Source organism: Aotus nancymaae, unplaced genomic scaffold (assembly GCF_030222135.1).
Source record: "Aotus nancymaae isolate 86718 unplaced genomic scaffold, 86718_ANA_hifiasm-v0.15.2.pri h1tg000040l, whole genome shotgun sequence".
NCBI lineage: Eukaryota > Metazoa > Chordata > Mammalia > Primates > Aotidae > Aotus > Aotus nancymaae.
The window spans coordinates 82559530-82663945 of NW_026988454.1; the positions used below are offsets into that span (position 1 = coordinate 82559530).

At 41.0% G+C, this 104416-nt stretch overlaps 2 protein-coding genes across 5 annotated transcripts; one reads left to right on the forward strand and one right to left on the reverse strand.

The window, feature by feature from the left end:
* Positions 1 to 7814: 7814 nt before the first annotated feature.
* Positions 7815 to 86808, reverse strand: MRAP2 (melanocortin 2 receptor accessory protein 2). Of its 4 annotated transcripts, none has more exons than XM_012468818.3 (7): positions 85899 to 86808; positions 85139 to 85210; positions 64379 to 64580; positions 52454 to 52646; positions 41583 to 41716; positions 33888 to 33987; positions 7815 to 9599 (listed from the first exon to the last, which is right to left on the reverse strand). In XM_012468818.3, the coding sequence occupies exons 4-7, from the start codon at positions 52471 to 52473 to the stop codon at positions 9209 to 9211; spliced, it is 645 nt and encodes a 214-aa protein (XP_012324241.1). In that variant the 5' UTR covers positions 52474 to 52646; positions 64379 to 64580; positions 85139 to 85210; positions 85899 to 86808; the 3' UTR covers positions 7815 to 9208. The 4 variants fall into 4 exon arrangements, with proteins under 4 accessions (XP_012324241.1, XP_012324242.1, XP_012324243.1 ...); XM_012468819.3 differs by having other exon boundaries at positions 52443 to 52646; positions 85899 to 86807; XM_012468820.3 differs by lacking the exons at positions 52454 to 52646; positions 64379 to 64580; positions 85139 to 85210; positions 85899 to 86808 and adding an exon at positions 63866 to 63999.
* Positions 39902 to 40395, forward strand: LOC105728444 (large ribosomal subunit protein uL24-like). Its single transcript, XM_012468823.3, has one exon. The coding sequence runs from the start codon at positions 39924 to 39926 to the stop codon at positions 40356 to 40358; it is 435 nt and encodes a 144-aa protein (XP_012324246.1). The 5' UTR covers positions 39902 to 39923; the 3' UTR covers positions 40359 to 40395.
* Positions 86809 to 104416: the final 17608 nt, after the last annotated feature.

The following is a 104416-nucleotide window of genomic DNA, read 5'->3' on the forward strand; positions in this document are numbered from 1 at the left end:
TTCAGTCCTGACCCACTTCAATGCCTGATTGGAGTGAGATAATCAGCCTCTTACACTATCTGCCTAATGGAGGAAAGAGGAAAACATCTCTCATGGAAGATAACTTCCCATGTTTTATCAATGGATTTTTCATATACAATGTCTGCCAAATAATAAAAAATGTCTAGACATGCAAAATGTCAAGACCATATGATTAATAATATGTGAATAAGAAACATTAAACAATAGATGCTAACCCACAGATTATTTAAGCATTAGAGTTAGTAGAGTCTTTTTTATAAAAACCATAAATGAATCAATTGTAATATTTTACATAGAGGAAATGATGGACAAAATAGATGAAAGGATAAAGATTTTCACTAGAGAAATATACTAAATATATTTTTAAGAAGAATCAAACAGGTATTCTAGAACTGAATAAATAACGTTTCCAATTCTAAAAACACAGTGAACTGAGCTAATTTGAACCCCTCTTAAATAAAACTTTAAGTAACGCTGGATAAAATACAACAAAAGTAATATAGAGCTAAGCATGAAGGAAAGTGAAGTTCCCAGGTGACAAAAATAAAGAGGAAATTTGAAGCCACACTATAAGCTTGTGAGCCGACAACACAGTGCCCTGAAGGGAGTGGGCTCATATCTGTTCAGGAAAAGGGCTCATCCCACATGTGATGACTCTTGGCTTACTAAGACCACCCTGCCCTACGCACCCCGCCCCACATCACATCTGCATAAAAGTTATCGGAAGGGCTGCTTCTGTGACAGGCAGGGGAGGAGGACACAGATCACATAGAGCTTTCAGGTCATCATAAGGACTGTGGCTTCTTCATTGCATGAAATAGGAAGCCATTAAAGGATTTTGAACAGAGAAGTAACCTGACTTAACATACTTAAAGGATCACTTAGACCTCTATGTTGAGAGTTCTCATAGTAGGCTTACAAAAATTAACTAGCGCTGGGGCAGCTTAGTGCCTAATAAATATCACCTGTTATTGTTTGTAATGCATGCTGCTAGTGCCCACACAGGGTCCTTTACTAGCCCATGCCTGTTCCCAGCTGCTAGGGATGTTAACCAGCACCCTCTTCTCTCAAGAATTGCCCTTGATCAAAGCATAAGCCATCTTTCCCTGACTGGCTTGGGGCAGCAAAAGGTCATGCCCCTGCCTCAACATGGGACTGATTCTGTAGTGCAATTTGTGCCCCAGAACTTCCAGTGAGATCAGAATGTGGCTGTTCTGCAACTGAGATGACATTCTTGCTGGCTTTTCCCCTGTTCTAAGTGCTTCCATCATTTCCCTTCTTATAGCTCACCAATAATAAATCACTTCGGGCTCTGCTTCTATGGAACACAACCTATGACACTGTTATCATAATTATTTCTGAATTATTTCTTTAATGCAAGTCATTTGCATACATTTCACTTGAAGCCAAAGGCTGGTGCTTTCAAACTCACACTGGTAGCTCACAGGGTCGATGGGGACTGTACGGGCAGACTCGTGTATGTGTACAAACTCTCCTACATGTACACTTGACACTCTCCACTATTTAATGAGGATTTTTTGGAATGAAGTCTAACACCATGTTGTGTTTAATTGTTAACATTTGTCTTTATTAATTTTATCATAAATGTATATCCAAAGTTATCTGGGTCGATTCAGATTCTCATTCATTTTAAAAGTCATCCATAACCACATGGTCCCTCAAACCCCAATTCTACCCCTGAAGGAACACTGCAAACTAGGTAAAAATCTCCTATACATGCAACATCTGTATTCTATATGAGGGATGGAGAAAAATAGAGTTTCTATGTTTATATACAGGAGAAAGAGGCAAAACATGAGGATGAAAAAACTTTGCTACATAGAAAACAGACGGAAAGGATCCTAGAAATGTAAATACATCTCTCTCCAATATCTCTGGATTTTATGAACTAGAGAGGTCTCCAAGATCTTGGAACTTATTTTTCCTTAAAATGTACATATACTTCTCCCAAGGCAGGCATATTTCTCTGGAGTCCTCTCACTAGCTATACAGTTGTAGATTAATTTCCAAGGATTGTTCTTAGCTGAGGATCCCAAGTTTTCTGCAAAGTTTATTCAAAAGCCCCAACTCCATAGAAAAACAAGAATATTTTCTCTGTGCCACACACACACATCTGCCTCAAGAATCAGCACAAGCTGCCAGCTCGCCACCTCTGATCCCAGGCTGCCTGAAGTCGCCTCTCTCAATATGTCTAAAATCCCGGCCTAGACATGAAGACTTTCTGTTTCTACTATACATCATTTCTGGGTGACAGGATGGATTATTGTTCTACCAACAATAGACGATTTCTCAGTAGGTAATAAAATAGCTCACATACACAACATATATGTTGGCAAAGTCTTGGCAGCTTTCAGAAGGGGAAAAAAACTATTGAATCTAACCTGAAGTGGTTGTACATCTCTAAAACAGAAATTCAGGCATTTAAAAAATCACCTTCATTCTTTTTGCAATTTCTTCAAAGTTGTCTCTTTTTCAAAAATCCCTAGTAATTTATACAATATACTCTTTGATCATTTTAGGTTTGGGAGGCAGTTTCCAAAGGCCTCTCAGGTTTCTGCAAGTATAGTGAGCAGAAGCACCGACAGCCTTTTTCTCAGCTGTCTATTCAACTATGTTTGCAGTCAACAGCCTTGGAAAATGGAGATAGTGACTCCCTCTGGAGCAAAGAGCAGGTTTGTTTAACAAAGATTATATCTCCTTCTGAGGCAAAGGCCAGGCGGGTTTGTTTGCAACCCATTGTCAAAACATGGGGTTCCTCAGTCATGATGCCAACCCACAGTGTGCACAGCATCTCCCTGAGCCCGGGCATCTCCCCACTGTGAGACCTGGAGGCAAGGGAAACTATATTAATTTCTATTGCTGCTGTAGAAAAAAACCACACAACTAAAAATGTGGAATTGGCAATGGGCAGTGACTGGTAGAATATTGAAGAACATAATATAATCTGATTAGATTGCCTTGAGTAGACTGTTAGTAGAAATATGGATGTGAACAACTGTGAGGACACAGAGGGAAGTGCTGAGCATGATAGAAAAATAAATTGTCTTATGAGATACCTAAATCATCATGAACAGACTATTGGTAGAAATATGGACATTAAAGGTACTGCAGGCGTAAGTTAAAATGGAAATGAGAAACATGTTATTGGAAACTGGAGAAAAGGAGATCCTTGTTACACAGCAGAAAGCTTAGGTGAATTGTGCCCTGCAATTATGTAGAAAGCAAAATCCGTAAATAATAAAGTGAATACTTAGCTGAGAGGATTTCCAAACAAAATGTTAAAGATGAGGCCTGGTTTCCTCTTGCTGCTGATAATAAATTGCAAGAGGAAAGATAAATTTAGGGAAGAACTTTAAGTGAAGAGGAATCAGGACTGATGCTTTGGGAAATTCATGGCCTATTTAGATTGCAAAAACACTAAAATTAGGAGATTCACCATCGGGAAAGCATGCTCTGGAGAGAAAGCCAAGGACATCACTAGACAACCTTTGCTATCGTCTCAAAAGAAACAAAAAGATATTCAATCACACAGGGGGCTCTTTGAAGAAACTTGGAGTGCGACTCATGGATCCTTTTATCCATTTAAGTACAAGCTAGGAATAGAGATAGGGTGATTCAGGAAGAATCCACAGAAGAGCCTCTTGCCTACTGTAGTAAGTTTCTGTGATATATCCAGGAGACACCCTCGTTCTTGAAAATGTTACACCAGCAGAAACACTGTCAACTTTGAGACAGGCAGGCTGGTTGGTCTCCTGTTTTGAAGTGGTTTAGATAAAAAGAACAAAAGCTCCTTACACAAGTTGCAGCTTACCTACTTCCAGCCAATCAGCAACAAAAGACCCAAGAAGCTATTAACCACAAGTTCCTGCTTTAAGGGATTAGGGACTTCCCTGGGGCCCCATATGCATACTAACACTTAAACTTCAACTCATAGCTACCCTTTTCTCATTTTAAAGCTAAAAGTCACTACCAGGGGTGGAGATTTAAACTGCTAATGTCACATGTGATGTATGAAGAAGCATGTAAAGCCACTGCACACTTGCTAGAGAAACTCCTCCTATACATGCCCCGATAAAACACTTACCTATGGAAAGGCCCTGTAAAACTAACTCACATACTACCCTCAGGGAGCAGCCCGCCCTTTTCCTTGTGCAGGGCTGACTTCTTGTGCACAAGGTAAAATAAAGCTTTCTCTTTCTCTTTGCTGCTGTGTCTGGTGATCTGTATTTCCATCCTGGAAGACTACAAGAACCTAGGGTGCTGATTATAACTTGTGGCACTTTAGATGGGACTCTCATTTTAGGGTCCCGTGGGAGCAAGTGACACAGCCTGGAGGACAGATATGGATGACCAGGCACAAACAAAGGGAGCTGCACCATTGTTCAAACCTGCACCATTGTTTCAGCCCTGGTGCCTTGGTGAGTTAGGTTCCTACATTGGATAAGTCCCCATTCCCTTTTTCTTTCTCTCTCTCTTTCTTCCCCTCTTCTCTTTCTCTTTGCTCCTATGTTTGATGATCCATTTTGATTTCTGTACTGGAAGATTACAAGAACCCAGAACACTGATAACAACTTGAACTGAAATGGACAGAGTGAGGGCAAAATAAATGAAGACTGTCAGACTCCCAAAATTCTACATGCAGAAAAAAAGGCTGATAAAACTACTCAGCAACAAACACATTTTACGTTTCAAGAAGAAGAAAAGATGATTCCAAGGTGGAACTTCAGGCCAGGAGGATGTAGCCAGAAGTCACAAAAGACTATTTCCAGGCCTTGCAATTTAACAGTTTTCCCAGTTTGAAGGATTTGAAATTTTGTGGGACTGATGACTCATTTTTTCCATTCATTTTCTCCTTTTTGGAATGGGAATACAGTTGATCCTTGAACAACATAGGGTTGAACTGCATGTGTCCACTTATATGCAGATGTTTTTCAACCAAATGAGGATTGAAAATACCGTATTCTTGGGATGAGAAACCCACATATATGGAGGGCCAACTTTTCATATATACAGGTTCTACAGGACCTACTGTGGGATTTAAGTATGCTAGGATTTTGGTGTACGCAGGGGGTCTGGAACCAACCTCCTTCATATACTGAAGGACAATGATATTTATAACTAGTATCTTATGCTGGTCATACCATTGTATTTTGGGATAAAATAACTTATTTTCTAGTTTTACAGGTCCACAGATGGGGAGTTTTTCCTCAGGATGAATTATACCCAAGATCTCACTAATACTGAACCTGATGGTTAAGATAATATGATTTGGGACTTTTAAGCTGTTAAGATTTAAGTAATATATTTGACTTTGAATTGATTCTATAGTGAATTGAGACTGTGGAGTATATTGGGATGGGATGTATGCATTTTGCATATAGAATGGACATAAACCTTTAGGGCCAAAGGGAAGACTAGCAGGCTAATGGCTCCCCAAACATGTCCGCATCCTAATCCCTGAAACCTGTCAATATGTTGCCGTATGTGGCAAAAAGGACCTTACGGATGTGATTAAGTGAAGGATCTCAAGATGGGGAGACCATCTTAGGTAACCCAATGTATTCACGAACGTCCTTATAAGAGAGAAGCAGGATGGTTAAACACAGAGATGTAAAGTGGAAGAAGAGGAGCCAAAGAGCAGGAGCGACCTCTGGAAGATAGAAAAGGCAAGAAAACTGATTGTTCCTGAGAGCCTCCAGATGAAATGCAGCTGTGCTAACACCTTGATTTTAGCCCACTGAAACTGATTTTAGACTTCTGTACTCTAGAACTGTTGCCGGGTTTGGGGGTGCAGGGGAGCGCTTAGCTCTCCTGAGAGGACATTTTTCTAGGCTTTTGGTTTTTTACTTACCCAAGAAAGGGAGAGGGGACCATGCTGGGTGCGGTACGCTTGTAAATACCAGACCCCAAAAAGTTTTTGCAGAGATTTATTTAGGCAGAGAAAGAGAAAAACGAGAGAAAAAGGCTTCCACGAAGTGTGTGGAAGGGGACCCAAATATGGAATCCAAAGGGGTGTAGAAGAAGGGGACTTTTAACCTGGGACGAATTCCCTCCCTCTCCAAGTTCCCTGGCAAATGACACAAATTCCTTTAAACTTTCGCTGGAGGGACTGACTTTTGATTCTTTCCCACACCCACAAAAATTAAAACAGAAACTGTTATGGAGACTAATGGGAGTGGGGCATGGTGCTGGGAAGTTCTTGCCCTTAAAACTACGCCCCCTTGTGGACCCGGAAAGAGAACACATTCCCTCAGAACTGTAAGAGAATAAATTTGTGTTGCTGTTTAAGTCACTAAATTTGTGGTAATTTGTTACAACAGCAGCAGGAAACAAACTCAGGAACCAACATGAACATGAAGCATATGTGGACTGCTGTGCTGTAATAAAGTTTTTGTCTTTGACCCAAGAGCCTTGTGTCTTCTGGCAGTACCCATGAGACTATGGCAAGCTGACTTGCAGGAGGGGCAAAACCTTGGACCATTCACAGTTCTTAACATTTAGTTGATAAAAATGATGATACATAGGCTGGGTGCAGTGGCTCATGCCTGTAATCCCAGCACTTGGGAGGCCAAGGTGGGCAGATCATGAGGTCAGGAGTTCGAGACCAGCCTGGCCAACATGGTGAAACCCTGTCTCTAATAATAATAATAAAAAAGATGATACAGTCATGGGTATTTTTCCCAACTTTTAATATCTTCCAATTTTCTGATCAATAAATCTACTTCTAAGTAAGATACCACTTAAGTAGCTATGAATTTTAATAATAGCCCATGATTTACATTTCAGTACATAAATTATGAATAATCATACTCATATTAGAAGTTAACAAACTGGGTGGGCGCAGTGGCTCATGACTCTAATCCCAGCACTTTGGGAGGACAAGGCAGGTGGACCACTTGTCAGGAGTTCGAGACCAGCCTGGCCAACATATAGTGAAACCCCGTCTCTATTAAAAAATACAAAAATTTGCTGGGTGCGTTGGTGCGTGCCTGTAGTCCCAGCTACTTGGGAAGCTGAAACAGGAGAATTGCTTGAACCCCAGAGGTGGAGATTGCAGTGAGCCATCCAGCTTGGGCGATAGAGCAAGACTCCATTTCTCAAAAAAAAAAAATTAACAAACTCAGCTTCTTTACTACTCTTGCTCTCTTGCATAAAAAAAATCATGAAAATAGCATCTATTTGTAAAAATATGTTAAGATAGCTTTAATTTCAAAGAACACATGCTTTGTTTTACCGTTTTTGTGTTAGATCCTTACAGAATGACATTATCTTTAAACGACATCATAGAGAAGGGATTTCTTTTTTTTTTTTGAGATGGGGTCTTGCTGTCACCAGGCTGGAGTGCAGTGGAATGATCTTGGCTTACTGCTACCTCTGACTCCCTGGTTCAAGCTATTCTCCTGCCTCAGCCTCCCACGTAGCTGAGATGACAGGAATGCACCACCATGCCCAGCTAATTTTTGTATTTTTAGTAAAGACGGGGTTTTGCCATGTTGGCCAGGATGGTCTTGATCTCCTGACCTTGTGATCCACCTGCCTCAACCTCCCAAAGTTTACAGGTGTGAGCCACCACGCCCAGCTGAAAAAGGATTTCTTTTAGTGGAATAATCCCTAAATTAAGTCTCATGCATGACTCAGATCACTAGAACCCCAGAGATGGTAGAGTCAGCACTGCCTACTCCAAAACGTTAGGAGACATTATAAACATCGTACAACTTTTTGGGAAATAAAAAATTGGATGTGTGAAAATAAAGAACCAGAGAAAATTCCTGTGCAGTCAAATGCATTTATTTTGTAGCTTAAGCAAGACAGGTAGTATACAAATTCATAATGAAAATGCCACCCAGAGATTAACAGCTTGCCATGCATGCAACTGTGTGCATAAAACCAAGTTGTTTTAATACCAGTGTTCAGCTTTGATTCCTCCATGAAATTAACTCTGTGTTGCTCACATGTTTACATAATTCAGGGCACCCTGAATATCTGTTAGTGGGGAATTTACAACCCACTGACCATCTCAGCTCAAAGCCAGACGACTATCACCTATACATCTGCCAAGGTAATAGCATGGCAAATAGTATTTTTTCTTGTTCTGTAACCAGTGGCATGGATACACCAACACAGAGATACCCAGAAGGCACCTCTGCTCACTCAGCTGACAACCTTCCTAACATTTCTTGGAAACAAGAGTACCATGCATGTACTATGAATTGGTACTCATTCTGAGGCAGGGGAGGGCTGTCCCCAGGTTATAGCATGGGTGGTTGGATGTTTTCAGAATAGCTGTTTCAGCACAACCCACCAGAAACATTGGCCACAGTGAGAGTTTAAGATGAGCCTCCTGACATCCTCATAGACACTCAGACCCCCTGACTAAAGCTTGGCTCAATTAAGGGGTGGGTGAAAGGTATGGAGATTTGGGAGAGCCTACAAGAGGTAGGAGGCAGTACCCTAGTTTATACTGTTTTATGTATAGCTCAGCCTCATCTGAAGGTAAAGTCATAAATTCACAACATACTAGAGGTGGGATGGATCACTCCAGACATTCAACCTACAATTAAAAATGTGGCAGCCCAGAAAGGTAAAGCAAATTGCTAAAGGTAGAGCATGGTAGTGGCAGGGCCAGATTAGAACTCAATAGGCTAATCCTCACCCAAGAATGCTGACAGTAAGTATTTGGCCAAATTTTTCAGCAAGGAAGATGAGCTAGTATAAATCAGAGGTGTCCAATCTTTTGGCTTCCCTGGGCCACATTGGAAGAATTGTCTTGGGCCACACATAAAGTACACTAACAATAGCTGGTGAGCTTCAAAAAAATAGCAAAAAAAAAATCTTGTTTTCAGAAAATTTACAAATTTGTGTTGGGCTGCATTCAAGGCCATCCTGGGCCACATGCTGTGGGTTGAACAAGCTTGGGGTAAATACTTTAATACCCACCAAAGCTCCAAATGTATTAAAAAGCAAAAACAAAGCAAAACAAACAAACAAACAAAAAAACACTCAGCCTAATCAGCTCAGCTCTCTTCTAAAGGGGTCTGTTCCCTGTCTTTCTGTAGCTATCTCTGTGTCACTCTCTCCCCCAAATACAATTTTGGTGGATGTAGATTTCCTGCTATACAAAGACAGAATCCACATCTCCAGGAAGACCCTTTACAGAGCATGTTTCTCAATTCAGGTCTTTGTGTGAGGTCTGGGAAAGTGGCTTAGTTTCCAGAACAATAGGTGGTTCAGAAATCAGAAGATCATCCTCCCCAAAGGAGTTCTGGTCTGTGTTCACGAAGTTGGGGATGTCAAACTTCATGAGCCTGTTCAGCTCCTCCTCTGGCTGCCCAGTGCTTCTGATGGCTTCCTGGAGTTGGACATCACTGTCAAGGGCTGTGGTCTGGTGACAAGCTTTCACCTTGTCCAAGCGTTCCACCTCATTGATGTAGCAGTGAAAGAGAGACCTGGACTCCTCATTGCCTTGGCGAGAAAATACCTTATCCGTCTCCAGAGGTCTTCCAAAGTCTGACACAAAGCTGTTCATTCTGAATCTCTTCTCTGAGGATTCTGCATTACTATTTAAAAAAAAAAAAGAAGGAAAAGACTGCTTACACTCCAGCCCATTCACCTGCAGAATCATGGTTTTCTGCATAGGGCTGGCCAGCACATTTCCACTAAGCACCTACTGAGTGTAAGCCCCTTGCATTGCATACAGACAAACATGAAAAATAAGAGACATCCCTTCTGAATATGTACAAATAAACCCAAGGCAAAAGCCTCAAGACGAGGGTCCCCAGATCATCCTGAAAACAGATAATTTGCTGAGGAATTCCCCAATGTTCTGCAGACACAATAGCATTTTTCAGTGGGATTCGTGGATCATTTTACGTTGTAATTACTTGAAATGACTCTTAAAATGTAGATTCCTGGGTTACAGATCCTCAGAATCTGTGAATGTAGGCTCAGTCATATATGCATTTTCATATATTCTCTAAGGATCATTACTCATACTCACTAGCCTGAAAATAATACTTCTCACAGAGGCATATTAAATATTTGTCAAAACTCTGTAATATTAATTTCTCTCACTTGATTCTCAAAAGTAACCACTACAGTCACTTAGGGAAAGAATTATGATGTGGATTTTATAAACATATGAACTATGGTAAGGACCAAATTGCCCACTTAGTCACACAATCAGTTTGTGACATGAGTGGGAATAAAACCCAAATTCCTGGCCAGGCACAGTGGCTCACGCCAGTAATTCCAGCACTTTGGGAGGCCAAGGCAGATGAATCACCTGAGGTTGGGAGTTCAAGACCAGCTGGATGAACATGAAGAAAGCCCATCTCCACTAAAAATACAAAAATTAGCCGGGCGTGGTGGCGCATGCCTATAATCCCAGCTACTTGGGAGGCTGAGGCAGGAGAATCGCTTAAACCTGGGAGGAAGAGGTTGCAGTGAGCCATGATCATGCCATTGCACTCTAGCCTGGGCAACAAGAGTGAAACTCCATCTCAAAAAAAAAAAAAAAAAAAAAAAAAAAAAACACCCAGATTCCTAATTCCTTGTTTCCTTTAGTGTAGAAAAAATCAGCAGTTCAAGGGTAATACATGAGTCAGTGAATTAATAAAATAACTCTCTATTAGTCTCACAAGTGCATGAAAGAAAGAGTCCAAGTAAGCTGATAAATCTGATACTCCATCTACTTTCATCACCATCTTCCAGACTTATATAAGAATTGCCCATGCACAGGTAGTGACTCCGTAAGTGCAAGAATCATAAGTGAATGCATTTTCAAGTCCAGAACAGAACCCGACAAAAATCAAGCTCTGGAGTCTGTGCTCAACAGATGTGTAATACTCTCAGTGTTTCCGGTTCTTAAATCTCTTCCTCAGGATAAAGCACTTACAACCAAATTCTATACGAATTTGGGCAGAGGAGCACGAATTCTATTTACAGGTGGGGAAAACCTGATTATATGTCACTCAACTCCAAATCATCAAAATCACCTGGCTTTCAAGGTCAGCAACCTTCTAGCTAGCTGAAGGACTTTCAATATCAGATCTATCTCCTAGCATGGTTACCTGGGTGACATGGGGCAAGGAATCCTCATAAACCTGCATTTTTCCTTTTTAATAATAAGCCTGGGTAACAATTTTCATTGCCCACTAAACAAACATGTTGTGAAGGTCAAGGGTTTATGCCAAGAGTCCAATATTCTACTATGTCAGGTATTCAGAATTCAGAGAAAATCATTTTAGAGAGACTCTGAAGATTTATGCTTTAGTGCAAATTTACATAGTCTTTGTCTTTCTGTAAATGACTTTTCCCTCAATTGTCATTTCATTCAAGTTTAAAAGATATTTGATAACAGAGATAAATATACCAACAACCTGTGACCTAATAAACTAAAATGTCACCTAAGAAAAAGAGTAGCTTTTAAAGCTGTGAGATGAAAATATCTTGAACCCCCAAAATCACTAAGCTAAAGGGAAAAGTCAAGCTGGGAATGGCTTAGGGTAAGCATGCCTCCTATTTTATTCAATGTCATCCCTCTGCTCACTGAGATAAATGCATATCTGATTGCCTTCTTTGGAAAGGCCAATCAGAAACTCAAAAGAATGCAACCATTTGTCTCTTATCTACTTATGACCTGGAAGCCCCTTCCCTGCTTCAAGTAGTCCTGCTTTTCCAGACTGAACAAATGTTCATCTTACATATGCTGAGTGATGTCTCATGTCTCCCTAAAATGTGTAAAACCAAACTGTGCTCTGACCACCTTGGGCACATGTTGTCAAGACCTCCTGAGGCTGTGTGATGGGCGTGCATCCTCAACCTTGGCAAACTTTCTAAATTAACTGAGACCTATCTCAGATTTGGGGGGGTTCACAAAGCATTCAGAGAAAGCACAATTAAGATTGCTGGGGCCCACACCATTCCTCAATTCCAAGGCTAAGAAGCTCTGAGAAATAGCTTTTCTGCCTACCTATGGCACCAGCTGAGTGTGACCGCAGACCCAGAAGCCCAACTGTGTGTAGCCGCTCTTCCATAACACAGCTATGTTTCCTGGAATTAAAGTTCATTAACTACCCTTGCTGGAGAACTAAGGCACAAGACAGTCAGAGATTTTTGGCCCTCCCCAGGCCAGAGCCAAGGTAACAGACATTTAAAGCTCTTCTGAGGTACCTTTCCTGCCCCCTGAGGCTACCCTGTGGTCCCACAGCCACCCCCTTCCCTCTAGCTTCCTTCCAATGATCCCTTGGTGTGGCAACAGTACAATGTGACTGATTCTCCCTTCTTGAGAAGAGTAAAAAGTTAATCTTTGTACTCTGAGAGTCCAGTAAATATTAAATACTCAATACACTGGACTTTTGTCTCTTCAAAAGGACCTGTATATTGTGAAAGTTGTCAGAAAAAACATGGAGTCGCTTAATGTTAAAAAAACAAATCCTGATGAATAGAGCTGGGGAAGGCCATGAAGTGGGAATTCTCATACACAAATGTCTGATAACAAGAAACATCATGAAAGATTGCAAAAACCATAACCTTGTACAAAAAAAATACTTCTGTAAGGAATCTGCCCAGCAACTGCCTGTACAACCTGGAACTGGCACCACCTGTATTGTTCCTTGTAGCTAAGGATAACTCTCTCTGAACAACTATGTAATCCTCCTCACTTTTCCTTTAAAAACCTTTGTCTTCTTTTACTTCCCAGAATATGCACATAGGTTATATGGTATGAGTATTCTCATTGCAATGACCTATTACCATGTAAACATCATTTTCTTTTAGAGAATCTGTGGGGTTAACTCAGGATGGTGGGAAAGATTGTAAAATTATAGAATATAGTCACAAACCTTCTTGGAAGGCCAAGAAGTTTGCATAGTTTCAGTACAAGTTTTGGCTGAAGGCAGCCTTATCCCATTGACCTTTAGTTGATAAGAAAAGCAAATAGCTAGGGAATGTGGGGGAGTTTATCTGAATAACTTGTTTACTCACATGGGCCTAAAACTAACCTTTGATCTTTCTTGATGGCTGTCTTGGGGAGAGGTCGACCAGGGATATTACCCATCAGTGGTGTTTTCTTTAGGCCTTGGAATCTGGCCTTTAATCATTATCCATAAGTGTGTTGACTCAGAACCTCTGTTATTAAATCTATACTGAATAAATGCCGTGAGTGCCAGCTTGTTGGGGTCCTGGCTGTGATCTCCCTCAAGAGTGTCTGTGAGTAGCCATGGACACCCCAGCCCACTCTTCCCCTCTATGTTGTGTTTCAGCGAATTTATTCATCCATTGTGCAGCTGGGGTCTGCGGGGCAGATCCGGGCAAGAACCTCTCAGTGTTTGTTATTTAGATTGAGACAAATGGTCTCCAGAGGTGGAAACTGAAGCAAGATCACTTTTGGAAGGAATCAGTGATTCTTGGATCCTGTGGGCTGTGGTCACACTGAGCCCTTTGAGCTCTCAGTTTCCATGGCTCACCTGTTCTGCCTTGGTGAGACTTCACTCAGGCTAAGCCTCTTCTTCTTGATAGAGGCTTTTTTACTTTATCTGAGATTTGGTTTGGTTATAAGCTTACCTAAAATGAAGAATGCTGCATCTCTGCTGGAACTATAAAAGTCTTTTTGTTGGCAACCATTCCTGAGAAGTGTCCTTGTGGGGAGTACTCCAGTTTCTACAGGATGTACAATCTGTCTTTGAGGCATGGCTTTTCTGGTGAGTTCACTTTTGGTTCTTTCTGCATGCCTAGTTTAATATTTTGTTTAATCTTCATGCCTGGGTTAAAATTTCTGTGAACACTCCAATCTGGATTTGCATGTGTGTAAATGATTTGGCTCTTCCTCCTTGTTTCTGAAAATCTTTAAGAGCAAAAATAAACATCCTAAATAGTGGATGAATGATGGCTAATTAAAAGCCACTATGTCAGCTCCCACTGTATAAGACACTAATCTACACTCCTGACATTTTACTGACAAGATTTAAAGGATTTTCTTTGCACACTAGTACAAACTTCTGACATTCTCCTGACATGTTTATGGGATTTTCTTTGCTCTTAAGAAATTAATAAGAAATTAAATGAGATTCTCAAACATCACAGCATGCCAGGTCTTCTGGGACTCCAGCTGGCTATATGGCTTTTCCTGGTGCACACAAACTCAATGGGCATCATGGAGATCATTCAAACTCCCCACCCTGTTTTTCTTAGAGCTGAAATAGAAACTGCAAGTACAGAGTTGATACGTAGAGCCTTCTAGGCTCTCTCTCTCTCTCTCTTTTTTCTGCCTATGTTGAATCTTCTGACTTTTCTGCTGGTGTTAAGACAAATTCACTGCTTATGGCATTCCAGTCAAAATGAAAAAAACTTAATAGCTTTACAGATTACAACAGGTTCCTGGAAACCAACAATTTAGATACCTTTGGAAATGTAAATCTAGGTTTGTTGACTAAAAAGTGCTTTGGGTAATGGAACACTTAATTAAAGCATTGGTATTCTAAAAGCAAATAACCACATAAATGTTTATAAAACAGCCTCTCAGATCAAACAAGTCAAAATCTTGCACTCAGAGAAATATTATATCTTTGTCTGGCATAAACATTGCTTTATCTACCATGGAAGGATTAGAAAAAACTGGAGAAAAACCGTGCTAAACTGCTTCCTCATCCACATTGACTAGTCAAGCAAACCAGACCAGCAAACAAAAGATAGGTTTGTTACTAAAAATCCAAGGCCACTTGAAGATTTTGTTTCTTATACAATGTAGCCTGTCCTGGTTAAAATACAAATATTAAAAATATACCCTAAACTCACATGAAACTGAAATAAAGGATAAGAGAGGTTTATTATTTTTATTTTTATCAAACTGCTATGAAAATTTTCTTATACAAAATTTTAGTTCACAGCCTTAATAAGATTATTTGCTGAGCTAAACAAAGATTAGCCAAGTGAACAAGTCCCATTTTGTCAGAAATATAATTTGAGTCCAACTGTCCTTTTATAAACTGAGTTTGTATTACTATGTTATACTGTCTCATGACTAAATATCCAAATGAAAGCTAGAGAACCTGCTTCTATGTATTTGTGTTGTCTGTATGTTTTAATGTTGTGTATATGTTTTTCTACCAAAATATATTAAAGAGACCTGATTAATAAATTTAAAAGGGAAAAAAAGCACTTAAATTGAGTACTTTAACAAAAATATGGTAACTAACTCAAGTGTTTTTAGTTCACGTTACTTAAGTAAATCTTTGATAAATAAGCTGGTTTTAAGTTTGTTGATAAAATTAAAATAGAGAGGTCTTCAAACCTGTCAGCATACAATTTTGCCCGGGTTTTCGTTCAGACAAGGTTGTACTAGATGTTTTAAGGTGATAAAATTATAAATTCAGCCTAAAACAGAATAAATTTGTTTCTGTAATTCTTTCATATGTAAGACTAATTTCATATTATTGGTCTAATAAAAGCAGCTGCATCTTCTGAGTTATTGGCAAAATATTCATATATTTAACTTTAAGGTTCTTACTTAGGTGAACAACTGATATTCACAAGCTATAAAAATGATTAAGAGGGAAATAACTTAATGACTAGCTTTGTCGAATATCTCAGTTTCTGTGAGTAATCCAAGTATAACTGTTAAAAGTAAACAGGCCAGGCATGGTGGCTCACGTCTGTGATCTCAGCATTTTGGAAGGCAAAGTCAGGAGAACTGTTTGAGCCCAGAAGTTTGAGATCAGCCTGGGCAACATGGCAAACCCCATCTCTACTGGTAAGCAGGAGAGAGACATGAAGAAAGTTGTAAGTATGAACATACATTTTTGGTAAGGAAGGTCAAAAAGGAAAGGGAATAATTTTGTATAAGAAAGGATCTGTGTAGTAAACTTTTGTTCTAACATAAAATGGTTATTTAAGAAAGAGGAAGAATGGGACAAAACTAAAGGCTTAAGCATGTTATTGAAAATTTGAGCAGGTCATGAAAGGTTCATGAAGGCTATAATTAGAAGGGAATTATCTATAAGGCTTACTAAAAACTGAGCTTTGATATTAAAAATACAATGATATGAGAGAGAAAAAGTTATGTTTCTAGAGAAAAACCACAACACTCTTGTTCTTAGGTTTTTAGCCCCCCTGTGCCTTATTTTCAAGTTCTTGTTATCTTCCTTAGGATAGACCACATCATGAATTATTCTAGATTCTTTCAATCCAACTTTCTACCATGAAATTACTAAAAATGCAAACTGTTCTGTTTCTGAAGCCCTATAACCTTAAACTTGGTGAATTTTAAAGGACAAGTCTAAAGTGTAATGTATGGGTCACACAGAGAGTTCACCAAAGCACCTGTATTAATCTGTTTTCACACTGCTATGAAGAACTATTTGAGTCTAGGTAATTTATAAAGAAAGGTTTAATTCACAAAGTTCTGCATGGCTAGGGATGTCTCAGGAAACTTAAAATCATGGTGGAAGGCAGAGAGAAATGCAAACTGCAAACAAGGATGAGAAGTTGACAGCTTCACACAGTAGACAGCTTTTCCCAAGACATCAGAGAAAGACTCCATATCACAAGAGACTTTTACCACTCTTAATGCCTACCTTTTTCACTTGACAGGATAATGGTGCAGTTGAAATTTCACAATCAATACATTTTGCTGATAATCTGACAAAACCTGACCTAAGAGATACATCCTGTAGTGCACCTAATGGGAGACTTTGGCAACCTCCCTAATACGACTGTTGTTCTCTGTCTAGCCATGGGATACCAGATAATAAAATTGATTTATATTATCTATTATTTAAATAAATAAATATCTGTGCTATTGCTAATACTACATACTGTACCTAGATATATTTCTCTGGGAAAATGGAGACCCATACATACAAAATAAGAAAACAGGTCACATAGTTAAAACACATCTCACCTAATTCCCTGTGGCCATTTGATTTATTCAACTGATTGCCTTTAAGCCCAGGTTCATGCTTCAAAACTATCAGGCAAACTGAGATTATCATATTACTATTAATTTTACTGTCTACTTTTCTTTGTAGACTTTGTACCTGTTACTTGTTAAACTTCTGCAGAAGTACAACTCCCAAGAGAATAATGCTGGACCAGCAGTTTGAGGTGATAGCAAACACTTATAAAACAGACAAAATTATAAACTTAAATATGGGCTTCGGGTAGACTTAGCCTTAGAGTCATTCCCTCCAAACCTCCTTTGTTGCTCAAATGTGGCTAAAAGGCTTTTGACACTGATTCCTAGTCACCAATCTAGCACAGGACTAGATTAGACCAAACCAGGACAGGTAAATCCCAGCACAAAGGGACAATCAAAATCTAACTATGGGATGATTCATCAGTGATGCCTTTAGAGAAAGATACTCATCAAAAGAGAGAATGTGAAAGTTGTAAGAATCAAAATGAAGTCACTTATGTTAAAAACCCTGGCAATAGAGCTGGGGAAGGTCATGAAAGGAGGGTTCTCAAGCATGAATGCCTGTTAATAAGAATCATCACAAAAGACTGAAAAAACCATAACCTTGCACAAAGGCCATCTCAGTCTTACAACCAAAAAATACTTCTGCAAGGACATCTGCCCAGCAACTATCCGTCCAACCTTGAACTGACGACACCTTTGTTATTAATCCTTGTAGCCAAGGATCGTTATCTTGAAATAATTGTGTAATACTCCTCACTTTTCCTTTAAATATCTTCATCTTTTTTTTTTGAGACGGAGTTTCGCTCGTTACCCAGGCTGGAGTGCAATGGCGCGATCTCGGCTCACCGCAACCTCCGCCTCCTGGGTTCAGGCAATTCTCCTGCCTCAGCCTCCTGAGTAGCTGGGATTACAGGCACGCGCCACCATGCCCAGCTAATTTTTTGTATTTTTAGTAGAGACGGGGTTTCACCATGTTGACCAGGATGGTCTCGATCTCTTGACCTCGTGATCCACCCGCCTCGGCCTCCCAAAGTGCTGGGATTACAGGCGTGAGCCACCGTGCCCGGCCCTAATATCTTTATCTTTATCTTTATCTAGAATACACACATAGTTTACCTTGATCTGAGTATTCCCATTGCAGTGCCCTATTACCAAAAAAATATCATTTTCTTTTAGAGAGCCTCTGTTATTTTGGTTGATAATGTGAAAAACTGTCATCATGGACAGCACTTACTTCAATTCAGTTACTATTCTTATCATCACTGGGTAAAGTTTACATACCATATATGTAAATGTGAAATGCATAGACCTTAAGTATAAAATATGATGCATTTTTATTAATTAACACACTCATGTAACTACCACCCAATTGACATAAAGGACATTTATTTCCTTCATTCCAGAAAGTTTTCTTTCATTCAATTTCTACTCCCTTTAGACAACACTGCTCGGATTCTATTTCCACAGACTAGGTTAGACTGTTCTTGAAATTCATGTAAATAGAATCATACAATATGTCGCCTTTTGTACCTGGGTTCTTTTGCTCAGTGCTTTTGAGATTTATCTATATTGTTGCATATGACAATAGTTTGTCCTTTTTCTCACCAATGTTCGTTGTATGAATATACTACAATCTGTTTATTCATTCTCCTGCTGAAAGACGTTTGGGTTGTTTCCAGCTTGGGACTATGTGAGTAAAGCTACTTTGAACATTGTTGAAAAGTCTCTTTGTGCATATGTTTTTACTTCTCTTGAATAAATACGTAAGAATAATTCTATTCTTACGTATTTATTCAAGAGAAGTAAATGTATGCTTAACTTTGTGAGAAACTGCGAAGAGTTTTCCAAAGTAGTTTTACCATTTTACATTCCACCACAATGTATGAGAATTAGTTTTTCCACCTCTGTTGTAGTCCATTTCATGTTGCTATAAAAGCATACCTGAGACTGAGTAATTTACAAAGAAAAGAAGTTTATTTAGCTCATGGTTCTTCAGGCTGAGAAGTTCAAGGGTATGGCCCTGGCTTCTGGTGAGGGCTTTCATGCTGCATCACAACACTGCAAAGAAGGTCAAAGGAGAAGCAGACCCACAAAAAGGAAGGAAAATCTGAGGAGTGTCCTGGCATTATAGCAACCTACTCTTGAGGGAACTAATCCATTCCCAAGAGAACTAATCCAATCTTGAGAAAGCAAGAACTCACTACTGTGAGAATAGCACCAAGCCATTCACAAGAGATCCGTCCCTATAACCCAAACACCTCCCATTAGGCCCACCTTTCAAAACTGCCACGTTGGGGACCCAATTTCAACATGAGCTTTGGTGAGGACAAACAAACTATAACCAAGCCAAAGCAACCTGCTTCCCAACATCTGGTGTTGTCAATCATATTAATGTTAGACATTCCAATGGGAGTAAAATGACATTTCACTGTGACTTTAATGGCATTTCTCTGATGTGTAATAACATTTGAGCATCTCTTACTGTGCTTATTGGCTATCAGTGTATCTTCTTTTGTGAAGCATCTGTAGGAGTCTATTTAAAAACTGAGTTGTTCGGGTTTTGTTACTGACTTGTGGAAGTTTTGTAATATATTCTGAATACGAGTCCTTTGTCAGTTATGTGTATTGCATACATTTTCTCTTGATCTGTAACTTGGCATTTTCATTTTCTCAAAGATGTCTTTTGATGAGCATAAGTTTTAATCAGTTAAGTTTATCAATTTTTTTTCCTTTGTTTTAGTGCTTTTTACATCTTCTCTAAGACACAATTGCCTATCCTAACATCATGAAGATATTTTCCTGTGCTTTCTTCTAGAACCATGTTGGCCAATATGATGCATTACCAATATGTGGCTATTTACATTTCAATCAAGCGAAATTCACAATTTGATTTCTCAGTCATATTACCCATATTGCAAATGCTCAGTAACCACATGTGGACAGTGGCTACCTATCTGGACAGCACAGACACGTTTCCATCATCACAGAAAGTTCTATTTGTCAGTGCAGTTCCAGGAGCTTTTACTTTGAAGACACGTTCCATGTTGAGATAAAGTAATCTTTCATTTCTTCTGTATATCCAGTTAGACTAGCACTGTCATGTAAAAAGATTTTTCTTTCAATTGACCTTATTCAAAAATCATGGTATTAACTACATACTAGTAATGAAAAGGTAACTCCATTCACAATAACACACACACACAAAATAGAATAGTTAACAATAAATTTAACTAAGGATGTTCAAGACCTGTACTCTGAAATTTTCAAAACATTAAAGGGAAATTGAAGAACACCTAAGCATACGGAAAGATAGATTATGTTTGTGAATTGGAAGACTTCAGGTAGAAAATTATATAACCATAGACATAAGCTAGGCAGTTTCCTTCTTTCAAGAGCCAAAAGCCCTTCAGTTTGTATCTGCTTATGTTCATTCTCTAATCCTTTCCAATAGTTTTTCGTGTTTTGCCAAGATTTTAACATTGTTATCATTGTTCGAAGCTTTCCTCTGTCATCCTAACGTTTAAAAACTACAACTTTATTTTGATAGAATCCTGAAACCATTTTTTTACTTACTTGTTTTGAGAATTTGTAGTCATAGTTTTCTGCCTATTATAAGAAAAGCTATTGGACTTAACCTACTGACGGCAACATCACATAACTCTACCAGCCAAAATAAAGACCGTTCAGACTGTTCCAATCCTTAGCCTTTTCTTCTTCTCACCCAGGTTAAGTCATGTATTCTGCATATCTGTAAAATTCTTTGTACCTGCACAGAGTGCACCTAACACAAGGACCCACCCAGTCCTTTGATACCCAAACAGTAAATGTCATTTACTCCCCATGACACCCACATGCTCACAATCTTTCCTCAACTCCCCAACTCCTCTGTCTGATATTCCAGACCCCTGCTCTCACATCAGCTGGCCTTTCCAATGTCCTCTCCCATCAGTCACCTTGCTAATCCCTAATCCTATAGTCTAGCAACAAAGGACATGACAGGCCCCCAGTGTACTCAGGACTGCCACTCTCTGTGCCTTCGTTTGTGCTGTTCTTTCTACCTGATAGGCCCTTCCACCAGTCTTTCTGTCAAAATCAAATACCTTCTTCACTGTCAATGCCAATGTCACTGACTTCATGGAGACACTCTAATCTCCCAATGGGAAGAAATCTGTCCCTCCTCTGTGCTCTTGCCATATTTTACTAACCTGCTCTTTCAGGATGCATCCTTTTCTGCCTTGTGTCAGGGCTATTTTGTGTGTGGTCTTTCTCTTCTATATACTGATATGCTGTATTTGGTTCATGTTTGCATCCCTCAAAGGGCCTTGCACTAACTAGACTTCAGTGAGCTCTTTATGTACTGAACAGCTGTATCTGTGGGCTTGTCTAAAGCCCTGATTCCTATGAGAGGCACAGCCCCTCTAGTGTTAATGAAGTGCTCCTTCCTCTGTGACCCTGAAGACAAATCAAGACAGAAGAATAGACTCTTCCCACCTCCATTTGCAGAGGAACAACACAAGTAATGCGCTGGATTATTCCACTAGCAATTTTCCAGATTTTTGATGAGTTTTTACAAATGAAATGACTGCTGCTGTGCTAATGGTCTTAGCATGCTGACAACTGTCTTCAGTTTGCCCCGCTCATAAAAATTGGTGGGCAGACCAGCCTGTGGGCACCTGGTAGTTCCAGCAGTCACTTCCAGTGGGATTTTAATGTATATGTCTGGCCAGGCACAGTGGCTCACACTTGTAATCCCAGCACTTTGGGAGGCCAATGCAAGCAGATCACTTGAGGCCAGGAGTTTGAGACCAGCCTGGGCAACATGGTGAAGTTCTGTCTCTGCTAAAAATACAAAAATTAGGCTAGGCACTGTGGCTCATGCCTGTAATTCTAGAACTTTGGGAGGCAGGGGCAGGGGGATTACCTGAGGTTAGGAGTTCGAGACCAGTCTGACCTACATTGAGAAACCCTTTCTTTACTAAAAATGCAAAAATTAGCAAGGCGTGGTTGCAGGTGCCTGTAATCCTAGCTACTCAGGAAGCTGAGGCAGGAGAATTCCTTGAACCCAGGTGGCAGAGGTTGCAGTGAGCTGAAATCGTGCCACTGTACTCCAGCCTGGGCGACAGAGCAAGACTCTGTCTCAAAAGAAAAAAAAGATACAAAAATTAGCTGAGTGTCTTGGCACATACCTGTAGTCCCAGTTACTCGGGAGGCTGAAGTGGGAGGATTACTTGAGCCTGGGCAGTAGAGGGTTGCAGTGAGCTGAGATTGTGCCACTGCACTCCCACCTGAGTGACAGAGTGAGACCCTATCTCAAAAGAAAAAATAATAAAAACCTGTACAAAAGTTGTAGACTGAACCAGACACATAAAAGAGATTTTCTACCTGCTCATAGTGGTAGATCCATCAGAATGACAGGGCTTCCTCAGGAATCACTCACTACATCTGCACTTTGCCATCTAGTTCCTGTGGCCATGGTCAATATAAAAAATTTTGAACACTGACTTTTCCCTGCTGTTAGTTTTTAGCTCCATGTACCCATTCTTTAATGAGTGCCATATTGGGGTAAACTGCTATTCAAGGTATAATATAACTCCCATTTTTACAAGGTCCTGAGCAATCCTGCACTGGCCCCCTAGTGAAGAACATTCCCACCTGGAGGAGGTGTACTTAACAAAGGCTACAAAAGAAGAGTATGTGAGGCACAGAATGCCTGGGCTTTGATAATTTTTCAAAAGGTCCAAAGTATTCAACATTAAAAATGTGACCCATGCCTTTCCCATTACTCTCTATCTGGCAGATTTATGATAATGGAGCCATAATGCTTTAACAAGGCAGCATGCAGAGTAAATGGCTCCTTAGCTCAGAAAGCAGGAGGAAATGCCTCTTTTATCTTCACTGTCCTTAAAAAAAATACAGATAAGAGATCCCCTTCCTACCCCACCCCCTCTGCCGCCCATACAAAAGCAAATATTCCATCCATGGAAAAAATAATCCCCATCAAAGCTGCTTCTTAGGCCTAAAAGCTTTTAAGAAGGGTGATGTCAGCTTTATAGCGGTCTTTCTTCCTCTGCAGCCTACCTTCTCAGTGCTCACCAATACCTGCCTCTTTCCTTCTGAGTACAAAGAAGACTATCCTTTCCAGCCTGGGGCAGTCAGGTGGGCGTGGCTAGTTCTAGCTAATGAGCTGTAGGAGGAAGGGATGTGTGCTGCACCCAGGTGAAGAATGGAGGGGCAGCCTTGAGATCTCCAAGTGTTTTCTTACCCTGTCGCAGGAACCTAGGAGGCTGCGTGGTGGGGAAAGGGCAGCTGCAAGGGAAGATGTTTCTGTCTGCCTCTTGCCACCTTAGCAGGCATGGAGTTTGAGCAAGAAATAAACCTCTGTTGTGTTATACCAAGATTTGAGGATTAACATCTTGCTGTCTGACAGCCTAGCCTAGCACATATTCCCCTACTTAACAGAAGTCATTAGTTAGTGATTCCAGAAGTTCTCTTTCTAGCATGATCCCAGGTCAAAAAATTCAGGGAAAAAATACTCATTTTATTGCAGTGTTATTGGCTCTGTGCAGTTAAGTGGATCTCAACTCTTGCCATCCAGTACGTTAAAGGAAAGGCCAGCCAGAGATGGCAGATAAACATTCTCTCCCAGGTAAACTGTGACTGATTCCTGGTGGCTGCCTGGAGATCTGTTTTGAAAATGATTCTCAGGCAAAAGTCTTGGCTATGCAGGGAAGATGATGTAGTCCATTACTGATGTCTGCTGTGGGCATGGGCACAGGGGGTCAGGGCACAGGTGGAGTTATCTGCTACCCTGTGTCTTCTACTATCAACAGGAAGCTCACACACTTCTATGTGTCAGCAATGATAAGATCCTGGGGAGCCATTTGGCCCTGGCCTCAGTTGCCTCCAGGGAGAAAAATATTAAATTCAGTAGTAGATTCAGCATTAGCCCATTCTGAACTTCCAGACTTAATTGGGTATCTTAACCATGCTGTTGGAATCATGTTCCAAAAGGATGCTGCTTGATGTCCTACTTTAGGAAGTAACTATCTTAGTGACAAACCACCCAGAAAGCCTGATATGTAAAGCAATCAAAATTCAAAGGTGTTGGTGCTTCTGATCTAACACCAGGATTCTCTACTTAGCTGCCTTTCTAGATTCATCTTGCTTTTTCACTTTGGGACACAGCCAAGCTGAAGCTGGGAAAGAATAAGACAACATTTTGACCAGTGTAGATATAATGCTTAGGACCTGGCTATCCCATGGGAGAATGGGTTCCTTTTTCTTCTCCCTCCTACTCTTTACCTGGACCTTTCAGCTCACACAGTGACTCATCTTTACTGAGGGATGCTCTGGGCCCAGCTTTTGCAAGCAGCTCCACAGTCTGCTCACTTCTGTGTTTACAACAGGGATGTCCAATTCTTTGGCTTCTCTGGATCACACTGGAAGAAGAGTAATTGTCTTGGCCCACACATAAAATAAACTAAAATAATGACAGGTGATGAGCTAAAAAACAAAAATCTCATACGTTTTTAAGTAAATTTACGAATTTTGTTGGGCTGCATTTAAAGCTATCCTGTGCCACATGTTGGACAAGATTGGTTTACAATAATGCTAGGGGGCAGATACTTCCTTACTTACATATAAGGAGTCTCAAGCACAGAGAGGTTAATAATCCAGTCCAAAGTCTCAATAAGTAAACCTGGAAATGTTTGAATCCAGAGCCCCATGCTTGGTGCATTATGTGACAAAAACAAACAAACAGAAGTAATCATGGCAGATGGGAGGCAGAACTAGATTGCAGCCCCAACTCAGATGGACAGAGCAGCATGCAGAGGCTCACACTGTGAATTTTAGCTCCATATCAATGGCAAGAAAAAAACCAGAAATCCCAAAGGGATCCACAGACCCTCTGAAGGAAGTGGATTGCTTCTACAGGACCCAGGAAACACCCCAAATATTGTGAGTGCCCCAAGTGCAGAAGTGGGAAAGGGAGAGCCTCCTCTCCTGAACACATACCCCCACTGGAGAAATGGAAGGTCTGTTTGTGGGAGAAGTTTCCGACCATACCTGGAGCTGAGTCAATTTAGAGAGCCGAGTGAAATACTAGAGGAAGCAGCAGAAAGGCCCTGGGAGCTCACTGGGCCAGCAAGCAGGCCATTCCTGCCTGGTACCACAGGAATCTATAGGGAGGGCAGCCAGATGAGATGGGAGGGGCGGGGATGTTTGAGGGGGAGAAACACCACAGGGAGAAGGAAATCTTCAGCTGAACTTTATAACAATTTGAATGGGGCAAGAAACCTCCTGGCCAGAACTTGAGGAAGGGCACAAATCCGGTGTGCAGACTCCACAGGTAGGGGAGGAACCAAGCCCTTTTCTTTCACAGCTGGGAGGTGGGTAGCCTGGGGCAAGTTCTCAAGCCCAGCGCACCCACCACCTGGAAATAGACTAGGGGCTGTCAGGGGGAAAGGTGGGAGTGAGACCAGCCCTTTGATTTGCGTGGGAACTGGGTGAGGCCTGTGACTGCTGGCTTTTCCCCACTTCCCTGACAACCTGCATGACTCAGCAGAGGCAGCCATAATCCTCCTAAGTACACAACTCCATTGACTGGGGAGCCTCACCCCCATCTCCCACAGCAGCCAGAGCAAGACCCACCCAAGGAGAGTCTGAGCTCAGACATGTCTAGCCCTGCCCCAACCAGATGGTCCTTCCCTATTCACCCTGGTAGCTAAAGACAAAGGACATATACTCCTGGGAGTTCTAGGGCTCTGCCCACTGCCTGTTCCTCCCCAAACTACCATAGCTGATGCTCTCTGGAAAGCACCACATCCTGGCACAGGCCAACCAGCACAAAATAGAGTATTAACCCACCAAAGCTAAAAACCGTCATGGAGTCTATTGCACCCCCTGCCACCACCACTAGAACAGGCACTGGTATCCACGGCTGAGAGACCCATACACATTTCACATCACAGGACTTTGTGCAGACAACTCCCAGTATCAGCGTGGAGCCAGTAGGTCTTGCTGGGTGGCTAGACCCAGAAGAGAGACAACAATCACTGCAGTTTAGCTCACAGGAAGCCACATCCACAGGAAAAGGGGAGAGTACTACATCAAGGGAACACCCCATGGGACAAAAGTATCTGAACAACAGCCTTCAGCCCTAGACCTTCCCTCTGACAGAGGCTGCCCAAATGAGAAGGAACCAAAAAACTAACTCTGGTAATATGACAAAACAATGCTCTTTAACACCCCCAAAAAATCATTCTAGCTCACCAGCAATGGACCCAAACCAAGAAGAAATCTCTGATTTACCTGAAAAATAATTCAGGAGGTTAGTTATTAAGCTAATCAGGGAGGCATCAAAGAAAGGCCCAAAGAGAGTATGATGAATGCAATGGTACCTTGCACCTCATATTAACAATAAATGTAAATGGCCTAAATGCTTTACTTAAAAGACACAGAACCACATAATGGATAAGAACCCACCAACCAACTACCTGCGGCTTTCAGGAGACTCATCTAACACTTAAGGACTCACATAAACCTAAAGTAAAGAGGTGGAAAAAGGCATTTCATGCAGACGGATGCCAAAAGCAAGCAGGGATAGCCATTCTTAGATAAAACAAACTTTAAAGCAATGTCAGTTAAAAGAGACAAAGAGGGACATTAAATAACAGTAAAGGCCTTGTCCAACAGGAATATATCACAATCCTAAACATATATGCACCTAACAATGGAGCTCTCAAATTTATAGAACAATTACTTGTAGACCTAAGAAATGAGATAGACAGCAACACAAAAATAGTAGGGAACTTTAATACTCCACTGACAGCACTAGACAGGTGATCAGACAGAAAGACATCAAAGAAACAATGGATTAAAAAAAAAGAAATAATGTATTTAAACAAATGAACTTTACAGATATATACAGAACATTTCATCCAACAAACACAGAATACACATTCTATTCAACAGTACATGAAACTTTCTCTAAGATTGACCATGTGATAGGCCATAAAATGGGCCTCAATAAATTTAAGAAAATTGAAATTATATTAAGCACTCTCTCAGATCACAGTGGAATAAAACTGGAAATCAACTCCAAAAGGAACCTTCAAAACTATGCAAATACATGGAAATTAAATAACCTGCTTTTGAATGAGCATTGGGTCAAAAACAAAATCAAGACGGAAATTTTAAAATTCTTTGAACTGAACCACAATAGTGATACAACCTATCAAAACTTCTGGGATACAGCAAAGGCAGTGCTAAGAGGAAAGTTCATAACCCTAAATGTCTACATCAAAAAGACTGAAAGAGCACAAACTGACATTCTAAGGTCACATCTCAAGGAACTAGAGAAAAAGAACAAACCAAACCCACACCAAGCAGAAGAAAGGAAAAAACCAAGATCAACAGAGCAGAACTAAATGAAATTGAAACAAACAAACAAAAAATACAAAAGATAAATGAAACATAAAGCTGGCTCTTTGAAAAGATAAATAAAATGCATAAACCATTAGCAAGATTAACCAAGAAAAAAAGAGAAAAACCAAATAACCTCATTAAAAAATGAAACAAGATATTACAACTGACACCACTGAAATACAAAAGATCATTCAAGGCTACTGAGAAAGACATTTTTACCCACGTAAACTAGAAAACCTAGAAGAGATGGATAAATTCCTGAAGAAATACAACCATCCTAGCTTAAATCAGGAATAATTAGATATTCTGAACAGACCAATAACAAGCAGAGAGATTAAAATGGTAACTTAAAAATTACCAACAACAAAAAGGACCAGACAGATTCACAGCAGAATTCTAACAGACATTTAAAGAATTGGTACCAATCCTTTTGACACCATTCCTCAAGAGAGAGAAAGAAGGAACCCTCCTTAATTTATTCTATGAAGCCAGCAGCACCCTAATACTAAAACCAGGAAAAGACATAACCAGAAAAGAAAATTACAGATCTATATCCTTGATGAACATAGATGCTAAAATCCTTAACAAAATACAAGCTGAGTCCAACAACATATCAAAAAGATAATCTACCATGATGAAGTAAGTTTCATGCCAGGGATGCAGGGATGGTTTCACATATGCAAGTCAACAAATGTGATACTCCACATTAACAGAATAAAAGCAAAAATCTTATGATCATCTCAATAGATGCAGAAAATCATTTGACAAAATCCAGCATCTCTTTATGATTAAAACTTGGCAAAAATCAGCATACAAGGGACATACCTCAATGTAACAAAAGCTATCTATGACAAACCCACAGACAACATAATACTGAATGGGGAAAATTTGAAAGCATTCCCTCAGAGAACTGCAACAAGACAAGGATGCCCATTCTCACCACTCCTTTTCAACATAGTACTGGAAGTCCTAGCCAGAGCCATCAGACAAGAGAAGGAAATAAAGGGCATCCAAATCGATAAAGAGGAAGTCACACTGTCACTGTTTGCTGACAATATGATCATTTACCTCGAAAACCCTAAAGACTCCTCCAGAAAGCTCCCAGAACTGATAAAAGAATTCAGCAAAGTTTCCAGATACAAGATTGATGTACACAAATCTGCAGCTCTTCTATAAACCAACAGTGACCAAGGGGAGAATCAAATCAAGAACTCAACCCCTTTTACAATAGCTGCAAACAAACAAACAAACAAAAAAACTTAGGAATAACCTAAAAGAGGGGTTGAAAGACCTCTGCAAGGAAAACTACAAAACACTGCTGAAAGAAATCATAGATGACACAAACAAATGAAACCACATGTAATGCTCATGGATGGGTAGAATCAATATTGTGAAAACGACTATACTGCCAAATGCAATCTACAAATTCAGTGCAATCTCCATCAAAATACTACCATCATTGTTCACAGAATTAGCAAAAACAATTCTAAAATTCACACAGAACCAAAAGAGCCCACATAGCCAAAGCAAGACTAAGCAAAAAGAACAAATCTGGAGGCATCACACAACCTGATTTCAAACTATGCTATAAAGCCATAGTCACCAAAACAGTGTGGTACTGGTATATATATAGGCACATAGACCAATGGAACAGAACAAAGAACCCAGAAATAAACCCACTTACAGCCAACTAATCTTCAAAAAAGCAAACAAAAACATAAAGTGGGGAAAGGACACCCTTTTCAACAAATGGTGGTAAAATAATTGGCTAGCCACATGTAGAAGAATAAAACTGGATCCTCATCTCTCACCTTATACAAAAATCAACTCAAGATGGATTAAGGACTTAAATCTAAGACCTGAAACTACAAAATTTCTAGAACATAACACTGGAAAACACTTCTAAACATTGGTTTAGGCAAGTTTTTCATGACGAAGAACCCAAAAGCAAATGCAATAAAAACAAAGATAAATAGTTGGAACTTAATTAAGCTAAAAAGCTTTTGCATGGCAAAATAAACAGTAGAGTAAACAGACAACCCATAAACTGGGAGGAAATCTTCACAATCCATACATCCAACAAAGGATTAATATCCAGAACCTACAACAAACTCAAACAAATCAGTAAGAGAAAAACAAACAATTCCATCCAAAAGTAGGCTAAGAACATGAATAGACAATTCTAAAAAGAAGATCTACAAATGGCCAACAGACATATGAAAAAAATGCTCAACATCACTAATGATCAGGGAAATGCAAATCAAAGCCACATTGCGACATCATCTTACTCCTTCAAGAATGGCCATAATCAAAAAACCTTTAGTAGATGTTGGTGTGGATGCAGTGATCAGGGAACACTTCCACACTGCTGGTGGGAATATAAACTAGCACAGCCACTATGGAAAACTGTGGAAATTCCTTAAAGAACTAGAAGCTGAACTACCTTTTGATCCGTCAATCCCACTACTGGGTATCTACCCAGAGGAAAAGAAGTTATTATATGAAAAAGATACTTGCAGACAGACACATGTTTATAGCAGCACAATTCACAACTGCAAAATCGTGGAACCAACCCAAATGCCCATCAGTCAACAAGTGGATAAAGAACCTGTGGTATACATGTATATGATGAAATACTACTCCGCCATAAAAATGAATAATTAACAGCATTTGCAGCCACCTGGGTGAGATTGGAGACTATTATTCTAAGTGAAGTAACTTAGAAATGGAAAACCAACACTGTATGTTCTCACTGATATGTGGGAGCTAAGCTATGAGGATGCAAAGGCATAAGAATGGTACAATAGACTGTGGGGACTTCAGGGTAACAGTGTGAGGGGGTGAGGGATAAAAGACTACAAATACGGTGCAGTGTATACTGCTCAGGTGATGGGTGCACCAGTATCTCGCAAATCACCACTAAGGAAGTTACTTATGTAACCAAATAGCACCTGTACCTTAATAACTTATGGAAAAAAATAACAAATCCGGTTGCTTGCTAACATCTTTGGTTCAATAGAAGGAAGAGATTAAAAATTGCCAATCTGAGATAGTTGAGTGTAGTGATTAATGACAGGAATTTCAGTACTGAAGAGACTTTAGTTTGAGGCGTGGCTCTACATTTTTTCCTTAACCTGTGAAGCCTTAGACAAGTGACTCAGCCTCGTGTTTCTGATTTATAATGTGGGAACACATGGAATTTACTTCATCTTCCTGTGGGAACTTGGTGAGATGTAAAGTAATTAGTTGACCTTGGCATCAGAACAATGGCTCTTACTATTTTCGATGTTGTATCGTCCTTCCCCCCTTCCTAATTATCATAGGCAAACTTAAAACTGGTTGTTTTCTGTTAACGTTGACTATATGGAAAAAAAACAATGTCTACTTAAGAAGAAAATCCCCACCAAACAAATATCAAATTTGTTAAGACCTAAAAGCCTTTATAATAGATTTATTTCAATGTTTTTCCACATTTCTGATCCTTTCGGTTTTCTATTATTATATACCGCAACCAAACGCCGTATCTTACACTGTGTCAGACTGTGTACAAAAGCATTTAAAATGTGGCCCTTTAACATAAGATCCATTATTTTTTTTAATAAAAAAGTGATCTTTCCTTAACCTTGTTAGAAGCATGCGGGTTACAATGACCGCAGTTCTGTGATTGAGCATTGTTCAGAACAGCATCAAAGAGACCATCTAGTGGCAAAAGTGAACTGTCAACTGGAAGGCTAAAAGGCAAGTCTCAACTACCCGGGGTTGCCATGACACCACAGGGAAGTGATGATTAGTCAGGGATCGCCAGAGAAAACAGAACTAACACAGTGTGTGCGTGTGTGTGTGTGTGTGTGTGTGTGTGTGTGTGTGTGTGTGTGTGAAGAAAGAGTTTTATTTTAAGGAACTGCCTCATGCAACGCTGGGGGCCAGCAAGTCCAAAATCTGTAGAGTAGGCTGGCAGGGTGGAGACCAAAGGCAGTGTCCTGGCAGAATCCCCTTTTTGCTTGAGGAGGTCAGTCTTTGTCCTCTGAAGGCATTCAACTGACTGGATGAGGCCCACTCACGGCATGGAGGGTAATCTGCTTAACCCAAAGTATACTAATAAATGATACTCTCAACTAAGAAACACCTTCACAGAAACATCTAGAATTGTTAACACATAAAATTAACCATCACAGGAAGTCACATTCTATTTTGTGCTAGTGTTCCCATTCCTAAAATCTCCTGTCTCCTACATCACACACATCTATCTCAATAATCTACAAAAATCCATTGGTTCCCTGAGGAAAAGGAAGATAACGGGGTATTATTATTCCCTGGCCACTCTTATGAGATGTGCCTTAATGTGAATTTATTCTCGGCTTTTCTTATGCCTCTAGTAATCCATATTGCATTTTCAAATTCCCTGGGCCAATACAATAAAAGCGAAGCATGTACGAATATTTTTGAAGACATGAAGAAAGAAAGGAAAGCTCATGTCTTTTTAGTACCTGTTAAATAGATTCTCAGCTATATGTCTCCAAATGCTTCAATAAAAATGATACTTTCCTTTCATTAAAATGTTTGTGTTTAAATTTTTTTTTTTTTGAGACAGGTCTTACTCTGCCACCCAGGCTGAAGTGCAGCAGCACAATCCCAGCTCACTGCAGCCTCGACTTCCCGGGTTCAAGTGATCCTCCCACCCTAGCCTCCTGAGTAGCTGGGACTAGAGGTGTGCGCCACCATGCCTGCCTGGTTTTTGTATTTTTTTTAGAGATGGGGTTTTGCCATGTTGCCCAAGTTGGTCTCAAACTCCTGAGCTCAAGCAATCCTCTCACTTCGACCTCCCAAAGTGTTGGGATTACAGGCATGAGCCCCCACGCCTGGCTGTATTACAAAGTTTTTGTTTCCAGCTCCTGATATCTAAAATAGCTGAGTGATGGGTAGGACTGTTCCCTTTGCCCAGGCATTTGTTACTGTTCATGTGCAGGCCGAAGACTGAACAAAAGACATGGGAGGCTGTGATGAGACGTAACCATGAAGGAGAACTGCTGCCAGGCAGTGAGGCACAAATGACATACCGAATGTAAAAACGCCAGGATTCCTGTGAACCTTTTTCCATTCACTCTCCCAGGTCTCTCCCGCCCTCCCCTGCCCTGCGCTGTGCTCGGGAAACTGGCCTTCCATGCGGTCTCTGGCTGTGTTCAGCCCGTCGGGGAGCAATGGTGAGAAATGGGAAGGAGGGAGAAGACTGAAGTCTTGCTCTTCACTTTGAGGCCTCTTCCCTGAGAGGTTATACTGGAGTAGCTGTGTTCCTCAGCCCAAAGTCACAGCTCCTCTGGGGGAACTCCCAGGTTCCAGTTGTGGCCCTTGTTTCCTGACATCTAGGATGGCTGCTCAGTGTTGCCAGCCCTGCTGTCCTGTGAGCCCGTGTAGTTGCCCCCTTCCCTGTCCATAACTTCTGAACAGTCCCTTTATCAAAAACTCTTTTTTTTTTTTTTTTACACAGGGTCTGGTTCTGTTGCTTAGGCTAGATGCAGTGGCGCAATCTTGGCTCACTGCAACCTCCGCCTCCCAGGTTCAAGTGATTCTTGTGCCTCAGCCTCCCTGGTAGCCAGGATTATAGGCGCCCTCCACCACACCTAAGTTTTTGTATTCTTAATAGAGCCAGGGTTTTGCCATGTTAGCTAGGCTGATCTGAAACTCCTGGCCTCAGGTGATCTGCCCGCCTCGGCCTCCCAAAGTGCTGGGATTATAGGTGTGAGCCACCACTCCAGCCAAAAACTCTTGTAAATACTGTTGCCTGCTGGTACCAACTAATAAGGTATTCACTATTCTCTATTTTCCTTTTTATGAAAAATTTGGTATAAAATATAAATCCTTTAAGATATCTCTGAAATCTGAACAAATACTTTCTGATGTTTCTCAGTGTTCTTTAAGCACACATATAATACTTTCCTCCATAAACCAAAGTCCAGCATCATCACAAGTCCTCCCGTGTTATGAGAATTATGTAAATCACAGTGTTTGCCTTTGTATCCTAGTTTCAAGAAGACTGTCAAATTTAGTAATCATTGTCATAGTTAATTTAGTTGAGTATCCAGGAACAAGTATTACTCTGCTTCTTGAAATAATTTTTAAAACTGATTTTCATCCTATTTTGCCATTGATTGTCTTTTTCACTGTTTTTAATACAGCAAATCATCTAAATCCCTTTGGGAATATGGATAAAATACATCGTCATTAATAACATCTCAATATAAAAATCAGGCTCACATCATCATTAAGACTGTAGGAAAGGACCAAGAAACCCAATTTCATAAAAGTCCACTTGAAAATAAGCGCAAGAAACAAAAAGCCAGGAGAGGAGTCGGATCCCACCCACAGGCATCTGGGTCCAGGCAGCAAATTCATAACCAGCCCCTTCTCTTCATTCACTGGAAGCAACTCCAGCCCTGGGTAGTAGTTTCTGTTTCCTCAGTCCCCTGTGAGGCTTAAGAGACATTTAGGAACAGCCCAAACTTACTCTTGGTGTGGGGCTCCTGTCTTGGTCAGCAAGGTCAGCACAAAAAACATGAAAATCACGAAGACTGCAAGACCAACCCAAAATCCAATCACAATGGAATCTGCAAGACAGTTAATACGGACATTAGTATTTCACAGTAGTTTAAAACTTGAACATTCAAGGAATCAGAACTTCTTGGAGAGGCTTTGGCACAAGAAACATGAAAGGAAATCAACAGTCTGATCCGCAGTTGGCTGGAGATTGATAAGAAGTAAAGAATGAGGGAGAGGGAAGAATCTGCTCCGCCTCCAGGTTACTGTCTCAGGTAGCATGAAGGGATTTAGGCCTCACTGACTCATGGTTTCTGTATCTCAAGGAAGGAACCTAGGCCAGAGTATAAATCATCTAGGGCCTCAAGATTCCACTAATGTGTTTTGAATTAGAAAATAAAATTTTTAGCAGACTACCAACTCAAGTTTTAAGTGAATTTGGATTCACTTTAAAAGAAAAACTTTAGACAAATTAAATTTAACAGATATTAATTGTGCAAGGAAAACAAAATTATTGAACCAGGAAGCTCCCAGAATCAGAACAGATTCAGAGAGACTTCGGGTTGCCTCAAGGTTGGTTAAGATTTAGGGACAGAAAAAGGGAAATGATGTGCAGAAAAAAGAAGCAAGGTATGGAAACAGCTGGATTTGAACACCATTTGAACATCTGGCTGCCTGTGAGTGCCTGATGTGTAGCTGCTGTGATGAGCTGAGACTCAGCTACTGTTACAGAAGCATTCGCTAGGTTTTCAGTTTGCTTACCTACTAAGCTAGGTCACAGCTCACACCTAAGAATATAAGTATGCAAATATGGAGGCCTTTGTAGGCCAAATTTTAGTTTAGCAACTCAATTGGTTAGCAACTCAATTAGGTAGCAACTTTGCATTCTCACTTATGTTCACCATGGAATAATTCAGGCTCTCATTACTTGTTGCAGAGAACATACAGATGGCCTCTTGAGTGCTCTCTCTGCCTTCTGCCTTTCCTTGTGCTTTATTTCTATACAAAACTGCTTTATCACAGCCCTGATGATACTGCTCTTTCATGAAAAGCTCTTCAACAAAAATAGAACAGACCCACTCTTCCAGATTAAAAGAGATTCCACATGTAAAGCACTTTATACAATGTCAGACATCTGAGAAAATAGTACCCCACAGTTGCTGGCTACTGCCATTAGAATTGTCATTTTCTCCCAATTTACCTCACTTTAAAAGCCATCTGTTTCCAATTAAACTAGGGGACACTGTGTCCCTGTATGTACCTTAACCTTAGCCACAGCTTCCTCGCAGCCACATTTTACCAGGGCTATTGCCACTACCTGGCTGGAACGACTTTTCCCAATGTGGAGTTAATGAAAGTGTTCCCATGCTTCCAAGCCCATCCACTAGAGTATCTTCTTTACGAAGCCTCAACTAATTTCCATAATTGATGTGTTCTGTCCCTCCTTTGAACCCAATAACATTTTTGTCCACGCTTCCCTAAACAGGCCTCTCCTTGGTCCTATCTTGGATAGCAATCATAAGTCTTTATATCTGGGACCAAGATTAGATTGGATTGTCTACACAACTTGGCACATGCGCAGTAGCGTCTCAAATCTAGGACACAACAGAGTTGAATCATTCCACATTTTTTGGTCTATATTAAGAAGTTTATCTATGTGGAAATACAATGAGGATGCTTAGCAATTTTCTAAATATAAGTGATTGGAGCTTAAACATTAAGTGTGTTTAAACGCAAAGCTTTATTGTAATTATGTATATGTAGCACTTTTTCCAAAGTGAAGAAATCAGATTAACAATTTACTCTGCATAATTCATACTTTCATCCTACATATGCTATTGCCTAAGGTTAACAATGTGTATTCAGCACTCTCAAAAACTAATGTGTCTAACCTTAAGTGCCAAAGAAACAGAAATTGTATACTTTACCTTTTAATGTAGTGGAAATGAGGCATACAAAAGACATAAGGACAAATATCAAAAACCACATGCACTGAGGTACAACTAACAAGAAACAATAAAGTCTCAATTATCTAGGTAGTGAATTGTGAAGAAACATTGTACAGATAAATAACAGTTTCCTAAACTGTACTTTATCAACTGTCTTCATAGCAAAAGCAAATTGTAAAATTATACACCAATGCTATTCTTAAGTCCTCGATTTAGAACTGAATCATGTTGATTGATATTTTCAAATCTGTGTACTAGGAAGATGTTCTCCTAAGGACAGCTTTCACACTGCGAATGGTAGACTGACTCCCAGAGGTGCAGGAAATGGTGCCCTCGACCCAGCCCAGTCTCTTTCCTCTGCCCTTGTAAAGTGCCCCCAGGGAGCTGATCAAAAAGCAGCAATAATGTGGAGCATGGGAGGATTACAGCCTTCAGAGAAGCCAGGCGGCGGCAGAGTTGGGGAGAGGCAGGCTGTGGGTAGAATCTGAGAATTCTCATGATCCAACAGCATTTCCAAATATTTCCTTAATAATGCGGCATCTATGTTTTCTGTGGCAATATGCTTTAAGTGGCTCTGCTTATTCACATTCCCCTTTGAACAAAACTTAGCTTCCTTAAGTAATTTCCACTAATTTCCCCCAACCTCATTTTCTGCCCTATGACCCACCCCCAGAGGACTTTCTCACCCTGAACCTCTTAAAAGAAACCTCAGTGATTCCCATTTTATCCCAGAAATATTCAAACTCTCTGCAGTTTTATTTACATGTTAAGTTTCATGGGCATAGGCACAACAGTAAGATGGGAAAAGTGGAGCCCTTCGTCTTCCCAAAAGCACCCTTCTCTGGGAAGAAGTCAGAATAAAGCTTTACACAGAGCGGAGCTGCAATGAGGCTAGATGGTTAAGAAAGTCAAAAGAAGCCTTCCAAAGGAGTTTCCACCACAGCCAAGCTACCACACTCTGTCCTGTCTAGACACTGAGCTACTTGCAGACTGCTGTTGTAAGGGGGTAGAACAACTGCCCAAGGGAATTGCAAACGGAATATGTCATAATCAAGTAACTCCCCTTCACATGACCTTTAATAAATAGAATGGAACAGGAGAGCTGAAAGCTGACATGATTTTTTTTTTTCCGATTTAGGGTAGGACTAGAGTAACTACTCCATCCTACTTGCCCTTTTACCGACCTCTTGAGAATAAATGATGACCTTTACATTTCATGGTTATATGAAAAACAAGGGATAACACTTCACTTGAAAGAGAGGGTTCATGACACTGTCCTCACACCACTTCTGGTTCCTGAGGCAGTAGGGTCAATTCTGTGGTATGAATTCCTGGCAAAGAGCCAACAGTGATGTTCCCACACTTGTCTCTATTATCTTACCCAGAGCTTTGCAAGCTCTAGCTCTGTTTCTCATCCTAATGACCTGGCTTCTTGCTGACTCATCCATGCACGGGCCTGGTATCTGCAAGGTGGCACGTGAAAAAGCATGGATTTGGCTACCACTGATATCTCAGATTAAGAGGATATTCCTTCAGTCTTAACACAGTGGCCAGACTGTCCTGCTGACTCTCACCCAGCCACGCCCTCCATAAATGACCCATTTCTCACCTTCCCTTTTTAGGGAGACACTTGAGAGACTTGTCTGTACGTGCTGTCCCCAATTCCTCTCCTCTCATTTTTTCTTAAACCAATTCCATCAGCCTTTTACCCCAGCACTCCACTAGAACTGCTTTTCAAATCATTGCCAGTAACTTCTACGTTAAAAATCCAATGGTCAAATCCCCGTCCTCAATTAACTTGACCTCCTAATAGCAGCATTTGTCACAGACTGTCTTGGCAATCCTTTAGTGGTGTCCAGAAAACCTCTACAGTCCAGTTTTCTTCCTACTTTCTGTATATTCCTCTCAGGCACCTAAGCTGCCCCGCAACCCTCCAACTTCTAAACGCAAGCACGCCCAGGGCTCAGTTTTGGACTTCAGTTTTCTACACTCACTTATCCAGCCTCTTGGCTTTGAATGTGTACAATTCACATGCTGATGACTCTCAAATCTACAGCTTCCCCCACACTTCTCCTTTCTTGTCCTCCTGGATATGTGATAGGTGCCTCAATTTAACAGGTCCCAAATGGAGCTCCTGGGGTTTCTCCCTGAAATCTCTCTCTCATACTCTCCCCACTCTCAGTTAAAGGCAATTCCATCCTGCCAGTTACTCAGCTCACAAACCTTCAAATCATTCTTGATTCTTCTTTCTCTTACACACACTGCCAATCCATTGACAAATCTTGCCAGATTCATCTTTTAAAAATACCCAGAACGTATGCATTTCTCACCACTTTCACTCTCCCTACCTGGCTCCAAGCCACCATCGTCAGCTGCCTGGACCACGGCAAAGGCCTCCTGAATGGTCTCTGCTTCTAATCGCATGCCTTTCACTCATGCTTTTCATGCCAGTTGCAGTGATCTGCTGAAACCTAAACCAGATGCCACTCTTCCGCTCCAGACCCTCCAGTGACTTCTCAGGGAAAAAGGCCAAAGGAAGCCCTTAGCATGACCTCTAAGGATGCCAGGTCCTTGTCCCCACAACCTCTTTGACTTCGTTTCCCAATGTTCTGCCTCCTATCACTCCCCTGGTGCCACGCTGGCCTCTTTGTTGTTTCTTGCATGATCCAGTTCACTCCCGCCAAGGATCCTTCTCTGGAATGTTCTTCCCCCAGATATATTATAGCTCAATTTCTCCCTTCCTTCAGGCCTTTCATCAAAGCTCTCCTTCTCAGTGAGGCTTTCCATGGCCACCCTATCCACACTGTCACCTCCACATTCCACATCCCTTTTCCCCACTCTATTTGTCCTTTTATATTGCCATCTGACATTATCTGTTTACTTATTGCCCATCTTTCCCACTAGAAGGCAAGTTCTATAGGAGGAAATATTTTTGTCTTTTCAGTTCACTGCTGTATCTTCAGTGCTTAAAGTAGTACTGTACATAATAGGTGCTCGACAAATATATATTGAGTGAATGAATAAATTTCCACTCTACTGGTGCCAAATTTGTATCAGATATGTGTCCACTTCTGATACGTGATAAGGTTTAATATTGGATTCAAAACTGAGGGCAAAAGAATTCTCAATGACCATCTGAAGTTGTTTCTCAGATGAAAGACCCTTTGAAGGAAGGAATCTTAATTTTAGTAGACAGAGAATCTTAGTTGAAAAATGGAGCTACTGTTGCCAAGTATGATCCATTACAAGTAAGGCAAATAAAGATAACTGTTATGGTCATTCCTGTCCTTGATGAGTGCTTCCCCTTGAAATGTCCAGCTTCTGTTCTTTTCAATCGGTACTAATTAGCTTTGTATCTTGCCCAGCAAAACAAGCAGTCATACTTGAAGGTCAGAATCACAGCATCTTTAAATGAAAGAGACTGTAGCAAAGCACACATTCCAATAGCTGACTTGATCTTTTCATTTTCCTGTATATCTGGGGTTTTGTGTTTGTTTGTTTTTTGTTATCAATGTATCTCATATATCATCAGGTTCCTGAAGCTAAGGGCTTCTACTCAGCAGCTCTCTTAAATCAGAACAGTAACTACTCAGCCATTTGTTTTATCATCTTGATGTGAATATTAAAATTAACAGAAGCAATTGTTATTAATGGTATAGTAGGTAAAGTAATTAAGGAATGAGTCACACGTCTGCCTATGTTTCTCAGGAAGTTTTCCAGCTATAATTATTTCTAAATGTAATATCCTCAAAAAAGATCTTACTCAACTGTCTCTGGAAATGTATCAACCCAAATTATAGCAGCAGATCTGTCTTCTGTGCCCCTTAAACTAAAGAAAAGAGACAGGAGCAAACTGACACAAAATTGAAGTTGAAGTCACCAAGCTGTAAAAGCCCACATTACAAGAAAATAAATGGCAATTTGCCCAGTCATTTTGATTCCCACTATAATTCAGAACAAGCAAGCGTCCTTATATAAAGTTTATCTCAGAAAAACAACAGATTAAAGAATTTAAGCTCTTCCCTTTTGTGGCCATCACCTAAGCGGGAGCTGCCAAAATGAAGTTCAATCCCTTTGTGACTTCCGACCGAAGCAAGAATCGCAAAAGGCATTTCAATGCACCTTCCCACTTTCGCAGGAAGATTATGTCCTCCCCTCTTTCTAAAGAGCTGAGACAGAAGTACAACGTGCGATCCATGCCCATCCGAAAGGATGATGAAGTTCAGGTTGTACGAGGACACTATAAAGGTCAGCAGATTGGCAAAGTAGTCCAGGTTTACAGGAAGAACGTAATCTACATTGAACGGGTGCAGCGGGAAAAGGCTAATGGCACAACTGTCCACGTAGGCATTCACCCCAGCAAGGCGGTTATCACTAGGCTAAAACTGGACAAAGACCGCAAAAAGATCCTTGAACGGAAAGCCAAATCTCGCCAAGTAGGAAAGGAAAAGGGCAAATACAAGGAAGAAACAATTGAGAAGATGCAGGAATAACGTAATCTTATATACAAGCTTTGATTAAAACTTGAAAGGAGGGAAAAAAAAAGAATTTAAGTAAATTAAGGAGGGTGATTTCACACCCAACAGCCTTCTGTCAGATAATCAGTGACAGCATACCTTAATGAATGCCATGTGTTTTTTTTCCACAAAGAAATACTAAGCAGATGTCAATAAAGGAACGAGTGAAAGTATTTAATTATTACTACTCACTTAAGAAGGACATATGGTTTAATTGACGATTTTTGCTAAGGGAATAAAAATAGAAAGCCCTTGTTGCAAAAGAACACCAAGTTGGTGCAAGAGATCATCAATGCCAAGACAAGTCAGGGTAGAAGCAGCCAGGAAATGATTACATGAACAAAAGCATTTTCTTTGCTACATTTGTGTCTCTGATTCTAAGCTCTCTTATATTTCTTAATGTGTCTCACTAACCTGGAGCAGTTAAGAACGTAAAAATTTTACAGTGCTGTGGATAATTCACTCTGACAAAAGAGAACATTTCAGGGATATTTACTGTGTTACCAAGACAGAACCTGAGACTGGGCAGCAGTTCCTGCCTACTACGTTAATGGTTAACTCTACTTAATGAAGCAAGGATGCTTCACGCTGGCGAGTCGGCATTCAGTTATGACTGGAGTTGAATAGCAACGTTTCACAGAATCACATTTCCTTGCTCTGTGCTGGACCTGTAATCACTCCAATAGCAGGAAACACAATTCATGCCTAGAACACAGCGTTAGAAATGATTGCAGGCTATTCTGGTCCGTCATTATGAACACCCATGGACACACTGCTCTCCGCAGCTCCAGAAAAACAACTGGGATGAAAAGATGCTGCTGTGTTACAAAAGAAGGTTCTTCAAATAACAGTTCCGGATCCTATTTTTACAAATATTTTTGATAGTTCAAACATTCACAGTTTGGAGGAGCTACAATATTTTATCTTTTTCTTTAAATCTCAATCTCAGATTGACGCGGATTCATGTTCCTCTACCAAGGGAATATTTTAAGTCCTTCACATTAGAATCACCAAGCCCCTCCTGTATCATTCCTGAGCAATCAGCCTATGTGTGGAGATGAGATGTTTTGTGGGATCTGGGAGGTAGAGGACAGAGAGTTCTGTAAGAAGAAAGAATGTTCAGGAGAAGTAATTATTGGGGATTTCACGGGTTAAGACAAATACAATTATGCTTACAATGAGGAATTGTATAAAACTTACATTTATGAGCCTTGAGTCCTTCAAAGGAAACTGGTCCAATCTCATAATATTCATATTCCCAGGTGTAATCAGAATTAGATGCCGATTGCTGGGAGGTTCTGTTAGAAATTAACCTCTGGGCAGACATCTCCAACCTGCACACATGGAGAAAGTCAAGTGCAGAACCTGTTAATTCATTCAGAACTGCACAGTTACCTTAATTACTCTTGATCACATTCAAGAGTTTGGCAGCAAAGCCCTTGAGGAGGTCTTAGCCCCTAAGCCAGGAGAGGTTCTTAACAGCTGCCCACACTTCATACTATGTGGCCACTATTTCCTTTTATCTCTCCACTAGACTGGAATAAATATATTTAAAATCAGACACTGTATTTTTTTTTTAAACTTAACCGAATGCGTGGCACATAACCAATGTTCAATAACTGATGAAGGAAAGAAGGAAAGGAGTAGGTCAAAATCTCTGAGCTTACAGATTCAGCCTCAGCACCCATACCTGTATGAGTATGTGAAGAATCTGCAGACTACATCAAATTAGTATCAGATATGAACTAGCTCAGTATGTAGCTACTGAACACCTACTATGCAACAATGGAGACAAGCAACCTAAGGTTTTGTTTGTTTGCTTTTCTTGCTTCCAGTGGGGTTGGAGGAAACTAAGTTTAATAAAATGGAATGAATAAAGAGAAACAGACAGCAAAAGTTGCATAATGGATCTTGCAGAAGATCCTCAATAGAAGCCCACAACTTGCCCAACTGCTTACTCTTCAAATTTGTCATATTTTCCGGATTTCCTAAGTATCTTTGTTAATTGTGATTATTTTAGACCAAAAGAATCCTGACTTCTTTGGGAGAAGATGGTTGCACTGTGCAGCATGGATGCCGAAGGTGATGTCAGTGCAGCCTGTGTTCAATAACTGTGTCTGAGCACCTACTGTGTGCAAGACACTGCACACTGTGGGGTGAGCAGAGATGCCTGAGACAGATCAGTACCCCACAGACCTTCCCTTATAATGGAGGAAGGGAGACAAAGTGACAAACAGCAGTAACATAAGGGAAAATTTGATGAAATATCAGTGGAAAGCAAGATTCACTGAGCAGTCACCACCACTGGGCTCCGCCTCAACAGCTTTCTGAGGTTTCTTTTCCCCGTCTCCCTCCCAATCGCCTCCAGGGCACAACCCGCAGGTAAGCTGAGGCAAAATCACCACCGCCCTTCTGCCTCACTTCTACATCACTCTCACCTTTCCCTCACCCCTTCTTTCCCATCCCCAGACCTGGACTCCACAGAAAAAGACTCTAACCCCACATCATCATGCTGTTCAAAGGATGGGGTGCTCTGGTCCAGAGATGCATGCCAGTATCAAGAATTAGGCTGTGACTTTGAAGGCCCAACCAGACAAGTCATTCCTCCAAAGGTAGACAAGAATATTTCAATTTTATTTGGGAAAGAAAGCTACATGAATTATAAGAAAAGCTGCTCTTTACTTGAAATAAGTAAAGAGCAGCTTTTTCAGTTGACTCTTCTTTTTTTGAGGTGGAATCTCACTCTGTTGCCCAGGTTGGAGTGCACTGGTGTGATCTTGGCACATGACAACCTTCAACTCCTGGGTTCAAGTGATTCTCCTGCCTCAGCCTCCCGAGTAGCTGGGATTACAGGTGCGCACCATCAAGCCCAACTAATTTTTGTATTTTTAGCAGAGACGAGGTTTCACCATGTTGGCCAGGCTGGTCTCGAACTCCTGACCTGAGGTGATCCACCCACCTTGGCCTTCCAAAGTGCAGAGATTACAGGCGTGAACCACTGTTCCTGGCTTCAGTTTCTTTCTAACGCCAGCATAAAAATAACATAAAACTATTACCACAGTACCATCTTTGGTCCTTTAATTATTTCAACAAGAGGTTATTTTTCTCAATGATGAAATAATTTTTCTCAGGAAATGAAAATTAATAACTCAAACCTGAAAAGCACTCTTCTCATTTATGAGCACTTCCTCCAGAAGCAAATAATTGTGAGAGGAAAAGAAAAGAATAGCTCTTCAGTTGTAGGGTTCAGATATAATGTTAGATTGGGATTAACATAATTTCCCCTTGAGAATGTTAAGAACTGCATACTATATAGGAAAAGCCACTGGATTTGAAGTTAGAAGACCAAGGTCATTATCTCTGCTTACCTCTATTTATTAAGTTGCCAGGCAAGACAATCTCTCTCAGCCACACTTCCCTCATTTGCAAAACTAATCATCATGACTACCTGAGCATTTTTTCATGAAATAGTTCTCACTATGGTCCCTAACGCACACCATCATCACCTGCCTGGCCTATTCTTCAGACCTCCTAACTGCTGCTTTTCTGCTTCCAGGTCCTGGGGTGCTTTCTCCACATTGCCATTTTTTTTTTTTTTTTTTTTTTAAGACAGAGTCTCACTCTGTTGTCCAGGTTGGAGTGCAGTGGCATAATCACGGCTCACTGAAGACTTGATCTCTCCATGGAGTTGAGACTATAGACACAAGCCAGCACACTCATCTAATATTTTTCTGTTTTTCATGGAGACAGGGTTTCCCTATGTTGCCCAAACTGGTCTCGAACTCTTAGACTCAAGCAATCCACCTGCCTCAGCCTCCAGAGTGTTGGGATTATAGTTGTGAGCCATTGTCCCTGGCCTAATAATCTTTTAAAAAGATCAAGTGCACTTGTCATTCCTTAGTTTTACACATTTAATGGCTTCCCATTGTAAGGAAAAAGTCCAAAATTCAAAATGTCCTACCTACAAAGTCATGAATTGGACCATAATGTCTCCTCTTATCTTGAGCCGTTCTGCCTCATACCCTATCAAACTGCAATGCATTGATTGCAGTACCTCAAATATTTCATGCTGTCTGCCACCTGCACACAGGCTGATGAGTGTTCTTCCTACCATCCCCATTCTAACCCATCCCTCCTTCCCTGCATCCTCTCATCATCTAGATCGAGGTTGGAAAATCCAGCTCACCACCTCTGTTATTGTACAGCCTGTGAGGGAAGAACGTATTTTACATTTTTAAATGGTTCAAAAAAATCAAAAAGATAATAATATTCTATGATTAAGAAAATTATGTGAAATTCAAATATCAGTAGTCCAAAAAATTTGATTAGAACACAGCCACCCATTTGCTTTTGTATCTTCTATGGCTTCTTTAGCACTACAGCAGCAAAGCTGAGTAGCAATGATAGATATGGAACAGCCCAAAAAGCCTAAAATATTTACTTTCTGGTCTTTTACAGAAAAGGTTTGTCAATCCCTGCTCTAAACCATGAAAACAAAAACTCTGAGCTTCAGTTTTCCCACTAGTAACATGAAGATGATCACGGTACCCACTCCCTAGAGTTGCTATGAAGATTAAATGCAACACTGCATGAAAAATTAAGATAAATATTACCAGGCAGTACAACTATTGTTAGTTAGAAATGCTAATCTTGAATAGAAAAACCTAGATTTGTTCTTCAGACATACTCAACTCCCTGGTCAGCCAATTCCTATCAAATGCACCAAGTGTTAATTGATTGATTCAAGCAATCTACCTGACTCAGCCTCCAGAGTGTTGGGATTACAACTACAACTGTGAGCCATGGTGCCTAGACAAATAAATAAAACTATAACAAAAAATTACTTAAAGGTGTTCATTTAGATCATTTAAAAGTTAAAATGATCAGGCCAGGCGCAGTGGCTCACGCCTGGAATCCCAGCACTTTGGGAGGCCGAGGCGGGCAGATCATCTGAGGTCAGGAGTTCAAGACCAGCCTAACCAACATGGAGAAATCCTGTCTCTACATAAAATACAAAATTAGCTGGGTGTGGTGGTGCATGCCTATAATCCCAGCTATTCGGGAGGCTGAGGCAGGAGAATCACTTGAACCCAGGAGGCGGAGGTTATGGTGAGCCAAGATTGCGCCATTGCACTCCAGACTGGGCAACAAGAGCGAAACTCCATCTCAAAAAAAAGGAAAAAAGTTAAAATGACAAACACTTACATCCTGGGATTCATGCTGTTCTACCAGCTCAAAAATAAGGTAAGAATCTTTCTCTCCTTTTTCTTTATTAAGGAAAATAAGATGAAGTCTGGTTTAATCATATTATTTTAAGTAGAAATCAACATTACAGCCACTGTAATAGCAGAGCAGAGGGAGGCACTAAACTTCATCTGGAACAGAAAAATAGTGAAAAGTACTTAAAGGAATGAAGAAAATAAAGATGGAGAGTGTGGTCTATTCAGCACACCACAGAGCCAAGAGCTGTTCTCCCACAGCCACGCAGTTCTCAATGTCAGCACACAGTGGGGACCCTCATCTGTGGCTGCCAGGGTCACAGGACCAGCAGGTCCTCCTGCTACTCTCTCAGTCAGAAAGCAGCAGTAACACGACCAGCCTCATGGGGCTGGTAGGAACTAGTCAATAAAATATGTCTGTATAAGTCAGCTGTCAGGAATATCAACCGCCTCCCCTACAGTAGAGACGTGCCTTTTTTCTCCCCCTTACAGTATTCCCTTTGAGCTAAACAAACTATTTAGGGATGGATTACTAAAGGGCATTACCAAAGGGTAATGAAGGTTACACGTGCAAAAGTCCTGAAGATGGGAAGAGAGGAGCAAATCCTGACAAACACTGGGAGACTAGAGTGAGTGAATACTAGAGCCAGCCTAAGGGAGGCTCTCTGGAGATGCAGAATGAAATGTGACACTCTCCCTAAGCAGCCACCAGTTGCCAGAGTAGCCTTCAAACAAAAGGAGGGGCTTTTGTTTCCACTGGCTCTTTTCTCTCACTTCTTGAATCCCAAAGATAGGTTTGGAGGACAGAACCTCTGACCTCTTCTTTAAAGCAGTCGCCTAGTGCCCTTAAAAAAGTCCACGAGGCAATATTTTTTCATGTAAGCCTCAAATCAATCAGCTTAGGTCATCAGATACACAAGGACCAACAACAAACAGAAGACGATGCTAGGGAAGTGTTCTGTGTCATCCCCATTACCAAGGCCAGCAGTGGCTCTCCAAGCTTTGCTGAAACATAAGCTGGAAACTGCCAGCACATCAGAGCAGCAGCCCCCAGAGTCTGCTATTCCCACCACAGTGCGCGTGATCTGGGCCATCTACGCAGTGAAGGAGGCAGCCTGGCACTGAGCCAGACTCCTGGGGCGCTGACAGGCCGGCAGCGGCTCTCTCTGGAACACAATAGCAGGAAGCAGCAGCTCCGCTGGCAGCTGCTCTAGGTGTGGCTGCCCCTCCTGAGCACCACCCTCCCCGCACTGAGATTTTCTTAGTGTCAGATTTCTTTATAATATTAGAGTCATGAAAAATAACTTCTTTGGCAGGAAACATAGCCTAAAAAAGCTTCCAGGCACATCAGAGAGACTAAATTGCTCTTTTGAACAGCTGAAAGCATCGTTGCCAAAAATAAGCAAAAATGAAGATTACAACCACATCCCAAAGCTAGCCTTGAAAGGAAGCTTACCTTTTCCAGGTGTGCACAGGGTAGTGTGGGCCAGGCCAGCCTATTGTCGGGGAGGAGGGAAGATCACAAACCCAAACAGAGAAAGAGTGGTGAGCAGGCCCAGACACCTCTCACTAACCTCCACCCCTTCTCCAACCCACATTCCCATCACTTCCATCCCTTCTTCGGACTAGCCAAGCTTTCCCCCTCCAACCAGGTTCCCACACAACTCCTGGGCACTCTCTTTTCCTCCCCACCTCCCTTTTTTGAGACAAGGTCTTACTCTGTTGCCCAGGTTGGAGTGCAATAGCACAGTCACAGTTCACTGCAGCACTGACCTCCCTGGCTCAAACGATCCTCCTGCCTTGGCCTCCCAAATTGCTGGGATTACATGCATCAGACTCCACACCTGGCCTCTTTTCCTTCTTTTTTCTTGAGACAAGTCTCACCCTGTTGCCTAGGCTGGAGGGCAGTGGTGTGATCTCAGCTCACTGCAACCTCTGCCTCCTGGGTTCAAGTGATTCTCTTGCCTCAGCCTCCTGAGTAACTGGGACTACAGGCACATGTCACTACATCCAGCTACTTTTTGTATTTTTGGTAGAGACAGAGTTTTGTCACATTGGCCAGGCTGGTCTGCGAACTCCCAACCTCAGGTAATCCGCCTGCCTGGGCCTCCCAAAGTGCTGGGATTACAAGCGTGAGCCACTGTGCCCAGCCCTCTCTACCTTGTTAAAAATGGATCAAGAAATTCTCTCCACCTCCCTGAATTTGAGGAGATGTACTCAGACACGGAACTTCCCAAGGAGTGAATAAGTGGCGCTTTGTCAATATCCTTGTTGGATTACGATGGTATGCACGTTAAGGGGGCTGCTTCTTTGGAGTTTGATGATTTTTTTTTCATGTTAAGCGGTGAGCATGAGCAGATGAGTTTTTCAAGTGACTACCAACCCAGGCAAAGGACTAGCACATTAAGAAGTGATCCAAAAGGTGCCAGAAACCCTGAAAAATGAGCATGGCCCCATGCAAACATGCACACAACTGACAGCACAGCTACTAAGGCATTCCAAGAAGCTGCCAGCCAATACTACAGATCCAAAGACCTATGCTGACCAGTTTGTACAGGGGAAGACCTAAAGGCCCTTCAGATTATCAAAATTCCCAATTGCAATGAGTCTATCACCGTCCTCTTCAATCCTCAAACTCCAAAAGTAGCCATGCCATGCAGGACCACCAACCTCTACTCTGGCCCAGGCCAGAAAGGTCTTGTTGTTACCTGTTCTTATCCTTCTTCCTCTTATTTCCAGGAATGACTGTCCCCTGCACAACACAGAGAAATCACCCTTGTAACTCATAACCTTTTCTCTCTTCCAGCAAAGAGACTTGAGAAACCAAAGACAAAGCTCAGGCATGCTTCACGTTAGTGGCTGGTGAGCCCAAGGTGAGAACTTCAAAATCACAACTTTAGAGGCTTAATTTCCTCCTTGCATACAACAATAGTGCACCCAGCTTACTTGTGTCTAGATGGGTAGGGCCACACAGAAAACAAGAGACTTCAAGGTTATGAATCACACTCCTGGTTAGAACAGAGCAAGCTGGATCTTTCTAAAGCATCTCTATAAGGCAACACCTCCCAGCAACGGTTCATGCTGGACCCTCTCAATCAAAACCTCCACAGTGTCCTCCCAGGGCAATGCTTTAAAAATAACATGATGTTATTCTCCAGTTTATTTATTTATTTTATAGAGTCTGCATGCATCACCACCTTCTACTGGCATTTGCCACTTAATTCCCCGGTCTGCTGATTCTTTTTCCATGAATCCATTTTAAGTCAGTGATGTCTTTCATGGGGTGTGGATTTTTCTCTCCTCTAATTAGAGAAAGAAGGTTATGCCTCCAGGACTTTGTAGTCTTCTCCTCCTCACTACTATCCTTTGACCTGAGTATGACTCTTACTCTTGATGCTCTGGCCACTCAATTCAGGCTAGAGACATTACACACACGTACACACACACACACACACACACACATACACACACACACACGCTGGGCTCTTCCTTTTCAAATGGACATACTTCCCAAATTTCTCAACACTACCAAGTTTTATGCCATTCTCTAGTGTTTCCTAGAGGGTACTCAGTTATCCAGCAGTCTTCAAAAAATGGTGACTCACAGCTGACAGAAAATTCAGGATGTATCTACTTCCTGCCTATCCCTGATTCTGTGCAATTTGACCCAGCAGCAAGTCAAGGAAGAAAAAGTGTCCCCAAGCCTAAAGACTTCTATCTTAAAATCAAAATCAATGCCAATAGAAGATCAACTTCCAAAAACAGAAGCAGGACTTAATATTTTACACTGATAGATATTCAGTCACCACCTGAAATGGAGAATTGCTTAACTAAGAAGTGGGCACCCTTCTTTCACCAGCTGGTGTCTCAAGGGGGAAAAAGCAAAACTGCTTGTATTCATAAATCTACCTCTTCCTGTTATGCCCTGGGCACCTATATAGTAGTAAGCAGGCTAGGAAGTTTTTTTTTTTTTTGAGATGAAGTCTCCCTCTGCCACCCAGGTTGGGGTGCAGTGGCGTGATCTTGGCTCACTGCAACCTCCGCCTCCTGGGTTCAAGCGATTCTCCTGTCTCAGACTCCTTAGTAGCTGGGATTACAGGCGTGCACCACCACGCCTAGCTAATTTTTGTATTTTTAGTAGAGACAGGGTTTCACCATGTTGGCCAGGCTGGTCTCAAACTCCTGATCTCAGGTGATCCACCTGCCTCAGCCTCCCAAAGTGCTGGGATTACAGGCGTGAGCCACAGCGCCCATCCAGAAGTAATTTTTCAAATGAGTGTCTCCTAGCTCTGTAGTACTCCACAGGTCAGTCTCATTCTAATAGAGACTTCAGCTGGACATCAAGAAGAATTTCATGCTACATACTGAGGAAAGAAGCTATAAAGCCTCCATCTGGAGAAAATTTCTAGAGAAGAGAAGAGGAATGGCCCTGAGATGCGACTGCACCTCTGCCCCTGGCTCTACACATTCAGTTTCTCAGTTTTCCAGAGACGATAAAGCCCTATGGACTCACTTATGCTAACCAAGGATAGCAGAATGATTTATAACGAGCATATATATTTGTTAAATAAGGAAAACAATGGCTAAGCTGACCACAGCACATGTTTTACATGGTCTGGGAAACAAAATTTAAGATCAGAAGATTAGTGGATGAATGTAGAATCAGGACAAGGGAGTTACATAATATGACAAAACAGGACCCTAACCCTCCACCACACCACAGGTGTGTCACTGTGTCACATGGCCGTCCTGTGTTCCAACATCAATGTCCTGTTGCCACCACAACAGAGGATGCTGTCATGGTGGAGTTGGGTTCCCCGTCACAGGAAAGGCACAGGCTCAAATCTTGCCTTTTCTTGGTCTGTACTTCAAAAAATTCTAGGCAAGTTGAGGGCATCAGTAGAATACCAAGCCAGCCACTTTTATTACAGTTAGGTATTCTGGGTTCCCATGGCTATTTTATTTTTGTTCTATTTTTGAACTGTTGGGAAAAGCGTGCTTTAAATTACTAGGGTCAAGTCAAAGAACTAACTATGAGATGTCACTTAACATCCTATTAAAAGGGCAATTATCAAAAATCAGAAAATAACTATTGGTGAGGGTATAGAGAAACTGGAACCCTTGTGCACTGCTGGTAGGAATGTTAAAAGTTTTAGCCGCTGAGAAAGACAGTATAGAAGTTTCTCAAAAATTTAAACATGGAATAACCATGTGATATAGCAATTATAATTCTGCATATATACCCAAAAGAACTGAAAGCAGAGATTTGAACAGATATTTATATATACCTATGTTCATAACAGTATTATTCACAATAGCCAAAAGGTGGAAACAACCCAAGTGTCCAATCACAGACGGATGATAAAACGTTGTATACACAATGCAATATTAAGCCTTAAAAAGGAATGAAATTTTGAAACATTGATAAATGTTGAAAACATTATGCTAAATGAAATAAGCCATATACAGAGGGACAAATATTGCATGATTCTACATATATGAGGTACCTAGAATAGCCAAATTCCTAGAGACAGCAAGTATTGAGTTGGTGCAAACATAATTGTAGCTTTTGCAAATACTTTCAACGGCAAAAACCACGATTACTTTTGCACCAACCTAATAGAATGGTGGTTATCAGGAGCTAAGGGTGGGGAAATGGGAAGTTATTTACCAGTAAAGAGTTTCAGTTTGAGATAATGAAAAAGTTCTGGAAATTGATAGTTGTAATGGTTGTACAAGAAGGTAAATATACTTAATGCCACTGAAATGTACATTCAAAAATGGTACATTTTATATTATGAATATTTAACCAAAATACAAAAAAGTTCTAAATATTGTTTATAAAGAATTTTTTTAGGCCGGGCATGGTGGATCATGCCTGTAATCCCAGTACTTTGGGAGGCTGAGGTAAGTGGATTACTTTGAGTCCAGGAGTTTGAGACCAGCCTGGCCAACATGGCAAAACACTGTCTCTACTAAAAATACAAAAATTGGCTGGGCACGGTGCCTCATGCCTGTAATCCCAGCACTTTGGGAGGCCAAGGCAGGCAGATTACCTGAGGTCAGGAGTTCGTGACTAGCCTCACTATTATGTAGAAACCCTGTCTCCACATAAAATACAAAATTAGCTGGGTGTGGGGGCACAGGTCTGTAATCCCAGCTACTCGGGAGGCTGAGGCAGGAGAATTGCTTGACTCTGGGAGGCGGAGGTTGCTGTGAGCCAAGATTGTGCCATCACACTCCAGTCTGGGCAACAAGAGTGAAACTCCATCTCAAAAAAAAAAAAAAAATTAGCTGGGCATGGTGGTGCATGCTTTCCAGCTGCTTGAGAGGCTGAGGCACAAGAATTACTTAAACCTGGGAGGCAGAGATTGCAGTGAGCCGAGATCACGTCACTGCGCTCCAGCTTGAGCAACAGAGCAAGACATTATCTTAAAAATAAATAAAATAATAAAAATAATTTTTTTTAAAAAATAATAAGCAGTGTTTTCCAATCACAGCACTTGAGGGGAGGGTAATGAGAACTCTCTAAAGCAAAAGAGGACCCCAGAGGCTCACAGAGGGTGCTGAGACATCCGGGCACCCCTCCCTGTGTGAATCCTTCGTCCCTGGTCCATCTTCAAGGATCCAGCTTTGCTCTTTTCAGCAGCCCTGTGGGGACTGCCTTTCAAGTAAAAGGACCACCCCCTTGAAGCTGTAAGGAGTCACCCATTTTGACCCCTGGGAGAGTCATAGACTGGTGGGGGAACACGTGTGCTTTGCCTGCTCCTGGTCCTCTCACCCTGACCAGTCCTGGAAACACACGAGCTACTTCCCAAAGTCTCCTTTATATAAGCTTTACCTTCTGTGTACCTGTCATTAGGCCAATTCATTTCAGGAGGAGTCCACTACAAATCATCATTCCAAAGCTTTCAGGTCCTTCTCATGGAATACATTTAAAATTAGCAGCTTCCCATTGACAAAAAGGAAGCACCTTCATCTCATTAAACTGGTTCCATCCAGTCTCTGGGGAATGTTTTCTGGAGATCAGCCAGTTTTCATGGACCTGGAATACAGGGTTGCCAGCAATTTTATTTTGTAAAGTAAAGAAAAATTTTAAAAACAACTATTATGAACAATTAACATTTTGTAGACAGTTATCTTAAGCACCTTCCAAGTAGAGAAGACATAATTTCACAATAAAGGCAGCCTTCTGCAAAAGAGGAGGGCTAGCAGTCGGAAATCAGTATTTTCACAGCAAGCAGACACTTCCATGGGGGTTCAGATGACACTGCCTCTATCTACTGCATTCACATGAGAGCTACCTGTTATGGCTGAAATATTCACCCCTTTTAAAACAACAGAAAAGAACTGGAAGGGATGTAGAGAAAGTCCTTCCAGATCTATGATTCTGTAACTTAACAAAATATCAAATTGCTTTTCACTTGTATTACAAATTCAGTGGTCTGTATCTATTTGTATTATTGGTGTGTACCTGTGTTCACATGCATGTGAAAGCACACACACGTGAATATATACACTGTGTGTGTGTGTTTACTTTTTTTTTAAGACAGAATCTCGCTCCTCATACAGGCTGGAGTGCAGAGGCACGATCCTGGCTGACTGCAACCTCTGTCTTCCGGGTTCAAGCAATTCTCGTGCTTAAACCTCCCAAGTAGCTCGGATTACAGACATGCGCCACCACGCTCAGCTAATTCTTGTATTTTTTAGGAGAGACGGGATTTCACCATGTTGGCCAGGCTGGTTTCAAACTCCCGGCCTCAAGTGATCTGGCCGCCCCAGCCTCTCAAAGTGCTAAAATTACAGGTGTAAGCCACTGCACCCAGCCTGTGGGAATACTTTTTTTTTTTCAGGCTTCTTCCCCTTTAATGAAGGGTGAGGGCTGGTGGCAGGTCATTCGTGGAGGTGGCTCCAGAGCACAGAAGTTTTGGGGGCAGGCTTGCCTACTCCAGGGCCTTCATCAGGGCCTCATTGGCTTCAATGCAGATTTGGATCTCTGCCCTCGCAGCCTCATCAGGTGCACCTCACAGTTCCAGCAATACCCTATTCAAGTTCGTCTTGGCTGCCCCATGTCCAGCATGTCCAGCGTCACTACCGTCATTCACGGTGAATATATATATATATATGTACATATGAATGTGTGTATATACATATATAGACACAGTCATTCCTTAGCACCGGTGGGGGGTTGGTTCCAGGACTTCTCAGATATGAAAATCCACAGATGCTCAAGTCCCTAGTATAAAAATGGTGTAGTATTTGCATAGAACCTATGCACAGCCTCCCGTATGCTTTAAATCACCTCTAGGTTACTTATAACACCTAATACACTATAAATGCTATGTAAATAGTTGTTATCCTATATTATTTAGGGAATATATTACAAGGAGAAAAAGTCTGTGTATGTTCAGTATCCTTTTTTTGTTCAAATCTAGTCAACTATTCTTTTCTTTGTTTAAATATTTTCCATCCATAGTTGGCTGAATCCATGGATGTGGACCCACTGGTGTGGAGCCCCGACGGCATTACAATGTGAATATGGTGCTGTATGCACTGAACTGTGTCCCCACCTCCAACACCCATATGTTGAAGCCCTAGCCCCCAGTATATCAGAATGTGACTGCATTTGGAAATAGGGCCTTTAAAGGGGTAATTAAGTTAAAATGAGAATATTATAATAAGAATATTCTCTTATGAAGAATATCTTCATAGTAAGAGGAGATTAGGACACACAGAGAAAGGCATCAGGGGTGCCTATGCACAGAGGGACAACCATGTGAAGAGTCAGCAAGAGGGCAGTGGCTACAAGCCAAGGAGGGAGGCATGGAGCAGAGCTTCCCTTATGACCAGCGGAGGAAACCTACACTACTAGCACCCTGATCTTGAACTTCCAGTCCCCAGAACTGTGAGAAAATAAATTCCTATGGTTTAAGCTACCCAGCCTGTGGTATTTTGTTATGGCAGCCCTAGCAAACTAATATAGATGCTGAAACTAATCTGCAAAAAACAATTTCTTTGGTGAATTAATTAATCTATCCTAGGAAGTTCATTGAAAATGACTCACCAACAGTCACGGTGGCTCACGCCTGTAATCTCAGCACTTTGGGAGTCAGAGGTGGGTGGATCACGGGGTCAAGAGATCAAGACCATCCTGGCCAACATGGTGAAACCCCTATCTGTACTGAAAATACAAAAATCAGCTGGGTGTGGTGGCACAAACCTGTAGTCCCAGCTACTCGGAAGGCTGAGGCAGGAGAATTGCTTGAACCCAGGAAGTGGAGGTTGCAGTGAGCCAAGATTGGCCACTGCACTCCAGCCTGGCAACAGAGTGAGATTCTGTCTCAAAAAAGACTTTATACCAATCACTCTTACTATAACTAAAAAATAAATATATTTTTTAAAAAGGAAAACATTTACAAAATGTCATTTATCTATCCCACTACATGTCATCTTCAGCAAACACATCTACTAAGGCCTTGTAAATATGCCCTTCGTGGAGAAAGGGCACTAGTTTTGAACATACTAAAATTAGTATGAGTCCATTCAGATCAACAAGAATATTTTAAACACTGTGACTTAACCATGAAAGATTTAGTAGAGGTCAAAAAGTCAAGAAATGTAGACTGTGCTCTTAAAGAATTCAGACTTGTATTTCAAACTCTCCTCTCCCCCACAATGAACTTCACTCTTTCAAATACACCCCCTCCAACACACACACACACAGGTTAAGGGGTAACACAAAAGCATGAAGACACAGACAACAGAAACAATAGGGTCATTAAAAAAGGGAGGGCTCATGATGGTACAGGAACCTGGGCTGCCGGAACCTCAAAGATGGTCCTCTGAGCTTTTGCCCATTCAGTTCCACCTGCAAGTGGGACTTTCCCTCCTTCCTCTCCAGATTCCCGTCTACCCTGGAAGGTAGGGATCAGATACCACCTCCTCCAAGGAGATCTCTCCAACTATTTCAGCACGTGAGGATCTCTCTCTTCTTTCAAATCCCATTTCATGGATTATCTGAATCTCTCATTTTAGGAGCAAGAAAGTATACATCAGACTTCCCAAAGAGCAGACTTGGTCTCTCACTGAATCACTGTACTGCCTTATATAGCTGCTATTCTAAAACAGCCTGGCTAGGTGAATTAAAACTTTAAAGATTTTAAACTTTCAAATTAGACCATTTTAAGAATACCAGGGAATCAACCACTATTTAAATTCTAATTAGTGGAGTTTTTGAAACACTTAGCACAATAAGACTAAGAAGAGAGATTGGCTGTGTATTAAATCACTGTGAGGATGACCTGCCAAACAAGACTACTTTGTATTTTTGGCTCGTAGTATCTGTCTCCAAGCAGCATACGCCATACCACATACCATTCATTATGGTCCTGGGCCAAACCATTCTTGTAGCAAACAAGTAAAAAGGACAGGTACCAGGTATTTCCAGCCCTGTTCCACAGAAATGTAAATGTAAATGAAAGCAGTGCTTTATTTAAGAGCTTGAAACACAGCAGCAGAAAAGCTGAACTTTCTAATGACCATTTTATCTTCTGAGGCCTGGGGTCTTAAACTAGGGTGTGTAGCTCTTGTAGTTTCTCCACCTACCCCAACCACTGCCACCTCAGTACAATCAATTACAAGCAAACCAGAACTTGGGGTGCAAGAGCAGTGCAGGCTCAAGGCATCCCATCACCTCCTCATCTTACAGGGAGAGGCCTGGCCAGAAGAGAGGGACTTTATAAAGTAAGATCAAGAATGTAGTATCCCTCAGTTTGCCTAGGTCTAAGGGTGCCAAATAGACCCAAAAGTCTCAGGACATACCTGGTTCATCTTCCTGGAGCATCAGTATTACAAGACCTGGAGGATTGTTTTATATTAAATAAGTGCAGATATGTTACACAGTAAATTGTAAGAACCAAATAAATGTTTGCTCCTGCCATGCTTGGCCTCTGCTTCAGTATCCCAGAAATATGGATTCACTCTCCTCTCCCACTGGGATAATTCAGTGGAAGTTTTTACTCCATTCTCATACTGCTAATGAAGACATACCTGAAACTGGGTAATTTATAAAGGAAAGAAGTTTAATAGATTCACAGTGCAGCATGGCTAAGGAAGCCTCAGGAAACTTACAGTCATGGTGGAGAGGGAAGCAAATATATCCTGCTTCGCATGGCAGCAGCAAGGAGGAGTGCCAAGCAAAAGAGGAAAAAGCCCTTTATAAAACCATCAGATCTCACGAGAACTCAGTCACTATCACGAGAATAGCATGTGGGTACCTGCCCCCATGATTCAATTACCTCCCACCAAGTCCCTCCCACATCATGTGGGGATTATGGGAACTACAGTTCAAGATGAGATGTGGTGAGAACATGAAGCCTAACCATATCATCACACTCTTGGCCCCTCCCAAATCTCATGCCCTCACATTTCAAAATATAATCATGCTTTCACAACAGTTCCCCAAAGTCTTAACTCATTCCAGTATTAACTCAAAAGTCCAAGTCCCAAGTCTCACCTGAGACAAAAGCCAAGTCCCTTCTGCCTAACAGCCTGTAAAATCAAAAGCAAGTTACTTACTTCCTAGATATAATGCAGGTACAGGCATTGGGTAAATACAGCTGTTCCAAATGGGAGAAATTGGCCAAAATGAAGGGGCTACAGGCTCCATGCAAGTCAGAAATCCAATAAAGCAGTAATTTAATCTTAAAGCTCTGAAATAATCACCTTTGACTCCATGTCTCACATCCAGGTCACACTGATGCAAGAGGTGGGCTCCTACAGTTTTGTGAAGCTCCACCCTTGTGGCTTTGTAAGGTACAGCCCTCCCCCACCCTCCACTCCCCCCACCCCCCACCCCTGGCTGCTTTCACAGCTGGCATTGAGTGTCTGTGGCTTTTCCAGGTGCACAGTGCAAGCTGTCAGTGGATCCACCATTCTGGCAACTGGAGGACAGTGGCCCTCTTCTCAGACCTCCACTAGGCAATGCCCCAGTGGGGACTGTGTGTGGGGGCTCTGATTCCACATTCCCCTTCTGATTGCCCTAGCAGAGGTTCTCCATGAGGGCTCTGCCCTTGAAGAACACTTCTAACTGGACATCCAGGCATTTTCATACATCACCTGAAATCTAGGTAGAGGTTCCTAAACCTCAATTCTTATCCTCTGTGCACCCACAGGTTCAACACCAAATGGAAGCAGCCAAGACTTAGGGCATGAATGCTTTGAAGTTGCGGCCTGAGCTATACCTTGGCCCCTTTTAGACATGGCTGGAATGGCTGGCAGGGCACCAAGTCTCTAGACTACACACAGCACTGGGCCCAGCCCACAAAACCATTTATTCCTCCTAGACCTTCAGGCCTGTGATAGGAGGAGCTGCTGCAAGGGTCTCTGACATGCCCTGAAGACATTTTCCTCATTGTCTTGGCAATTAACATTTGGCTCCTTGCTGCTTATGTAAATTTCTACAGCCAGTTTGAATTTCTCCCCTCAAGATGGGTTTTTCTTTCTACCACATTATCGGGTTGCAAATTTTTCAAACTTTTATGCTCCGTCACCTCTTGAACACTTTGCTGCTCAGGAATTTCTTCAGCCAGATACCCTAAATCATCTTTCTGATGATCCACAGATCTCTGGAGCAGCAGTAAAACGTTGCCATTCTCTTTACTAAAGCACAGCAAAAGTCACTTTTGCTCCAGTTCCCAACAAATTCCTCATCTCCATCTGAGACCACCTCAGCCTGGACTTCATTGTCCATATCACTATTAGCATTTTGATCAAAGCCATTCAACAAGTCTCTAGGAAAGTTCCAAACTTTCCCACATTTTCCTGTCTTCTTCTGAGCCTTCCAAACTGTTCCAACCTCTGCCCATTACTCAGTTCCAAAGTTGCTTCCACATTTTCCAGTATCTTTAATAGCAGCATCCCACTACCTCAGTACCAATTTACTGTGTTAGTCCATTCTCACACTGCTAATAAAGACATACCTGAGACTAGGTAATTTATAAAGGAAAGAGGTTTAATTGAATCATAGTTCCACATGGGTAGGAAGGCCTCAGGAAATTTACAATCATGGCAGAAGGGGAAGCAAACACATCCTTCTTCACATGGCAGCAGCAAGGAGAAGCCACAGTGAAGCAGGAGAAAGCCTCTTATGAAACTATCAGATCTCATGAGAACTCACTCAGTATCATGAGAACAGCATGGAGGCAACCTGCCCCCATGATTCAATTCCCTCCCAGTGAGTCCCTCCCATGACACATGGGGATTATGGGAACTATAGTTCAAGATGAGATTTGGGTGGGGACACAGCCAAACCATATCACACTGGTAGGAATCTATGTAGGTTTTATATGATATAGTTGATCTTAAATTTATTTTTCTCTCTTTTTTTCCCGTACAGATAGAATTATATTTCCTGAAATAATCTATACAAAGATTTGTAGAAAGACAGAAAATGTTTACATCCACATTCCCTCACTCAGCTCCTAATTTTTCTCTTTTGTTCAAGCAGGCAACTTCAAAACTAATCGTTAAGTAGCTCCTCCCTCAGCCTGCTCTGCCTTCCAGTAATGGTTGTTTTTGCTATTACCAAAAACATGCAAGAGGAAAACAAATGCACCTTGCAGGAGAATTATTTGAAGCTTACAAACTACTTTCACTTTAAGGGTTATGCAATTTTACTAACGTTCTCTAGTGAAGTAAAAATTACACAGGTCTTGATAACAGAAACATGAGCAACAATTAAAATCAGATTTTAACATGCATAATTTTAGCATCTCATAAAGATAATCTCAACTTCTGCTTTTTCACCTCACAGCTCAACAATACTATAAGGACTGAAGAACCATATTTGCAAGGAAAATGCTACTTTCCCCTTTCCAATAAGACTAACTACTTCTCATAGTCCAGTCGAGAACAAAAAATCACTTTGTATCCTCACATAAAGCAAAAATAACATGATCGTCCTGCCTAGAAGTTGGTCCCCAAAATAAAATTTCAAACACATCTTGGTCTCTTAAAAAAACATTTTTCCCTTGATTGTTTGCTATGCTGATATCTGAAAACAAGTCACGACTTTTAGGAATACGATATATGTGTGAGGAAGTTGTTTTCAGTGATAAACAACAGACTAATGTACATGGAGAACTTTGGTAATGTGGGAGAATATTTTCTTTCAATTATTTTTTGTGATTTTATTTGATGAGCCAGTCTTATAAAGCCTGACTCCCTTGTACTCTGGAGAAGTAAACATTTTCCTTCCTGTTCTAACTGTTTCTGTCTCTAAGACTCCTTTGTCAAAAGTAAACGTAACATTAAGCAGAGATTGCTACTCTACTATTTTAACCCAAGCATATATTACCTACTCTGAGCTAGCACAACTTGTGGGACCTGCTCAAATTTACTCTTTGAGTCTAAATGCAGAAGTAAACTTTCAACCCTATTATGAGCCCAACATCTGGACCTCTTGTCCAGATATAAAATGGGTCTCATAGATTGTTTTCCCAGATTTGTAGTTGCCGCTGCAACACTGATTGAATATCCCCTCTATGTCTTTCTCCTGATGACTGATACCTAGAAGGGACAGGAAGAGGGCCTTACTGTATTCTACCCTTTCTCCTGCTTGTCCTTAGGTATAGTTAGAGATCTTATAAAATTAAGACAGAAGACAGGCATGGTGGCTGACATCTGTAATTCCAGCACTTTGGAAGGCAGAGGCAGGAAGATCACTTGACATCAGGAGTTAGAGACCAGGTTGGCCAACAAATAAAATGCTGTCTCTACTAAAAATACAAAAATTAGACGAGGATGGTGGTATATACCTGTAATCCCAACTACTTGGGAGGCTAGGGCATGGAATCACTTGAACCCAGGAGACAGAGCTTACAGTGAGCAGAGACTGCACCACTGCACTCCAGCCTGGGCAACAGTGACATTGACATGGAGCAGGGAACCCCTCTTAGGGGCTTGTGGGTTCCCCACCCCCAATCATGGAAATAAAGGAAAATCTTGAGTTCCTTCAAGGTAAATTCCAGGCACCTAGCTTGCTCTGAGAGGTAAATAAGCAACCTGATAATCAAATAAGGGACCTGGCGCAAGTCAGAGCCATGAACTGTAGCTAACATTCTTTTCTGGTGACCCTAAATTTTCAAACAAATCTTCTCTTCCTTAACCAACTGCAAATAGAAAAATCTTTGAATCTACCCAAGAACCTATAAGCCCCCACTTCAAGATATCCCACCCTTTTGGGGCAAAACCAATGTATAACCTCCATGTATTGATTTATGATTTCGCCTGTAACTTCTTTCCTGAACTTTACCCCTGCCTTTAAAAATCCTTGCTTGCAAGCCATCAGGGAGGCCAGGATTTAAGCATTTGTTGTCCGATCCTCTTTGCTTGGCACCCTGCAAATAAACGCTTTCCTTTCTACTGTTCAAACCTCAGTGTGGACACCTGGTCTCACTGTGCCAGGTGAGCAGACCCCAGTTCAGTTCTATAACAAAATGCCTCTGCACAGGCAGGACACACTTTAAATTGTCTTCTGATGGGAGGAGGTAAGTGTCCCTGAATTATTTGGAGGTGCCTGGCTTTGGGAACCTCCCATTTATAAAATGGAAATAATGAGTCACTTTGCTGTGAGAACGAAAGTAGACTGTGCATAGACCTAGCCAAGTTGCTGTCACACTTAAGACATTAAAAAGTAAAAAATAAAATAAAATCAAAGTAGGCCAGACACTGTGGCTCATGCATTTAATCTTAGCATTTTGGGAGGTAGAGGCAGGCAGATCACTTGAGGCCAGAAGTTCAAGAACAGCCTGGGCAACAGGACGAAACCCCATCTGTACAAATAATAAAAAATTAGCCGCGCATGGTGGCTCATGCCTGTAGTCCCAGCTACTTGAGAGGCTGAGGAGGAAGATCACTTGAGCTTGGGAAATCGAGGCTGCATTGAGCTGGGATTTTGCCACTGCACTCCAGCCTGGGTGACAGAGTGAGACCCTAAGTCAATAAATAAAGTAAAACTTAGGAAAAAAGCCAAAATAAGAAAAATTAAACAAAAAAAAGACTAGACAGAAAATGACACAATGAGGCATTATTCAGTAATCCTCCAAATATCATAGCTTAGTATAATAATAGTTGCTTAAACATATTATACAAACATCATAAGAATATTGTTCTTAAAATATTTTTTGTACTCCAAGTAATAAAAACATTTCCCGTGAAAGCTACAAAGGACAGATGTTATATTTATGTGATAAAATACCTCAGCATCTGGGAGCCAACAGAAATGGGGAGGAGGAAGCCAACACCTTTCCAGAATATGTTGATGATATAATTTGCAAGGTAAAAAAAAGATGGCCCCCACTGTGACCAGAGTAGGGCTATCCCGGAAGGTTGAAAGGTGACAGCCAGCGATGGGTATGAATACTCACGCAGAGGCAGCAGGATCAGCAACACAGAACAGGACACATGAATCACCAGCGCACAGTACACAAAACGGAGTTTTCCCTTGCTCATGCAATGCACTCTGACGTCTTGTCTTCCTTTCTCTTGGCCTTCACGTTTTAAAAACCGCTGTTTGCAATTCACTAAACTTATCATTAGCCTAAATGAGTCACAGCCCACATTGGAAGACAATTGGATACAGCATACCCTAATCTATAGCCCAGGAGATTGCTAGAAAGGGGAAGGGAGTTGGTTTAGCACAAGTCTTTGTAAATGCTTCCCAAAGTAGTTTTGAGCTATCTTCTAAAAGAATTTGTTCTAGAATGTTGCCAGGATTCAATGTTTCCCTCTTATGAAAAGTCTCTTGGGTCCGTTCTCATCCCTCATACCTGCACAAAGATGACTGCCACTGCTTTCACTACTCTAGGACGTAGTGAAAAAAATATTGTCAAAATATTTCATTGTACACCTGGTAATGAAACTGAGCTTAAAAAAGAAAAAAAAACAAATCAGTGATGAGATTTTGCCATTTGTTTTTTGAACAATCCAGTACAGTTTCAGGCTTTGAGACCCTCTTTAAGGGGTTTAGGTTGGGCTTCTCATTTTGAAAGAAAGATACAGTCTCAGATCAACTCTTCCTTTTCCTATCACCTGTTAATATCACCTATTCTTCCATAAACACTGAATGATCTTCCTTATAAGAACAAAACTCCTTGTGGGCACCGCAGCTAATAGGGGCCTCTGGCTTTCCCGACCTTATCCTTGCAGGCCCAGGTCACTCTCCTGCACCTCTTCTTGGCGATGTACCCCATGCGATCTACCTAAAGGACACTAGACTCACAGTCCTAGCTTCCAGACCCCTACTCCCCACTATTACTTAAGCGGGGAAGTCAGCTTGGAAAACGTATTTAATATTGCAATCTAATTTTCTCCACCTGCAAACTGAAAATATTACTACTTACTTTTGGAGTTTTCGTAAGAATTAATTTACGCATGAGAGTTCTGTTCTCCTGTCTCCCTAGACACTTACCCTCAAGCTTCTTTTGCTTTCAAAATACCAGTGTTTCACTGTTGTCAAACTAAATGCAGAGTAGTACCTGAGGTTCCGTACCATCTAACAAGCTGTAGAAACCACAAAGCCTCCAAACAGATTTCTGCAGAGACTATGCTTTGCCTTCCTTAATTCATTACGCAGAAAAGATGGGAGAGGCGCGAGGCGTTACGGGGCGGCAGGGGGGGAAAGTGTTGTGAAACCCCTATTTCTCTCTTATCAGTAAAATGACCTGCGAGCAGGCCCCCCAGTCCAAACGAAAAGAATGAGCAACTGTCAAGCCAGGGATCACCTGAGAACCCGCCCAATGCATGGGTGAGCACCCGGGGCCAGGGGCCGGCACATTTCCCCGGTCCAGGGGGGCTCTCTCAGTTGCAGTGCACCGAGGCTGCAGGAGGACCAGAGCAAGGGAAGTTTTCTCAGCTGCGGGAAAGGTTGTGCCTCGGCCTCTGGGGCCGAGCAGAGGGGAGGAAGCCCACCCAAGCCCCGAGCGCTGCCGCTTCCAGGCTGTTCGGATGCCCAGCGGCGTCCACAAGCACATCCGCGGGCTACCGAGGTTTTAAACTTGGTGCTCTCCATGGGGGTCCACACTCTTCCCCCAGGCGTCCTCACACACCAGTTCGCCTCCTCCCACCCCATTCTCCAACCTCTCCAAACTGAAGACCTCCCCCAAACCCAAGCGAGCCCTACTGCCTTGACCGAAGCCGCACGCGCCCCGCACCCCGCGCCCGGGCTTTGCTCGGCCCTGGGCGCCCTGTCCCGCCCGTGGTTACCGGCTGGGGCGCCCCGACCCGTGGGCTCGGCCCTGGTCCCAGCTCCTGGCTCCTCCGAGGTGCGCGAGCAGCAGCGCCGCCGCCGCCGCCGCCGCCGCCGCCCCAGCTGCCTCCCACCTCCCAGGGCGGGCGAGAAGCTCGTGGCTCTTTGGTGCTGCAGAGACGCGCGCTCCCGACCCGCGGCGGAGGCGGCGCGGGGCGCTGGAGCCGGGGCTGGAGCGCGGGAGCCGCCTCCCAGCGCGGGCCGCCTTGGCCAAGAGGAGGTGAGCTTTGCCGCTCCTTTTCCTGCTCAATTTGCCCCTCCGAGTCCGGGTCAGAGCGTTAGTCAGAGAACTCTTTGCTATCCCGGGCTCTGCAGTGCGTCCCTCGAACCAACTTCGGGTAACAGGAACTCATTAGCTGAGCGAGAGGGAGTGGGGCAGCATGAATGGAGATTTATGAAAAATCGGCAGCACTGAGTTCAAGTTCCGTAAGGCCGTAGCCCCCCCAATAATGTGCTGCTCCAATTACTACCTCAATAGTTTCTCTTCCTGCCCACTGGTCCAGGTGTCAAAGGGCAGTCGAATGTTCAAATGGGGTCCCAAAGGGCTAGCACTGGGCCGGGAGTAGTTACAGCATAGCAGAGCTGGCTCATCTCTTCCTTCCTTGAGTCCATATTGCACGCCAGGCATTGATCTGGGCGCTGGGGATACAGATTCTTGGTGCTTGCATTCTACTAAAGAGACAGGTATAAACATAATAAATAACTAAAATACATAGTATGGGAGACAGTGATGAAGTGCAGCAGACAAAAAAGAAGGGATGAAATGGGATAATATTTGGTAGTAGGGGGTGCATTTTTAAATGGGATGGTCGAAGATGGCCTCACAGTGAAGTAAAGATCTAAAGGAGATGAGAAGTTACGCTGGTATCTGGAGAGAAAGCACTTGCTGGGTGGCAGGCACTGAGATGTTCTTTATTGCACCTGCTCATTTTTTTTTACTACTCTCCATATGCCATATTAGACTGGTATTACCACCATTTCCATTTTACTGATGAGAAACTGTAGCTTAGGAAGGTTAAAGGAACTGCCCAAGGTCATATGTTAGTCAATAGAGGAGCTTGCCTTCAAGGTTAGGAAGCCCAGAACCATACTTAAGCCACGATTATACAGTAACAGGGGAAATGCGGCACCCATGCAGGCTGGTGACAGTGTGATGAACTCAATCTGGTGCTGCCAGAACAGGATTCCTGAAAATGACATCTCATCACTGATTTGTTTTTTTTTTTTTTTTAAGCTCAGTTTCATTACCAGGTGTACAATGAAATATTTTGAAAATCATCTTTTTTTTTCTTTTTTTAAATTTTATTTTAAGTTGTGGGATACATGTGCAGAATGTGCAGGATTGTTATATAGGTATACATGTGCCATGGTGGCTTGCTGCACCTATCAACCCATCATCTAGGTTTTAAGCCCCACATGCATTAGGTATTTGTCCTAATGCTCTCCGTCCCCTTGCCCCCCACCTCCTGACCAGCCCCAGTGTGTGATGTTCCCCTCCCTGTGTCCATGTGTTCTCATTGTTCAACTCCCACTTATGAGTGAGAACATGAGGTGTTTGGTTTTCTATTCCTGTGTTAGTTTGCTGAGAATGATGGTTTCCAGCTTCATCCATGTCTCTGCAAAGGACACGAACTCATTCCTTTTTATGGCTGCATAGCATTCCATTGTGTATATGTGCCACATTTTCTTTAGCCAGTCTATCACTGGTAGGCATTTGGAGTGAACAGGCAACCTACCGAATGGGAGAACATTTTTACAATCTATCCATCTGACAAAGGTCTAATATCCAGAATCTACAAGGAACTTAAACAAGTTTACAATAACAAAACAACCCCAACAAAAAAATGAGCGAAGGATATGAAAAAATACTTCTCAAAAGAAGACATTTATGCAGCCAACAACAAACATATGAAAAAAAGCTCATCATCACCGGTCATTAGAGAAAACCATCTTTATAGCATGTGTGTGTATCTTCTGCCTCATCCACAAGCAGTTTAATTCTAAATAACATAATTTGACAATCTGTGCTAAGATTTGTTAGTCATTCCCCAAGTGTCCTCACAGGTTCCAGTTGCACATTCCTGTTCGTGGGGATGTGATTCCTCACCCCTGCAGTACAGCCTGTGCCAAGTGTCTTCAGGGCATCGTGAAGCAGAGTGACAGAACTGCTGCTTCTGAGAGGCTACGGCGTGAACAGGCTAGTTTCTGCCTTAGCCGTCAGCATCAGATGGCCTTGTTCTGGGCAGAGTGTCAACGGCTCCAGACAGAAAATCAGGGCACATTGTACTTTGTGAAAAAGGCAGGTCACTAACCATTAGTTTCAGAAGCGGAAACTGCAGCATCTGATGAAAGAATAACATCAATAGGATGGCCGAGCCCACAATTCTCTCCTAGGCACTCTACCTCCCATGGTTACATTGATTGTTTTCCTTCCTCTACTATCAGCAAAAATCTTTTGATCTTTCCTTCGGGGTTCCTCTCAAACACCACTTCTCCCAGAAAGCCTTCCTCATTGTCTCAGCTACAAATGAACGCTTAATCTAAAATCTGATACTTCTCTTATGGCACCTGACATTTTCTACTTTATTTTTAAATTTAGCCTATACTGCATACCTTAACCCCTCCACAGGCCAAATATTAATTTATATTTAATTTCTCCGCAGGTCCTAGCATAATGTCTTCTACCCAGAAGACATTCAGTGAATATATTTTTAGTGTTGTTGTTAATAAATTAAACTGCAAGAATACAGCTTCATTGTCTTTTAATTTTGTCTTTTCATTCCAAGATAACTCACAGAAATTTAGTGACAGGAGTGAGTTATATGTGGCTATAGCTATTGATTATCAATATAAGTTGACGATGGTTTGCCTTGAGGTAAATTCCATTTGCCCTACTTTGAGATTAGAAAACTGAGGCTTTACAGTAATTTCCCTTAGGTCACAATATTAGTCTTCGAGAGAGCCAGGATTTAAACCCAGCACTGTTTGGCTCCAAAATGAGCTCACCACAAGCTCATAATCCTCCTCATTCAGTAATTCATGAATGAATGCATTCATTTGATGTTTCAACAAATATTTACCGTGCTCAGCTCTGTCCTAGACACCAAGAAAACAGTAATGATCAGAGCAGTCCTTGTCCTCGAAATGCTCACAATCCTGTAGAAAGGTCAAAGGTAAGGAAATAATGAAAAGTGAGTATTATAAACCTTTTAGAGTCATGGAGGCCCTAGAGAAACGCTTGAAAAGAGGAACGCTTGGTTTTACCTTAGGTTATGGGAAGTAGGAGATGACAGTAAGGATTCTCTAAGAAGATAGAATGTAATTTTAATTTTGAAGTTTGTTACAATGATAATGAAGGAAAGCATATGGTAGACAGAGGAAAGAGTGCTTGCAAAAATACAAGCATGGAAGAATACAATGCATTCAGAGAATGGCTATGCTGATTCAGGAGGGCTGCAGCATGGTGAGAGCAGAGTTGACATGAGGCTCGAAAGGTAAGCAGGGCCAAATCACAAGAGGTACACAGAGTAGCTTTATGAAGTTCATTACCCCCTTAATATGTATAAAGAATCATGGCTATGTATGTCAATTTTTCAGGGTAGAGTTTATCTGACTTTAGTCAAATTCTCAAAGAGACTGAATGACCCAGGGCTAGGAAGTGGGGAAGTCACTTTCCTTTCCCACAGCCTTCCATTGGTCCATGGACTACAAAAAAATCCCAAGGAATTGCAACATCAGTCAAGATATGCTGGATACCTGGAGTGGGGTGGGTGCAATGCTCACCCCTGCCAAATCACCTCCAAACACGTAGTGGCACTGACATCCCTGGACAAGGATAGCTAAGACCCTCGTCCTCCCAGCACCTGCACCCATGTGCCCTCCAAGGGTGGAAGGAAGGGGTTGCTCAGTGGCCAGAAGGCCAGGAGACAGGGAGGCAGCTAAGAGTGTGTCCCGAGAAGGTGGCAGAAAGCAGGACCACAGAGAGCCACAACTCTAAGCCCTAAATGCATACTTCATTGCCTCATCTGACTTCAATCACTGCGATGGGCTGCATGGTGTCACCCAAAATTCATATGTCCTAAGCCTCAGTAACTCAGAATGGAGATAGGGCCTTTAAAAAGGTGATTAGGTTTAATGAGGTCATATGGGTGGGCCCTAGTCCAATCTGACTGGTGTGATAAGAAGAGACTAGTACATAGAGAGACACCGAGGGGCCTATGGATACAGAAGGATGCCAGTGTGAAGAGGCAGCATGGGGTGGCTATCTGCAAGGCAAGGAGAGAAGCCTGGAACAGAGCCTTTCCTGACGGCCCTCAGAGGAAACCTACCCTGCTGGCACCTTGCTTTTGGCCTTCACTTCCAGAATTGTGAGAAAATACATTTCTATTGGTTAAGCCACCCAGCCTGTGGTATATGGTTATGGTAGCCTGAGCAGACTGATAGACTTATAGAATACCAATTCAAATTTCAACAATAACGTTTTAAGCATTCCAAGATGGTGACCACAGAGCATTAAATCCCAAGGGAAGGGCCCCTCTAGGCATGGTGTCCACTGCATCAGTCATAAGGCCATGAAGCAAGGCCTTGGGACTTGGGAAATGAAGATCTGAAGACAGCCTGGGGTCCATCGGTGAAGTGGTGTGGTTAAAGCTTGGGGATGGGTGAGATTACTTCTCGGAAACATAAAGTGAGAAGAGAAGAGGGCTGATGTCAGAAACGGCAACTAGGGACACAGAGGTGAACAAGAGGAGATGGAATCCAGTGGAGAAATGGGCAATAATGTCTAAGACCCAAGGACATGTACTTAGGAACCAAATCCCATGGGCCCTAGCCTGGAGGTCATGTGATAGGCGTTGAGGCCAGGTTGCTACTGGTTAAAGAGTAGGTAGTGCAATTACAGGCTACTCTTCTAAGCAGGCTTGGGAGGAAGGAAGAGAATAGGGCTAGTGAGGCCCTTGTGCACATTTATGGGAAGCAGGAGATCAGGAGTACTAATATCTAGCCCATGCCCAGTTGCCAAAACTAAATCAGCCTGCTGGAAGGGCCAGCGGAAGGCCTTCTAATCAAGGCTCCGAATGGCCTAGGCCTGAATCACAGAGCTGGAGCTGGAGCTTTTCTTGTATATATATATTTTTTATCTGAGTCCTCTCCCTAGCTCCATGAGAGAAGCAACTGGTCTGCCTCCATGTAGCCCCCAGAACAGCGCACATAGTAGGCACAGAAACAAATGTTGAATAAGCCAGTGGGATGCAGAGTCAAGGGAAAGGTTGTGCTCATTTTGCTTTGTCTTTATTCATTTGTTTCAGATGAGAGACATAAACATGTTTCTAGATTGAGCAAAAGGACCCCAAAGGAAGAGAGGTTGAAGATAAGAGTTGAGAGAGGAAATAATTGATGAAATAAGATAATAAAGAGTAAGAAAATAAATCAAGAGAACTTCTGGAGGGAAAAAAACCCTGAATTATTTTTCAGGAAATTTAATTATTTAGTCATTCAATGATCAGTATCTTCACGGTCCTGGACCCTTCTGGGGTTGGGGAACTGAAGGGTTGGAGGGCCAGGGTGGATACAAAAGAAAATATAAGATATATTCCCTTCCATTTGTTTAAGGTGACACCATCTAGTTAAGAAGTCTTTTATGGAAAAAATACACAGCAGTGAAACACAGCAAGAATGTTCCCAGGAGTCTGAGTAATAAAGAAAGATCTGAAAACAGAGTACCGAGAAAATGCCCAGAGGCATTACAGCAGAGGTGGAGAGGAGATAGGGAAAAGGAAGTAGAGAGAAAATAAGGGAACAGGAGCTCTCTTGGCAGTGGGCCAGCTAGCAGCTCTCAGTATCAGGGAAACAGGGGCTCAGTGTCAATTCAAGACCTGGGCAGCTCCATTTATTTTCCAATTGATTAGGACCAGTGCCAGCAGTCAAGCCCAGCAGGAAGCAGTAAAATCAAGACTTGTCTCAGAGAAGGACACATCCTTGATAGTTAATATATCTGGCCATGGAGAGCCTGGCTTTTTTATAATGAGTCCAACAGCAAAGCCAGGACCAACTGAAGAAAGAGATGAGAAAGAAAAACTGACATTGTTTTCAGGTGTTAAAATACATACTATGACACGGTAACATCTCTAAGGAAACTATTGTTTCCTTGTTTCCTTAAAGACTAGCATAATCTATCATCCAGTCGAATCAAAGGCAAAACCACACACACACACAGGAACCCAGGAATTCTACTAGCTAAAGCCATCCCAGGGAGCAGCAAGTACAACTCATATCAAGGATATAGTTTCATCCTTCTGCTCAGTTAAGTTTCAGAAAATAAATGGGAGGAGTGAGTGTTCAGAAACCCCAAGGCTTCCAAGATGTGAGGAGTGCAGACTGCAGATGGTCATGTTCTCACCATAATCGCTCCCATCTCATTAATGGCAATAATTAGCTGCCCATTTCTTTCTTAGGTGATTTGAGGGTTTACTGCATATTATAAACTTTTTTCTTGCTCTTTGGCATAAATTGGATTTCATTTGCTTCGTCTCGGTTTTATACTGTTGGTCTTTTCTAATTAGCACAATTCTTCCTGAATATATGTGTACTGTTTTCTCTTGCCAATCATTCCTTTTTATTCCAGGGAACACATGCCAGGGCACTGCACACCCCTGCAGGCACATACATACAGGACCTCAGCCCCTACCTCCTGGTAATATTCATCTCTCCTTTCCCTTCCAATGTTTAATTATTTACTCGAAGCTTCCCTTTTGCTGCTAATCCTATTGTTTTGTTCCTTCAGTAGAACTGCACAGACTTCCACCCACACAACATGGCACTAGGCAGACAAAACATCTGATATATTTTAGCTCATGCTTGGCGTTCAATCAAGAAGACAAAGCTGTGAGCCATGCTGAAATGCCAACTAAAATTCATTTTGCACTACCAGCGAGATGGCACACTGAGGAGAAACTGTAGCCTCATGGTGATCACATGTAGCCCTAGGCTCTAACACTTGCAAATTTCTTTCCCTCAAAATTGAATTGGTGCATTTTGAAGTGAAATCCTGATAGCTTCTTGTTTACTATCACACAATAATGAGGAAGCTTCGGTTTATTGGCACGGAGCTCAGCCACTCTCAGAGAGCAAATGGTAAAGAAAGACTAGCTTGTCCTGGTGCCTTGCTTCTTGCTATAGCTTCACTTGTGTCACAGCCAATATAAGGCATGACAGAATTATTCCAAGATGGAGAAATACATTGAGCCTAGACACTGGCTGTTACAGCTGTGTTGGGGGAGTCCGCACATACTCATGCCCCCTCTCTTTCCCACATGCCTGCACAACTGTCTATGCAGTGCAGGGAAGATGAGGGCTTGCAGCCCTGGGTGGTTTCATCTGCCCCTGAGGGTCACTTTTCCCTTCCTAGTTCCTTTACCTCAAAGATATTCTGTGATCACTATCTGCGTGTTGAAAGCATTCAGCATTCTTCTGCCTCTTCTCAAATTATCTCTAATGCTATTCTTAACATCTCTGATGATCCTACCAAAATTCATGCCCATTTTGCAGTAACTGACTCAATGTGAAGAAGATGAATAATAAAAAGAAGGAGCTGTGTGTGTGTGTGTGTGTGTGTGTGTATCTGGGTATATGTGTCTGTGTATAAAATCTCAGAAATAAATGTTGAAATAAATATGAAATATTGGGCTGGGCGTGGTGGCTCACATCTGTAATCTCAGCACTTTGGGAAGCCAAGGAGGGCAGATCACGAGGTCAGGATTTCTAGACCAGCCTGGTCAACAACATAGTGAAACCCTGTCTCTACTGAAAATACAAACATTAGCCGGGCATGGTGGTGCACACCTGTAGTACCAGCTACTCAGGAGGCTGCGGCAGGAGAATTGCTTGAACCCAGGAGGCAGAGGTTGTGGTGAGCCAAGATTATGCCACTGCACTCCAGCCTGGGCAACAAAGTGAGACTCCATCTCAAAAACAATAAATAAATAAATAAGAAATATTTGAATTTATTATTATTTAAAGGTAATAGCACTTTTTGGAAAACAAAATAGAAGAAAGAATCCTCATAACTTCACTACTGTAAAACCACCAATGATAGCATTTTGTACTTTTATTAATTTTGAAAAAATTATTTTTAATTTTTATAGATACATAATAGTTGTAAATATTTATGGGGTAAATGTAATATTTGGTACCAGTGTATCAGTATGTAACGATCAAAGCAGGGTAACTGGGATATCCATAACCTAAAGCATTAACATTTCTTTGTGTTAGGAACATTCTAATTCTACTTTTTAGTTATTTTGAAATACACAATAAGCTATTGTAAACTATAGTCGACCTACTGGGTTACTGAACACTAGATTTTTTTTCTTTATTTAACTATATTTTTGTACCCATTAACCGACTCCTCTTTATCCTCTCTCCCCATTACTCTTCCCAGGGTCTGGGAACCATCATTCTGCTCTCTATCTCCATGAGTTCAATGATTTTTTTAGCTCTCATACATAAGTGAGAGAATGAGATATTTGTCTTTCTGTATCAGTTGTATTTTACTTAACATATTGCATTTACTCTTAGACTGTTGTAAAACATGGCTGTTTACATAGTAACCATTTGGTGTATTAGTCCATTCTTGAACTGCTATACAGACATACCAGAGACTGGACAATTTGTAAAGAAGAGGGGTTTAATCAGCTCATGTTTCTGTGGGCTATACAGGCTTCTGCTTCTGGGGAAGCCTCAGAAAACTTACAAACATGGTGGAAGGTGAAAAAGAAGCAAGCACATCTCATACGGCCAGCAGGAGAGAGAGAGAGAAGGAGTGGGGTGCTACATAATTCCAAAAAACCAGATCTTGTGAGAACTTTATCACAAGAAAGTCAAGGGGGAAATTCACCCCAATAATTCAATCTCCTCCCACCTCCCACTGGAAATTACAATTCAACATGAGATTTGGGTGGGGGACACAGAGCCAAACCATATCATACAGCACCTTTAAATGAGTATATTGTAGGCATTTTCTATATGGTTACATAATTTTATAAGCCTCAACTCTTTTTTGAGAGGGGTGTCTTGCTATATTACCTAAGCTGACCTTAAATTCCAGGGCTCAAGTGATCCTCCCACCTCAGCCTCCTGAGTAGCCAGTACTATAGGCAGACACCACTGCACCTGAATCCAAATATCAACTGTTAATGGCTGAGTAGACACCATTGTTTATTTAACTACCTCATTATTGATAGACATTTAGGTGGACTCCAGATTTTTTTCTACTGTAGCTATTGCTGCAATGATATTTATATTTATCTTATATAAAGGCAGATATGATAAAATACACAGCTATATGACAGATATTACAAAATATAGTTATTCTCTCTGTACCTTAACATTCATTTCACATTTGCAGAAATTTTTCAGATGTCTACCAACGGGTAAGTCAAGCAATATTTAGCTTTGCAAGCAAGGGCCCTCTGTGGGTAACAGCAGACATATACCAATAAAAGTTTTTGTTGTCATTTTTGTTAAAAAACCCTAAATTTCTCCTTATCTTATTAATAACATATGTAATTATTAAATGCCTTGTGTTTATAAATAAGAAATCATCCCATTTAGCCTGGACATGATAAATCTGAGGGCAGGGAGAGGTGATAACTGTCATCAAGTGTCTGAACGCCCAGAAACTGAGGAAGACTTTCTCTGGCCTCAGGTGAAAGCAGGCTTCAGCTGAGTGAGGGGAACTTCTGCCAGGGGGCCCATAGGGTGCCCCCTTGGTGGCTGTGATCTGTAACAGGCTGGATAAGCCCCTGGCAAGGACAGAGTTAAGGCATTCATCAAACTGCAAAGCTGGATTATGTACTCATTAAGATCCCTTCCAGCCCTGAGAAGCAGTGACTCTAGAAGTTATATATAATGAGTGTTTTCCTTTTGTAAGATACAATATAATTGATTACCATAGTATTGAATAGTTTAAAGTGAGAAGGTGAGTTCTTTTATTATGACGTACATGCATTCAATAAATTTGTATTGTGAATTCATCATGATTCAGGCATTGTTTTAGATGCAAGGGCTCCAAGAGTGAACAGACAAAAATCCATGCCTAAAAATCATTTCAAAATGATTCACATGTTTTCTGGTTTGACTCCATGATGATCGCCTGAGACATGTAGAGCAGATATTTTCCCTGCTAAGAATGAAGAAACTAAAACTTAAAAAGGTTCAATGACCTCCCCAGGAAAACACAGAGGGTTAAGGAAGAATGACGACTCAGCCCATGTGGATGGGATGGCTCCCGGCACTTTGGGAGGCTGAAGCTGGAGGATCACTTGGGCTCAAGAGTCCAAGATCAGCCTGGATAACATAGTGAGATCTTGACTCCAAAAAATTTAAAAATTAGCAGGGCATATTGGCATGCATCTGTAGTCCCAGCTACTCCAGAGGATGAGGTAGGAGGATTGTTGGAGCCCAGGATTTCGAGGTTGCAGTGAGCTGTGATTGCACCGCTGCACTCCAGCCTGGGCAACAGAGCAAGACTCTATCTCAAAAACAAACAAACAAATAAATAAATATGAAAATTCAGCCCTGGTGGCTCCTGCTCTGTTGTTCCACACCTGCCATATTTCCTCACCTGGGGCCCCTGCATGTGGAGAGGAGCTCGTATTTCTGCAGTCCCACCTCAGACTTCTGGAGTGGGCAACATATCCTGAGTTTCCTAAACATTACCACATATTTTATGCTACAAATAAAAGTTGCAGAAAGAAGCAATGCTCTTTACAAGCCTAATATATTTTAATTTCTAAGCTAAGAAGTTCTCAAAGGCTGACATTACCTCTTACTCATTTTTGAATACCCCATGTCTGGCACATAACATGTGCTTTATCAGTGTTTATTAATGGATAACCACAAGTCACAACAAACAAACACTAGTCTTATATTGTGTTTTTAAAATATGTTGTTCTTTTGAAGATATAGTACCTCAGAAATGGGAAGTTTTGGTGTTTCATATGACTTCTAAGAAACTGGAAGAGTAAGGTAAAGATCTGTGTATTGACAACATAAATGTTTAGTAAAATGAGCAGGACTGGCAGGTCAGGATGTGGAAGGAGTTCAGGAGTTCGAGCCCAGCCTGGATAACACAGCAAGACCCTGTCTCTACCAATAAAAAAAAATTTTTTTTTTAATTAGCCAAACCTGGGGACACAGACCTCTAGTCCTAGCTACTTAGGAGGCTGAGGTGGGAGGATTGTTTGAGCCCAGGAGTTCAAGGCTGCAGTGAGCCATGATTGTGCCACCACACTCCAGCCTGGGTGACAGAGTGACACATTGTCTTTAAAATAAAAATGTGTAGGACTAATCCCTTGGGGAAAAGGGAGTCTGGTTTAATCTTCATTTTAAAGCATTGCTTATTTTGAGAGTTACATGATTATTTTAGTGTGCTTCAGTATATTCTGCTTAATTAAATTCTGGCCTTTAGTTTTCCAGTAATTTACCAAGTTCTCCATTATAATCACTGGATTGTATTTGCCCAGAAGTAAAGTAATCTTGTGACATCACAGATGTCCTCTGCACTTGGAAATTGAGAAAGGTAAACATATCTTTTCATGGCAGGTTTCTAGCAGGTTTCCCTCTATTTAAAGGGAAAACTTGGTGAAAAAATGGCAGCATACTCCCTCCTCATGTTCTCATTATTTGAGGACAAAGCCATGTTAAACCTGAAGTAGAAGAGGGGATATATCTATACATATACATACATACATATCATTTTAGTCCATTTAGCTATAATACCATAAACTGGATGGCTATAAACAACAAAAATCTGTTTCTCATGGTTCTATAGACTGGGAAGTCCAAGATCAAGGCACTGGTAGAATCAGTGTCTGCTTCCTGGCCATCGTAGGATGGCAGCTTCTTGCTGTTTCCTCACATGGTAGAAAGGATGAATGAACTCCCTTGGGCTCATTAATTTCATTCAAGAGGGATCTACCCTTAGAACCTATTCATGCCCCAAATGCCCCACCTCTTAATACCATCACCTAAGGGTTTAAGATTTCAAGATACGAATTTTGGGAGGACATAAACATTTAGACCATAGCACATATATAATATAAATATATTTACAAATATATTTTAATATATTAATGATACATTAATATATTACATGTAATTCATGAAGGAAGGATATTCAGTGGAAGACAAAGAGCATCAGGTGAAAATGATTTACAATACACATCTACCTAGGTAGATGGAAAAATCTGAAAAAGCTAATTACTGAAGATAGTTCTAAACTCATGTCTAATTACTGAAGATAGCTCTAAACCCATGGGTGTCCGTGCTCTAAAAAAACAATTGCTCACCATTGTTCACTTCTGAAAAATAAATTTAAAAAGCGAATTAATGGAATGAAGCTGTTTGGCAGGATCAATGTACTTATGGAGAGACAGTACAAGAGGCAGTGAGAACACAGGATCAGAGTGTCAAAGAGGTCTTGGTTGGAATCTCTGTTCTGCCATTCACTTGTTCTGTGTCGCAGTTTTTTTCATCTGTAAAGCAAGGATAAACATGGCCTCCAGGATTTTTGCAATGATGAAATGAAATTGCATACGTGGAGAGCTTAGGACGATATCTGTCATGGAGTAAATATGCACCACAGGGCAGTAGCTGTTACTCTTGATTATGCATGATGTGAACAACAATCACATGGCCACAGTTTCCAGCTTGTGGGGAAAAAATGTTCAAATCGGGATCTTTGAGTCCAAAAGCAAATAATTTTGGTATTCCCTGCAAGTCAATGAATCTGTTTCTGCTCTCTTTTGTGTGTGACAAAGCATCAGTTATCTAACCCTCACAAGTAATTTTGCTTCAATTCCAGGGTCACATAAAATGTGGCATCCCATGGCCATATTTTCCCATGTGACAAACCTGCACATCCTGCAGATGTACCCGGGAACTTAATAAAACAATTTTTTTTTAGACAAAGTATTGCTCTTGTCACCCAGGCTGGAGTGCAATTGCACAATCTCAGCTCACTGCGACCTCCACCTCCTGGGTTCAGGCAATTCTCCTGCCTCAGCCTCCCGAGTAGCTGGGATTACAGGCACCCGCCACCACGCCCAGCTAATTTTTTTGTATTTTTAGTTGAGATGGGGTTTCACCATGTTGGCCAAGCTGGTCTTGAACTCTTTACCTCAGGTAATCCTCCCGCCTCAGCCTCCCAAAGTGCTGGGATTACAGGTGTGAGCCACCGTGCCCTACCATAAAAGTGTTTTTTTTTTAAAGTGGTATCAAGAATGGTTCACTTTAAATGGGCATCATCCCAGGATTTGAATGAGTTTAGCCTCAATTAGGCTTTCCATGAAACTAAAATATCTCCCAAGAGATGCTGTAGCTGCTTTGTGTGGTTCATGTTTTGCCAGGTGTGTTTTTGTCTGTGCCTGAGAGCATTTTCTGGAGCTAGGTTGCCTCCTTTCCACAAGAAATGGTGGCTGCTTGGGAAACTCAAGCTCCTTTTTTTTTTTTTTTTTAAGGAATTCAAGCAAAACATAATGAGGACAATAAATATCTGGGCAGAAGCATTCCCAACTTAGACAGAAAATAAGTTGTTTACTATCTGCAGTTTTGGTAGATCTTAGTAACATGGCTCTGCTCTCCTCTGATGACTTTGCAACATTTGCTTTAGACATGGATTCCCTAGAGCAGTGCTCCACCCCACCCCACTGCCTCTCCTCCCACCCCACTGCCTTGCCCCACAAAGCTTTTCTGGTGAGCAGATGCTTTATCTCTGGGAAGGACAAGATTAAGCAGCAGGTCTACAGCACTTGCTCCCCTTTAAGAAGGCAGACGACATGATTGTATATTTAGAAGATCCCATTGCCTCAGCCCAAAATCTCCTTAAACTGATAAGCAACTTCAGCAAAGTCTCAGGATACAAAATCAATGTGCGAAAATCACAAGCATTCCTATACACCAATAACAGACTTAAAGAGAGCCAAATCAAGAATGAACTGCCATTCACAATTGCTACAAAGAGAATAAAATACCAAGGAATACAACTAACAAAGGATGTGAAGGACCTCTTCAGGGAGAACCACAAACAACTGCTCAAATAAGAGAGGACACAAACAGATGGAAAAACATTCCATGCTCATGGTTAGGAAGAATCAATTGTGAAAATGGCCATACTGCCCAAAGGAATTTATAGATTTAATGCTATCCCCATCAAGGTACTATTGACCTTCTTCAAAGAACTGAAAAAACCACCTTAAACTTCATATGGAACCAAAAAAGAGCCTGCATAGCCAAGAAAATCCTAAGCAAAAAGAACAAAGCCGGAGACATCATGCTACCTGACTTCAAACTATACTACAAGGCTACAGTAATCAAAACAGCATGGTACTGGTACTAAAACAGAGATATAGACCAATGGAACAAAACAGAGGCCTCGGAGGCAACACCACACATCTACAACCATCTGATCTTTGACAAACCTGACAAAAACAAGCAATAGAGAAAGGATTCCCTGTTTAATAAATGATGTTGAGAAAACTGGCTAGCTATGTGCAGAAAGCTGAAGCTGGACCCCTTCCTTACACCTTATACAAAAATTAACTCCAGATGGATTAAAGGTTTAAACATAAGACCTAACTCCATAGAAACCCTAGTAGAAAACCTAGGCAATACCATTCAGGACATAGGCACAGGCAAGGACTTCATAACTAAAACACCAAAAGCAATGGCAACAAAAGTCAAAATAGACAAATGGGATCTAATTAACTTAAGAACTTTTGCACAGCAAAAGAAACAATCATTAGTGTGAACTGACAACCAACAGAATGGGGAAAAATTTGTGCAAGGTACAAATCTGACAAAGGGCTAATATCCAGAATTTACAAAAAACTAAAACAAATTTACAAGAAAAAAAACAACCCCATCAAAAAGTGGGTGAAGGATATTAACAGACATTTTTCTTTTCAAAAGAAGACATTTATGGTACTAACAAACATGAAAAAAAGCTCATCATCACTTGTCATTAGAGAAATGCAAATCAAAACCACATTGAGATACCATCTCATGCCAGTTAGAATGGTGATCATTAAAAAATCTGAAGACAACAGAGGCTGGAGAGGATGTGGAGAAATAGAAATGCTTTACACTGTTGGTGGAGTGTAAACTAGTTCAACCATTGTGGAAGACAGTGTGGCGATTCCTCAAGGATCTAGAACTAGAAATACCATTTGACTCAGTAACCCCATTACTGGGTATATACCCAAAGGATTATAAATTGTTCTATTATAAAGACACATGCAGATGTGTGTTCACTGTGATACTGTTTACAATAGCAAAGACTTGGAACCAACCCAGATGCCCATCAATGATGGACTGGATAAAGAAAGTGTGGCACATATACACCGTGGAATACTATGCAGCCATAAAAAAGGATGAGTTCCTTTGCAGGGACATGGATAAATCTGGAAACCATCATTCTCAGCAAACTGACACAAGAACAGAAAACCAAACATGGCATAGTCTCACTCATCAGTGGGTGTTGAATAATGAGAACACATGGACACAGGGAGGGGAACATCACACACTGGGGTCTGTTGAGGGGTAGCGGGCTATGGGAAGGATAGCAGGGGGTGGAGAGATTGGGGAGGGATAACATTGGGAGAAACACCTAATGCAGGTGATGGGGGGATGGAGGCAGCAAACCACAATGGCATGTGTATACCTGTGTAACAATCCTGCAAGATCTGCACATGTACCCCAGAACTTAAAGTATAATAATAATAATAATAAAGAAGGCACAGAATCATCCATCCCCACCCCAGAATGAAATAAAAAAGATCTGTGATCTTCTCTAATCTCCTTGTAATGATGGGTCTCCCACCAAGTAAAGTGATGAAATTGCTGGTGGAAGAATCCTGTAAGGAGAGATTTAGTCATGTATAAATCTGGTTTCTGTGAATTTCTGGGGCGTGGCTCCTTGTCATAGTAAAGTAAACTATATAACTAGCTGAGTACAGAATGGAGAGGTTTCAAGATTGAAATGGCTCTCCTTTGTATAAGTAATTTGACCTGCACATATCCCTTTGATACCTCATGTGTTCTCCTGAGCCGGAGTGGAGCCAAAACTTCAAGAAAGTGCTGGACACCTGCACTGAAATCCCCACTCTCGTTCCTGCTCAGCCTATGCTTCTTGATTCCTTGTCTCCTTGAAATTAATAGTAAAGCTTGTCACTAGGGAAGACTTCTGATTTGTGTGAGTCATATTTGACATTCCCACCTGGTGACCAGTCAGAAGTCTGGTGAAGGAAGAGGGAGAGGTGTGTTCAAGTCAAGCAGCAGGCACCATGCTGGAAGCAAACTTCCTGCCTCCTTGAAGACAGGTGCCCCTTTTAAATCTCCTTTGAGATCTGCCTGCCGCATGTAAGGACCTGGGACTTGGTCCTCAAAGAAAAATTAGTCTAGATGAGTATTTAGGGATACTTAATAAGGATAAAGGGATAGAATTCAGAACCTCAAGTGGTGATGTCATTGCAATTGGACAGATTTCTCTCAAATTCAAAATAAAAAGGTTTCATTAAAAATTGCTCTTTGAATTTCCTCTAAGAATATAGCTAAGCCTATATTGTTAGAGCAGGAATGGCATACCTAACATTGTCAAATCTTGCCACATGGATTGAATGTAAAAGTAGTTAATCAAGCAAGGCAACCACGCAAAGCAGGAATGCTGATTTTTTTCCAGATAGTATGTGGATCAGTGGGCTCCTGGGGATACACACATTCTTCCATCCTATATCCAGTTCTGCCTCTTAACAATCTCACCGCTTGGTTTACAAAGTCTACCTTTGTCTTCAGACTTGTCATTTTGACTTTCTACCCATTTCCTCTTATTTTAATTCCCTCTGGGCTCAACCTTGGTAAGATCCCTGCTTGATCAGAAAAAACAAAGTTCACAAGGCACTTTGTCATGATGGAGGAAAAATAGGCTTTATTTTGTCCTATTTTGAGTATTCTGCTGTACAACACGAATCCGTAAACAGCATGTTGCCTGATTAAATTCAGAAGATGAAAGCGCATGTGGTTGCTGTAGTCACCAGAAACAGTTACTTGTGAAGTAGGGATGAGAAACTGGATGCACTGTCAGTTCCCTCGCAGGACCAGGTGAAGTCATTTACACATAAATCAGACAAATCAAGCCACATATTTCTTTAGATGGCAATTAGATTGTTTGAAAGCCAGTTCTTCCTTCTAGTTTCTGGGGCAAACTCAACTCATGATGCTGATTAGAGAACAGAGTTTCTGCCAAACTCTAATGGATGTTCCACCAGATTTTGGAAGCAGAATAAAAACAAGTCATCAAAGAGCAATCAACTGTGGGCTACATTTCAGATGTCTCATCGGCCAGGAGAGGTTTAATTCTATACCAGATGCAAGGTTTAAATCAATAACTCCTGCTTCCTTAAATCTCAGGTAGAGATCGTGGATTTCTGCATACTCTAAAGACATAAAATATAGAGTATTTGCTGCAGAATAAGAGGAGATACTAATATATACAGTAACATTCTTATCTTCCTTCCTCAAAAGACAATTATTTGTTCATATTTAACATATATTTATATGGCATTTATTACTTGCCATGCCTGGTATGAGTATCTTGTAAAGATTAACTCATTTCATCCCCATAACAACCATATGATTAGGTAAGTACTATTAATATCTTTATCCCCATTTTGCAGATGAGAAAACTGAGGCATAGAGAGCTCAAATAACTTGCTAGGGTCACCCAGCCTGCCTAGTTAAAATCTAGAGTCTGCTCCAGAATCTGTGCTTTTATCTACTTTGTTTTGCTGCCTTATTAAATATTTTAATCACAAGTTTTTAAAGCATTTTATCTACGATGGTGGACAAAGTGGGCAACTGTTGCTTTGATTCAACCATTTTGCCAAAGTCTGGAAAGTTCCCTCTTGTCCCAGTTTTGCTGTCATCAGTTGAGTCTGGATGGAGGGTCCCATTTGTTTCTTCATTCCCTGTTAAATTCCCAGGCTTCCAAATTATCATTGCCTATTGTTTGCCAAATATAACCCTCTCAAGATCATTTATTCATTCACTCCATAAACTCCTTCCATGTGCCAAGTCTGTAGTTAGCATGGAGAATATCTTCTAGGTGATTGAAAATACAATCAAATTGGGACTAGAAAACCCTGACATTAATGTTAATCCAGAATATCTTAGACAGATCAAAGGATAGTGAGTCGTCCCTGTTTCAATGAGCACCGGTGCTAGACTATATGATAGTGTGAATTAAAACAAACAGTATTAAGTGTCTTTATGGTTCTGGCTCTGTAGTAAGTTCTGGGCATATATCAGTAAATAAAATAAACTCAGCCCCTGCATCACAGAGCATATAAGCTTTGCAGAAGGCAACCAATAAAAAAGTAATTACAAGTGCAACTATAAATTATTTAAAATTATAAATTATATTCCTGGGTTTGACTTTGTGAAATGTTGAGATTCCCTGATGCAGCAGTTATAGTCTCAGGAGCTCCTTATCCAGTCTGCCAATTCCTCCTTTTAGAACTTTTATAATACACATATTTTGGGCACTAAGTAATTGAATTGTAATTCAATCAGCATTGCTAGTGCTGGGTGGCAGAGAGAGATTCAGCAGTTACATAGATGGTACGTCACGGTAGGGTGCACTGGGGGAGTCTCACTGAGGAACAATTCTTTCCTCCAAAGATCCTAAAGAGACAAAGTCAGCCACATCTATAGCACACTGGAGGGGAACAAACCCTCCCTTGAAAATCAACTGACAAAGATTTAGTACATAAACTGTATAACTGGAGAAGTTTAAAGAAAAAGGACAATGTCTTAGTGATTAAGGCCTTGAGCAAAAGGCAGAAATTAATTCCATACAGATTGTGAGGACAACAGCCACAGAAATACATATGTGAATCCAGGCTGGTCTGTAACCAAGATAACTTCCCTCATAAAGTTATCATCATCCATTTAGTGAAGACGAAGTGGCAACTGGCACCAGGACCAGCTTGCAGTCTTTGTGGATTGTATTTCTAAAGGACCTACACATTCTTCTTAGGAAGAATGGACTATGATTTCTTTCTGTCATCTTCATAAATTTCTAGGTACACATCTGGAGAAAGTGGGACGTTCCTGATCAGAATGAGCCAGCTGGGTAAACAGAGCCCTGAAGAGATGCTCTCACCTTCTTTACCAGGGCTCTGCTCTCTGCACTTAGCTTCATTCAGCAGCAAAGGGCAAGTGTTTTGGAGAATGACCATTTCATCAAACAAACATCTTTCTGTTGACTCTAAGCTCTGTTATTGCCTCCCAGAAGAGCACCTGAGCTCCAAGCAAAAGGGTCAATCTTAACAGCCCTGAGTATTGCTTATGGTTATCATTTCATTTTCACAATCTCCAGACAGAGCCCTAATATATTTTATAAGACTTAATCCATTTAATAACATTTACTGAAATATATCCAGTATGTATAGCAAATGAAGAATGTGCCAACCAGTGTGCTAGGGCACTCTTATCCAAAGGATCTATCCCCATGGAGGATCTTGGTGTCCCGAATAGTGTGAAAGAAAGCTCTTAGCACTGCTACAGATCGATGACTGCAAAAGCCTGTTTAAGGAACAGCTCTAGGGGCCTCCGTGTTCAGTGGCCCTGGCACACTTTCGGGATTCAATTAAACAAGTCCCAGGGCAGTGTGAGCCATTAGGTTTGCTACTCTGGAGCAATAACAGGAGATTAGAAGGGAGGTAGGGAGGGAGATCTGAACAGTGTGCTGGGGTCATCACAAAGCAGTGGCCAGAGTTATGTGTCAAGACAACATTCTGATATGCTGCCTTCAGGAAAGCAAAGTAAGACTGATCAAACCCAGCACTAAAGGGCAATGAAGTACATGAAGAAAGCTCCAGGCTTCATGCTGATAGAGCTGGCCAATTTACTTTCTAAATAGGCCGACTTTCTCTACCCCCTAGAAAAATCAGTTGTCCATAACAAAATCTGATTACATTGTCAGTGTTTTATGATCAGTATGGGGATTTAGAATTACACATATGTAAAATGTATTGGTAAATGGGATGTGTTAAGAGACAAAAAGAAAGGAAAAAAAAAAAGACCTTGAAAAGAAAAGCATTTGTGGGCTCAGAAATTGTTATATGCCAGCCAGCTGCAATGGTGCGTGCCTGTAATCCTAGGACTTTGGGAGACTGACGTGGGCAGATCACCTGAGGTCAGGAGTTCAAGACCAGCCTGGCCAAGATGGTGAAACCCCTATCTCTACTAAAAATACAAAAATTAGCTGGGCGTGGTGACAGGAGCCTGTAATCCCAGCTACTTGAGAGGCTGAGGCAGAAGAATCACTTGAACTCTGGAGGTGGAGGTTGCAGTGAGCCAAGATCAGGCCATTGCACTCCAGCCTGGGCAACAAGAGTGAAACTCCATCTTAAAAAAAAAAAAAAAGAAAAGAAATGATTTTATGGCATTCCCATTTGAGAAGCAAGACCTAAAGAATACTTCCAAAGGAAAAGAAAGTAACAATAGAAGGGTTTTTCATTTGTTTGTTTTTTATTCTTACTTTTATCCTTTTGCCAAGTCAAATTTTAAAGACTTTAACCACAAAACTCACAACAGATTGAAGGAAATTCCGCCCACGGTTCTAAATATATATATTTAGGCTCAAGTGACCTCCCTCAGCCACCCAAGTAGCTGGGACTATGGTCACATGCCATCACACTCCACTAAGTTTTGTATTTTTTGTAGAGACAGAGTTTCATCATGTTGCCCAGGCTGGCCTCAAACTCCCGAACTCAAGCAATCCGCCCACCTCAGCCTCCCCAAAGTACTGGGATTACAGGCATGAGCCACCGCTCCCAGCCAGAAAAGATATTTTTAAAATCTATTCTTATGGATATATAAGGACTTTAATTCAATGCTCAATCAATATTTCCTTTCCAACCCCAGAGGACACAGATAAGGGCTTGGGAAGAAAAATCCTAAAATCATGTGATTGATTACATAGGCTTTGACTAATTTAGGTCTTGGGATTTGAAAGACCAGATAGTCACTTAGACTCCAACTAAAGGATGGCCATGGCTCTCCCAAGGTCACCCAATGTGATAGTTCCGTTAGATGATCCTTCATCTGTTACATGACACTTTTATATCCTAGCAGAAAAGGACATTTCTGAGCTCATGCTTGTTTTTACTCACCTGCCTATTCCTGAGCATCCAGCGCATTACCTCAGAGCTCCATTTGTCTCTTTAGATCTGAATGTGAGGCTCCTAGAACAAAAAGAATGGAAAAAAATTCAATTGTGATTTTTGGTGCTGTTATTCAAAGTACTAGCATGTCTTTTGAAAAGAGCTACAAGGATCTAAGGAGGTAGGGATTCGAGACGGGACAATTTATAGAAAAAACTTGAAAAAACATTATTGTAAAGCTCTTTGTCGTGTAATTTTTGACTCCTATCATTGCTGAGGATAACTTTGCTTTTTCTAAGCCACACAACTTGCCATGCCCAAGTAATATAAATTATTTCTTTCTAAGCCAATTGGCAATTGTATTTAATCTGACAAACACCAACTGACTGTAAAGTCTGGGAAAATTCAAAGTTCACTGACTGATTTCCTGAGGCCCAGAAATACAAGTTCCCAGCTCCGTGGCTCTCTACATGAGCAAAGGAAAAGGAAATCACAATAGAAGTGTTTTTTGTTTGTTTCATTTTGTTTTTTATTCTTACTTTCATCCTTTTGCCAGGTTAAATTTTAAAAACTTTGCCACAAAAATCACGAAAGACTGAAGGAAATTCTGCCCACGGTTACAAATGATTAAAAAGTCAGTCTCATATTTTGTTTCTGAAGGGAACATGATATCAAAGTTTTGTGTATTTGTGCTCCCACCCTAAGCCTAAGACTTGGAAAATATGAGTTTAGTGAGGAAATTCAGGACAAAAGTAGATAAAAAACCCACCTCATTTCAAATAAGCCAGAAGCTGACTCAAACAACTGGAGAAATCCTGTTAGCAAGAAAACAACAAATTTTACCAAAAAAGTTACAAGCCCCCTTCTCTGAGCAAAACCCAAATCCAACCCAGAACGTCTTGCTGGAGTTGCCACCTAAATGTGACCCACATGTTACTTTCTGCTTTTACTGGTGAAACTTCACTTGTATTTTCATTTTACAGTCTTTTCTAACTGAAGTTGAAAGCATGATTGACGGCATGGTGTGGCCCTAAGACACGAAGAAATGAGTGGTGCTAATACAGAAAAGAGGAAGAGATCACTTATGATGATTTTGACTTGTGACGTCCTATCTACGAGACTTCATAATTGTGATCAGTGCATTGGTTTCCTAGGGCTGCTATAACAAAGTCCTGCAAACTTGGTGGCTTAAAACAAGAGAAATGTATTGTCTCACATTTCTGGAAGCTAGAAATCCAAAATTAAATTCTCTCCGAGGGAGAGTCTGTTCCATGCCTGTCTCCAAACATTCAGTGGTTGCCAGCAACCCTTGGCATTCCCTGGTTTGTAGCTGCATCATTCTGCTATCTACCTCTCTTGTTACATGGTATTCTTTGCTGCATGTCTGTATCTTTGTTCTCTATTCTTATAAGGACGTTAGTCCTATTAGATAAGCAGTCTATCCTCATTCAGGGTAGATGAAGTAAAGACTGTGTTACACAAGAAGCCGAAACAGAGCAAGTGGCTTTTAAAAGAGGCCCATCTGGACAATGCCAATTGGCCTCATTAAAACAATCCATTTGAGTTGCTACACTTGATCAGTCGCTAGAAATCTCCTATTTGAAGTTGGCTTCTAGCATCTAGACTTACTAAGTATGATAAGAGGCCAAAATTTAGGTTGTTGGAGTTTTTGCAACTCAAGTATTAGAGGTCCAAGTAGGGGATCCAATGCGGGATACCCACTTTGAAGGTTTTTTTTTTTTTTTTTTTTTTTGAGAGGGAGTTTTGCTCTTGTTACCCAGGCTGGAGTGCAATGGCGCGATCTCGGCTCACCGCAACCTCCACCTCCTGGGTTCAGGCAATTCTCCTGCCTCAGCCTCCTGAGTAGCTGGGATTACAGGCATGCGCCACCATGCCCAGCTAATTTTTTGTATTTTTAGTAGAGACGGGGTTTCACCATGTTGACCAGGATGGTCTCGATCTCTTGACCTCGTGATCCACCCGCCTTGGCCTCCCAAAGTGCTGGGATTACAGGCGTGAGCCACCGCGCCCGGCCCTGGAGGTTTTATATATGATGCAAACTTGGACCATTCCCTGGGGAATTTCAGGACAAGCTTCCTTGGAAAGTAGTTTTTGGATTTCAAAATAGCAACAGAAGAATGGCCTTAACAGCATTTCCACTGAGAGTGGCTCTCTTTGGTATTGTTCCCATCATCCTGGAAGGGGTCCTGGCCAGGAACACTTTATCTTGGACATTCAAGTTAGAATAACCCAACCTTTTAACTAAGCAAGTCAATCACATAGCTTTGAGAAAAAGACAGGGTAGAGAGAAATCATCCAGCTGTTGTGACTGATTCCTCTACTTTTACCTTCTGGAATTAAATATACTAAGCCCTTCATCTGGAAATATTGTAAATGCCATAAAATTTACAACTACACAGCAATTGCTTTCACTTCTACAATTTTCCTCAATACTTTATGATGAAATGTTTTAAGCATACAGCAAAGCTGGAAGAATTTTAGAGTGACTGTCACCTAGATTCTGCCATTAACATGTCAGTATATTTGCTCTCTCATGTATCTATCCACTGATTCAACCCTCTATTCACCTATCAACTCATCTCATTTTTATGTACTTCAAAGTAAATTACAGACATCAGTACACATCCCCAAAATACTTTATGATGCGTATCATTAACTGGAGATGTCCACAGCTTTTTAAGCTGTTGAGTAGACCACATAAACTATGAGATATCTGTAGAGGAATACCTGGCACCCCCATGAGGACACTTCCTTTCATGGGAGGTATCTAGGTAACATATTCTTTTTCCAAGCGTTTCAGTGAATAACTAAAATATGAGCTAAGTATATTTATAAAGTTTATGTTAGATTTGTTTTAAAAAAGGATATCAAGAATTCATTGAGTCATCTCATCCCTAATGGCAGCACTGCATCTTTCCCTGGGCATATATGCAAGAGCCTGGGTTGGTATGACCTCAGAATTAAGTCCTCACAAGTCCCCAGCTATCTTATAACCACCCTGAATATGCTGATGTAAGTTCTCTCCAAAGGCTGCAATCTTTACATCACTACAAGGGCATCTTTCACATTGCTTTCATATATTACAATCCTCTTTCATATTCATGTTCCCAACAATAAAAATCCCATAAAGCATAAGCTTATATTTTTATTAGTATTTGTCAAATCCTATTTTTCCATTAATAAGAAAGCCTTCTTGGGCAGGTGTGGTCATTCATGCCTGTAATCCCAGCATTTGGGGAGGGCAAGGCAGAAGGATAGCTTGAGCTCAGAAGTTCAAGACCAGCCTAAGAAACATAGAGAGACTTTGTCTCTACCAAAATTTTTAAAAAGTAGCTGAGTGTGGTGGCACATGCCTGTAGTACCAGCTACTCAGGAGGCTGAGATGGGAAGATCACTTGAACCCAGGAGGGAGGCTGAGGTGAGCTGAGATCATACCACTGCACTCCAAACCTGGACAATGGAGCAAAACTCTGTCTCAAAAAAAAAAAAAAAAGAAAGAAAGAAAAAGAAGACTTCTTGTTCCATCTATTTTCATGCACTGCTGTGTGTTGCAGGGATTGCCTGTGAAATAAAACTCTGTTCTGACAGAAAAATGCGTAAGTGAAACATGAAATTTCATTGATTAAATGAAGAGAAATAACACAGAGAGGAAGCTATTCACGGACTTAAAAAAATAATAAGTAATTGTCACTCAAAATGAAGGCCAGAAAACAAAAATGCAAGAACTCATGGAAGAGATGGAAAAGCAACAGAAAGAGATAAAAACTGGTGCGCTGGTTAAACCAGCAAAGCTTTAGAAGAAAAAAAATTCATAGAAATAAGCATAATTGGCAGGACGCAGTGGCTCACACCTGTAATCCCAGCACTTTGGGAGGCCAAGGTGGGTACATCACCTGAGGTCAGGAGTTCGAGACCAGCCTGACCAACAAGGAGAAACTCTGTCTCTACTAGAAATACAAAAAATTAGCTGGACATGCTGGCATATGCCTGTAATCCCAGCTACTCAGGAGGAGGCAGGAGAATCACTTGAACCCGGCGGGTGGAGGTTGCAGTGAGCCAGGATTGGGCCATTGTACTCCAGCCTGGGTAACAAGTGCCAAACTCTGTCTCAAAATAATAGTAATAATAATAAGGCATAACCAGAAGAAGCATAAATGAAATAGATACTGTAGTCTTTTGATTACAATGAAAGAGAAATTTATTTCTGTTAAAAGTTGAAAATAATTTGAGAGAAAATAATAAAGAAACAGGCAAAGGAAATTCAACAGCTTCCAAAATTTTGCAGGCATGCCTTTTACTCATATAATGTAAATTGCATCCACAGGGAAGAAAGTCTATTAAATCATAATTTCGAGCTTCCAACTTCCACGATATAAGAGAAGACTTATATAGTTTAGGGAGCATGATATAAGAGAGGACTTATATAGTTTATATAATTAGGGAGCAGGGATGAATGATGGTTTCAAAATTTTAAAAAATTGCTTGGCCAGGCATGGTGGCTCACAAAGTCAGGAGTTCTAGACCAGCCTGGCCAACATAGTGAAACCCCGTCTCTACTAAAAATACAAAAATTATCTGGGCATGGTGGTATGTGTCTGTAATCCCAGCTACTCAGGAAGCTGAGGCAAGAGAATTGGTTGAGCCCAGTAGGCAGAGATTGCAATGAGCTGAGATCGCACCATTGCACTCCAGCCTGGGCTACATAGCGAGACTCTGTCCACCCCCCCAAAAAAAAGTGTTCAGCATGAATGTAAAATATACAAAAAGCTCATTAGATGACAAAAAGGTATAGAAAAATGGGCAAAGGATACAAATAGTTCACAGAAAAATAGGCATAAATATGATTTATAGGAAAGGATGGCTTCTTAATGCCTCTTTAAAGAAATGGGCAGATGGAGGACAGGGTTGAAAGAATATTATATATTATTATTATTGGTAGAAAGGATATTTTATGGTTGAATTGTATAAATATATTGCCTAGTCAAAAATAAATAATTTTATCTAAGAAGAAGACTGGAGGAGGAAGAGAACTTGATAGAAGTTTGATGAAATCCTACAAAGGCAGCATCAAAGGCTTGAGAATCAGCCTTATGAGGAGTGAGGAGTCTGTGCTATTGGGATCAGAAAAGGGGAAGTTGAGAGCTGATAGAATAGAACTTCGACATACTTCGTAACTGCTAGCCATGTGCCATCCTCCCTGACAACAGAAGGCAGAAGGGATAAAATAAGAATGGTTGAGCTTGAATATTTATTTAATACTGTAAATGTGGAACTAGGTTAGTAAAAGAATATATAGGACTTGCCTTCTCTGAATCCAGCCACTTCTCTCTGCTCTGTGGGGTATGTGTTTGACACCACCTATTACCATGAAATACAGAAATCCAAGTTCACTTACTCTAATACCTTGCACTGACTTTTGATGGAGCCCAGTTGTTTCAGAACAGAGTACAAAGCCCTTCAAAATCTGTACCTGCCTGTCTTTTAACCTAGGTGTATTGGTAGGCTCTTTTTGTTTTCTTCTCATCACACAATACGGTCTCACTTTGGGCTGGCATAACTTCCCCATTTTCAAAACCTATTGTGCATTTTCATGTCTGTGTGTCTTTGCTGATGCTGGTCTCACTCCATAGAATATCCTTCTACTTACCTTCCTAGACAGTCCCCTCACTTTCAAGACCCAGCAAAGAACACCTCTGTGAAACATTTTTGGAACCCTTCCTAGTTGCCACATAATTTGTTGTGCTCTCCTGTACCTTCCCATGCCATCTGCCTATATCTCTGTTCTATCGAAACAGAGGCTTGGTACTCCATTACATCTCACTGATGCCAGGTGTCAATTATTTTCTTATCTTTAGAAACCAATATGGTGGCCCACAGCTAGCATAGTACCTCAAGTTATGCCGACTGCATGAAGAATGAGGTGTAAGGAACATAGTTGGGAATGAGAAATTCCAGACTCTTATTCCGTGCTTATGTATTTCAAACACATTAAGAAAACAAAATGATTACTAGCCTGCTTTCCTATGTTTACATCTTCAGAGACAGGATCCAAGGCAATCTCTGGTGTGTACTGAATAGATCCTAAGTACATAAGAATATATTCAATTTCCAAAGATGCACAGTGGCCCTGCTAGCAATTGTATAATAATTGTAGAGTGGGGAATATTAATGTGAAAAAGCATGCTTTGAAAGTGAAGCACCATCAATTCTCCATCATGCTTAAAGAGGATAATCTGGGTGTGTATTCCTGATTACACATATATTTAAAACTTCCAAACTTAATTGGCTACACATTTATTTTAGCATTTTGGTTTATTTCCTCAAGAAGAAAAAACCCACAAATGGGTTTTTGAAGTCTTGGTTTTGGAAGTGGATCTTTTTTTTTTTTTTTGAGAAAGAAATGCCAGAAAAATATTTTTAAATGTATGTATGCTTTATCAAAAATTTTCTATTATCAAATTTAATCTCATTTTATATCCAAAGACATGTTCAAACATACGAGTCCTTATGCGATTTCTTTTATTGTAATTGGGAATTATCAGGAAATTGGATTAACCAGAAATAACTATGCCTTCTTGCATTCCATTTCATACTGAATCTATGTAAGTTGAGTGAAACTCCTCTGAAGTTAGGCCAGGCTGGGATGAAGCTCCAGTTCAGTCATGACTGTTGGACCTGCAGCAAATACTCATCCTTGCTAAACCTTTGTCGTCTCGCCTATAAAAGAGGGATAATAATGACGTGCCCTATAGAGTTTTGAATTGTGGATAACATAGAAATTGGTAGCATACGGTACCTGGCACATAATAGGTTCTCAGGAAGCTTTATTTATTTATATCATGGTTTCATCTGCCAATTAATATTTTCTTTTCCCTATTGTTATTTCTTCAGTCTGGATCACCTTTACACATTCCTACCCTAACCTGACCACACAAACTCATCTGGGTCCTTATACACTAGTGTTAATTCCCCTGAGAAAACTTCCTGATTCCCTCCCACCTCTCTAGGCCAGGTAGTCACCCTTGCATGTTTCTCTTAACATTCTGGGGTTACCGCTGTCATTGCCCCTCTTACACTGCATCATGATTGTTATTAACTTATCTATCTTCCCTGCTTTGGTGTAAGTTTCTTGTAAAGAGAGCTTGTGTCTTGATCTGTGTTGTCTTACTAGCTTTATTTCTAGCACCATGTCTGCATTTAGAAAGGAAGTAAATATAAGGGCTCTTAAAATACTTTAATCCAGACAATCAAAATTAAAAGACACTATAGGTGTTAAAGAGACACCTGCAGACCCATGTTCATTATAGCATTATTCACAATAGCCAAGACACATGCTATAGCTTCAATGTTTGAAATTCGTATGTTGAAATATAATCTCCAATGTGATAGTATTAAGAGGTGAGGCCTTTAAGAGGTTAACTTAACTTTAAGAAGTTAAGAGGACTGAGCTCTCAAAAATGGAATTAATGACTTCATAAAAGAGGTGCTAGTGAGCTGTGTTCTTAAGCAGAGATCAGCCATCATCAGTGTCTTGATCTTGGATTTCCCATCCTCTAGAATTGTAAAAAATAAATTTCTATTATTTATAAATTACTCAGACAGTGCCATTTTACTATAGCAGCAAAAATGGACTAAAAAAACATGGAAGTAACCTAACTATCCATTGACAGATAGATGGGTAAAGAAAACGTGATACACATATATGATGAAATATTATTCAGGTTTAAAAAATAAGAAAATCCCACCATTTATGAAAACATGAATGAACCTGTAGGACATTATGCTAAGTGAAATAAGCCAGATACAGAAGCCCAAATGCTACATCACATCACTAGCTGATGAAACTAAAATAGCAAAACTCATAGAAACAGAGCTCTTTATTCATTCATCTGTCAATGGACATATAGGTTGCTTTTATGTTGTCTTAGTCCATTTGTTTTCCTATAATAACATATCATGGTCTGGACAATTTATAAACAATAGGAATTTATTTTTCACAGTTCTGGAGGATGGCAGTTCAGGATCAAGGCACTGGATCCAAGAATGGTCGTTGTTAGTCACCGAGAGGGGAGGAGAAACAGAGAGGTGCTGGTTAAAGGGTAAAAAGTTTTGTTTATATAAGATGAAGAAATCCTACAGATCTACTCTACAGCACAGTGCCAATAGTTAACAATACTGTATTTTATACTTAAAAATTTGCTAAAAGACTAGATCTTATATTAAGTGCTCATGTCACACACACACACACACACATACACACACACACACATAAATAATAACTAAAAATAATAGGAGGACACTTTTGTGGGTAACGTGTAGGTTTACGGCATAGATTGAAGTCACAGGATAGGCTTATCTCCAAACTCCTCAAGTTGTATATATTAAATATGTACAGCTTTTTGTGTCAATAATAACCAAAAAAATTGAGAGAAAATTTCTAACATTCCAAATATTTTATATTTTTAAAGTCCTGAGTTAGTCATTACCCTTCTCAAAAAAGAAAAGGGTAGTGCTTTTTTGTTGATCCAAAGAATCTCAGGTTCTGGATGTAGTGTTTTCCTCCTTGACTGTCATGTAAGTAAAACAAAATGGAACTCTGCTAGAAGCAAATTCAAGTATAACACAAACAATGCCAATAACATATATCCATGACGTCCAAAGTCCATAACAATGTGTCAAAAAATATACAGAGGAATAAATAATGGATGAGAGATCTTCAGTTTTAGGTGAACATTTAGGAGAAAGTTTGGAAAAGTTCAATGATGAGTGTTTCTAAGCTGATTCTGTGTAATGAATTATCTGATGAACTATGCTTGAGAGTGGAGTAGTACTGATTCCAGAAATGGGGCTGGGAATGTACGAGAATTCTCAATATCTCCCTTTTCAAAGCTCTCTTCGCACACACGTTTCACCAATTAAGATTAATTAATAAGATAATCTTTCAAAATGGGAAATACCACTGGGGGATGGAGGGAGAAGTAAGTAAAACAGTAATTTAAATCCTGTAGTAGTCAGTGTCACACTTAGCTAAGGTCAGAGTCAATCTTCCACTAGAATAGAACGGAGAAAATCTGAGGCTGAAAGGCTCAGACTCGTACACTCATTCTTTACACTTTTGGTGCAAAACAGTATATCCAGATTTTGTAATTGCTAGAATCAATTTTGCTGACTTCAAAAGTCAGGAAAATCTGGCTTTCAAACCAAAGGCATGCAGAAGCCTAAAAGAACATATATATATATATATAAATATATATATAAAAGAACATATAAAATATATATATATTTTAACATCAAGTACCCAGAGAAAACATTTTTATTTATAATTACTCTCTATTATCTAAGTATGGAAGGTTCTAGTAAATGAAAGATTTGATTTGGCATGAGCAAACGAAGTTACTACGAGGCTGTCTTTTGTAGACAGTTTTAAAAATGAATGTCGAAGCCCCAGCTGAAGGAGTCTGTACCACACCTTATTGTTCTAAGAATGGAGACACAGAAGGAGGAAGGACTGGAGGGAAGGAGGTGGGAGTGAAGCAGAGACTCAGTCCCCTGCTGTAATGAAAGATGAGAGAATATATTGTCTTCACATGGGAAGGAGGTAAAAAGCTCTGAGCTCTGTGAAATAAACCAACTCCTCCCACAAAACCTTCAGTGTAATATCCATTTCTCATCAAAGCTTGATGGAGAGGCCTTTTTGTGGGAGGAATAAGGAGACCCTCTGAGTTCTGAATGAGATAAGACAAAAACTGTCCATAGCGCCCCACATCAGTCTCACACAATAATTTTAGTATTTTGGTTTGATGTAAACCCCAAAGGGGACAAACCAATTTTACTATCAACAGAGCTAAAACAAAACAAAACAAACTAACCTCAACCATTATGGGCTGTACATACTGCAAGATTTTGCTTTTGATAACTGGTCAAAAGGAGTGTTAATTTGAGTTAATAATGATTATACTCCTTAGAAATCTTTTAAATAGAGTTTAACTTGCCATTCTGTCACAATCTAAACTGGAACAGCGCTACTGACAGAGTTGTAAATATTTCCCTTTGAAATCACAACAGTCCAGTATAGACTGTCTCCGTAGTAAAATCCTGCCTCCTGCCTGATTAAGTCGGTTGCTATGGTAACAGAGTTAGCCTTAGCAAGTGCCAGAAAATCATTTTTCATCCCAGCATGATGCCTTCCCCTTTCACAAAATAATGCCAACACTCAGACAGGCAAAATAACAGAAAAGAAAAGCCCTAATTGTGGACACTCTAGAAGTCACAACCTCCTACTTGCCCCACTAATCCATCTCCCCACATCACCCCATCACCTGATGCTTGCCCAGAAAACTGTTTTAATTCATCCTGCTCTGCTCCCTGCTATAAATCTCCCTTCTCTTTGGAATGGTTTTTATAGTGACAGTGTCATTCTGTAGTCCTTCACAGATGTTCACAGGCAGTCACGAGTCAGATCAGTCTCAATATCCCTCCCAGGGTCCCATTCATCCACACTCCAATTACAAACACATTCTGCAGGATCCTTACCTGAGAAGGTAAGGCATCATTATCCCCTCCAAACTGACTCTCCCTCCTAAACTCCTTATTTCATCTCATAATGGTACTACTTTCCTAAATATCCCTGATTCATAATTCTGGGGTCACTTTTTACTTCCCCATCTCTTCTGTTCCACAGATCCCACCAGCTGCTAAGTTATTCAGATACTTCTTTGTCATGTTGCTTGATATCAATCTTTCCTCTGCCTTCCCCAGCAACTTTTGAAGTGCAGAACCTGCAACATCTAAACTTTGCGACCAACTTCTCTGTTGGCATCATACTCTCTCATTTTCCCTCATTCTCTTATTTTAATGTTGAGATCCAAATATATTTTTCTTTTCTCAATGTTTAAAAACAGAGAATTCCTTATAGGACAAAACCTGCCCTTATTGAGGAAATGAATGCTCAGATAAGCGGTTTTGGGAAGCTCGGTCCGCAGGGCCTGAAATTGGGTGGAACTAATGCTACATTAGGGGAGGAGAAGAATTTGCCTGTTAGAAAAGCAAACGAGGAAGGAAGTGGGAGACAGGAAGATGGGAACTCCAAACCTTTAGTGAAGTGAGCAGAGTCACAAAATGTCTAGTTAAAGTGGGTTTTATTTTTTTCTTTAGTGTATTTTGTAGGTTTTCTGTGTGCATGTGTGGCAACTAGTAAAAATTCTGTGCTTATCGCCCGGATTGAAATGGGCAAGACTTGGGCAGCCAGTCTCACTGTTAGGCAGACAAGGAAGTTAAGAAAAACATATGAAGAAGTCAGAGAAGTCAGATATTCTCAAAATCTTAGTAGGGCTCTGGATTCTCATTTGCCATGTGTTCAAGTATTTGATGTATTATTACATAACTCCCTGAGAAATAGAAGACCCCCACTGATGTCTTGCTTATCTTTTATGGAATTTATGTAATGTTATAGGATGATTTGATCCTTTCTGGCCCAAGTGGGATCGTAAAAATAAATAAGTAAATAATTTTAAAATAATGTGAAAAGGGGCATTGCTTATAAATTTTGTAACCTTATAAAAACTATTCGCTGGGAAAATAACTTAAAAGGAAATATTCCAAAATAATCAGCTATGTTTGGTAGTGTGATTATGAGTAACTTTATTTTTTTCAAACATTCTGCAACATGGTTAAATTAGTTTTAAATTTTAAAAAGATAACTATGAAGGCTATTTAACAACATGAGAAGCTGTTCATGATAGACTGTTAAAATTAAAAATTAGAACAAAAGTAGTACTTCAGTATGTCTGCAATAATGTAAAATAAAAACATATGTAGACGGGAAATGGAAAGGATCTTAAAAGTTGTTAACAGTTTGATTTTTTCTGGGAGGCATATTCCAAGACACATTAGATTTGGGATGTTTATCAGGAAGCATCCTTAGGATCAAGACCTGTAGAAAGAAGGAAGAGCAATCAGGAATGGGCAGAGGAGGAAGTCTAGCTGAACTGGCCTATTAGAGTTGTCCTACACTGGATCAGAATACCTGGTCTGTTTACTCCCAGTCAATCATTGGATGTTGGCCACCGAGGGAAAAAGTGAGTGTGGGAGAGCCAGTTCTCTCCCTCCAGGGGCTGCCAGCTGAAGGGTGTCTGACAACAACAGTCTTAGGAGCTAAGGCAACAGGTCCTTCCCTGAAGGTCGACCTGAGCCACACATGTCCATACACAGGACAAAATGAAAACGTTTTGTATAGATTGGTAGGCTAAAATGTCATTCAAAATTGTTTTTGCAAAAATTATTTTTAATATTGCTACATCATCTTTTTATAGCTACAAAATGAGGATTTTCATAGTATTACTCTCATAGCACTGTTGTGAAGACTAGAAAGATAACAATGATAAAGCACAATGCTTGACACAAGTGCACAATATTATTACGGTTCATTGTTTTAACATTTGCCAAGTTATACGACCCTGAGGAGTTGGTGCTCTTCTTGTCACTAGTTAGTGCCAAATCAGTTTTTTTTTTTGCACCTGCCCCTTATATTTCTGCTTCCTGGCATTGAAAATGATATAAGGATGTAATACAGGAATTGTGCTATCTTGTGAACATACAATGAAAACCAAGGGGACAATAGGCCAACACTGAGAATGGTGAAGCAGCGGAATAAAGATCTATGATTGGCATCTTGGAGGTACCAAACGGCCATGATGCCATCTATACCATTCTAGGCTGCTCATTAAATAGATAATAAATATCCTTATGATTTAAGCTACTCTTAGTTGGGCTTTGTTATTTAAAGCTAAAAACATATTTAACTAATATGTAGGGAAATAGAAATAGATGAAAGATTGGGAGGAAACAAATACATAAAGTTTATAAGCTGGCATGAGTTCTGTAAAGCAGTAGAGTTGTGTGAATATGGGAACATAATAAATATCACTTAATGATAAGGTTATTTCTGATTTTGTCTGTTTTAAGTTTATCCATGATTTAATTTTCTGAATACCTCCCTTCCCGTGACACAAAACAAATTATTCCCCACTTTGCCTCTAAGTCATATAGAGCAGCTGTGTGGGGAAAAGAAAGGATACTAGTGAGAGTTTCTGTTTGTTGGTATATACCAGTGTGGCCATTAACAACAACAGGAAAACAACCTTCATTTAGTGTAATGCAGCTCCTAGAACTTCTGTAAAAAGATATGCAGCCTAACAACTTCCAACTGTACCTATAGTAAGTAATTCCTAAATGTGAGCCATTTATCTTCTTATTTAGAAGGTATGAAGCCTGTGGAGTTGGAAAAACACTTTAATTTCCATTTCTTAGGAAAGCTGTAAGAACATGACACACCTGGTGACTGGTATAGCTCACAGGGGGAAGAAATTTAGGAACCACGGGAAAAAGTCACTTTCCAGAATATTCCCAATAAATATGAAGTGGAGATAGAGGTAGACCTTAGTGATTCCCAAATTTTTATTCTTCACCCTAGGTGATGCTTATATGAGGTAAATTTCAAATTTTTATATTGTCTACCTCATATATTTAAAAAGCTACAGAAATAATTTCCTGAATTAATATTTTAGGGAAGTTTCAAGAACTGTCAAGTTTTGAATGGGAACACTATGAAAAATGAGACTGAGTGCCTGAGTTGGCTTTTAAGAATAGGGTGAATCTGTTCCAAAGGAGATGGATATAATGATCCACGCCCAGGTCTATTGATCATGGGCACTAATACACACAGGGAAGATGGCAATTATTTAGCAAGATGTTTCCCCAAGTTGGTGGCATGTTTTTGATTTCCTTATACCCTAAATCCTGTTGTGTTATGGCTCTTAACTTTATGTGATGACTGCACATGTGTCCCAGTGAGATGAGTTCTCAGTTCATGGTTGAGTTCTACAGGACTAACAGAAACACTCCCTGCTATTCTCTGCTGGAGTTGTGTGCCTCTTCCAGATTGCAACATGTTCCAGCTCTGACACAGTGGCATATCTTTCCAGACCTGTCTCTTCATTGCTCACAAGCTTGAGCATTTATCCTTGACCCATCAAAAGTCATGCAAAAACCCACGCATGTAATGCCTGTGTAGCCTGACTCTGCTCTCAGGATCTGTTTCCTGCTTTATCTCAGAACATTAGGTAAATCCTGAACCGTGAGGACAGGCACTGAAGCAGCTGGCAAGTCAGATGCCACAAAGCCTCCATAGGAGCCAAGTCTGTGCCCAACCAGCTCTCATTTGTTTTGTTCATGCTTCCCTCAAGCCCTCTGCTCATCAGAAATGACTCAGAAATACCCAGCATAAAGACAAGTTAGGCAAGCAAAGTCCTTAGCTTCTGGGTGCCTACAGGGCCCTAAATCAGACTAAGTGAACAGAAGTGGTAAAAAGACTGATACAGCATAATCATGAAACCCTGAACAGATGCATTAAAAGTATAATGGACTGGAGAGTTACTTTTTAACCTCAAGCCAAAGAAATTGGCATGGAAAGAGCCAATTTTAATGAATGAGAAAAAAAATACTCGATAGAGAGATTAAGTTATTCCCACTAATTCATACATTCCATGAATAGGTAGCAGAAACAAAGCTATTGAACATTTTCTACCAGATTAGGGACTATTGCTATAGCTTCCTTTTTCATCAAAATAGAGAAAACAAATAGGGTAACACACTTTTGGGCAGTATTTTCCAAAATGTAGGATGAGAGCCCTTTTTCCCAGAATCACCAGGGAAGCACTTATTTAAAACCCAATTGTTGTGACACCATCCTAGATCTTAACCAGAACCTCTGTGGGATAGGAATACTATTTTAACCAGATCATAGATGATTGTTATGTGTCCTCAAATTTGAAATCTATAGATATAGGGAAATGGAATTTTACTAACATCATCTCTGTTTCCCAAATGTGCTTAGAACCCTGAGGCTCTTGTTAAGTAGAGTCCTGGGCCCTTCTTCTGGAGATGCAGTTTCAGTAGGTCTGAATCAGGGCCCTGGAAAGTGTATGTTTCATAGACGCCCCAGGTGATTGTTATGATGGGCAAGTTTGGGTAATTCTGGCACAAGATGATTGCTTAGAGCATATCTCAGTTATACATCATAAAAATAAAGCTGACATTTACTGAGTCTTTACCGCTAAACACTCTGTTCAATGTTTTACTGTGTTAGCTCACCTCAAACCAATCTTATAAGGTAGGTAGTTTTACGATCCTTATTTTATAGAGTAGGAAGATAAAACTTAGCAAAAGTAACTTAAGGTCACATATCTAGTAAGAAGTGAAGACAGAATTTGAACTCAAGGCATAGAAATCTAGGATTTCTGTTCATTCCCATGGGACTATCCTGTCCCTCTTTATATATCAGATGACTGCCAGAACTAAGTCACTACACCTTAGGTTTTCTATGGTATTTATATCTGTAAATTTTCATTTTCATGGTTTTGCTATTTTTTGAAACAAAGCTTAATACTCCAGGTGATAAAGCCTATTCCTCTTTGTTTTACAAAGTGTTTTTCTGATCAAAGCCTTATTTATTTTTATTTATTTATTTTTCTGTTTACATTATAATACCAAATTCACTTCTTTGTGGGAACACTGGAAGTTTCTATACTACTAGCTTCTCTTTCAGTGACCTCATTGACTCTGCTTCTACTTCACAACACAGAACTCAGGATTATTACTGCCAAGGGACTAAAATGGATGTCATAAAATCTCCCTCCTAGCAGCTGGAACAAAGAACCTTTGATTTTAAGTGTTCCTGATGATTTTTTTTAACTATATCTATTCACACATAAACTCTGAGTCAGACTGATCTCCTGAGCCATGAATTAATTTTTAAATCTGTTGAAGTCTGTAAAAAACAATTCTCAGAAATCAACTTTCTGTGTACACACATTGCCTGGGACTGTGCCACTTCAATGAATGGGTTGTGTCAGGGTTAGGGAAGGACATGAAGAGGACTTGGTGGGAGCAGAAGGGAGTGGAGAAAGGGAGAAAGTTGATTTTATCCCAAATTAATGGACATGATGAGCCATTTTTTTTCCATATTCAAATTCAAAGGTAGGAAGAGGAACTTGATGGCCAAAATTAATGGGATACTATGCCTGATTTGGAAAGTTGTCATCTTCCTGAAGGGTTATTTATTGGTTGGCAGTTTCCCTGAGCAATCAAGCAATGGATCGTGAATAGTCCAAATGGGCAGGAAACACAAGTTAGTAATTGTTCTTAAAAAGTAATTGTATTTTGGGGGTTGAGTCAAGATGGCCAAATAGACACAACTTCGGTGCACAACACCCAGTGAGAGAGACGCAGAAATCCAGAGATCTCCTAGCTCCAACAGAGGTACCAGGTGCATTTCAACGGGTCTGGTCCGACAGTGAGAAAAGCCCAGGCAGGGCAGACAAAGGCGGGGAGGGGTGCTGCTTCACCCAGAAAGTGCATCTGACTGGTGAGTCAGAGGCTTCCCCTCTGGCATGCCCGTCCAGATACAGAACTTCCCCCAAAGCCTCAGCAATACAAAGAACAGGGGATCTTTGCCAGTCCAGTGCTGGGAATTGCAAGCACAGAGCTGAATAATAATCCAGTATGGTGTCCCAGATTGGCACACAGATCTAGGCAAACGCATAAGCCCATAAACTGGCCGGGAGAGCCTGCGGACTGAGCTATTGCCCCCTCCCCCTGCCCAGAGAAAGAGGGAACTGAAGGCTGGAGGACAGACTAAGCAGCTGGGCAGGCTCCTCCCCCATGACCAGAGAGAGGGACCTGAAAACAGGGAGACAGGCAGTATGACTGAATGGGTCCCTACCCTACCCCACAAACCCCAGCGGGCTGAAGCACTAAATCTAGTGGGTTGCGCAGTTAGTGCCACAGTCTGAGCTGAACCCTGAATCATCCAGCCCTGTGAAGGAAGGACAGAGCCCACCATTAAAGGGGTAGGACTAGGCCCCAGGTTTTAACGAAAACACAGGAAGCCTATGGTAGCAACAGGACGGTGTTCTTGACCAACCTGCAGCAACTCCAGGTCAGCGGAAGAGGCAGGCCTAAACTCCCAGTGTAAACAAAAAAGACACAGGAAGCTTACCTAGCAACCTGAAGGAATCTATAGAAACCAAGTATCGCCTCGACAGGCAGACAAGCAACCTCATCAAGCAGCCACAGCCAGGAAAATCCACAAAGATGGGGGAAAAAAACAACAGTGCAAAAAAGATGAAACCATCAAAGACCAGAACACCTCTTCTCCTTCAAGGGATCACAACTTCTCAACAACACGGGAACACAACATGACCAAGAAAGAGTGAGATGAATTGACAGAAACAGGCTTCAGAAGGTGGATAATAACAACCTTTTCTGAGCTAAAGGAACACCGTTCTAACTCAATGCAAAGAAACCAAAAACCTTGAAAAAAGGTTAGGTGAAGTGCTAACTAGAATAACCAGCTTAGAGAATAATAGAAACGACTTGATGGAGTTAAAAAACACAGCACAAGAACTACATGAAGCAAACACAAGTTTTAATAGCTGAATCGATCAAGCAGAAGAAATGATATCAGAGATTGAAGATCAACTCAATGAAATAAAAAGAGAAGGCAAGACAAGAGAAAAAAGAGTGAAAAGAAATGAGCAAAGCCTCCAAGAAATATGGGATTATGTGAAAAGGCCTAATCTACGCTTGATTGGTGTACCTGAATATGACAGGGAGAATGAATCCAACCTGGAAAGCACACTCTAGGATATTATCCAGGAGAACTTCCCAAGCCTAGCAAGGCAGTCCAACATTAAAATCCAAGAAATACAGAGAACTCCACAAAGATATTCCTCAAGAAGAGCAACCCCAAGGCACATAATCATCAGATTCACCAGGGTTGAAATGAAGGAAAAAATGCTAAGGGCAGCCAGAGAGAAAGGTCAGGTCACCCACACAGGGAAGCCAATCAGACTCACAGTGGATCTCTCAGCAGAAACCCTACAAGCCAGAAGAGAGTGGGGGCCAATATACACACTCAACACAGGAGCACCCAGATATATAAAGCAAGTTCTTAATGACCTAAAATGAGATTTAGACTCCCACACAATAATAATGGGAGACTTCAACACTCCACTGTCAATATTAGATAGATCAACGAGATAGAAAATTAACAAGGACATCCAGGACTTGAATGCAAAGCTGGACCAAGCAGACCTAATAGATGTATACAGAATGCTCCACCTCAAATCCACAGAATATACTTTTTTCTCACATTGCACTTACTCCAAAATTGACCACATCATTGGAAGCAAATCACTCCTCAGCAAATGCAAAAGAATGGAAATCATAACAAACAGTCTATCAGAACACAGCACAATCAGATTAGAACTCAGGATTAAGAAACACATTCAAATCTGCACAACCACTTGGAAACTGGACAACTTGCTTCTGCGTGTTGACTGGATAAACAATGAAATGAAGGCAGAAATAAAGATGTTCTTTGAAGTCAATCAGAATGAAGACACAACCTACCAGAATCTCTGGGATACCTTTAAAGCAGTGTCAACAGGGAAATTTATAGCAATATATGTCCACATGAGAAACAAGGAAAGATCTAAAATTGACACTATTATCAAAATTGAAAGAGCTAAAGGAAGAAGACAAAAACACTCAAAAGCTAGCAGAAAACAAGAAATAACTAAGATCAGAGCCAAACTGAAGGAGATAGAGACACAAAAAAACCCCTTCAAAAAAATCAATAATTGCAGGAGATGGTTTTTTGAAAAGATCAACAAAATAGACAGACCGCTAGCCAGACTAATAGAAAAGAAAAGGGAGAAGAATCAAATAGATGCAATAAAAAAGATAAAGGAGATATCACCACTGATCCCACAGAAATACAAACTATCATCAGAGATTACTGCAAATAGCTCTATGCACATAAACCAGTAAACCAGGAAGAAATGGATAAATTCCTGGACATTTGTAATCTACCAAAGCTAAACCAGGAGGAAGCTGAAACCTTGAACAGACCAATAACAAGGGCTGAAGTTGAGGCAGCAATCAATAGCCTACCAACCAAAAAAAGTCCAGGTCCAGACAGGTTCACAGCTGATTTCTACCAGAGGTACAAAGAGGAGCTGGTTCCATTCCTTCTGACTATATCAAACAATACAAAAAGAGGGAATCCTCCCTAACCCATTTTATGAGACCAACATCATCCTGATACCAAAACCTGGCAGAGACTCAACTGAAAAAGAAAACTTCAGGCCAATATCCATGATGAACATCGACGCAAAAATCTTCAATAAAATACTGGCAAACTGA

Excerpts from the sequence above, each read along its gene's own strand:
- MRAP2 (XM_012468818.3), bottom strand. The coding sequence starts at position 52,473 with ATGAATTGGCCTAATGACAG. Across the intron at positions 41,717-52,453 it reads ATGAATTGGCCTAATGACAG|GTTGGAGATGTCTGCCCAGA; the intron begins GTACACAGAAGG and ends CCATGTGTGCAG. Across the intron at positions 33,988-41,582 it reads AGGACTCAAGGCTCATAAAT|ATTCCATTGTGATTGGATTT; the intron begins GTAAGTTTTATA and ends ACTGTCTTGCAG.
- LOC105728444 (XM_012468823.3), top strand. The coding sequence starts at position 39,924 with ATGAAGTTCAATCCCTTTGTGACTTCCGACCGAAGCAAGAATCGCAAA.